This window comes from Cucurbita pepo, chromosome 1, assembly GCF_057944985.1.
Source record: "Cucurbita pepo subsp. pepo isolate OVF chromosome 1, ASM5794498v1, whole genome shotgun sequence".
Taxonomy (NCBI): Eukaryota; Viridiplantae; Streptophyta; class Magnoliopsida; order Cucurbitales; family Cucurbitaceae; genus Cucurbita; species Cucurbita pepo.
In genome coordinates, this window is record NC_141798.1 from 12,951,297 (window position 1) to 13,067,705 (window position 116,409).

Here is a 116,409-nt window from a genome sequence, read left to right on the forward strand (position 1 = left end):
AGGGCCAAAAAGCCAACAATGTCCCCTTTTTCGATGATGACAAACCATTTCAAGAAAAATTCATAAAAACGAAGGTAATACACCATCCATGTAATAATACCAATACATGCTAATATATTATCATAAATTTTACTCAAGCATATTCTCCCCCTATATTAATGCCTCAACCTCAAGAAATTATGAAACATCAAACAAGTAAATGATTCATAAATAATAAAACAACAAACTTAGAGCATATTTTTCTTAATTTTCTCCCCCTTTGTAATCATAAAAAAGAACAATTGAAAAAGAATACATTTAAGAATGACATAATGGCTCCCCCTAAGAACATGCATTCAAAAATTATAAAATTCAAGATATATCACAATGAATAATACCAAGCTCAAGCCTATTTTTGCAAAAAATTTCTTCATTCAATGGCTTGGTAAAAATATCGGCTAGTTGATTATTAGAGTTTACAAAATCAAGAATAATATGTCCATTTTGCACATGCTCTCTAATAAAATGATGTCTAATGTCAATATGTTTAGTTCTAGAACGATGAATAGGATTTTTAGTTAAATTAATAGCACTTGTATTATCACAAAATATAGGCACGCTATGAAACTTTAATCCAAAATCACAAAGAGTTTGTTTCATCCAAAGAATTTGAGCACAACAACTAGCAACCGCAATATATTCCGCTTCGGTAGTAGATAAGGCAACCAAATTTTGCTTTTTACTAAACCAAGAAACTAAGGAACTACGAAGAAATTGACAAGTTCCACTAGTACTTTTACGATCAAGTAAGCTTCCGGCAAAATCCGCATCAGAATATCCTACCAATTTAAATTCAACATTTCTAGGATACCACAATCCTAAATCAATAGTTCCAAGCAAATATTTAAATATTCTCTTAACCGCATGTAAATGAGATTCCTTAGGAGAAGATTGAAATCTAGCACAAAGACACACACTAAACATAATATCGGGTCTACTAGCGGTCAAGTAAAGTAAAGATCCAATCATACCTCGATAAGTTTTAATATCCACACTTTTACCTTTTTCATCCTTGTCAAGCTTAGTGGATGTGCTCATGGGAGTTCTTGCAATCTTACCTCCATTGAACTTGAATCTTTTGAGCAAATCTTTAGTGTATTTCTCTTGATTGATGAAGATGCCGTCCTTGAGTTGTTTGATTTGAAGTCCAAGAAAGAAACTAAGTTCTCCCATCATACTCATCTCAAACTCACTATGCATACATTTAGCAAATTCTTCACATAAAGAAGGATTAGTAGAACCAAATATGATATCATCTACATATATTTGCACTAATAGCATATCGTTTTCTTTAATCTTAATAAAGAGTGTAGTGTCGAGTTTGCCCATTTTAAAATCATTCCCGATAAGAAAATTACTAAGTCTATCATACCAAGCTCTTGGAGCTTGTTTTAAGCCATAAAGAGCCTTTTTCAACTTATAGACATGATGAGGAAATTCTACATTTTCAAATCCGGGAGGTTGTTCTACATAAACTTCCTCCATAATATAACCATTCAAAAATGCACTTTTCACATCCATTTGATATAATACAAAATTTTTGTAAGAAGCAAAAGCAAGTAACATTCTAATAGCTTCTAATCTAGCAACGGGTGCAAAAGTTTCTTCATAATCTATGCCTTCCTCTTGACAATAACCTTGAGCTACAAGCCTAGCTTTATTTCTAATGATATTCCCATTTTCATCCCTTTTATTTCTAAAAATCCATTTGGTTCCAATAATAGAAGTATTAGATGGCCTAGGGACTAATTCCCAAACTTTGTTCCTTTCAAATTGATTTAGCTCTTCTTGCCTGGCTAAAATCCAAAACTCATCATTTTCGGCATCCTTAAGACTTTTTGGTTCAATTTGAGAAACAAAAGCAAGATTATTAAATAAATTAATAGAAGAGCGAGTTTTCACACCTTGTTCGAGATCACCAAGAATCAAGTCCTTAGGATGAGACAAGGCATACCTTCATTCTTTTGGCATTGATGTAGAACCTTCTTCCTTTAAGCTCACCTCTTCTTTACTCGTAACCATTTCTTTGCCGTTGTCACTAACGAGTAAATCTCCAAAATTTCTTTCTAAATCATCACTACAAATAGACTCATTAGAAATATTATTGCAAGATTCATCAAATACCACATGCATAGATTCTTCAATAACTAGAGTTCTCTTATTGAAAATTCTATAAGCTTTACTAGTAGATGAATAGCCAAGAAAAATACCAATATCCGTTTTTGAATCAAACTTTCCAAGCTTTTCTTTGTTGTTCAAAATAAAACATTTACAACAAAAAACTTTGAAATACCCAACATTCGGAATTTTGTTATGCCAAAGTTCATAAGGAGTTTTATTTAATGAAGGTCTAATTAAAACTCTATTTAAAATATAACAAGCGGTATTAACGGCTTCCGCCCAAAAATATTTAGGTAAATCATACTCATTTAACATTGATCTAGGAAATTCTTGTAAAGTACGATTTTTCCTTTCAACCACACCGTTTTGTTGAGGAGTCCTCAGAGAGGAGAAATCATGAGAAAGACCATTATCTTCACAAAATTTTTCAAAGGCAACCCTATCAAATTCTCCTCCATGGTCACTCCTAATTTTAGTAATTAAAAACCCTTTTTCATTTTGAACTCTTTTTACAAAACTAGCCGATCTTTTCAAAACATCATTCTTATGTTTTATCATCAAAACGCAAGTAAATCTTGAAAAATCATCCACTATCACAAAAGCATAATAATTTCCTCCATAACTAGCTATTTTAGAAGGGCCAAATAAGTCCATGTGGAGTAGTTGAAGAGGTCTAATAGTAGAAATCATATTTTTAAATTTGCAAGAAGACTTAGTACCCATTTGACAAGCGTCACAAATTTTATCTTCTTCAAATTTAAGTTGAGGAAGACCTCTAACTAATGAATTTTTTGAAATATTTGAAATCACGTACATACTAGCATGTCCTAGTCTTCTATGCCATAGCCAAGAGTTATCAAGCAAAACCGAAAGACAATTATCATTTGTAGGACAATCATTCAAATCAATAGTATACACGTTATCATCTCTATTTCCTACAAACAAAACTTTTCTATCACTAGCATTTTCAATTATGCAATTATTCTTATCAAATACAACTCTAAAATCTTTATCACATAATTTGTAATATAGGATTGAAATACCATACCTCTTGGAGTTCTCCTTCTCCCAAGCTAGTTGCCCTTCGATTTTGACAGCAAGGTGTAACAATTCTTGCATATCAAAGTACGCTTGCCTATCCACTTGATGAGCAAGTTGTCGGTTTAACCCACAAAGAAATCTAGCCATTGTATCTTCCTCATCTTCATCAATACATGCTCTATTCATAAGGGTCTCCATTTCTTTGTAATATTCTTCAATACTTTTGGATTCCTGTTGTAAAGTATAGAGTTTTTGCTTGAGTACTCAGAATAATGCTTAGGAATGTATCTTTTTCTCATTAATGTCTTCAATTCCTCCCACGTTTCAATTGGTTCTTCATAATTTCTCCTCCACTCTGATTTCAAAGATGTCCACCATATAATGGCGTAATCACAAAATTCAGCCACAGCAAGCTTCAACTTTCTTTCTTCACTGAAATTGTTGCAATCGAAGACATGTTCAATTTTGCTCTCATATTGCAAATACTCCTCTGGATCAGATTTCCCATAGAAAGTTGGAATTTTTAGCTTTACTCCCCCGACTCCTTTTTCTTTTTTCTCTCTCATACTGGTACTCCCTCTCAATTCTTTTTGGTGCTAAAATTTCTCTACCCCTTCTTCTGACTCTTCCTCTCCCTCGACCGACATCTCTCCCTCCCCTAGGACTATGTGTTAGGTTATGGAGTCTGCTCCTTATTTATAGCTTGGTCAACGGTTATATCTGGTAAAGCTATATTTGGTAAAGCTATATATAGTAAAGCTATATATGGTAAAGCTATATATGGTAAATAGCTATATATAGTAGATGGCTAAATCTGGTAAAGCTATATATAGTAAACTAAACCATATATATATATCTGGTCCGGTAGAGCTTTGAAAATGTACTTTCTATTCTCTGTACTCTCTCTTGTTGTACATACCTGAAGTCATCAATAAAACAAATTCTTTTAGCCAGAGTTCTCATTGCAATTTTCTCTATCCCATTCTTTGTGTTCATCTAGATCGAGCGTGTGAGTTGTTGTGCGATCCTAACACTATGTCCCGCTAAAAGGGTGACATTGTCATCTTCTTCATTTTCAACTCCTTCATTCAAGAGTACTTCCCTCCCTTGAAGATTACCTAAGGCTATTTCAATTCGCTCCATCCGGTTTGTCAATGTACTAATAACTTGATTCAAACGAGTAATTGTTCCGACCTGTGGTTCTCTCCACCTAGCTTCATTGATCTCCCCTCCATTTCCTCCATCTTGGTTCATGATTGTACAAACAGTAGTGGAATATGTTTAGGACCTCACACACTCAACTCACTGATTTACACTCAGGGACACTCTTGTTTATACACACAAAGGTAGGTTGTTTGGGAAAGTGACTAAATTATGATCAAGGTAGGCTAATATATCGGTAAAGCAATTCTGATAGTAGCAAGCTATTCAAGGCAATCAAGATAAGCTAATTATGAAATAACAACAAAATAAAACAAGACGTGAACAAAAAAATAAGGGACACGAAGATATTTTTGGATATAATTGCACACTGAAAAAAAATTCCAAAAAGAAAGGATGTGAAGATTTTAAGAACAATCTAACTCTCCTTTTTACAGAATTCGGGAAATTTAGAAGTTATCTTCAAGCGTAGATTATGAGGAAAAAAAAAATATATCAAACACAACGGTTCTAGATTTAGATGGATGAAGAAAAAGATGTGAATCGAAGTTTATTTGATCTTCAAATAAACATGCAAATGATCTTAAAAAAAATGATAAATATCGTTTATAATCACAATCGTAAGAACAAATATGATAAGATTTTTTTTTTTCAAGATCTCAACGTGATCTTTAGGAAGAAAATGAGAACAAAGTGAAAAGTTGATGAATAATGGCGGAAATGACAGCAAGAAAATAAATGGACAAATTTAAAGGAAGGATAAACAAGAGCAGAAATGAAAGATAAAATCAATTCTAGAGTCGGCCACAAAGATGTAAACCTACGCTCTGATACCAAATTGATAAGGCAGCCCTAATCCTCAGCCCAACGATCCAAGCTTTTGTTGAAGCAAGAACCCTTGAATCAAAGTAATTAACACCTCCTTATACGAAATTTGGATCAACCAAGAGATAAGGCTAGAATTAGATTACCTCTTACGTTCGAAGATCTAGAAGCAAGATTTGGAAACCTTGTTCTAAACTGAGTCACTCCACAATCTAACTTGATCAAGGCTTGATTGAATGGCTCGGGTGCAATTCTACCACAAGAATTGCTTAAAACTTAGAAATGACAAATATGATGCTCGGATTTCTAAGGGAAACGTCTCAATTTGAGATCTGAATTACATTCATCCACGAATCTGAATTTTACATAACATATTGTCGGTATTTATAGTCTCCCGACAAAAGACGTTTGTGGACATTTGAGATCTGAATTACATTCATCCACGAATCTGAATTTTACATAACATATTGTCTGTATTTATAGTCTCCCGACAAAAGACGTTTGTGGACGGGATTCAAACCCGATCCCCTTTAATCTCCACAAATGACGAAGTCAATTTTGACCAATTGACCATTGCAAGATGAAAAAAAAAAAAAAAAAAAAAAACAATAAAATCTTTCAACAAATGTTGATATGTCTGAGTGGCTAAAGAAATAAACTTGAAATCTATTAGACTTTACTTATGTAGATTCAAACCCTGTTGTTGACATTTTAATGTTTTCCAACTTCAACTGTGCAAATATTCAATTATCCTTCGTCAATCGTATCAGCTTCTAATTCTACAAATGATGGTTGAACCGAGCCGATCCAACTTTGTAGAGATCAAGAATGAATGTTTGTTGAATCTTCTTCGCCTTGGATCGTGTAATAGGTCCAGTTGGAACGTTTGGAACACTATGATTCTTATCAACTTTGCATGGTGGTGTGTTGGATGATGCATCGTCCTCCTCGATCGCATCATGACACTCTTCTATATTGGCCTGCATATGGCTAGATGGGCGTCTCTTGAGGGATGCCACTTTGCTTGTCATGGCGTGAGGGTCACAGCCTACTCTCTTCATAGTATGGTTGTGACACTTAGCATACTCACATCTGATGCATGCTTTCATACGTTTATAATGTTCGACTCATAGAACATTTTAGTAATCATTTATTACATGCTTACATCACAGGCAAGCAGTCACAATATACAATTAGACAATCAATATCATCACAACACGTATTAACATACTAAGCTCTTAATCAGGTAAACAACATACTCACATGTTGTAAAACAAGTTAAGAACTAGTTCAAAGATCGATATGCTACTTATTTGGTTTCGAACTCCTTTTCCCTTGGATATACGTTTAATAGGGTATTTCAACACAATTCCTTCCAATTAGACCTATATTTCACAATTTTTAAGATAAGTATAGACCAATCTTGATATGACAGGTCAAAAGGAGTCAAACGGGACAAACCGGAAGCCGAGGTGATTTCCTTGTCGAGGTGCAAGCTTGAGATTAGAGGAGCGCTTGTGGAAACTATCAGCGTTAGAAGCTCAAGGGATAATCCATATTAGGCGTTTATTCGAAGATAAGAAAACCCATATCGCCGAACCATAAGTATTTCCGAAAGATTCACCAATTTTAACTCTCCTCCCCTGTTCTCCTATTTTTATTTCATTTCTGTTCTTCATTTTTAATCTCATACCACAGCTCTCTAATTTTCCACCACTACAACAATCTCTACCACCCTATAGCACTTCACGCACCTCCATCTTCCTCTCTTTTTCCCAATCCACCGGTCCCTTCCTCTTTTCTCCATGGCAGCAGCATGAAGCTGTCTGTCTGTCTGTTTTTTTTTTTTTTTTTTTTTTTTTTTTTAACTAATTCATTTATTTACTTATTTCATAATTATCATAATAATAATAATTATCATTATTATTAATAATATCAACACAAAAACATACCTACCTAAACACATTATTTTATTTTTGGGTCATTACATATATTTTTCGCCTCGGCTTTGCGGCTTCGTCAAACCTTAGGCGAGGTTTGTCTTCACCACTCGAACATCTCTTGTGCGGAATCCAAGCTTGTTCGACCACACACACCGCCTGCGCGTGCATGTTCAATCGTTTGCGATACAATCGACTTGTCTCTACATTAGGCCAAGTCATTTAGCTCGACCTTGCCTCTGCTCAGGGTTAAGGTCTCTCAATGCACTATCGTGTCTCATCTTGTCATCTCGATCTCCATCGACATGGCCCATATGTCTTGACGCCATCTCGAGTCTTGGGGTGTCATCGGCCATACAACTCACTCGGTCATGCCATTGAGAACGGGCTTGCGTGTCGCTCATCTCATCGGGACTTCTAGAACATCCATCCATTCGAGTTCTATCGAGGCATTGGCCCTCTTGTGCCCATGCCATGTCATTTACAGATACTGTGTCGGATAGCGAGTGTATGTAGCAACGTCCAATACGCAGGCCGAGGCGCAATACCGACACACCTGTGTCGTTCGATACTGTCCTTGAAAAACTCATTTTAAAGGAAGTTTTGACGTAAAAAGAGTATGGCAAAAAGTAAATTTTGAACACAAAATATTAATTAGTGAAAAGAAATGTTAACATTTCAAAATTTTCTTTCAACTATTTTCAACTATTTCCTTTTATTGTTATCAAACTAGCATACAACTCCAATGACATAAAGTTAATTAACTAAAATTTTTAATTAATTAATTTTCATTCATTAGTTATGGGTCACTCCATCATAAATTTATAGTCGCATTCCTATACATTTTTAGATAAGTTGTGTCTATGAGTATAAAAATTATAGGCAAGCGACTTGCCTAATGAGTTGTTCGTAATTACAGCTGGGTCACAAGTTCGTTTTATCTCTATAATTACATTTTTCATCTTGAGTACCACTGATTCTCTCATAAAAAATTTATTGAATTAGCTACAAAAGTCATTTGCACTCATGAAAATAAAAAAACAAGTCTCCACATACGAGAGTTGTTGAGTCTCATCATCTTTGAATGCTATTGTGTTTTTGAGAGGGAGGACTTTTGGGCTAAGTTCTTTGTTAACTTCGGGATGAACCCAAAGTGAAAGAAGAAGAAAATGACACAATATCTATCACTCAAAGGTGTGAAAAGATCTGAAAATAAACAATAGAAAGTTAAGAATGAAAAAATAGAATTGAAATTGAAGGCTCTATTTTTAATTGTTTAAATAGAATACAAGATACGAGTAATACGTATAAACTACCTAAATATAAAAAATAAAATAAAATATATAGCTCTGGAAATATTAATAGGAATATATGTATATATGAAGGATTTATCGATGAGTTTTGGGGGTTTCCTCGACGGCGGCGGTGGAGGAAGCGGTGGCGCTCGAATCGTCGCCGATTTACCTTAGGTGAACAACAACTACATTGCTGCAAATAATAACCCCACCGACGACACCGCTGGCGGGGAAACTATGTCGTTTGACGCAGTCACTCCATCCTGTCTTATGAAGATGGACTGCAGGCAGGGGGTTTTGGGTCTGAATACCCGAGGGTTTGGAGCACAATGTTGGGAGGAGCAGAGACGAAGAGTACGAGAGTAAATTTGGAAGTGACAACATGGACGACGGAGAAGGAAGATTCTCGAGGGGAAAAAAGAAAAAAAAAAAAAAAAAAAAGGAAAAGAAAAGGAAAAAACGCGCAAGGGTCACATGAATATGGTCAGCTGACTCAGCGTTGGTTTTTAACCCTCTCCGAGTCCGTTTTCCGAGCAATTTTCCCTAATTTTATTCTCTTGACTTAATTTAGTTGAGGAGTTTGATGGAATTTGGGACTTTTTTGGAAGACGTGAACCCGAGCCAAAAGTGTCACGCATCCCCAATTAAGTGGCACCTTCGAACTTTGAATTTAGCTATGCTCATAATATGTATGAAAGTAGGATATGAGAAACATGTCATCGAAACTTGAGCATGAAATGAGTTGGTTTGATGTATGTAACGTTAAATGTTAAGATGCACGTTTATCGATGAATAAACTGTTGAGCTATGATGTGATCGAAATTGAGAGCATTTTTTTATTACATGTTATAGGAAAGTGATTATACAAGTTTGAGTATAGAACGAGCTGAGATGGCACAAGTCTAATGTCATTATATATGTTTACTAAAACGCGTACGTCAAGAGTTAAAAGAAATGAATTTATGCTTAGGTATCCATATTTAGATTGCTATGCCATGTCACTATTTCATATGTGATTTATGCGGTTATACCGGGACAATAGGGGTTCGCCAACTAGCCCCTAATTGTGAACTTGACTCAATTGTCAGGGGTCTGGATAACCATAGAACTGACTTATGATATTTTCTGATTTATGATTGTACCCTGTGGGGGGCTACTGTAACGACCCTAAATTTCCACATATCTAGAGTCGCCACTAACGTCTCATGCTCATCTCTAATGCAGAATAAAAATCTAAGCATGCTCATCTTTATTAGCGGAAAAATTTAAAAACTTCAGAATACATTAAAACATTGGAAAACACTACCGGACTTACGTGTTTCAAACATCGTGCTGGAGTTCAAAAGACAAAATAAAACGATTACAAATTAATTAATATAAATGAATGAAATGCAGACGCCCTATCCTAACCAAGACTAGGAATAAAATATGCAACTATCCTATGCACGCGCCACAGTCTCTGATCACGATGCCACCGTCAACCGTACATGGGAGCCTTGCCTTTACCTGAAAAACAATATGGCACACGGCCTGAGTATTTCGAAGAAATACTCAGTAAGTGACCCCACTATAGGGGCCATGCTAATGCAAACACATGCAATCATGAATAGGGACCTATCTCTAATCATCTTAGGGGTGGCCTCCAGTCTCGGACAAATTGGATGTGTAGTACTTCCCTACACACGACTCACACGTGCGAGTGTGAGTCCCCAGGGCGCTCGCACACCCCCTGGACCCTCTGGTCAAGCTAATCTGTAGCGACGTCCGGAGGTCAGCGGAACCCCATAGTGTCATGCGCCTCATGAACACCCTCATCTGTGTGCTTTCGCACCTGTGCGCATTCGCGCTCATCATAAGGTGCGCGTCCGCACTCATCATCTCTAGGGGAAGTAGCCCTATGCTTATGAACATACAAAATGCATGAGGTCCCTCTAAATCCATCGTAATGTCTCTTCTGACACAACCCTCTAGTCTCATCTCTATGTTACTCTAGGTAACGCGTATCGTGGATATTTATATTAATATCATTTTCATGCTCTTAGGGTTGTGTCCTACGTCGATCTAACGACATGATGCAATATGGCACTCATCATCATCTAGCATGCTCAATATGGAAAACATCATCATATTAAGGTAAAAATCATGCAATCATCATGCTCATCATAATGCCACAACGTGCGTCAAACATATTAAGCGTCACTCAACAAAATATGTATAAACTCGCACATATCATCAAGCATCATACAATTTATTTAGCCTATCATATAGTAAGGCCACTTACTTGGTTGGCCTCGGCCGAAGTACTCCCTAAATAGCTAAACGTAAGCTCCCGTTCCGTGAGAGCTGCTTCCTACTTCGTTGGGTTTGTTTCCTATCACGCCGTTCACCACTTTCCGTTAGTATTTCACAATTAATTTACCTATAATTTAATAAATGTGAAATACGGCTCTAAAACGGCCTCGGATACCTTAATCGGGGCCGAAAACAGATCCGGGAGGGTCGAAACAGTGGAAACTGGGCTGAAAACAGGTGAGCCGAGCCGAACAGCCGCTGGAGGAGCCGCCGGAGCGTCACCGGAGGGAGCCCGAGCCGTTTGCGCCGAGCCGAGCCGAGGACTGCCGCGCCGCTGTGTGACACGTGGCAGCAGCAGAGAAAGCCACGTCGGGCGGTAGTGTCGGGTCGAAGCGCGGGTCGCAGTCCGGTTCGGGTCGTGGTTCGGGTCGCGGGCTGTGGAAGGCTACTGGGCCAAGGCTAAACGTTGGGCTTCGGCTTACTGGGCTGGGCCGCAAGTGTTTGGTTTGCAGGCCGGCTCAATTGGACCGTGGGTCTAGTCTGGGTTGGTTCAACTGAACCGTAGCTTCTGGGCCGGTTTGAGGTTTGGGCCGCTGTAGTTGGGCTGGGCCGAAGGCAGAGGCCAAGGGGGGAAACGGGCTGGCTCTCCCGGGTTCTGGGTTCAGGTTAACCCGGATCCGTGGATCTCGTCTTCCTTACCCGACTTTGGCCGATTTTCCGGCGAGTTTTCTCTCTCCTTCCCGCGGCGTTTTCGTTGCCGATTTCGGTCCTCTTCCTTCTCTTTTCCTCTTTGTTCGTCGTCCTTCTTCCCTTTTTGGGAGTTTTGCGGCCTAAAAGCTCCTAAAAGCCATAGATCTAAGAATCGATTAAGAAACCTAACTTTCCGACCTCGGTTACCGACGACGACGCTTACGAAATAACACCAAATGCCCCTGAGTTATTGTGCTTTCGTTAGGGATCTCTCTTACGGTAGTAACAGGTTGTTTGGTGTCGGTTTAAGGGTGGTTTGAGGGCTCGTCGGAGAAACTGGACACTCGCCGACGTTTGTCCGAACTCTCTCTCTCTCTCTCTCGAAATTTTCTCTCTTTTCTCCCTTTGCAGGCGTTCTGAAGATGCTGGGCTGAGGGTGGGCGTGCTGTGGCCGTTGTTTCGCGTGGGTTCCGCGAAACTCGGCGGTCGCCGGAAAACTCGCGGGTTTTCCGGCGACTGAGTTTTTTTTTTTTTTTTTTTTTTTTTTTTTTTTTTTTTTTTTTTTTCGTTTTCATTTATTTATTTATTTATTATTAATATATATATATATATATACATATATATATATATATATATATATATATATATATATATATATATATTTTTTCTTTCTTTCTTTCCCGGGTCGTTACATTATCTACCCCTAAAAAGAACTTTCGTCCTCGAAAGTCTCAAACTCTTGTACTAACTCGGGGTATTTCTCTCTTATCTCGTCCTCACGCTCCCACGTGGCTTCCTCACTGTGGTGATTCCGCCACAGTACCTTAACAAACGCAATACTCCTGTTGCGTAAGGTTTTTACCTCTCTAGCTAAGATTCTTACTGGTTTTTCCTCGTAGCTCAGATCTTCATTGAGTTGGAGTGGTTCGTAGTCTATTACGTGGATAGGATCCGTAATGTACTTCCTCAGCATCGACACATGAAATACATCATGTACTCCTGAGAGGGCTGGAGGTAAGGCTAACTTATACGCTACCGGACCAACTCGCTCTAGGATCTCGAATGGTCCAATGAATTTAGGACTTAACTTGCCCTTATGTCCGAATCTTAACACACCTTTCATAGGTGCCACCTTGAGGAATACTGGGTCCCCCACCTCAAACTCCAGGCTTTTACGCCTTACATCGGCGTAGCTTTTCTGTCTACTTTGAGCGGTACGCATCCTCGCTCGAATTTTCTGGACAGCCTCATTGGTGAGTCGAACCAACTCGGGTCCTACTAATTCTTTCTCTCCTACCTCGTCCCAACACAGTGGGGACCTACACCGTTTCCCGTACAGGGCCTCAAACGGTGCCATTCCGATAGTTGCTTGGAAACTGTTGTTATACGAGAATTCCATTAGGTGTAGTTTGGAATCCCAACTTTCCTTAAAATCTAGTACGCAAGCGCGTAGCATGTCCTCTAGAATTTGGTTTAAACGCTCCGTTTGCCCATCTGTTTGGGGGTGAAAAGCGGTACTAAAGTCGAGGCGGGTACCCAGAGCTTTTTGAAGTCCGCGCCAAAACGCTGACGTAAAGCGTGGATCCCGATCCGACACTATAGACACTGGGACTCCATGTAGTCTTACTATTTCTTTCACGTACAGTTGTGCCCAATTGTCAACTGTATATGTAACCTTCCCAGGTAGAAAGTGTGCCGACTTGGTCAACCTATCGACAACTACCCAGATCACTGTATAGCCCTTGGGCGTTTTGGGTAAACCTACTATGAAGTCCATCGCTATGTTTTCCCACTTCCACTCCGGTATGCTTAGGGGCTGCAACAACCCCGCCGTCTTTTGTCTTGGAGCTTTCACTTGTTGACAAACTAAGCACTTGCTCACAAACCCGGCCACATCCCTCTTCATGCTCTTCCACCAAAAGTGTTGTTTTAAATCTTGGTACATCTTAGTACCTCCTGGATGCATCGCAAATGGTGAGTTGTGAGCTTCCATCAGTATTTCCTTCCTTAAATCTTCTATTGCTGGAACACATAAGCGTCCCTGATACAATAGTCCTTCATCTGATGACTTCGAGAATCCATCTACTGGACTTTCGTCTAGCTGTCCTAGGACTTTCTGTAGGTTAGGATCCTCTCGTTGGGAGGCAATAATTCTCTGCCTAAGCGTAGGTTGTACCGTGAGTCGGGCCAGCTGTGCTATGACTCCCTCGGTCGCTACAGCTATGTTGGCTCGCTCGAACTCTCTTTGTACCCTTACTTCCCTCGTAATGAGGGCCGACGAGTGGACCGTCTTCCTACTCAAGGCATCTGCAACCACATTTGCTTTCCCAGGGTGGTACTGGATATCTACGTCATAATCCTTCACCAATTCTAACCACCTTCTCTGCCTCATGTTTAACTCTTTCTGGGTGAAGAAGTATTTCAAACTTTTGTGGTCGGTAAAAATTTGAGTTTTCTCGCCATACAGGTAATGTCGCCAGATTTTCAGCGCGAACACTACAGCGGCCAACTCTAGGTCATGGGTAGGGTAGTTCTTTTCATATTCTTTAAGTTGACGAGATGCGTATGCGACAACCTTGCCGTGTTGCATTAACACACATCCCAGTCCTTTCATGGAGGCATCACTATAGATCACATATCCTTCTGAGCTCTCGGGTACTATGAGTACCGGGGCGGTTACCAATCTTTCTTTTAGGTTCTGGAAGCTTGCCTCACAAGCATCATCCCATCTAAATGGCACCCCTTTTTTTGTTAACTTTGTTAAAGGCGAGGATATTTTAGCGAAGTCCTGTACGAACCTTCGATAATATCCCGCCAATCCTAGGAAACTCCTTATTTCCGTTACCGTAGTTGGGCGTTCCCATTTTGTGATCGCTTCGACCTTGGTGGGATCTACAGATATTCCGTCCTTTGACACCACGTGTCCTAGGAAAGAGACTTGTCGTAACCAAAATTCGCATTTGGAGAACTTGGCGTACAACTTGTGCTCTCTTAGGGTGGTTAGGACTTTTCGGAGGTGTTCCTCGTGCTCTAGGTCGGTTCTCGAGTATATGAGGATGTCGTCAATGAACACAATCACAAACATGTCTAGGCATTCTTTGAATACCCGGTTCATTAACTCCATAAATACAGCTGGGGCATTGGTGAGGCCAAATGACATCACTACAAACTCGTAGTGACCGTACCTTGTCCTAAACGCTGTTTTTGGTACGTCTTTTTCATTAATCCTAATTTGGTGGTAACCGGACCGAAGATCTATCTTAGAGAATACTGTTGCTTCTCTGAGTTGATCAAACAAGTCTTCTATTCTAGGCAGAGGATATTTGTTTTTTATGGTCCTCTTGTTTAGCTCTCTGTAATCGATGCACAGACGCATCGATCCATCTTTCTTCTTAACAAACAACACTGGCGCACCCCAGGGGGACACGCTAGGTCGAATGAATCCTTTATCTAGTAAGTCTTGCAGTTGCGCCTTGAGTTCCTTCAACTCTGCTGGTGCCATGCGATAGGGTGCTTTGGAAATAGGCCCAGTTCCTGGCTCGAGTTCGATGACGAAGTCGACCGCTCGGGAAGGGGGTATACCAGGTAAGTCATCCGGAAATACATCTGGGAACTCGTTTACTATTGGCACGTTTACTAGGGTCTCCTCCTTTCCTCTCACGTCTACAGCACATGCTAATATAGCCCATCCACCTTGTTGGACTAACCTCTTTGCTTTCATCATCGAGACTACCTTAGGGGTAATCTCGGTATTTGTGCCTTTAAATTTAAAGGTAGGTCCTGTCGGTGGTGAAAATTTTACTTCCTTTTTGCGACAGTCTATACTAGCTCGATTTTCAGCTAACCAATCCATGCCTAGTATGACGTCGAAATCTGTCATGTTTACCACTATCAGGTCAACGCTTAAAGTTTGGTTCCCTATGATTACTTGGCCATCCTTTACTCTATCCCTAGATACTAAGTCTACCCCTGCAGGGGTGCTTACAGACATTTCATGCAATAAGGGTTCTAATTCGAACCCTGCTTGTACAACAAAAGGCATGGAAATAAAGGAATGCGTGGAACCAGAATCAAATAAGGTAAAAGCGAAATGACCTAAAATGGATAGTGTACCTGTCACCACGGCATCGGACCTCCCAGTGTCCTTGCTGGTTGACGCGTATGCCCTAGCTTGAGCTCGCTGTGGTGCTGGTTGATCCGTTCGCTCTACTACTCTGGGCGGGTTTGCTTGTGCTGCAGCATTTCCGGCCGTGCAGTTCACGGCAATGTGCCCCTCTTGACCACATCTATAACACGCTCGGCTGCCAGCCAGGCACCTCCCACCGTGTAGTCTTCCACAGATAGTGCACCCTTCCTCTCTCCTCCCTCTGGCCCCATCTTGATTCCTGGGATTCCTATCAGTATGTCGGGGAGGGCGTCGCTCATCCCATCTAGGAGCGGGTCTGTTATTGGAACGGTGCCTACGTGCTGGTGGTGGACGGTCAGAGCCTCCTGATTCATGAGGACGCTTCTGCCCAATTATAACTGGCTCTTCACGTCGTTTCTCATCCTTTGGTTTCTCTAAAGCCTTGGCAGTTCTCAAGGCTTCCTCATAGGTCTTTGGGTTGAACGCCTCCAACATGCGGCGGATTCTTGGTTCCAAACCCAATATAAATTTCTCTGTCATCTTTTCCTCAGTGTCCACCATGGACGGTGCAAACCTCTTGAGTTTATTAAACTCTCGGTTGTACTTCTCTACTGTGAGTCCTCCCTGTACCAGGTGGGCGAACTCCTGCTGCCTTTTAAGTCGCTCTGACTTAGGATAATATTCTTTAAGGAAGGCCTCCTTAAATCGTTCCCAGTTCATTGGTCCCCCTTCTGGGTTAAGGAGGGTTTTGTTATCTCTCCACCATATCTCTGCGTCCTTTTGTAGGACGAAGGTTGCACAGGCGACCTTTTGGTTCTCTGGGCACTCCATAGTCTCAAAGGTGGTTTCCACCGCTGCAATCCACATTTGGGCTTCTATGGGGTCTACCAGGGAACCAGTGAATGGTCGAGGGTCGTATCTCTTGAAATCCCTTATCCAGTTTGAACATCTAACAGGTGGTGGAGGGTTTACTGGGGCATTGGCCTGAGCAGTGGCCTGTGCCTGTGCCTGTGCCTGTGCCTGTACCTGTGCCTGTACCTGTGCCAGTGCCAACGCCTGTGCCTGGGCCTGTGCTTGGGCTTGTTCCTGGGCCTGTTGTAGACTGGCTTGCTGATTGGTTACCAAGGTTTGAATTAGGGCTTGGATGGAGTCACACATTAACCTAGTATTAGCATCTACTCCACCCACTGGGGGTGCAGCTTCAGGTGCGACTTGGAGTGGTAAGGTAGGCTGGGGTGGAGGTTCTACTTGTGGTGGAGGCTGTGCTGGTGGTAAGACTGGGGGCGGCGTAACTGTTACCGGCCCAGTCTCTGATCTTTCTTGAGGTGGGCCTTCTACTGCCACACCTCGTCCTACTTCTCTACGACGGGGTCGCCCCCTTCCTCGTCTTCCTCTTCCTCTTCCTCTTCCTCTTCCTCGTCCTCCGGGCATGGTTCTATAAACCAATATAAGGTTGCTTAAGTCTAAGGCCTTAATACTATGCATATATATATATCAATACGCACACTATACAATACATCGTAATGCCAAAGAAGTAAACATTCATCATGCTAAGCATCATATCATGCTATTAACAAAATTACTCAGCATGCAACACATGCTGTCATACTCTTAAATAAATACGTGAAATATCACAACCATTTCAGTAATGTCAACATAAAAAAAAATGCATGCAAGTTTTAAAACGTTTCTCTTTTCTTATCTTATGCAAGGCGTACCTGACGGTGACGGGGCATCGACGTTGGGACCGTGGAGCGTGTCAAGCCTACATCGTAGGCTAGTCTACAGAATCTAAAACCTAGAGCTCTGATACCAACTGTAACGACCCTAAATTTCCACATATCTAGAGTCGCCACTAACGTCTCATGCTCATCTCTAATGCAGAATAAAAATCTAAGCATGCTCATCTTTATTAGCGGAAAAATTTAAAAACTTCAGAATACATTAAAACATTGGAAAACACTGCCGGACTTACGTGTTTCAAACATCGTGCTGGAGTTCAAAAGACAAAATAAAACGATTACAAATTAATTAATATAAATGAATGAAATGCAGACGCCCTATCCTAACCAAGACTAGGAATAAAATATGCAACTATCCTATGCACGCGCCACAGTCTCTGATCACGATGCCACCGTCAACCGTACATGGGAGCCTTGCCTTTACCTGAAAAACAATATGCTACCATGAAATTTGCCAGTTAGAGCTTGTCACGAGCGGCAAGGGTCCACGTTGTACCTTATGAGTTAGTTATGAATATCGTTCATGCATGTAATTTATGTGGTTATATGGGGACGATAGAGGTTCGCCAATTAGCCCCTCATCGTAAACCCGACTCAATTGTCAGGGGTTCGGATAACCATATAACTAGCATATGATGTTTTATGATATATGATTTGTGCCCTATGGTGACTTTTAGAAAGTTTGCCAATTAACTTTCTTTCAGTGAACCTACCACGAGCGTAGGGGTCCACAGTTGCACCTTAGAGTTGGTCAAGCCTTAACATGCATGAACCCTATGAGTTATATCGAGGTCACGCCTCGAGGACTTTGAGATACGATGATAATGATGAGAGACTAGCAGAAACGACTAACTGGAGACCTAGACAACTTTAGAATATTATGAGGGCTGGAGGTCCAAATGTGACCAAGTGTTGGATCGGTATGGCAACCCTAGAGGGGGGGGGGGGGGTGAATAGGGTTTTAACGATAAAAGTGTTTAAACGTGATTAATTTTTCTAATGATGCAACTTTTTACAAATAAGTAGAAGATGATAATTACTATAACAAAGTAATTCAAGTCAAAACAATAATCAAGTAGAACATGCAATCAATCACAATAACAATTTTGAAATAAAATAGAGAAGAGTTAGAGAAAATGACACCGTAGTTTTATAGTGGTTCGGTCAAACTCGACCTACTCCACTCCCCAAGCGCCTCTTGGGAATTTGAATAAAGAACTTTCTCGACTCTTTCCACGGATCTGAGCCAAACCGCTACACCGCTCTTTTTACGAGTTCAAGAGCAAACTCAATCCTTTCCACAGCGCAGGATCAAACCGATACAAGTATTTGAGTTTGATAATAACATACCACAACTCTCTCAAAGAGTAAATTTACAATTTGGGATACTCACAACTATTTCCTCACAATAAAATAATAATCCCTCTCAAGAATAAGATGAAAAGAAATAAACTTGTAAGTTTGGAGAGAGCAACAAACAATGGAGACTTTGAACAATTGGAGAATGTATGTAAATTGTGTATTTTAAAATGTGGGGAAGATGAGTTTATATAGAGGAGAAAAGTGGCAAAATGTAGGATTGAATATTGACCATTGGATTGTGTTAGGAATAATGGAAGGTGGAGATTAAAAGTAAATAAATAAGAAAATTTTCTAAATTCATTTATTTTAAAATTTTAATATAATAGTAATATAATATAATAATAATAAAAAGTTAAGTATTTTATGGTCTAGTTTTATACAAATTCATTGTATAGGATTCTCACACTCACATGTCTTCACATGAAAAATTCAAATCAAATCATCAGTGTATAGAATTTGGAAAAACTCTCGAATATCATACAAGACATGATGAAGCATCATCATAATGTATGTGTCCATACTCATCATCATAAATGGAGGAGCAACCTGATGTAAATAAACACACAATATGTATGAGGTCAGTTTTCATCTTAAATTATTCTTATGACACAATCCTATACATCATTCACATCTAGGAAACATTAACCTTCATATAAATTCATCTAAGAGATTTTTCTTCTTTTTCGATTCGAATATCTCACAATTGAAGTAAGAGCCCTAAAACATTAAAAATGAGGAAAGACATTCAAATAATGTAAATATATTATATATTATGTCGTAACCTAGGTGTTGCATTTTGAATGGAGAATGAATCTTGTCTTCATATCTGGTGGTGGTAGTGGTGGAATTCCACCCTTTCTACAATGGCGGGTGAACACGAAAAGGCCATCAGCTTTTCGCTTTCCTTTTCACTTTTCCACTGAATTTCGAGGAGATCATCCTTCTCATCTTGATGGTTACAATATTTAATTAGGGAAGATCCTGACAACAAAATGTTAACCATCTCATCCTTCTCATCTTGATCCCTTCTTCTCTTTCTTCACACCCCGATCCACATTAGCCTTCTTCTCTTCTCAAAATCCATGGCCGATTCCCGCAAGAAGACTATCATCGACACTGACCCTGGCATCGGTAATTTTTTTCATTTCTTTTTTCTCATCGATTATGTTTAACACAGACCTAAATTGCTCCATCTCTATTCATTTCGATCCTAATTGAATCGATTTTTCAAGTCCATCTGGTTGGGGCAGAGTATTTTACTGATGAAGTTAGTTATATATCTGTAGATGATGCTATGGCCATTTTTCTGGCTTTACAATCCCCAGAGTTGGATGTGCTTGGACTAACCACTATTTTTGGGAATGTTTATACTACTCTTTCCACAAGAAATGCCTTGCATCTGGTGAGTCACTTATGAATACATAAGAATCATACCTTTGCTTAATATTGTTCATCTCTTGTTTTTCTTTCTCTTACTTTTTTGGTTCCCCTTTGCTTATCTCATCTTAATTTTTGTTGGTTCATCAGTTGGAGATTGCGGGTAGGACTGACATCCCAGTGGCTGAAGGATCGCACGTCACAATAACTGTAAACTCCATTATCTTACATCCACTGCTTCTCGTATCATGTGCTCTACTTGTTTAGTAGAGTTTTGAATTTGATTGTTTGAATAGGACTTTCTTCTGTCAAGGTGCTTTGTCTAACATCTACTGATTCTCCACTCTTTTGGTTCAACACTAAAAGCTTCCAAGAAAACTCTGTGGCGTCCAAATAGCTAAGGTTGTGAATGTTGTTTTCAAAATTTGTCTACTTTGATGTGAATGTGGAAATACCAAATTTATGGACATATTCATGGGGGTGAGGAATACTGGAAGATTTTGAACTTCAGAACTTTGATAGTTTCATTGACATTTTGAGATAAATGTTGGCTCTTCGTACCCTTTGTAGGTGGAAATTTTATGTATTTAATCTGTAAAAGCCTTTGGAATCCATATTTATGGTTAGAATATTATTGTATTGTTTTCAACATGATATTTGCCTCATTAATTAGCTAATGCAACACCTATTATAATTCTCTTTCTCATATATGCGAGATGTCTATACAAAAATGTAACTCATTGACGTCTGAATGTTTTCTCTTTTGTCCTTTTTGTTTGTAATGTTTGTTAACTTGATATGTTATTCGTATGAAGAAAGGTACAAAACTTCGTGTTGCTGATTTTGTCCACGGGGCCGATGGACTTGGCAACCAAAATTTTCCACCTCCAAATGGGAAGCCGATAGACCAGTCGGCAGCTGCTTTTCTTGTTGAACAGGCAAATCTTTACCCTGGAGAAGTAACAGTTGTGGCTCTAGGACCACTAACAAATATTGCACTGGTCTGATTCTAAATTCCTAGTAAAAATGTATTTTTCACATTACTTCGCTATAATTTACCCACATAAGGTTGATATAGGCTTTGCAATTGGATCCCGGATTTCCAAAGAAAATTGGGAAGATTATTATTCTTGGTGGTGCATTTTTCGTAAATGGAAATGTAAATCCTGCAGCAGAAGCCAATGTAAGTTACTTCACTCTTTTAATGCGACAACAACTCTTGTGAGTTCATTGCCTGCTTCCCCTGTCACCATTTTTAAGCTTGAAATTGCACTTCTCTACCTTGTGTATCCTACATTTCACCATTTTTAAGCTTGAAACTGCACTTCTCTATCTTGTGTATCCTACTATTATGTATCAAAGAGGTTTTGTGGATTTGAATCTACCGCTTTAAAACAGAGGGCTTTATAATGCCAGGAAACAAAATTCATTTTTGCTTTCGTACACTTAAATCTAACAAAATATCTAAAATCCTTGGTAGAAAGCTAAATGTTTATCCATCCTCCATAAATGTTTACTTTTACACCTAAACTTTATTAGTGTTTTATATTTGATTACAGAAACAATGAACTGTAGGGAAGGGAAAGAGGTCATGAAAGTTAAAATGGAATATTTGGAGAAGAATAGATTTTGGGAACAGGTAGAGATGAAAATAGCAAAGAGAATAGACTAAAGTTTTTGAGATTTCACCAAATAGAGTTGTCTGTTTCTGAATCTCAAGAGAATTATTCCAAATTGTGGAGAATACTTGTTAAAGGAAAATCTTAGAGGTGAAGAGGGTGGGGGGCTTTGTGAATTATTGAAGCAGCTTAAAGGAACTTCAATAACTGAAAGTGAGTTGAAATTGGATATGGCCGAAATTTTAGTTAAGCTTGTTGCAGGGAAGTAGCAGGTACATGCAAAAGAGCTTTTTGTCTGCCTTTTGGAAATTTATGTCTCAAAAAGGTCAATATTATGGTCTGATTGGCCTATATAGAGGGATTCGATTTGGCTGAAAGGCTTCCAAAAAGAAGACCTTAGTCTCTATTTTTAAGGACAAGAAAATGTGAACCATTTACTTTTTCATTGATTCTCAAGCAGGAAAATGTGGGAGTCTCTATTTCAAGGCCTCCAGGTTTCTTGGACTCTCAACTTCCTGAAAAAAAGAAAAAACCAACATTATTATGTGCTTTGCGGTGGGGGATCGAATAAGAAAGCTGAAATCCTTTGGATCGAATAAGATACCCCACTACTTTATAGGGTTTGTGGAAAAAGGAAACCAGAGAATCTTTGATGTAAATAGAGATTTGTGGTAAGAACTATTTGAAATGATTAAATATGACCCAGCTTCTTGGTGTGCCCTTTTTTGGTGTTAATCTATGTGTATATATTTTTTTTCAATGCTGGTCTATGAAATACTTACTGATTTGTTCCTAGTCCATTAGTATCATGATATGCTTCATATGAACAATGGATTTTGAGTTAATATATACTTGAGTTTGGAGAAATAGATATTTGGGGATCCTGAAGCTGCAGATATGGTATTCACAAGTGGAGCAGACGTGTTAGTTGTGGGGCTAAATGTCACGCATCAAGTTATCATGACAGGTAATCTTATTTCATGGTATATTCTGATGAGTTAAGTAATAAACTTTTTAAATGCTCTTCTGCATATTTTGCGTTGATTTGAACATAGAAACATTTCAGCCTATATTTTGGTGATAAGTTTGGTTTGTTCTGTAAGTAATGTCAATCAGCTTGTAGAAGACATGAGTAAGGTTAGATGTATTTATAAGTCAATATAATCATGTTTATTTCCCCTTGAATATGGGTATGCCGTGTTTCACAAAACAATTTAAGAGGCGGATCGTGACAAATTGGGAAGATCAGATGGGAAATTTGCCAAGTATCTCTGCAAAATTTTAGATATTTATTTCTCCTACCACAGGTATGCATATGAAACAAAAGGTGAGGCTACTGAATAAAATAGGGTCCGTCCACAATAAGCCATCAGATTCAGCTGCACATTGTTTGACTTGTTTGCTACTGCTGCTGCTAATATGCGTGCAGGGGTTTACCTCCATGATCCAGCAACTGTGCTAGCGGCTGTCGATCCCTCACTTTTCACGTACACGGAGGGCGTAGTTCGAGTCCAGACAACGGGCATCTCAAGAGGACTCACAATTTTGTACAACAATAAGAAAAGGTAAATGTATTTGGGTTACCTATTTCCCCAGCTTACCAGTATTTTGTACAACAATCAGGTAATTGTGGTTAATATTGGAACTAACCAGGTTTGGTGAAGTGAGTGAATGGTGTGATAAACCCACCGTCAAGGTGGCGGTCACAGTGGATGCCCCGGCCGTTGTGAAATTGGTGATGGACCGACTTATCGACTCGTAGAGTATATATAAAAGTTGCAATAAGGAATTCCTTGCATATGGAGGAATGGAATGTTTTATATCGGAGGCCTATATTCAAAGTCATTTTGAAAAGAATCTCACTCAATAATAATCATCAATCATCATTGTGTTGTGTTTCTTCTGTTATGAATGATTTCGCTCGAGATACAGTAATTAATTTGGATGTAAAAGTTGTCTTATGGAAATGAGAATGGGTTTAGGATCATTTTGTTTGCCGAGAGTAATATCTCTTGGAAGGCAGTCAGAATTGAATTCTTGGCTTAATAGGTAATACACTGTAACTAAGTAGCAACACAACCTTTTCCTTGGAAGAAGAACACGTACACATCAAAGTATGCACATGCAAAGTATGCACATGTGCATAAGCTAAGTATGAGTGTTTCAAAACAAAATGGTGTATGCATTTCTGAGAAATGAGTTTAAGATGGAAAAAACTTTGGCCCTCCCTATTCTTCTTGTTGGGATGAGCAAAGTTGAACAAAAACTAGAAGTCTCTTTTTGGTTCTCTCAGTGGTGGAACCATAAAGAACCTCATGGATGTGTTGGTCTACATCTCCCCTTGTGGACTTTGTTTCGGGGACAACAACTTCAATGTCATCATCTTCGGGTGACCAATCAGTGTTCAGGTTGTGTATTGAATTTATTGAATGACCTCTTCTGCTAAGTTCAGTTTTGAAGGTGATATCGAGGGAGTTCGATTGCGTTGTTGCAGCTATTCCTGTTAGTGAATGATTGTTGCGGGACTTGAGACCATGCGTCAAATATGGTTCACCAAACTGTAGTAGCAAAGAAATATGCGAAATCTAACTTCTTTTTTTTTTTTTTATTCCAACAAATTTTGCACTACATTTAATCATCACACGTCGATGGTACCTTACCTTAGGTTTGGTTTTAAGAGGTAAATGAACAGGCCGAAGCTCCTCCTTTCCATGTGCAAACTGCAAATAGCACATACAAATTACAAAACCCAACTCCATTTTAATACAGATCAATGTTTTTCCCAAAAATTTAACGCGTCTGATTGAGAAAATTGTTCGAAGAAAAGTATGCATACTCCGCATATAAATTGAAGTTATTCAGATCGTATCATTACAGTGGGGACAAGATAACTAACCTGGCATTTGTGCCCGAAGCGGCAGCTTCCAGAATCCTCCCAGGAGCGGCAAATGTCCGTTCTGTATTGATTTTTGCTCAACGATGAACCACCGCCGCTTCCGGAATCTAAGGCAGACTTCAATGTCTTCGCTCCTCCATGGACCGAACTGATCAAAATTTCATCCATTACTATCACTTCCTCATGGACCTTCAATGGAGTCCCATAAATTTGTGGAGACCTTACAGGTGTCGTTTCCAAATTCTCTATAGCCGAAAGTGGCGACAAAGACGATCCTCCTCTCCGAGAACCGAAGCTACTGCTTCCGGAAGTGCTGCTAGCGAAGTGGTTGATAATAGAGGACCGGTAGTTGGCATTGATGACGTCCGCAACCGGAGTAGAAAATGTGTCGCCGACGGATGGTAATTTTCCTACCACAGGAGATCGAGAGCGGAAGTAACTTACGATCGGTGTTGAACGGTCATGCTTCTCGGCGTAACGATCAAGAATTGTTGGAATTTTGGAGTTTGTTTCTTGGTGATAGTGTCCGGTCCCGCCGATTACGAGGTGATTGTCCATCTGAATTTTGATCGGCCGAACCGTAGCGTTTAGGCCTTTGATGATTGCCGCTTTGGAGCTCCTCTTGCCCTGGCGATCTTCCATGAGTCAGGAAAAGAACCTGAAATTTCTGATAAAAATTGATAAACTAATCAACGGCAATTTTATGCACAGAGAAAAGAAGATCTATCAGCATTTTGAAGTGTTCATTGGCGACGTAGAATTAATGTACAGGCTCATGTCCCTAATATTTCGAAACAGAGATTTGTTCAATCCTGATGCAGTACTCTCCAAGGAATCGGTGAATTGAACTTACAGAAATTAGCGGATGATAAGATTCAGATGCTAAAACAGAGAACAGAGAAGATCTAACCAGTCATTTCCAGAGCAAATAATTCATTCAAAATGATAGGATCAAACATGTTAGGGCTCCATTCAAAACGCAAATTAAGATGCACACGTTGTGAACAAGTCGTCAATTGAAAGGAAAGTGCAGATCGGTGCAGAGTCCAAAATGGAAAACGTGAAGGCTGAACTTCAATTCGAACTCACACCGGCAGAATACAAAATAATATCGTGAAGATTGATTTGAAATTGTTGGAGATGGAACAGAACGCAGCCGGAAGAGTGTGGTTTGAGTGTAAGGAAATGAGTAGAAGACGTACCTGGAAATCAAAATTCGGAGTCGGAATGATTCAGAGATTAGAATCCGCAGTTGAGAGGATTGGATTGTGAGAGAGAAATTAGCGTTAACATTTGTTGTTTGGCGTCGCGTAGGGCAAGAGGAGGGAAAATGAGGATGGATGCGGAGCTTAAGAGTGGAGGAGGAGCAACATTAGCAAGAAGCAGAATTCAAAACAACATTGCACTACAAATAAATTTTTAAAATGTGTATATATACCCAACGCTACAAGGACTATGGACTTGCCACGTGGATGCATGTTTTTCTCTTCCCATTTTCACTTTAATATATTTATATATGAAATGGTTAATTATTTTAGAAATTACAACAATAAGCGACTCTCATAATACATTAATATTATTTTGTATTAATAAAAACTTTAATCCAATTTTTTTAAAGTTATAGAAAACCCCCATGATAATATAATAGAATAACTAACAACAAAACCATAACCATAGTCTACAAATATCTTGCTTATTTAGTATTTTTATATTGATCCTATTTTTTTTTTCCATGTGATTGTCGATGTGCAGGAGTCTTTGAGAGCTGCATGATCGTAGAGGAGGTCCTCCCAAGACTTCATTCCTATCTACGTACCTCGAGCATTTTTTTTCATTTATATGAACTTGTATCTCCCTCCCATTCCTCATTTACAATTAAATTTGAATACGGTCCATTTGTAATCAAATTTTGATTATTTTTAATTTAATGTTGGTTATTTAAAAGTTTGCAAAATTGTATCGTGTTTTATTTTACTTTTTTACTTTATCTACTTTCCCTTTTGTCTTTTTAATTATGGTCCAAAATTTAAAGCCTACAAAAATGAGATCGTGAGAGTATATAAAAGAATTTGTGCAGACAATTTTCTTCACTTTTAAAACTATTTATCATAAAATATGAGAAAACTAGGTGTGAGAATAGTTAACCTTATCAAATCAAGGTTGTAGTCTATTACATGAGATCGTGGTATAATCGACACTGTTCATGCCCTATAGTCGAGAGAGATGATAAATTGAGATCAAAATTTACTATTAGTATTTAATACTTCAAATATGAGAGAAAAAAAAAATGAAAAATGCAAGTTTTGAGCCCTAATAGTATTGCAAAACTCAAATTTTGAACTGCAGAGAAAAAAAGAAAGACGAGTGTAATTCTTTTTGGGGATTAATTATGATTAAGTTTTCGATAGTTATTTTTCACAGTGAACGATAGAATGATAAAGATTGCTATTAAAATGATAACTCTTTTATCCCTCAAAATAGGGGAGGATAGAATTTCTTTTCTTGAACCTCCTAGCGTTTTAGTAAGGTTTAATATTCTAAATAACAAATAAAATCAAATAAAATATTGCATTTATGTTGTTACTCCATCATAGAATTCATAAGTATAGTCTATATTTAATATAAGTCTATAAATGATAGCAATATGTGTGATAGACTTTAATCCCAACACATAATCAATAATAATTGCAACTTTATTTGAAATGTATTTGTGTAGACTTGTAGTACTCATAAAATTTTATTCAGTTTTGAGGATGAAAAATACTCGCCACGTACACATAGAGAGTCAATAAAAGACCTTAACTCAACTTGATATTCACACTATTATAGACTTATAGTCGAACTCTTATGCATTGTATGACAAGTTGTGTCTATGAGTACAAACATTATAAACAAGTGACTTGCCTTATAAGGGTTCGTAATTACAGCTGAGTTACAAGTTCATTTTATTCCTATAATTACATCTTACCCCTTGAGTATCATTCATTCTCTAATGAACAATTTATTTATGATCTAATCCTAAAAAGGTCTTTGTACCATTTTGCCCTCTCTTCTTCTTCTGAGGTCTGTATTTGTCTGTATTTGTCTGCTTGTGCATTTTTGAGAGGGAGGACTTTTGGGCTAAGTTCTTTGTTAACTTCGGGATAAACCTACATAACGATAGCAAGGGTCACATGAATGGTCAGCTGACTCAGCGTTGACCAGTCAAAGGTCAATTTTTTTTTTCTTTTCCTCTTTTTATGGTTTTTAACCTATCGGAGTCGATTTTTGGAGCCATTTTCACTAATTTTATTCTCTGGACTTAATTTAGGACATATTTGAGAAGTTTGATGGAATTTGAGATTTTTTAGAAGATCCGAACCCGAGCGAAAAGTGTCACACATTCTCAAGTAAGTGGCACCTCAGAACTTTGGATTTAACTATTCTCATAGTATGTATGAAAGTAGGATATGAGAAGTATGTCATAGAAACTTGAGTATGAAATGAGTTGGATGTAAGTAGGAGCACGTTAAATGTTAGGATGCACGTTTATCGATGAATGAACTATTGTGCTATGATGTGATCGACATTGAGAACATTTCTTTATTTTGATATAAATGTTAAGAATGAGATAGAAAATAGAATTGAGAAGGTGTGTATTATCATTGATATTGATATCATTTTAATAGGATACAAGCTAGTACAAATGAGTAAAATATAAAATAATTAAATACCGATAATAAAATAAAATATACTCTAAATCAAATTATAAATGGAAGAATATTATATCTAAGATATATTCCATAAATAATATATCTCAACAATAAAGCATGTTATAGGAAAGTGATTATACAAGTTTGAGTATAGAACGAGCTGAGATGACACAGGTCGAATGTCATTATGTATGTTTACTAAAACGCATACGCAAGAGTTAAAGAAATGAATTTACGACTAGGTATCCATGTTTAGATCGCTATGCTATGTCACTATTTCATATGTGATTTATGCGGTTTGTATGATAAAGAATTGGATTTTCAAGTAATAATATTATTGAATATTTAACCTCACTTTTATTGCGTAACAAATAACCTTACAAATACAAACTAACCACAAATCTTACAGAGTAGCTAAACTAAATAGCTAAAAGTACTCTGTCCAAAAAAAAAAAAAAAAAAAAAAAAAAATCTCTATTTAACTATTTTCACATCATCAAATTCTTCTAACCATCCTCCCCTTCACTTATTCTTTTCTTTATCAAGAATTAGAGTCATAAAAACTTGCCCACCAAATTCTCACAATTTATGAAATGCTTATAATTTGAGAGGTTTTGTCAACAAATCAACAAGTTGATTTCGGGTACCACAAAATAATAAATTAACGGTTCCTTCTTTTGTAAGATCTCTGAGAAAGTGAAAGTGAAATCTTACTCTCATGTGTTTGGAACGTCCATGTAGAACTGGATTTTGGATAGCTTAATAGTTGAAGTATTATCACACATTAGCTTTGTTTCTTCTATTTGAGGTGACCAATCTCTTTGAGTATCCTCCTCATCCAAATAGCTTAACATGGCACATAGTCTGAAGTACTCTTGCTATCTTCTATATCTCCAGCATAGTCACTATCAGTAAATCCAATTAAATCACTAACTCCTCCCCTTCTATAAAATACACCATAATCTAAGCTACCTTTCCAGTACCTTAAAACCATTTTAGCTGCGGTAAAATGTTGTTGTGTTGGACATGCCATAAAACGACTATTCAAACTTATAACAAACATGAGATCAGGATGAGTAGCTGTAAGATACATCAAACTTCCCACTATTTGTTTATACAAAGTTACATCTACTTTTGAACCATTTTCATTTTTGCCAATTTTCTGTCCTGGAACAATGGGATTACAAACAAAATTGTAATTCTCTATGCCAAATCGATTTAAAACTTCAGCAGCATACTTTCTTTGACGTATAAAAATATCATCTAATCTTTGTATTACCTCTATTCCAAGGAAAAATCACATCTGACCTAAGTTAATCATATCAAACTTTTTCTTCATGGAACGTTTAAACTCCTCCAATAATTTTTCATCGTCTCTAGTAAATAAAAAATAATCAACATAAATGCTTACAATAAGAATTTTACCTCACTTCCTCTTGATGAAGAGTGTTTTCTCATTGGAATTGCTTTTGAATCATTCCTTGATGAAGTAGGATTCTATTCGACTAACCAGGTTTTAGGTGCTTGTTTTAATCTGTAGAGAGCCTTTTGGAGTTTGTTGAAGCAACCTAGGCTCTAATACCAAATTAATAAAGGGAACCCTAATCCTCAGTCTAACGATCCAAGCTTTTGTTGAAGCAACAACCCTTGAATCAGAGAAATTAATACCTCCTTATACAAAATTCGGATCAACCAATAGATAAGGCTGGAATTAGATTACCTCTCAACATCAGAGATCTAAAGTAAGATTTGAAACCTTAGAGAAATTAATACCTCCTTATAAAAAATTCGAATCAACCAATAGATAAGGCTAGAATTAGATTACCTCTCAACATCGAAGATCTAAAAGCAAGATTTGAAACTTTGTTCTAAATTGAGTCACCCCACAATCGATGACCAAGGCTTAATTGAATGACTCAGATACAATCTATCACAAGAATTGCTTGAAACTTAGAAACGACAAAGATGATGCTCGAATTTCAGGGAGAAAGTCTCAACTCGAGAGATCAATTTCATTCATCATAAATCTGCCTTTTACATAATAATTTGTGGGTATTTATAGCCTAACTTTCAATTCTTCAAATGCCCACTAAAAAAGTTAGTGGCCATAATTTAATCCCGATCCCTTAAATCTCAACAAAAGAAGTCAATTTGACCAATAACTTCCACCCTTTTGCTCATTACAAGAATTATGAAATTAAAAATAATAAATAAAGTTTTCTAACAACTTATCAATTAAGTGCAATTTATAGCAACTTCATCTCCTACTTCAATGGTGCAAATATTCATTTATGAAGATCCAAATGATCGTTTCTCAATCAAATCAGCTTGTAACACATGAAATAATGATTGAACCGAGTCTATCCAATTTTCTAGATGAAGAATGAATGCTTGTTGAATCTTCTTGGCCTTGGACCGTGTAATAGGTCTAGTTGGAACATTTAGAACACCGTGATTCTTATCAAATACCAACACAAGCCTTACATCTATTGGGATAAGAAGAATGCTAGGTATCACTCAAGGATAATGGACCAAGATCCTCAGACTCAAAACCTAGACCTCACACGGTAAAACATGATCATGACTCAGACTACATCACTTAGAATGTAAGAAGCCTTGGAGGTAGGTTTTAAGACTTCGCTACTTGAAACATAAGAAGCCTTGAGTGTAGGTATTTAGACTATGTTGTTTGTAACAAATCCTTGGACATAGATTTTTAGACTGTATCGTAGGAAACGCATGGAACCCTGGATGCGGGTTCATACTATGTCGCTCGGAATGCATGAGGCCTTGGACGTAAGTTTTTAGACTACGATACTTGGAACGTAAGAAACCATGAGCTAGGTATTTAGACTATGCCGCTTGGAACGTATGAAGCCTTGGGCATAGGTTTTCAGACTGTACCGTAAGGAGCGCATGAAGCCCTGGATGCGGGTCCAGACTACGTCGCTTGGAACACATGAAGCCTTGGACGTAGGTTTTCAGACTACGCGCTTGGAACGTAAGAAGCCTTGAGTCTAGGTATTTAGACTATGCCATTTTGGACGTATGAAGCCTTAAGCATAGGTTTTCAGACCGTATCTCAGGGAATGCATGAAGCCCTAAATGCGGGTTCAAACTACATTGCTTGGAACGCATGAAGCCTTGGATGTAGGTTAAGATTGTGGCGCTTGGAACATATGAAGCCTCGGACATAGGTTGTAAGGTTCATGACTTGTACCGTAAATCCTAGGGTGAGTATCTTTGAGTATCTTGGAGAACAAAACGAGAATAGAACAAGAACATAGAAAATAACCAAAAACAAGACAACGGTAAAAAAACTAGAACATGAATCAAGATTCAAGTTCTGAAGATAAGAACCCAGAACTATAGTACTAAGACCCTTAGATCAGAATGAAGGCTCAGACCTCAAAAATCCAAGAACTAAGGTCCTATGGCTATATTATGACAAGAACTCGTAACTCAAGAACAAAACCTAAGTTTCTAACTAATTGCAACAAGAACCAAAACAAGTTAAAGAGTGTGGTACCCTAGTATAGCAAGGACACGATTAATAGCAGACAAATAGGCTACTTATTGAGCCTTTGTACTCCCTCCATGTTTTACAAGTAAAAAAGGAGCTGGCCGAGGTTAGGACGTGGATTTGGAGTAGGCGTCATACAGAAGTACACCACTTTTTAAGTGTCTTCATGTTTTTAAGTCTTTAACAAGTGGCGGGTTGTGACAATCCGGTTGTGGCATCATGGGTTTCACCATGTTTACCCAGATTCTGGTGATTGGAATTTCCACTTGGATCGTGCATTTTAGCCCTAGATCTAACCTAATTTTTACTTGAAAGTTGTAGATCTTTTTTTCTTCTGTGAAATCATTGAGACAAGAATCGTGCTTTAATTTCTAGAAATAATGGAGAATTTTGGGGTTTAAATTTCTGATTTTTTTTTGTCGATGAACGCACAACTAAAATTGGAATCCTTTGATTTACTGACTTTCAACTCTCAGGTTCTTTATGAAAATGGTTCAAAATTACTCCACAAAGAAGTTGGAACCAGAATGAAGCCTTTCTAATTTCTTTCTTTTTAGGTGTTATAAAGTTGTGTTCACATAAATTCTATAATAGAGTCTAGCTAGTAGAGATGGTTCACGATTGATTAATACAGTACGGATCCGGGAGATCCTCTAGTATGACTGAATGGACTTAAGGACTAGATGCCACGTTAAAATAATGAACTTAAACAATAGATGACTAATGTTGTGTCAGACATCATACCTTCAATTAAATGAGATTACCATGTGAAGATGATTAGGGGGCTCCTCAACTCTTAATCGTGAAATTGTCACGAGGAACAAGAGTTTGCATGGTGGTACCATTTTATGAGGCCACCCCCAAAAGAGTTCTATGTTAATATGAGGATTAGTAGTCTAATCAGTCACTCTTATTGTCACAATGATAGGGGGCTGCAGTCGTGCTTAGCACTTTTTAGGAGTCAGATTAGCGAGAGTCGTGCTATAATAAGTTTATGTCTCATAGATAGATTGAGGACAATTAAACGATCTCCAATTACTCATTGGCCATGAACTTGCCCGTAGGAATAAGGGTTTGCATGGACGAAGTAGATTGGTATGCACTAGGGTTCTCCTCTTATTGTGACAACATGACCTGATGTGCCCTATTAGGGAGTCGCCAACTAATCCATTTTAGTAAACCAATATCGAAGAGTATTTTTCATAATGTCTTAGCAGCTCATTAGTTGGAAAAAAAAAAAAATTAGAGGTCGCTCCTTATAGATGCATGACACGAGAAATAACAATTCAATTGAAAACTACTTTATCCTGGAGACACCTTAGAAAATTAAGCTAGGTATAAATTTGCCTTGAGGGAGCCGAGTATGAGACACATGAGATTATGAGTGCCTAGATAGTGCTAGCTCATAAACTCGCCTCGATAGGGTTAGTAGTTCAGTAATGAACTAAATGATATCAAAGCTCAAGAAATAGAGAAATAAAGGGTGAAATACTCCACCAAAATTGGCCCAAATTAGTCCTAGAGAGCTGAGTGTCACGGTCATGCTCGTCCAAGGCGTATTGCCCATGGCCACATGCCCATGACAAGCCAAACCCTTTATGTCTTTCCATGTTCTAGTGTTTTACTTTTGTATTTCTAGGAAGTATGACGTCTCGGAAAAATCATGTCTAGACATGAAATGCCTCAAAATGTCCTAGATATGACTAGTCCTACCAATAGTTATATACTGTGAGCCGTTGTTGTTACTCTCTTGCTTGCATATACAACGTGTCTTTCAAAATCTCTCTTTCGAAAATCTCTCTCTGCTCTCGTTTTCTAAAACCTTCTTCTTAAACCTTAAACCGAGGCCAGAGGCTCGAGCATACATCGCTTGGCCGTAGGCGACGTAAGAACGAATTGGCTTAGCTCACTTGTGGTTGAAAAGTGAGTGCCGCACAATCACAAGTCCGCTGGCATCAAGAGTGCGATTGTGACATTGAGGACCTAGACATGTGGTATTTAACCATAGCCGAAATTGATTAAAGCCTAATGTTAGGGTACTGAGGACCTAGAGATGTGGAATTTAATCATAGCAGAAATTGATCAAAGCCTAATGTTAGGCTACTTACTAAATATAGCTAAATATTGTAGACTCATAAGAGTCGTTAATGAGTAAGCATTCTTCAAGAATTATGTAACAATTGGTTTTGTATTTTGCATTTGACCCAACCTCCAATTTATTTTGTTTTTTTATGCAAAATTCAAATGTATTTCTCATTTAAATATTGAACTCTATTGTGTCACCCCTCATTCAAAAGGAAAATTTTATATAAACTCTTTCGAACTTTGCATCTGAATGTAGCAATCCACAATTCAAATTTGGTTACATAAAGCCTATAAGTTGTGTAACTCGCATGTTAGTGTGGCCATGTACCGTGAAATTATCTGGAAGGAAAATTTTGGAAGTTACAGCTGCCACTCAAATTTTAGCTGATACCAGTCCTTTGTAAAGAAGCATTTTTCTTTTCTCTTACAGAGATCACGTAGTTTATAAAACTGATATCATGGGGCAGTGGCTAATAACAAACCCTCTGCACCCAACTAAACCAACACACCAATCCGATCTGCCCCGCAAAAATCAAATTGCAATATAAATCTGAGCCTCACGAGAACCCAAAAATTTCTATCCAGAAGAGGGGGGACCAATTTTAATGTCCTCATTTGCTGTCAGTAAAATCGGCGTCAATAACATCTCCTTCAGGTCCTCCTTTGCCCGATGTTTCGGATGGCCCTGATTCGGTTTCAGCGCTCGGTCCAGCAGTAGCACCAGGCTGATTGTACAAGGATTGCCCGAGCTGCATCACCTCTTGGTTTAGAGCAGCCATAGCATCCTTAATGGCAGGGGTTGAGCCACCTGAAATAGCTTCCTTTAATTCCCCAAGTTTTGACTCCACCTTCTCTTTCACTGGCCCAGGCACCTTGTCTCCAAGCTCCTTCAGTTGCTTCTCTGTCTGGTACACAACTGAATCAGCCTGGTTCTTCGTGTCAATAGCATCTCTCTTCTCCTTGTCCTCCATTGCAAACTTCTCCGCTTCGCTAACCATTCGCTCCACCTGTGTGCGTACATTTTTTCTTCCCGTTCATTAACAAGGCAATCAAAATATGGGCTCACAAAAGCAGCAAAGCCTTAAATCGTACCTCATCACTTGGCAATGTGCTAGCACCAGTAATGGTGATATCTTGCTTCTTGCCTGTGCCTTTGTCAATTGCAGTAACCGAGAGAATTCCATTGGCATCAATGTCAAATTTGACTTCAATTTGGGGAACCCCACGTGGCGCAGGTGGTATACCGTCTAGTCGGAAGCTACCAAGTGATTTGTTATCTCTCACGAACTCTCGTTCTCCTTGAAGAACATTAATCTCAACGCTGGTCTGTCCATCAGCGGCTGTAGAGAAGACCTCTGATTTGGAGGTAGGAAGTGTAGTATTTCTCGGGATAATTTTAGTCATTACACCACCAAGAGTCTCAAGACCCAAAGATAGCGGACTCACATCCAGCAGCACAATGTCACTAACATCTCCGGCCAACACACCAGCCTACAAACACCAACAATAATCCACTCTTCTATCACATATAAATGTATGGGTTTATTTGATAAAATCACCCTCCACGTCCATTATAGGTTAAAGAAAGTTCATATGTAACATTCCTTAATTGAGTTCCCGAATTATACGGTTTAAGACATCAATATCTTTGAAGACATTTACCACCAGAAAGTGAGGTTAATAGAGAGACACACAATGACAAGCAAATAAGCGCAGTTCTGAACCTACCTGAACAGCAGCTCCTAGAGCAACAACTTCATCAGGATTGACAGTGACATTTGGTTCCTTCCCAGTCAGCTTCTTGACAAGTTCCTGAACAGCCGGAATACGTGTTGATCCACCCACAAGAATTATCTCGTCAATATCTTTAAACGCGAGCTTTGCATCCCTCAACGAATTTTCCACTGGAGTTTTAAGCCTAAGTAAGAAACCAATTAAAACAAATATAATATGTTAGAAGCTTGTGCGACTTTTCTTTTCCCTTGTTCTTAAAACATTTTGTTTCATAAATTGATCTCGCCAGTCAGCGATTTAAGATTCATTCTTTAAAAAAAAAAAAATGAAAAAAATGAAGGTACCTATCAAGAAGATCTGAGCATAATTCCTCAAACTTGGCCCTTGTAAGAGTGGTCTCAATGTGCTTGGGCCCATCTGCCGTGGCAGTGATGAAAGGCAGACTGAAAGAAAATTCCCATTTATCAAAGTGTAATATTAAAGATTAAGATAAAGAAACACAGAACAATTCAGGTCAACAACAGACAACTAGAATAGATATTATGTTATGTACCTAATGTTGGCCTGAGTCAAAGAAGACAGCTCCATTTTCGCTTTCTCAGCTGTCTCAGTGAGCCGCTGAAGAGCCTGTTTATCTTTCAGCAAATCTATGCCTTCATTCCTCTTGAAATCTGCAGCGAGCCAGTCCACAATTCTCTGCATATAATCATAGGAGGTTTAGATTTGTCAAACTTTACGCATATGTAAAAAAAAGTATGCTTGGTAAAATTGTTAGTCCAATAGAAATCCAACCTTGTCGAAGTCATCGCCACCCAAATGTGTATCTCCCGAAGTAGATAGCACTTCAAACACTCCATCACCCACCTCAAGCACTACATATAAAATAAAAGAGGTTCCAGAATTAGTACATGCGATATCATATAGCAACGTAAAGGGAAAAGTATAACCAGGGAGCCATGAACGCCAAAAAATGTACCTGAAACATCAAAAGTGCCCCCACCAAGATCAAACACCAAGATAGTTTCATTGCTCTTCCTTTCAAATCCATATGCCAATGAAGCAGCCGTGGGTTCATTGATAATACGCAAAACTTCTAGACCGGCAATCCGACCAGCATCCTTTGTGGCCGTCCTTTGGGAATCGTTAAAGTAGGCAGGCACTGTGACCACAGCCTTGGTTACTTTATCATTCAAAAATTTCGAAGCATCGTCCACCAGCTTCCTTAAGACCTAAACAAACGCCAAACGCGTGAAAAAGAAAGAAACAATATCTTTCAGCGTGCTTGAATAATAGATTATGTTTCACCTAACCCAACGCATTATAGAGTTAAATTCAATAACCAAAGCTCGTAATCCTAAAGAGATCTAAAGAAATTTCCATCTTCAGTTCACCATTATAACCAACCATATAATTTGAAGCCAAAAAATGAACATACGATGATAAGAAAAAAAAAAACAATTAAGTAACCTGAGCTGAAATTTCTTCAGCGGCAAATTGTTTCCCAATCGCGGGGCATTCCAGCTTCACATTTCCATTCTCGTCGCGCACTACTCTGTAGGAGACCTGCTTCGACTCCTCGTCCACCTCCGACATCTTTCTACCAATAAACCTCTTCACCGAAAAGAAAGTATTCTCAGGGTTTACTACCGCCTGTCGCTTCGCAATTTGACCCACAAGCCTGTCTCCGTTCTTAGTGTAGGCCACCACCGATGGAGTCGTCCTCTGGCCTTCGGCGTTGGTTACAATAGTCGGCTTCCCACCTTCCATAGCCGCCACTGCTGAGTTGGTGGTGCCAAGGTCGATTCCCACAACTTTCTCACTGACGACCTTCAATGGCCTGACAGTGGAACTCCTACGGCTAAAATTGGTCGTGAACTTAAAAAAAGTGGCGGTAGGAAAAGCAGAAGAATTGCCGAGTCTTTGGCCGAAGAACACAGTCCGTGGAGGAAGATGGTTAGAGGTTCGAATGGAGGGCGGAGCGAAGGAAGAAGGTCCCAGGGCATGGATCTGGGCAGTGGAGGCAGCCATTAAAAGAAGGAAATTACAGAGGAGAAGGGAAGAAAATAAGGAGGTAAAATGAGAATGAAAAGGAGAGGAGGAAAGGGGGATGAGAGGAGAAATGGAAAAGAATTGGGAGGAAGAAGAATGAAAATGGAGGTTGCTAGGAAATTGGGGGGAGACTGAGTTTGGTGTGATAGAAGGAGAAGGAGGAGAGAAAGGAGGAGGAAAGGGTTTTGGAAGAAAAGGTGAGGGTTAGGTAATGACACGTGGGTTGGGGCCTGGGGTCTACAATAATCATCTCCCCCCATCTAATCTTCCGCTCTGGATTGGATGCATTCACACCCTCGGATTTAAATATTTTTCCCCTTTTTTACAAATTGGGCCGTTTTGGGCCTTTTTCTATTCTCTTTTTTTTTTTCTCCAAATACAACTACACTTTATGCTTTAATTGAATTTCTTTTCTTACTAAATTACCCCTTCCTTTTTACCTTATAAAATAAAAAGACACCAAACTTGGGGAAAGGGCTTGGAGGGACGTCTTTGAGCATGTGTCCCCAATTTTGGAGAATCGTTCTCGGTCTACAAGTTACTCGAAACACCCGAAAATCGATCTATTGGATAGCTTGTTCTACGACATTTCACCTCTCGTTGCTTTCATCAAAGTTACTCAACTTCTTCCTCTGAAGCTAAAGGAATCCTCAATTTGAAGGAAAAGCGACCGTAGATAGGAATTCAATACTTACTCCCAAATTTTACCCGAAACATATTTCCTTCAATTGAGCAGTTCCTGAGGTTATGTCTCTTCATGGTCTTCTATGGAAACATTCCTTAGAGGTGCAGAAACTAATTGGATTGTTCTTGCTCGACGAATTATCGTGTATCCTCGGATTGGATTTTTAAGTTTTTCTTGAAGCTCTTCAATGGAGGATTGGATTGGGGGAATGGTTTCTAGGCACCTTTAGCACTCTATTCTTTCATAGAACTTGTGGGTAATCTTGTTTAGAAACTGTACGAACAAGTTTGAAGGGAAATGGTGGAGAATTGCTCTCGAATTTGCTCGAACTTGCTCAATTCTTGTTCCAAACTATTGCCCCAACTTCAGACTTTATAGGGGAAGCTTCCACCGACGTTGAAATCTCGAGAACTTTCTGGATAATCCATCGGAAATATCTGCTCTGATCAGAGCCTTACCAACCTTGGTTTTGAATACTAGCTGTTGGATGTGATGATTTGTGCGTGTTTTAGATCATATCCAATTTTGGAGGAGATCCAACACTAAGATTTTGTGCAAATGGTTACAGTAGATACTTTGATTGTGACCAGAGCAGCATTTATGTAATTATCCACTCTTCCAGAGGTACTTTGGTAATTTGCCACTTTTAGAATATATTATTATTATTTTTTTGAAAACTCCATAATTCTTTTTAAAAATTCTTCATCCCTTGTGGGTCATTTTTCAATTCTTGAGCCTCTAGAAATTCCTTCTAGATAAGGAATTAAACATCCAGGAAGTTTCTAAAAATTGGAAAATGGACATTTTCGCCATTTTCGCTTACTTTTTCCTTTATGATCCTTTTCCATAGGCCTTAACTCCTTAAAATTACTTGTTAGGGTATAGGAATGACTTTCTTAAGATCCTTGTCCTTGCTCAATCCTTTAGTTTATTTCTTTGGATCCTTTGAGTCATACATGGGCGGCTAATTCTCTTCATTTTTGTGTGGTACATTTGACTGCCAATGTATTGCCTCTACCCATTTGGACACATAATCTACTACCACCAAGATTTATTAGTATCCATTAGATGGTGGAAATGATTCAATGAAGTCAAATTTCCAAACACCAAAAACTTTTACTTCCAAGAAAGAGTTTATTGTAGCTCATTTCACGGTTAATTCTTCTTATTCTCTGACATCTATAACATCTGAGTCCTGACCAGAAACTTAAAACTTAAATTTTTCCATTAAATTCGATCTTCTGAAATTTTATTGAGAGTGTTAGAAGCTAAATTTCGAGAATGAGATAGAAGAGAAAAATGCTTAGAAATATAACAACAACCAAGAAAAATATAAAAGAAGAATAGTGGAAAATTAGAAAAATAGTCAAAGTAATTTGGTAATTTTGTCTTCCTTCCCCATTAAGCACCTGAAAATGGAGGTTAGTAAAAGATAGATAAAAGAAAAGAAATAGAAATGTAAAGAAAAAAAAAAAAAAAAGAGGAAAAGAAAAGTAAAAGAAGTACAGAGAGAGAAAGTTCTAGAAAGAGAGGGAAGTAACGTCGATCAGACCACGAGGAGTCCAATTCCGACCGAGCTTTCTTCACAAAGCCTTCACAGAACCTATAGGAGAAGCATTTCTGAACCTTGAAATCGTCCAAAATCATCAAGTCACGAATAAAATCTATAGGTAAGTTCTTGAGCTTTTGCTCTCGAATTTCTTTTAGATATGTGGAAAATATTAGGAGTTAGGTTCTTAAACTTGTGTACGATAATCTAGGAAAGATTGCGCTCATAATTCGTGAAGGACATTATAGTCGATTCAGATTGGAGATAGAAGTTCTGACGTTCGTTCATATTCATGAGTTGTAAACTTTTGGCTAACTTTGGACTTTGTAATATTAGCTATGTTTAGAAATAAATTACAATAAAAATACATATGCATAGATGAATATAAACTCTACAAATTTTGTGAAGGAATCGTATTAATCAGAGTTAAGCAGAAAGAAATACGAAAATGCAAATAAAATAGAAAATAATCGATTTTCTGAAAAATCGCAGCGCTGAGGAGGAAGAAGACGAACGGCGAAAGGACACGTGTCAGGCGGGAAAAGGGACGCGCGTTGCTGGAAAGGATGGATGCGTGCCACACGTCCATTGGCGGAGGAAAATCACGAAAACAATCCTATGTTGGGAAGTATTCGAATACCGACACTCACTACCAAACCCGAGAAACCGCGTGAGACATAAAACACCGATCCGATACGACACCTAATCAATGATCACCGCGTGTCGCACCGAGAAAAAATGAAAGGAATCTGCGTGCGCCAAGATTTGAACCCATGCACTCGATCATGGATGATCCAACCCGCTTGCGCCACGTGGCAGAACGAGAGCGTGCGTTTCCCCTCCATGTGCGCCGGTACGCGCTCGTGTTTGTGTGCGTGGAAGATCCCCCTTTGTGCGTGAGCCTCTTTTTAGCGCAATTTAACTCCTGTTCGACTGTTTTCTGTCTTGGTTTTGATACTAACCTAAATTTAACTTGATTCAGAACCTACCAATGAGCTTTCAAGAAATTTGAGGCACGTAACTAGTGAAAAAGAAATCTTCAAAGGGCACACTTCATTTAGGCTCGTTACAGATTAGCTACTTATGACCCTGCCTTCGGTGACCATAACTATAGATGCCATGCATGCCTTCATTGAGACCACGTAGTAAGCCTAGAGAATAGAGTATTCCTCAGTGCAGACCATGTAGTAGGCCCATACAATATAGATCATTCAACCAAAGACAACCACTGGAGTAGTTGAGCACTCCTCTAGCCGACCATTACCTCAAGGGAGTTTTTATGGCGTTATGAAGTTGCATGACATGTTCTTGAATTGAATAGTTTTAGTTATTGATAGTGACCTTCTCCAGTTGCAATTCGAAGGATTTTTCTGTCTTTCATTATTCCATAGAATTTTTTGATTTGGGATTTATATTTATGACCTTTTTCTTGAAGAAGAAAGATTCATCCTACTCGGTCGGTAGGTAAACGGGTGCAACAAAAACGAGGTTGGAGGTTATGGTGACGACCTTGCAATGTTTAAGTTGCCTTGTATGGTATCGAGTACATGGTGTCACGCTCATGCTAAGAGACATGATACACTTTAGCAAAAGGGCAGCCTAAAAATACTCGACATCATGGATGGACTAGTGATATAGTCCCAGTTCAAAGGTGTTTATCTAGTGAAGTACTATCTAGTGAGAGTCAGACCCAAGAATCAGGTAAATTGAAATAAGGTGTGAGGACGGTCAAGGAGTACGATTTAGTGTCCACTGTACTGACAAGGTTAGCACTAGAGTTGGTTAGTACAAAGATGATTAGGATGGACCACTTCATTACAGACTTCACAGATGTGATCTAGGACTTGAGATTGCTCAGGCTTTCTCAGGTTAATCAAAATCACTTTGTGATGATAGGAACATGGACATGTGCACTTGGATTAAAGCCTAAGTAACTATGTGATGTTAATCACACCCTAACAGATAGCTATACTTAAGTAGTGACATTTAAATCGGGTGAAACGTCACAACGAGAGGCGGGGATAGCTTTAGAAGAACCGTAGGAGTTTGAAACATGTACATGCATAAGGAACCCAAAGAAGTGTTCCCAAAAGGACTATCAGGTTTGATACGTCTTCAATGCAGTGATAAGATTTCCGTAGTCATGGGCCGTTAGAGTTACCGCCGAGACAATGTAGCAATATGGGTAAGGAAAGTGAACAAGAGAATGACCTACTCCAGTAATTAGGCATAAACAACTTTCAAGGATGAAATATTTTGAGGGGAGAATTTGTAACAATCGAGCCTCGACAAGAAACTTAAAACCTAATTTTTTTCCTTTAAATTTAAAATTTTGGAATTTTATTAAGAGTCTTCAAGGCTAAAGGATGAGATAGAAGAGAAATTTTTTTAGAAATACAACAAGAACTCAAGAAATATAGAAGAAAAATAGTGGAAAATTAGAAAAACAATCAAAGCCAACCCGGGGTTAATTTGGTAATTCTGCCCTCCTTGCAAATCAATCACCTCACGTGGAGGCTAGTAAAAGATAAATAAGAGAAGAAATAGAAATGGAAACAAAAGAAAGGAAGAGAGAGGAAAAGAAAAGAAAAAGCATAGAGAGAGAGAAAGTTCTAGAGAGAGGGAAGCAACCTTCGATTCGATCACGAGGAGTCCGATTCAGGCCGAGTTTTCTTCACAAATCCTTCACATAAACTATAGGTGGAACATTCTGGATATTTGAATTATCCAAAACTGTCAAGTAACGAAGAAAAATTGTAGGTAGGTTCTTGAACTTTTTGTTCTCGAATTTCTTTCAGATTTGTGCAAAATGTTAGGAGTTAGTTTTTCAAATTTGAGTATGATAATCTAGGGAGGATTGTGCTCATAATCCGTGAAAGAAATTGTGGTTGATCCAGATCGAAGATAGGAGTTTCGGCGTTCGTTCAGATCCGTGAGTTGTAAACTTTTAGTTAACTTTGGACTCTATTATATGAGCCTATGTTTAGAAAGAAATTACAAGAAAAATACCTAGGCATACATGGATACAAACTCTACAAATTTTGTGAAGAGTTCGTTTTAATCTAAGTTAAGTAGAAAGAAATACGAAAATACAAAAAAAAAAAAAAAGATCAATAATCGATTTTGTGGAAAATCGCAACGTTGAGGAGGAAGAAGAAAAATAGTGAAGGGACATGCGAGGGCTGCGCGCACCGAAAAGGATGGACTTGCGTCAAGCGTACATTGGCGAAGGAAAATCACGAAAAAAATCCTACATCGGGCGGGTTTCGAAGATCGTTGCCCGCTATCAAACCCGAGAACTCGCGCGAGACCTAAAAAATCGTCCTGGATTAGGGTTTGCAAACAAGGGTTTCGATTTTAAGCACCTTTTTCTATTTTATACTCTCCTTTCCTTCCACATTCTATTCTAAATCATCAAGCTTGAGAATTCCCCACCAAAATTTCGAAAAACATCGATCTTTGCTCAGTATTTTTAGCATGTGCTTCAGATGTCCCGGATTATAGTTTGCAAATTAGGGATTCGATTTTAAGCACCTTTTTACTGTTTTATACACTCCTTTCCTTCAATATTCTATTGTAAATCATCAAGCTTGAGCATTCTCCAAATTTTTTTTTGATAAACCTTGACCGTTGCTCAGTGTTTTTAGCACGTGTTTCAAACATCATGGATTAGGGTTTGCAAATTAGGGTTACGATTTTAACCACCTTTTTACTGTTTTATACACTCCTTTCTTTCGACATTCTATTGTAAATCATGAGGCTTAATCATTCCCACAAAAATTTCGAAAAACCTCGACCGTTGCTCAATGTTTTTAGCACGTGCTTCAAACGTCCCGGATTAGGGTTTGCAAATTAGGGTTTCGATTTTAAGCACCTTTTTACTGTTTTATACACTCCTTTCCTTCGGCATTCTATTCTAAATCATGAGGCTTGATCATTCCCCACAAAAATTTTGAAAACCTGGACCGTTACTTAGTGTTTTTAGCATGTGCTTCAAACGTCCCAGATTAGGGTTTGCAAATCAGGATTTCGATTTTACGCACCTTTTTAATGTTTTATACACTTCTTTCCTTCAACATTCTATTATAAATCTTGAGGATTGATCATTCCTAAAAAATCTTTCGAAAAAGATCGACTGTTACTCAGTTTATTTAGAACCTTCCACAAACGTCCCCGATTAGGGTTGGCAAATTAGGTTTTCGATTTAAAGAACCTTTTTACTATTTTATACACTCCTTTCTATCAACATTCTATTGTAAATCATGAGGCATGATCATTCCCCCAAAAAATTTCAAAAAACCTCGATCGTTGCTCAATATTTTTAGCACGTGCTTCAAACATCCTGGATTAGGGTTTGCAAATTAAGGTTTCGATTTTACGCACCTTTTTACTGTTTTATACACTCCTTTCCTTCAACATTCTATTATAAATCTTGAGGCTTAATCATTCCTAAAAAATGTTTCGAAAAACATCGACTGTTAGTTTTTTTAGCACCTTCTTCTAACTTCCTTTTTTGGGTTGGCATATTAGGGTTTTGATTTTAAGCACCTTTTTACGATTTTATAAATTCATTTCTGTCGAAATTCTATTGTAAATTATGAGGCTTGATCATTCCCCCCAAAAATTTTGAAAAACCTTGACCGTTGCTCAATGTTTTTAGCACGTGCTTCAAACGTCTCGGATTAGGGTTTGCAAATTAAAATTTCGATTTTAAGCATCTTTTTACTGTTTTATACACTCCTTGCCCTCGACATTCTATTGTAAATCATGAGCCTTGATCATTCCCCACAAAAATTTCGAAGAACCTCGACCGTTGCTCAATGTTTTTAACAAGTGCTTCAAACGTCCCAGATTAGGGTTTGCAAATTAGGTTTCAATTTTAAGCACCTTTTTACTGTTTTATACACTCCTTTCCATTGACATTCTATTGTAAATCATGAGGTTTGATCATTACCCACAAAAATTTCGAAAAACCTAGACCGTTGCTCAATGTTTTTAGCACGTGCTTCAAACGTCCCAAATTAGAGTTTAAATTTTAAGCACCTTTTTACTGTTTTATACACTCCTTGAAGTCGGCATTCTATTGTGAATCATGGGGCTTGATCGTTCCCCAAAAAAAATTTGAAAAACCACGACCATTGCGCAATGTTTTTAGCACGTGCTTCAAACGAACTGAATTAGGGTTTCGATTTTAAGCACCTTTTTAAAGTTTTATACACTCTTTTCCGTCGACATTCTATTGTAAGTCATGAGGCTTGATCATTCCCCACAAAAATTTCGAAAAACCTCGACCGTTGCTCAATGTTTTAGCATGTGCTTCAAACGTCCCGAATTAGGGTTTGCAAATAGGGTTTCGATTTTAAGTACCGTTTTACTGTTTTATACACTCGTTTCCGTCGACATTCTATTGTAAATCATGAGTCTTGATCATTCCGCACAAAAATTTCGAAAAACCTCAATCGTTGCTCAATGTTTTTAGCACATGCTTCGAATGTCTTGTTTTAGGGTTTGCAAATTAGGGTTTCAATTTTAGCACCTTTTTACTTTTTTATACACTCCTTTCCGTCGACATTCTATTGTAAATCATGAGGCTTGATCATTCTGCTCAAAAATTTCGTCGACATTCTATAGGGAATCATGAGGCTTGATTACTCCTCACAAAAATATCGAAAAACCTCGATCGTTACTCAGTTTTTTAGCACGTGCTTCAAATGTCCCATTTTAGGGTTTGCAAATTAGGGTTTTGATTTTAAGCACCTCTTTACAGTTTTGTACACTCCTTTCCTTCAAATTAGGGTTTCGACTATTGTAAATCATGAGGAATGATCATTCTGCACAACAATTTCGAAAAACCTCGACCGTCGCTCAATGTTTTTAGCACATGCTTCAAATGTCCCGTTTTAGGGTTTTCAAATTAAGATTTGATTTTAAGCAAATTTTTATTGTTTTATACACTCCTTTCCTTCAAAGTTCTATTGTAAATCATGTGCCTTGATCATTCCAGACAAAAATTTCGAAAAATCTAGACCGTTGCTCAATGTTTTTAGCACATGCTTCAAATGTCCCGTTTTTAGGGTTGCAAATTAGGGTTTAAATTTTAAGCACCTTTTTACTTTTTTATACACTCGTTTCCATCGACATTCTATTGTAAATCATGAGTCTTGATCATTCCGCACAAAAATTTCGAAAAACCTCGGCCGTAGCTCAATGTTTTTAGCACATGCTTCAAATATCACGTTTTAGGGTTTGCAAATTAGGGTTTCGATTTTAAGCACCTTTTTACTGTTTTATACACTCCTTTCCATCGACATTCTATTGTAAATCATGAGGCTTGATCATTCTGCTAAAAAATTTCGAAAAACCTCGACCATTGCTCAAGGTTTTTAACACATGCTTCAAATGTCCCGTTTTAGGGTTTGGAAATTAAGATTTCAATTTTAAGCACCTTTTTACTGTTTTATACACCCATTTCCTTCAAAGTTCTATTGTAAAACATGAGGCTTGATCTTTCCCGACAAAAATTACGAAAAATCTAGACCGTTGCTCAATGTTTTTAGCACAAGCTTCAAATGTCCGGTTTTAGGGTTTGCAAATTATGGTTTCGATTTTAAGAACCTTTTTACTATTTTATACACTCCTTTCCATCGACATTCTATTGTAAATCATGAGGCTTGATCATTCCGCTAAATTTTTTTGAAAAACCTTGACCGTTGCTTAATGTTTCTAACACATGCTTCAAATGTCCTGTTTTAGGGTTTGCAAATTAAGGTTTCGATTTTGAGCACCTTTTTACTGTTTTATACACTCCTTTCCATCAAAGTTCTATTGTAAACCATGAGGCTTGATCATTCCCGACAAAAATTTTGAAAAATCTCGAACGTTTCTAAATGTTTTTAGCACAAGCTTCAAATGCCAGGTTTTAGGGTTTGCAAATTAGGGTTTCGATTTGAAGCACGTTTTTACTGTTTTATACACTCCTTTCTGTCAAAGTTCTATTGTAAATCATGAGGCTTGATCATTCCGCACAAAAATTTCGAAAAACCTCGACCGTTGCTCAATGTTTTTAGCACATGCTTCAAATGACCCGTTTTAGAGTTTGCAAATTAGGGATTCGATTTTAAGCACCTTTTTACGGTTTTATACACTCCTTTCCATCGACATTCTATTGTAAATCATGAGGCTTATCATTCCGCACAAAAATTTCGAAAAACCTCGACCGTTGCCTAATGTTTTTAGCACATGCTTCAAATGTCCCATTGTAGGGTTTGTAAATTAGTGTTTCGATTTTAAGCACCGTTTTACTGTTTTATACACTCTTTCCGTCGACATTGTATTGTAAATCATGAGGCTTGATCATTCCGCACAAAAACCTTCGACCGTTGCTCAATGTCTTTAACACATGCTTCAAATGTCCCGTTTTAGAGTTTGCAAATTAGGGATTCGATTTTAAGCACCTTTTTACGGTTTTATACACTCCTTTCCATCGACATTCTATTGTAAATCATGAGGCTTATCATTCCGCACAAAAATTTCGAAAAACCTCGACCGTTGCCTAATGTTTTTAGCACATGCTTCAAATGTCCCGTTGTAGGGTTTGTAAATTAGGGTTTCGATTTTAAGCACCGTTTTACTGTTTTATACACTCTTTCCGTCGACATTGTATTGTAAATCATGAGGCTTGATCATTCCGCACAAAAATTTCGAAAACCTTCGACCGTTGCTCAATGTCTTTAACACATGCTTCAAATGTCCCGTTTTAGGGTTTGCAAATTAGGGTTTCGATTTTAAGCACCTTTTTACTATTTTATACACTCCTTTCCGTCAACATTCTATTGTAAATCATGAGGCTTGATCATTCCGCACAAAAATTTCGAAAAACCTCGACCGTTGCCTAATGTCTTTAGCACATGCTTCAAATGTCCCGTTGTAGGGTTTGTAAATTAGGGTTTCGATTTTAAGCACCTTTTTACTGTTTTATACACTCTTTCCGTCGACATTGTATTGTAAATCATGAGGCTTGATCATTTCGCACAAAAATTTTGAAAAACCTTGAACGCTGCTCAATGTTTATAGCACATGCTTCAAATGTCCCGTTTTAGGGTTTGCAAATTAGGATTTCAATTTTAGCACCTTTTTACTGTTTTATACACTCCTTCCGTCGACATTCTATTGTAAATCATGAGGCTTGATCATTCCACACAAAAATTTTGATAAACCTCGATCGTTGCTCAATGTTTTTAGTACATGCTTCAAATGTCCCGTTTTAGGGTTTGTAAATTAGGGTTCGATTTTAAGCACCTTTTAATAGTTTTATACACTCCATTTCGTCGACATTTATTGTAAATCATGAGGCTTGATCATTCCACACAAAAATTTTGAAAAACCTCGACCGTTGCTCAATGTTTTTATCACATTCTTCAAATGTCCTGTTTTAGGGTTTGTAAATTAGGGTTTTGATTTTAAGCACCTTTTTAATGTTTTATACACTCTTTCCGTCGACATTGTATTTTAAATCATGAGGGTTGATCATTCCGCACAAAAATTTCGAAAAACCTCGACCGTTGCCTAATGTCTGTAGCACATGCTTCAAATGTCCCGTTGTAGGATTTGTAAATTAGGGTTTCGATTTTAAGCACCTTTTTACTGTTTTATACACTCCTTTCCGTCGACATTCTATTGTAAATCATGAGGCATGATCATTGCCTACAAAAATGTCAAAAAATCTAGATCGTTGCTCAGTGTGTTTAGCACATGCTTCAAATGTCCTGTTTTAGGGTTTGCAAATTAGGGTTCCGATTTTAAGTACCTTTTTACTATTTTATACACTCCTTTCCGTCGACATTTTATTGTAAAGCATGAGGCTTGATCATTTCGCACAAAAATTTTGAAAAACCTTGAATGCTGCTCCATGTTTATAGCACATGCTTCAAATGTCCCGTTTTAGGGTTTGCAAATTAGGGTTTCAATTTTAGCACCTTTTTACTGTTTTATACACTCCTTCCGTCGACATTCTATTGTAAATCATGAGGCTTGATCATTCCACACAAAATTTTTGATAAACCTCGATCGTTGCTCAATGTTTTTAGTACATGCTTCAAATGTCCCGTTTTAGGGTTTGTAAATTAGGGTTTCGATTTTAAGCACCTTTTTACTGTTTTATACACTCTTTCCATCGACATTGTATTGTAAATCATGAGGCTTGATCATTCCGCACAAAAATTTCAAAAAACTTCGACTGTTGCTCAATGTTTTTAGCACATGCTTCAAATGTCCCGTTTTAGGGTTTGCAAATTAGGGTTTCGATTTTAAGCACCTTTTTACGGTTTTATACACTCCTTTCCGTCGACATTCTATTGTAAATCATGAGGCTTGATCATTGCCTACAAAAATGTCGAAAAATCTAGATTGTTGCTCAATGTGTTTAGCACATGCTTCAAAGGTCCAATTTTAGGGTTTGCAAATTAGGGTTTCGATTTTAAGTACCTTTTTACTCTTTTATACACTCTTTTTCGTCGACATTTTATTGTAAAGCATGAGGCTTGATCATTTCGCACAAAAATTTTGAAAAACCTTGAACACTGCTCAATGTTTATAGCACATGCTTCAAATGTCCCGTTTTAGGGTTTGCAAATTAGGGTTTCAATTTTAGCACCTTTTTACTGTTTTATACACTTCTTCCGTCGACATTCTATTGTAAATCATGAGGCTTGATCATTCCACACAAAAATTTTGATAAACCTCGATCGTTGCTCAATGTTTTTAGCACATGCTTCAAATGTCCCGTTTTAGGGTTTGTAAATTAACGTTTCGATTTTAAGCACCTTTTAATAGTTTTATACACTCCTTTTCGTCGACATTTATTGTAAATCATGAGGCTTGATCATTCCACACAAAAATTTTGAGAAACCTCGACCGTTGCTCAATGTTTTTAGCACATTCTTCAAATGTCCTGTTTTAGGGTTTGTAAATTAGGGTTTCGATTTTAAGCACCTTTTTACTGTTTTATACACTCCTTTTCTTCAAAATTCTATTGCAAATAATGAGGCTTGATCATTCTCGACAAAAATTTGGAAAACCTCGATCGTTACTCGGTTTATTTAGCACAAGCTTCAAATGTCCGATTTTAGGGTTTGCAAATAAGGGTTTCAATTTTAAGCCCCTTTTTCCTGTTTTATACACTCCTTTCTGTCGACATTCTTTTGTAAATCATCAGGCTTGATCATTCCTTACAAATATTTCGAAAAATCAAGACCGTTGTTCAATGTTTTTAGCAGTTGCTTCAAATGTCCCGTTTTAGGGTTTGCAAATTAGGCATTCGATTTTAAGCACCTTTTTACGGTTTTATACACTCCTTTCCGTCAACATTCTATTGTAAATCATGAGGCTTGATCATTCCGCACAAAAATTTCGAAAACCTCGACCGTTGCCTAATGTTTTTAGCACATGCTTCAAATGTCCCGTTGTAGGGTTTGGAAATTAGGGTTTCGATTTTAAGCACCTTTTTACTGTTTTATACACTCTTTCCATCGACATTGTATTGTAAATCATGAGGCTTGATCATTCTGCACAAAAATTTCGAAAAACTTCGACCGTTGCTCAATGTTTTTAGCACATGCTTCAAATGTCCCGTTTTAGAGTTTGCAAATTAGGGTTTCGATCACCTTTTTACTGTTTTGTAGACTCTATTCCATCGACATTCTATTGTAAATCATGAGGTTTGATCATTCCGCACAAAAATTTCTAAAAACCTTGACTGTTGCTCAATGTTTTTAGCACATGCTTCAAATGTTCCGTTTTAGAGTTTTCAAATTAGGGTTTCGATTTGAAGTACGTTTTTACTGTTTTATTCCTTCCTTTCCGTCAAAGTTCTATTGTAAATCATGAGGCTTGATCATTCCGCACAAAAATTTCGAAAAACCTCGACCATTGCTCAATGTTTTTAGCACATGCTTCAAATGTTCCGTTTTAGGGTTTGCAAATTAGGGTTTCAATTTGAAGCACGTTTTTACTGTTTTATTCCTTCCTTTCCGTCAAATTTCTATTGTCAATCATGTGGCTTGATCATTACCGACAAAAATTTCAAAAAATCTAGACCATTGCTCAATGTTTTTATCACATGCTTCAAAGGTCTTATTTTATAGTTTGCAAATTAGGGTTTCGATTTTATGCACCTTTTTACTCTTTTATTATATCGATACACCTTTCCGGGAAAAAAAAAAAAAAAAAGAAAAACGCTGAAAATCTCGCGATTTTCGGTGGGATCTGCGCAGGCCCTCTTAAACCCTAGGAGCGGCTGCCTCCTTTAGGTAGGAGCGGACGCTAGGGGACTTCGGAGCAAGGAGAGGCAGACGCGCCACTGGAGATGGACGAACGACGACGCATCCACCGGCGACGGTAGCCAAGCTCCGTGATTAGGGTTTTCAGACGAGGAAGACGAAGCGGCAAGCGTGGGTCGACCCTCGGCATTCTGCGAGTTATCTCGGCCAATGTGCAGCCCGCACCTCGCAGGCCGCACTCGGACTCCACCTCTGGGCATCGTTCCCTTTCGGCCCAAACCGAAGGCACGCCCAGAAACCCTGCACCAACAGTGTTCTTCACAGTCATCGGCTTCAGCTCCATCGCGGCTCTGCGCACTCCCGGCTCGGCTAGGTTCGGCTTGGCAGTACGGCTCGGCGGCGCGGCTTGGCGGCGTGACGTTCAAATAGGTTACCGATTCCTAGGTTTTCGACCCTTCTAGAGCCATTCCCACCCTTGTTTCAACCATCTGAGATCAGTATAACTCCATTTTGACATTCCCACCCTTGTTTCAACCATCTGAGGTCAGTATAACTCCATTTTGATGAAATAGTTTGCAATAGGGACGTACCTTGGTAGCTAGGCATAAGGGATAGTGGTGAAAGGGCTCTAAGTGTATCATGTTATCTTATAGGAGGTAGTAAGGCGCCGGAGTTAGCGTTGTGGGTGACTTCGGCCAAGGCCAAGGAGGTAAGTAACCTTACTGTTGGCATGAGTTATGTATGTATGTTGGTGCGTGCCCTATGGCCCTTGCATGCACCATGTATGTTGTTGATGTATGCTAGGCTAGATGTTCCTTGCAGTGAAATGCTATGTATGCCACGTTTATGTATGTGATTCTTGCAAAATGTTGTGTATGCCATGTTTATGTATGTGATTCTTGCAGCGAAATGCTATGTATGTCATGTTTATGTATGTGATTCTTGCAGCGAAATGCTATGTATGTCATGTTTATGTATGTGCTTCTTGCAGTGAAATGCTATGTATGCCATGTAAGTATATGACGTTTGTGGCATGGTTGCTACCCTGTATGTATGAGCTTGATTGACATGTCGTGATTGTAATGAGAACCCCGCATGCCATGAATGAGACGACTAGTATGCTATGATATGCTTGCTCGATGCTGACCCAGTTATGCTATGTAATGCAGTGAGGGGATGGAACATTGTATGTATAATGCCATGGAGGTAAACCTTAAGAACCTCATGCACGCTATGGTTATGTACCAGGGCACTCCCCCGTTATACTACTGATGGTATGGACGCGTATGTTCAATATTGTGTTTGCCACGATATCATGCAGGCCCTCCTTTGTCCGTGGCATCCGGTATTGTATGTCATACATACCCGACCAAGCCAGGCCCAGGGAGTTCGCTTGCGAGCTCGCCTGGTGGGCCCACAGTCACACGCGTGGACCATGTGTGGGAAAGTACCACGCATCCACCCCCGCCCAGACAAAGCAAGGGCCTAAGGCCATGGGAAGGAATGGAAGACAGACCCCTCTCACGGTTTCTTTCTTTTTAACACTAGTGCTCATGTAGGTGTATTGTGTGCGATATGTATGTGTATTGTGTGTGACTGCTTGTATCCGTATGTATGATTATGTGCTTACCCCAACAGTGGGGCGACTTACTGGGTATTTTATATAATACTCAAGCCACTGCTACCCATATTTTCAGGTAAGGGCAACGCCCCCATGTACGGCTGACAGTGGATGCTGCGAAGGCAATGGAAATATTGAGGAGAGTTTGTAGTGTCGTAGGCGCCTTGTAGGATTCTTTTGGGTTCATAGTTATTGCAACTGTTTCCTCTTGTTTTCTGTTGATTATTTCTAGGTTAGGTTGTCGTTATGGTTTTCCCCAGATATGAATAGCTTATAATAATGAATGCATTGTCGTATTTGAGACTGTCTTACGTGAATTCTTGTTCTGTTGATTATGCAAGTATGAAGTAACGTCGCTATTTAAGTTAGAGAAAATTAGGGGTGTTACATTTATACACTCCTTTCCGTCTACATTCTATTGTAAATCATGAGGCTAGATCATTCCGCACAAAAATTTCGAAAAACCTCGACCGTTGCATAATGTTTTTAGCACATGCTTCAAATGTCCCGTTTTAGGGTTTGCAAATTAGAGTTTTGATTTTAAGCACCTTTTTACCTTTTTATACCCTCCTTTCCGCCAAAGTTCTATTGTAAATCATGAGGATTGATCATTCCGCACAAAAATTTCGAAAAACCTCGATCGTTGCTCAATGTTTTTAGCACATGCTTCAAATGCCCTGTTTTAGGGTTTGCAAATTAAGGTTTCGATTTTAAGCACCTCTTTACTATTTTATACCCTCTATTTTATACACTCTTTTTTCCGTAGACATTTGGTTGAACTTTTGACAAGGGTTATGGCCGAATGACTATCACTATCCATGGGGTGCTATTTAATTTGATTATATATTTGTTACAATTTTCTCAAGACATTTTTTCAGATTTAAACGGTTCTAAAAGGCGTAAGAATGGAAATGGGCCCAACCAGTGGTTTAGAGGAAACGCTTGACCTTCCAATATTTCCAAGAAAGTAAAGGAAGACGTGGACTCCTCACCAATGTTCAGATCTAACGTTAAAATCAGTGCTGCGGACCATCCAACCCTTTGGGGTTCTTTTTTTTTTTTTTTTTTTTTTTTTTTCTTTTTGACATGAAAAAATAAATAAATAAAAAGAATTTGATTCTTTTGAGTAATTATAAACTTCTACTAAGTTAACTTTACAAACCATTTTACCTAATAAATATATATATATACATAAAAAGGTTTAATTATGTTGAAAGAAATGAGTTAATGATTGTGGGTGGCATGGAAAGTTGGCAATCAATATCACTATGAAGGCTACCTTTCTCCCTCCACATTACACCAACTTCAATTCTCATTCCTTCAGCATTCAATAAATAACTCCTACCATTCCCTTGCCTCTTAACTCCCATCTCAAACTCTATGGCTTCCAAATCATGCCCTCTTTTGGTCATCTGCCTTGCCTTTTTATTCCCTCTAGCCATCAGCCAAGCCCCGGCGCAGCCACCGAGCTTGCCGACCGCAACGCCACCGCCATCCACCCCACCACCTACCATAACAATTACACCACCCCCTAATGTTGCTGCACCATCAATAACCCCAACTATCCCACCACCCCAACCGCCTCAAACCCCACCTGTCTCCACCCCGTCTCTGCCTCCGGCATTGCCACCTCCACCTGTTACTCCTCCACCATTGCCACCTCCTCCTGCTACTCCTCCGCCATTGCCACCTCCTTTACCGGCGCCACAGATCTCTCCAACTCCTTTGCAGGTAGCGCCGTTACCGACTCCGCCAACACCGGTGCCTTCACCGCCAATGCTAGCTCCGGTTGCAGTGCCAGAGTTAGCCCCTGCACCAGCTCCGGGAAAGCATAAGCATAGAAGGCGTCACAAACATAAAAAGCATCAAGCCCCAGCCCCAGCCCCAGCCGTCCCAAGCCCACCAGCACCACCTACAGTGGTGGATTCACAGGATGATAGTACAGCACCAGCGCCATCACCAAATCTGGTAAGCAAATCACTTTCATTATGTTTTGTTTTTATTTAGATATCTATATAGAATTAATGAAAATGAAGAAAAGGTAAAATTGAATACCATATCTGTTTATCCACAGAACGGAGGAGACCCAATGAAACAAAAGGTGGGAACATGGGCCAGAATTGTATTGGGATTCATAATTGTGGTTGCTACCACACCCTTCAATTTCTAGTTTTGAAGAGAATTATAATCCACAATGAATCCATTAGGGTTCATAATGTTATAGAGTTTGCTCAGAGGCCGACACAGATTTTTCATATCTATCATTTTTTTTTTTAATGGTTTGTGGATTGAGATAATAATGAATTCTTCCTTTTATTTTATTTTATTTTCTTTTATTTTGGTATAATAATGAATAAGTATTTCAATGAAATATAAATAAATCTCAACAAAAATTTAATCAAAGGTGTAAGATATATTATTAATTTAAATAATTTTGTAAGTACCAACTTTATAGTTTTTTTATTAAAATTCCGACTTAACATTCCATTCCACTTTTCAATATTTAAAATCTTGATGTATGTGATTCTTTCTTTTATATTTTATATTTTTATCTCATTTTACTATTTTTTTTAATCTCTTGGGTAAAAGGAATGAAATTACTGTAGCCTATAAAATTTACGTCACACTGTGAACTAATTTTTTATAATCTCAAACTTGCAAACAAGAATAGGTGCTTGTATTAGAGTATTTTCATATTACTTCTTATGACATCTTAATATTAAATATGGTTTTAAATATGATTTTCTTTTATAATTTTATTTTTTTGAAGGTTTTCATTGGAAGGGGGAAACCTATTCGTAAGAGAGATAACAAGTTTAACTTTTTTTTTTTTTTTTTTTTTTTTTTTTTAGAGCTTAAATCTCCATAAAGAGAGCAAGATATGTCTTAACCTAAGTATTTATGTGTTTATTTTTTTATATATATTCTTTTTTCTCTATTGTTTGTAATTCTTCCGACAATTTTAAGGAGATTGAAACATGTAGTATACTATTGAGAAGCATGATGAGAATATAGATCATTGATTTAAGGAATACACTTTTGAGAGATGGAGGGGAGAGTTTGGTTATGTTCTCACGTAAAAGAACCCAACGAAAGCATGAGTATTGAAGAGTCCATGGAACACGAAAAAAAAATTTGATAAACTTGAGAAAGATGAGTATAATTGTCCATTCTCTCTTTTAAATTGTCTCATTGATCACTTTTATGATTATTATTAGTATATTACTTATCAAGTCTGTTATTGAAGAAGCTCGAATTAAGAAAACTATTATCCACCGATTACGACTAGAATATAGAAGCTGTACAAGGATGACCCAAACAATCATTACTTATAGAGTTTGAAAATTTGTTAGCCAACAAAGAAATCATTGCTAACCAAATATAAAACATCACATTAAAGGTGGAAGAAGAAGCATTCTACACAAGTGAAAGTTGGAGCAACAATAAGTTGTCTACCAAATGTGGATATAAAAATGGTGACAAAGAAAGAAGTCATCAAGGAACTACACAACTTAGGAGAGCTTAGAAGAACGACAACAAGAGTTCTAAAGGGAATATATTTGAAGGTATTTGCTACAATTACAGGAAGAAGAGGCATATCTAAGGAATGTTAGGTACTATGTGCCATATAAGAAGACGAACTTGTAACCCCCAAAGTAAAGTTAAAGGTAACCCAAAAAACCAAAGGAAAGAAACTAAGGCATCCAAGCAAGGAAAAAGGTCTCAAAAGTCATTTCAAAGCCATAACTAATAATTAAAGGAGTCAAGGCCTTTGAAGAAGGATGGGAAAGGAAAAAATAAGGGAAAAGGACAAAAATGTCATTTTTCATAAGGACAAAAATGTCATTTTTCCAATTTTTAATCATTTAAATTCCGGAGAAGGAATTTAAAGAGGGTCAAGAAGTGAAAAATGACCGGCAAAAAATGAAAAAATTTTAGAAAAAGTTTGGAGTTTTTCATAAAAATAATAATAAAATTATAAAATGTGGCAAATTACAAAAATGCCCTAAAGTTCAACTTAATTATGAAACTACCATCGAAGAAAATTTGTCCGCATATTGGATTTCAAAGCCATTCATTATTATGAAATCATTAGTATCTTCACTTATAACTATTGAACTGAAATTGAATATATGTTTTTTAAATCTTACGGTTGAAATCTAAAACCAATTTTAGAAGCATCTCAACTTAGTAGATATTTCTTACGTAAAATCTAAAAACGTTTAAAATAAGAAGGAAAAGTTAACCACAATTCTGGAATAATCAATGGCCGTGCAAGCTTCATCTATAAATAAGAATTTTTGGACAATGTTTTAAGATAAGAATCGAGTAATGAGAGTTTCTAAAACTCGAGTTTGAAGCTTTTAGATTATGGGTTTTTCTTCCTCGAGTTTTTTCTAAATTTGAGAGCTATGGTTAATCATTTTTCCCCCTTTCAACTCCTACCAACAAGTTTTATGAAGAAATTGGGTCGTGAAAAGCTCTAGAATCGGCAGCCATACAACAAGTTTTTTGGTTGAAATTTTGACGAAGATAAATTTTTTGACGAATTTTGGAAGGTTATAACTCGAGTTACACACTACAAAACTGTATCAAATTGGTCTCTATGTCTTCTTTAAAACTTTATCTAAAATTTTGGTGAAGAAATTGAGATCATTTGAGGTCTATATAGAGTTGTAAAAGGGAAAAACCAGAGATACATGATAAAAAAAAATATAAATAAAATATAAATAAAAAAAATCAGTCATGTTTCCTACCACAAAGGAAGAAGATGAACCCCAAAGTCAAAATAAAAGTCAAAGGTAACCATACCAATTTTGATCAATTTGGATCTCCATGTACATTCTCATAAATTTTTTTATGGTTCCTCAAACTAAACTAAAAAATGAATCTAATAAAAGAAATTCGGAATAATTTAAATACCGAAAGCTCAAGAACGGAAGTCCCAAACATCAACATCGAGGTAAGTAGCCATTTTAGACTTTTCTTAAGAAATACATGTAGGAATTGATTGTATTTCTATAATAACATTAAACCAAGTATGAGTTAAAGAAATATAAGAGGTACAACAAGAAGTGAGAGTTAAGACCCTGAACCGATCAAATTAATCGAGATTTAAGCAATGTTAAAATAACCCACTAAATGAACTTTGGTGCCTATGAATTTTTATTGCTGAACTTATTATGGTATATTAAGATTATATATGAAGTTTGGTCTTCATTGAATAAGGTTAATTGGTGTTCATTGAATAAGGTTAAGTAGTTATACCAAGTGATAGAGGTAAAATGACAATAATGTCACTTTCTATTAAACCTTATTTTATGATTTTTGATGATTTAGTGAAATTTGAAAGTCATTAGAATATGTTAAGTAGTTAAACTAAGAATTAATGATAAAATGACCAAAATGCCCCTATCACTCCTTATGATATTTCAAGGTCTAAACATGCTCAAATGAATGACTTACTACTTCTTATAAGGCCTATTCCTAAGGACATATGTTCAAGATTTCAAGGTGATTAGAGCAGGTTTGAAACCTAAACGGTTAGGGCTTAAGAAACGTTTAAGGGAATACCTCAAGTAATTTTTCTCAAAACTCAAGAGTCTTCTAAAATTATCTAAAGAACACTTTATAACTCCATGACATTTTGAATGACTCATATATGTTACTAAGCTACGTAGAGCTCAAGAATGCATGATACGACTTATGCTTCCATAAATTATGAACCTTAGAAATTATATAATGTTCAAGTTTGAGAACCAACGAAAATATTATACAAGCTCTACAACTACCAAGGAAAAGAAGAATGTTAGGTACCACTCAAAGATAAGGGACCAAGGTCCTCAGACAAAGAAACTCAAGAAACTCATAAGACCTCCCACAGTACAACATGTTCATGACTCAGATTACGTAGCTTGGAACGTATGAAGCCTTGAGTTTAGGTATTCAGACTATGCCACTTGGAATGTATGAAGCCTCGGCATAGGTATTCAGGTTGTATCACAAGGCAAGTAGGGGAGTCAATTCATTAGTTTACCTATTTCCGGGCGCACGCGTAAAGGCATGATTAGTTCCACAAATCTCACTGCACAGGGAATACTGGTTCCGGTTCATGAGCAAATCCGTCTTTCATTCTCTTCTTCTTTCAATTCATTCTGTAAAGGCGAATGAGTGTGATTGAACTCGGTAAAGCAAGGGACATGCATGGTGGGGTAGGAGCATTCTGTCGAAAATCTTTTTAGTTTGCCCAATCAGTCTTATGTCCTCCGAGTCGCACGGCGTTTTAACCGAAAGAACTTCTTGCTCAATTCATGCCTTTCTGTTTTTATGACCAACATTTCTTTCTTTCTTTCCATTTCAAATTTTTCTCTGGACTTTTTATCAATATGAGGGGATCGTAACACAGTATAGTTGAATTTTTCCTATTTCTTATTCTTCTTTCTTCTTCTGTCGGTGGATTCTTTCAAACAGTATAAAGGATGAGAATGAGAGGCAGAGAACCAACCACTAAAGATTCTGCTCTGACTGATAAAGGGAGGTTGCCTCGTAACCTTGGGCTTAGAATTCCATTGCCTGAACCTGAAAGCAAGCCGAAGGAATATTTGATTCTTCTTCTTTCTCGCCGACCTTTTTTGAAACATTTCCGTAAGAAAGTCAAGACGAAAGATTAATGCAAGATTCATTCTTGTTTATGAACTGAACTCATTCACTACTGAACTCACCTTCTTTTCTCTTCTCCTTTCTTGAACAGTAAACTAAGACTGAACGCAAGAGAGTTGTAGAACTGAACCTTCTTTCACTCCTCAGTCTTAATCATTCGGAGGGATTAGTCCAAGACCACAATGGATAATTCGGTAAGTGGCCCCACTATAGGAGGGCATGCAAATGCAAACACATAAAATCATGCTCTTGGGACCTATCTCTAGCTCATCTAGGGGTGGCCTCCAGACTCGGACAAATTGGATGTGTGGTACTTCCCTGGACCCTCTAGTCAAGCTAATCTGTAGCGACGTCCGGAGGTCAACGAAACTCCATAGTGTCATGCTCCTCATAAACACCCAGCTCGTCATACTATGAGCGTCCGCACTCATCGTCTATAGAGGAAGTATCCCTATGCTTATGAACATACAATATGCATGAGGTTCCTCTAATGTTCATCTTATCGTCTCTTCTTACGCATCCCTCTAATCTAATCTCTTTGTTACATTAAGTAAAACATGCTCGTGGATATTTATATTAATATCATTTTCATGCTCTTAGGGTTGTGTTCTATGTTGATCTAATGACATGATGCAATATGACACTCATCATCATGTAGCATGCTCAATATGGAAGACATCATCATATTATGGTAAACGCATGCAAGCATCATACTCATCATATTGCCGTAAAGTGCCTCAAGCATATCAAGTACGTCATTCATCAAAATATATATATTTCGCACATCATCAAACATCATAACTCATCCATCACCATAACTCATACATCATCATATACTCATACATCATCATATAATGTATACAACATCATGTGATTCAGCTCATACATCATCATATACTCATACATCATCATATAATGTATACAACATCATGTGATTCAGCTCATACATCATCATAACTCATACAATTTCTAGCTCATCCTATAGTAAGGACCCTTACTTGGTTGGCCTTGGCCGAAGTACTTCCTAATTAGCTAAACGTAAGCTCCCGTTCCTTGAGAGCTTCTCTAAACGTTCCTGGGGTTTGTTTCCTATTACACCTTTCGCCACCTTCCGTTAGTATTTCGCGATTAAATTGACATTTAATTAAATAAACGTGAAATATGACCCTAAAATGACCTCAATTACCTTAATCGATACCAAAAATAGTCCAGGAGAGTCAAAACGGTGGAAACTCGGCCAAAACGGGAGAAGTCGAGGAGCCGCATGTAGCACCCGAGTTTTTTTTTTTAAATAAAAATAAAATAAAAAATAAAAATCTTCAATGTTACAATAGGGGCAAACTATTCCTTTTGCCCTATTATTACTTAGGGGTCTGATTTGATTGGAGTCATAATCTGAAAAGAGAAAGAAGAGAGGGGAAAGAAAGAGGAGAAAGAAGAGAGAAAGAAGATTAGGGTTTTGAGGTAGGAGGAGGAGATCGGATTATAACCGACGTCGGAGATCCAAGTCCCCAATCTAAACCATCAACAGTCCGAGGCAAGTGCTCTCACGAATCGCACCTTCCTATCTCGTCAAAAAACGTCCAAGAACTTCAGGTTAGTCTGCGAGTGTCTAGATTGAGAAGTCATCAAGATTTTCGTGTGTTAGCGACATTTTTGTGTTGATCCTTGGACTCTTACCCTCAACAGCGTGATCTAGTTAAGTTTCAGAGTGAAAGCGGCCAAGATTGGTGTTCAAATCGGAGTTTCAAGAAAACGTGATTTTCATTAAGAATTCGTGTTTTCTCTGAATTCGAACTCGAATATTAAGATCTGTGATTATCATAAAAATATAAGAAAATTGTTTCGAAGGAGTAGAATATGAGATCTACAAGGTTCGTGAAGAAGATTTGTTGAATCGGATTATGGATTGGAAGATATAAAAACCGGAAGAAAATAGATCGAAATGCGAAAGAGGCTAACATTTGGAAAATTGAAACACGTAGGAGAGAGGGAAGAGACAGTGCCACGCGTCGGCCAACGTACGGAGGAGCGCGGCGGAACTGGTGATCAACACGTGGCAGTCACCGACTGGTGAGGCACGTCCTCACCCAATAGTGGACACGCGTCAGGCACGCAGATCCAGTCCGACCGAACCCGACCCTGAACCGCACGCGACCCGAAACTAGCGAACCGCCCCAACCTGGTGCCTCAGACCCACGACTGCTCAAGAAGCTGCACGTAGAAACCCTCCAGGGCGCATGAGACGCACGTGAGTCACTGTTTTTTCTTTCCGTTCGGTCTCTGTTTGCTTGTTTTTCGTCCCGATTTTGATACTGACCCTATTATTATGTGAATTAGGACATGTCAAGAAAATTCCAGAATTTTTGGAATCCTTTCCGTGAAGAAAACTCGAGCTTGGGAAGGCACGCGTCAACCAAGTAAGTAGCCATTTGGATTCCCACGAGCAGTACTTGTAGGAATCGCTAGGAACAAGCATGCATGCTACTACCCATAAACTTAGCTAGCCGGACCTAGCATATTAGTATGGAAACCACGAAAATGAAATGATTAAGGAAAGCTAGATATGAAATGTTCATTAAATTTGTTATGATTGAGATTTTGGTAAAGTATGTATGTATGAGGAGGATGGGAAACTTGTGAAATTTTCACTCCGGGTGAAGATGGACATTATCTTTCCATTGAGCATGTTTGTTAATATTGCATGAACTGTTGCGTGAGAACTCCTACGCATGATGATTGCTTGTGTTATCTTTCTTGATGAATAGGAAGAAATTATGAGCTTAGATTAGGGTGCTTGTGACTAAGTAGGCTAGACGAGATCCTAGATTGGGAGACCCTTAGAATACCGTGCATATAGTCTCGCGAAACGGTTACCAGCGGATCCAGAGCCCAGAATCCCAAATCCGATAGGTTTGTGAGACCTTGCACGAGATTCCTAGAGATGTATGAATCCAAGTCTAAGCCACCAAGTTCCACCCTAGAAAGAATAGTAGGTCACCACGGTAACTGTAGGTAGCCCGCTGAGTAGTGTGGATAGTGTCATCAGAACCTCCACTTCCCTGTCTACTCCGATACCGTACCGTCGAGACAGAGCTCCGGTACGGAGATCGTGGAGCTTGGCAGATCCGGATAGGGAAGTGTGACAGGTGCCCAGACCTAGTGGTGATAGCTAAGGGGTCATCTGAATAGGACTCCTGGGCCATAGAAACCCGTCCCTGAGCAGGGGACGTGGAGCCACGTAGGATGACTTAGTAGCTGACTGGCACACAGGGGGTCGCACCCCAAATTTAGTGGATGTATGGTCCCGTGAGAGGGTTGTCAGCTAACCTCCACGGATGATGTTCAAAGAGAGTCACGTATTCAGATCCAGCCATACGATCCCCCTCAGATTTACTTATGAGGTCGCGCCTCGCCTCAGGACACTGATCATTCCACTGCATAAGATGGGCAAGCCTCCTAAGATACAGAAAAGAGAGTTGTAGCGTGATTTACACTCACTAGAACCCAGAGATAAGACCGTGTATACCTACTAAGATAAGGATGCGAAAAGAGCCTACAAGTAGACTGCTTACTGAGTATTTTATACTCATTCCTTTCTACTCTTTTTTTTTTAGGTGAGTGATGCCATGGTTCGAGGCGGGAATGCGTGCTGAATCTTAATGCCACAGAGGAGTGTCCCGGGGCGTCTAGGAGTCTGTGCATATTCTTGTTTAGATCTATCATGCATTGTTTTGCAAACCATTTACATACTTTTTATAGAACTCATGTGCTACTTGAACACCTCGTTTTGGATTTTAAACTCTAAATAATTGCAAAAGTTTTTTTTTTTTTTTTTTTTTTTTTTTTTTTTTTTTTGTAATTTTGTCTTGACCATTGGGTTTTTACATGATTTCATTGCATAGTTTGTTGGTCCAACTCTTGATTTTGAAATGGGCTGTGACACCGCTAGAGGAGCCGTCGGAGTGTCGCCGGAACGTCGTCACGCCGCCAAGCCGAGCCAAGCTGAAGGGCTGCTCACGCCGCTAGGTGCCATGTGGCAGCAATAGAGCACGCCACGTCGTGCAGGCGCTCTGGGTAGAGGCACAGGTTGAAGGTTGATTAGGGTTGCAGTCGGGCTGGCTCGTGGGTCGTCAGTTGCAGGTGGGCTGCTGGGCTTCAATTCGCGGGCTGGGCCGTAGGTGAGTTTGGGCCTCGGGCTACTGGGCTTGATTGATTTTGGGCTAAGAGAACTCGGGCCTCAGGTCTGTGGAACGGGTTTGGTCTTGGGTTGCAAAATGGGCGCGGATCGCATTTACGAGCTGGACCAACGTGGGCCGTAGCAGGTAGTTGGGCTAGCAAGGACGTTGGACAATCTTTAGTGGATATGCTAAAGATTGGGGGTCCCGCATCAATTGGAGAAGGGAACGAGTGCTAGCAAGGACATTGGACTCCGAAGGGGGAGGGGGGGATCGTGAGGTCCCACATCGGTTGAGGAGGAAAGCGAAACATTTTTATAAGGGTGTGAAGACCTCTCTCTACCAGACACGTTGTAAAAACCTTGGGGGTAAATTCTAAAAGAAAAAGCCCAAAAGAACAATATATTCTAGCGGTGAGCTTGAGCGATTAAAAAAATACTCTCTACTCAATAAATAAATAAATAAATAAATAAATAAATAAATAAATAAATAAATAAAGATAGAGAAATAAAAGCAATATAACTATATTCAACTGTTTAAAATTATATAAAAAGAAAAACAAAGACATTGGCATTCAGCCAAATTAATTAAACACTAAATGATTTTAAAATAAAGGTGATCCGAAATAAGAAAAAAGTAAGTGAATGTGTTGCACGAGGTAATAAGAAAATACTAACATTTCTTATATGTTTTGAAATAAAATTGAAAAAAAAAAAAAAAAAAAATTGGAGAACCGTCGTTTTCAAAATCTCATTGTCACAAAAGTCAGAATATCATTTGCGTCTTGGAAAATATGCGTGCGTGAGAACGGCAGAATCAACAAAAATATGAATGAGATGTGTACGACAGGTGCAGATGTTTTAGAAGGGAACTCACAAATTAAGAACTCAGAACTTCTCCTTCTTCTTCGACCATCTCCGCCTCTGCAGACACAATGTTACTCAAAGAAGATTGTAATAAGGAAGGAAAGAAACATTCCTTTCTTTTCCGGCGGACAAGTCAAGCCACCGCCGCCACCAACCTCAACCGGCAGCGCCATTCATTGTGCCACAATGTTGGGGATGCTGTGGCCGTGACCTTTCAGGCGGTGCGCTTTTGTTTCAAAATTCTGCGATACCTTTGGTACGTTTCTCATATTCGCAATTTGCTGTTTCTTTTGTTCAATCTTTTTGAACTTGTTTGCTTTTTAGTTCAAAAGGGTATGATGGGACCTCTTTTTGTGTATGAAAGATCATAGCAATCTTGAGTGTAGTTTAGATAGAATTCATGCTGGGGCCTCCTTTTGTAATTGCTCATAAAAATTGTCCTTCAACAAAACCTCCAAAATAGATTAAAACCATTTGAGAATTGATTTTCCAATCAACCCACTTGAAGTTTGTGACCTTTCATGCATAAATCAAGCATGACATGAGTTCATTAAATATAACTTTATTCGCATTCATTATTAACACCAATTGAGAAAAAATTACAAGAACTACTACAATTTACTTTAATTCACTAAGGATTTGAATTCAGGGTAGGGTACCAATGGATAGCAAGATTTATATCCCTTGGATGTTATGTTGTGCTTATTTTCCCTGGTGTTCTTCAAGGTAAGTCCCTAACTTGCGTGTGCCTCTTTTGAACATTATCGCTTATTATTATCTTTACTTTTACATTGCAGTTGCATATTATTATGTTTACTCCAACCAGGTTCGACGAAGCATAAAGTACGGTGATCAGCCAAGAAATAGGTAGGACTTGCATCTCTTACTCCCTTCATACCCTTCTTGTCTTTCATTTTCTGTTCATTCTTCATTGTGCAGCTTGGATCTATATGTACCACAATCTAGGGATGGCCAAAACCCAAACCCAAAGCCAGTGGTTGCATTGGTAACAGGTGGAGCCTGGATTATTGGGTAACAACATACCCTTTTCTCTCTTCTCTCTTCTCTCTTCTCTCCATGGGACAAAAGTAAATATATTTTAAATTACATGTTTACTTCTTATATATAGTTCTATGCTTTGAGAAATGCAATTTTTGCGCAGTTATAAAGCATGGGGCTCCCTTCTTGGATCGCACTTATGTGATCGAGACATTATAGTAGCCTGCCTGGATTACAGGTGAATTGATGTTATTTAATGATAATAGATTGATTTGCATCATGTGTCAAATAATATTCTAGAATTTAAAATTATGATAGCATGTTGAGGATTGTTAGGAGGGATCATCGCGAGTTTATAAGTAAGAAATACATCTCCATTAGTAAGACGCCTTTTAAAAAACCGAAAACAAAATCAGAGAGCTTATTGCTCCAAGCGGATAAAAAGATACTATAAACTTTTTACTTAAATGCTCTTCTTGTAGAAATTTTCCTCAAGGTAGCATGAGTGATATGATAAAGGATGCTTCTCAAGGCATCTCATTCGTATTCAATAATATTGCCGAGTATGGAGGAGATCCTAACAGGTAGTATTATTATGTTTGCATCTCCCTCCCATGGCTATCTATTTTATGTTTGAGTATTTCTGGGCCTCCCACTAAAAAAAGATGGTGTTTAAAAGTAAGTACCATAATAGATTGTGGTGATATTGTAGGATTTATGTGATGGGACAGTCAGCTGGTGCACATATTGGTGCTTGCACACTTGTAGAGCAGGCAATGAAAGAAGGTGGTGGTGAGAGGGTGTCTTGGAGTGCGTCCAACATAAAAGCTTTCTTTGGTTTATCAGGAGTGTAAGTGCCATTGAACTTGTGTTTTTTGGTTGCCGTGAGTTTAGAGGTAATACACGAGATTGACTATTTGTTCTTGGTGTATGCAACCACCAACATATGGACATAGGTACAATTTGTACAATTTAAAGGACTACTTTCACAGTCGAGGTCTTCACAGATCTATCTTTTCAAGGTATATACATTCTTGTTTTCCTTTTTCTCCATAAATTTGTGATGAATTAGATGTGTAATGTAGCATCATGGAAGGAGAAGAGTCGTTGGAAAGATTTTCCCCCGAAGTTATGGTGCAGGACCCAAAGATTAAAGATGCAGCTTCCCTGCTCCCACCCTTCACTCTATTCCATGGAACTGCAGATTATTCCATACCATCACATGCCAGGTCATTACTTTCTTTCATAACTTCACTACTTCCTACTTTTATGTCCTTAAAACAATATGCCTTATAATAAAAACATACTAGATTTGGAGCATGTTTAGACCTTGAATTATCAAAAGGAGTCCTAAAGATTTTTCGTCATTTTATCTCCTAATTCTTAGTTTAGCTACGGAACGTTTTCGAATAATTTTCAATATTTACCAAGTCATTATTCATCATAAAATAAGGCTTATTAGAAAGTTCCATAGCATTTGGAAGTCATTTAGATCATGAAGTGAAGATAAGTTATTCCAAATTTCATATACAACTTTAACATGCCATAATATGCTCAATATTAAAATTTCATAGGTAGTAGAGCTCATTTAGTGGGTCTTTTTAACATTACTTAAATCCCGAGCAATTCAATCGGTTCAGTTCTTGTGTTGTTCTTTCATATTACCTTAATTCATACTTGGTTTAAGGTTCATACTAAAATAAACCAAGTGATTCCTACAAATATTTCTTAAGAAAAGTCTAAGATGGCTACTTACCTCATCGTTGATGTTCGAACCTTTGTTCTCAGCTTCTGGCACCCGTATTACTTCAATTTTTCTTTGACAAAATCCTTAGGGTGTCTAGTTTCTGGAACCATAAAACTTTTCATCAGGATCAGTCTAGAAGAGGGTTAAAATTGAAAAAATTGAGGGAGGGTTAAGTTTGAGTTTGACATGTTTGGTTCAGTTGAACCGGCCATGTCATCGTCTTCTTCCTCTAGACAGGAGAAGAAGATGCGTGCGACATTTGCACCGCCGTCTAGAACTTCGCCTCCTCTGCTTTGTATACGACATGAATCCCTTCTATTTCTTCATGAAACTTAAAGATGGTGTTACAAGGAAGAGTTAGGAATTATGAACCTTCTCGTGGATTGTAGCCTAAGTCATTCTCCTCCAAAGTTCGTTGGAAATCGTTTTCCTCGTCAAAGCTCAACCTAGAAAAAGCTTATTGGGCAGCTATTTCTAGGGATTTTCAAGGCCCAATTTTTATCGAATCTCTTCCTTATTCTTCCCTCTAGCTAAAGGAATTGGTTTAGATGGTCTTTAAGTGTGTGGCCTTAATTTAGAGAAATTGTCCTCAGTCTGCAACTCACCCGAAAACGCAGAATTCAACTTTTTTGTGCAGCTTAATCTACGAAATTTTGGCTCTTGATTTCTTCATCAAAGTTACTCATCTCAATCCTCTTAAGCTAAAGGAATTCTAGATTTGAAGAAAAATGGACCTATATGGAAATTCGACACTTACCCCCAATTTAAACCCGAAATTGACTTTCTTCAATTGAGCACATTCTTGATGTATTCTTTTCATCGTTTTCTACGAAAACGATCCTTGAATGTGTAGAAATCGAATGGGATTGACCTTACTCGACAAATTTGCATGTAGGCTCGGATGGGATTGAATTTTCAAGCTTTTACTTCCTTCTTTAATGGCAACAATGGTTGGGAAAATGTGTTCTAGGCTTTTCAACCTTCCATTCTTTCATAAAACTTGTGGGTAATCTTGTTTAGATGTCATAGGAACAAGTTTGAAAGAAAATAGTGAAAAATTGATCTAGAATTTGGAAGAGATTCGGGAGCAGGAAACCTAAAAACTAAACAGCTATAACTCATTGATCTAAATGAAAGATCATACTTCAGACTTTATAGAAGGAGCTTAAACTCATGTTGAAACCTCCAGAATCCTAGTGATTTGGAGATTTTATTTTATAAATTTTTCGTTGGAAATATCCTCTTTGATCAACAAGTTATCAATCTCTAATTTAAATTATAGTCATTGGATGTGATGAGGTGTGTCTTCTCTAGAACATACTCAAATTTTGTGAAGATGATTTTTTGATCCGTGGCATTTTCGTAATTATCTTGAAGTTTAGGGGTATTTTGGTATTTTGGTAATTTGTTAATTTATGAATATTTTATTATTTTTTTTCTAAAAAAAAAAAAAAAAAAAAAAAAAAAAAAATTCTCAAAATTATTCATCTTCGGGGTGATTTTCTCCTTCTTAAAACATCTTGAAATTCCTTTTCGATAAGAAATTAAATATCTGGGAAGTTCCTTAAAAATTCGGACGGCCTTAAATCTCTAAGATTATTTATTAGGGTATTGAAATGGCTTGGTTAAGACTTTTGTCCTTGTTTAAATGCATTAATTGGTTTCCTTGGATCCTTTACCTTACTTTTAACATTACTTTGGGTGTTACACATCGACCTCAAGATTTTAGAGGTAGCTTCAAAGTGAACCAGGTTCCTTTTTGTTTGCATAAATTGGCTTACCGTGAAAGCATATCTAAACGTATGTGAGATAAATAAATGGATTTTTGTCTAGCGTTTTTCTATCGTTCCTTATGCCTTACCTTTTATTTTTTTATTTGGTAGCTTATAGTTTCAAATTTTGTTCATTAGGAGTCCCAACTATCTTATCCCCAAGTTAACCTGTTTCTTCTAGTAATTAATGATATGTTGCTGAATCAATTCCTAGGAAAAACTCTAGTTTTCTTAGGTCTTTGCATGCAGCACAAAGTCTTAGAGCATTCATTTGCATCCCATTGTTTTCTTATCTCTAAGTTATGAGGATATCAAGATCATAAACTATAGGTCGACATCTTGAGTAGAAGAGATAAGATCAGAAGCTTAGGTACCTAATGCATAATCATTCATCCAAGTTTTAGTTTGAATTAAATATGATTTTGCTTCTGTTATTGAAATTCAAATTTTTATAAGATATTGTGTAATTCTTTTTCTTCTTCTTCTTTTGACGTCATTAGATAAACCCAAGGCACGTGAGATCACCAACGAAAGTCACGAATCATTTTTTAATTAACGAATGTGAAAATAAGTTCCTTTTCCATATATTTTTCTTCAGTAAGAGCTTCGCAGAAGTGCTTGAAAGAGTTGGAGTAAAAGTTGAAGCAGTTGAATACACAGGAAAGACGCATACGGATTTGTTTGTTCAGGTGAGCAATATTTTTAGGCTTCCAAATTCTTATCGTAAGCACTCTAAGCTTATGGCTTGGTTTCGGGTTTTAAAACTCTTCTCAAATTCCAACACAGGATCCAATGAGAGGTGGTAAACATCAGTTGGTTGAAGATTTGATTTTCATCATTCATCAAAATGATACGGAAGCTCTCGCCAGAAATGCAATGGCTCCCCGAACAAGACGCCTAGTACCTGAGTTCATGTTGAACTTAGCTCAGCGTGTTAGCCCATTCTGATCTTCTAACTTTAGTTCTTCTTCTTACTAATGCAATATTATTAAAGCAGATTACCTTTTTTCATTTAGTGCTTTGCAGCAGAGTTGTCCCCATTCCCCTGCACAACCAAGGATAAGTATAAGAATATGATTACATTACACACAAACTCAAATATATGCTTAAAATCATTGAATCAAATTACACTAATTGTTCTTATTCTTCTACGCAACCATGCATTATGAAGTCTATGTTTCGAGGATACTTGGCCTTCGTTACGGTTTTCCATATTTGATTCTTCATTATAAGCTAATTTCTTGTATTGTTGAGGATACTTAGCCTTCGATCGATTTACACGTATTATATTGTTGACTCTAGGTCTTGAACAAGGGGCCCCACCCTCTCATTGACCCAAGAGGGATTCGGTTTAGTGGTTGGACCACAAACCAATTGTTCTTTATAGGATCAGTGAAACTTAAGGAACAAGAAGTACTTCAGGAGTAAAATGGTAAATTGACCTAGCTCTAGTTCCGAACAACCTGTGAATGATCGACTTACTAATCATGGTTATATCAAATGGGCATAAATATATTTATAGTGAGGGTAGTGCAACTACTAGGCTTATATTGGAGTGTCCTGGTAGTTAACGAATGTTGGTTAACAAGGTTAATGAGTTGTTAATGAGTTTAGCGAGTTAATCTTGGATCGTTGGAGGCCATGATCTATAGGTCCATTAGGTCTCCTTGTTATCTCATATCAGACTAAACCTTAGAACAATGTGACAAGTAAGTTCAAAGTGTTGGAATGCAAATTAGGGAATATGTGCTAAATATATACTTTTTATTTAACTGTATTTTATTTTAATTATGAATTAAACAAAGAGAGAGAATTGAAGATATTTAAATAAGATTTAAATATTTTAATTATGAATAGGGATTTATAATCCATATACATGTATATGTAGGTATGAGAATTGATTGGGATTGACATTTGATTTAATGTTAAATATTAATTAAATTGTTTAATTAACCCTTTAATATTATTTTAATTTAAAATTAATTGTTGAATTGAAATAAAGAAAGTTAAATGTTGACTTCAGTTAATGAAAAAAAATGTATGTTTGAGTTAGTGGAATATTGAGTATTATATGGTTTAACCAAACTTACATGTTTGCCACGTCATTCCACGAATTTGAGTGGAATTTTGAGTGTCGTTAACTCAAACTTGCTGCATAGTCCCACAAATTTGAGTGGAATATTGAGTGTTAAAATTTGGTAATGTCAAATTTGCATGAGTATGCAAATATGACTCTATAAATAGAGTAATCAAGTTACATGGAAATTCTCTTAGAAAAACTTTGTGAAAATCCCTCACAAACTCTCTCTTCACATATATTAAATTCGTTCCAAGTCTAGTTACTCACCAGATTCCACAATCCCGTTCTAAGACCGGAGAATAGTAGAGAAGACACTAGTGGTGGTTTGAAACCGATTCGTGGGGGAAAATGACGAAAAATATTCACATATACTCTCTTGAGTTATGAGTTCTTGTCACAAACTCTCTTGAGTTATGAGAAATATTCACAAAACCGGTTTTTTCGCACGTATGAGTTATGAGTTCGAGTTATGGTTTGAAACCGATTTTTTTCGCTTGAGTTATGAGTTCTTGTCACAACTCTCTTTTCACATATACTAAATTCCCTCCAAGTCTAGTCACTCACCGGATTCCACAATTCCGTTCAAAGGCTGGAGAATAGTAGGGAAGAAACTAGTGGTGGTTCGAAACCGATTCGTAAGGGAAACCAGGAGCGGTTTCCAACCATCAAATTGGGGCATTCCCCACAACAATGCCGACAAATATCTTTTTGCATGCGTGTGAAAAAACCGCACCCATGGAGCAGCTTTTTGGAACCATCCTAGAACGCAAGCGAAAACGTGCCAGTGTTGCAAATTCGTTTCCAAACCATGGAATTGGGGCATTCCCCACCACAATGTCAAGAAATATTTTTTTCGCATGTGTACGAAAAAATCGCTCCCAAGGAGCAACATTTCGGAACCGCACAAGAATGCAAAAGAAAACGCGCCAGTGTCACAAATTCGATTCCCAGCCATCGAATTGGGGCATTCCCACAACAATGACGAGAAATATTTTTTTGCATGAGTGCGAAAAAACGGTACACATGGAGCAGCATTTTGGAACCGCCCTTGAACGCTAGCAAAAATGCGCCGGTGTCGCAAATTCGGTTCCCAACTATTGAATTGGCGCATTCCCCACAACAATGCCAATAAATATTTTTTTGCATGCGTGCGAAAAAACCGCACGCATGGAGCAACTTTTTGCAACTGCCCTAGAACACAAGCGAAAACGCACTGGTGTTGCAAATTCGGTACCCATCCATCGAATTGGGGCATTCCCCACCATAATGCCAAGAAATATTTTTTTTGCATGCGTGCGAAAAAACCGCTTTCGAGAAGCAGCATTTTGGAACCGCCCTAGAATGCAAGAGAAAACGTGACCGGTGTCGCAAATTCTGTTCCCAACCATCGAGTCGGGGCATTCCCCACCACAATGCCAAGAAATATTTTTTCGCATGCGTGCGAAAAAATTTCTCCCGAGGAGTAGCATTTCGGAACCACCCTAGAACGCAAGCGAAAACACGCCAGTGTCAAAAATTCGGTTCCCAACCATCGAGTTGGGGCATTCCCCACCCAATGCCAAGAAATATTTTTTTCGCATGCATACGAAAAAACCGCTATCGAGGACCGGCATTTCGGAACTGCCCTAGAACGCAAGCGAAAACACGTCGATTTTGAAAATTTGGTTCCCAACCATCTAGTTGGGGCATTCTCCACCACAATGCCAAGAAATATTTTCTTCGCATGCGTGCGAAAAGACCACTCCCGAGGGAGCAGCATTTCGAAACCACCCTAGAATGCAAGCGAAAACGAGCCGGTTTTGCAAATTCGGTTCCCAACAATCGAGTTGAGGCATTTCCGACAACAATGCATAGAAATAATTTTTTTTTTGCATGGGTGTGAAAAAACTGCTCACGGGTAGAGGCATTTCGGAACTGCCCTAGAATGCAAGCAAAAACGCGCCGGTTTCGCAAATTCGGTTCCCAACCATCGAGTTGGAGCATTCCCCACCAATGCCAAGAAATATTTTTTTCACATGCGTGCTAAAAGACCACTCTCAGGGAGCAGCATTTTGGGCCGTTTTAAAAAATTCGGTTCCCAACCATCGAGTTGGGGCATTCCCAACCACAATGCCAAAAAATATTTTTTTCGCATGCGTGCGAAAAAGACCTCAACTGGGGAGCGGCATTTCAGAACCGCCCTAGAACGCAAGCGAAAATGCGCAGGTTTCGCAAATTTGGTTCCCAACCATCGAGTCAGGCATTCCCCACCACAATTGCCAAGAAATGTTTTTTTCGCACACGTGCGAAAAGACCTCTCCCGGGGAGCGACATTTTGGAATTGTCTTAGAACGCAAGCGAAAAAGCACTAGTTTTGCAAATTCGGTTCCCAACCATCTAGTTGGGGCATTCCCCACCCAATGCGAAGAAATATTCTTTTCGCATGCACGCGAAAAGACCGCTCCCGAGGAGCGGCATTTCGGAGCCGCCCTAGAACGCAAGTGAAAATGCGCCGGTGTCGCAAATTCGATTTTCAACCATCGAGTTGGGGCATTCCTCACCACAATGCCAAGAAATATTTTTTTTCTTATGCGTGCAAAAAAACCGCTATCGAGGAGCAACATTTCGGAACAGCCCTAGAACGCAAGCGAAAATGCAACAGTGTCGCAAATTTGGTTCCAAACTATTGAATTGGGGTATCCCCACCACAATGCCAAGAAATATATTTTTCACATGCATACGAAAAAAACCGCTCTCGAGGAGCAGCATTTTGGAACCGCCCTAGAACGCAAGGAAAAACGCGTCGGTGTCGCAATTTCAGTTCCCAACCATCGAATTGGGGCATTCCCCACAACAATGACGAGAAATATGTTTTTGCATGCGTGCGAAAAAATCACACACGTGGAGCAGCTTTTCGGAACCGCCTTAGAAAGCAAGCGAAAACGCGCCGGTGTTGCAAATTCGGTACCAACGCATCGAAATGGGGCATTCCCCACCACAATGCCCAGAAATATTTTTTTGGCATGCGGCAAAAAAACCTCTACTGAGGAGCAGAATTTCAAAGCTGCCTTAGAACACAAGTGAAAGCGTGCCGGTGTCACAAATTCTGTTCCCAACAATCGAGTTGGGGCGTTCTCCACCACAATGCCAAGAAATATTTTTTTCGTATGCTTGCGAAAAAACCGCTCCCGAGGAGGAGCATTTCGTAACCGCCTAGAACGCAAGCGAAAACGCGTTGGTGTCGAAAATTCAGTTCCCAACCATCGAGTTGGGACATTCCCCACCACAATGCGAAGAAATATTTTTTTCGCATGCGTGCGAAAAAAACGAGCATTTTGGAACCACCTAGAACGCAAGCGAAAACGCGTCGGTGTCGCAAATTCTGTAGCCAACCATCGAGTTGGGGCATTCTCTGATGGTGTTACTTTAACACGTGCTGAAGCAATTTGGATCTTAGGCATTCTAAGTACATTAATTATAGTAAATTGCCTAGCATGTTCAAAAGCATTAAAACTCAATGAGTTTGAATACTAACCTTTTGTAGTTCAAATTCTTTTTTCCTCATGAACCGATTTCGAACCACCACTAGTGTCTTCCCTACTATTCTCCGACCTTAGAACGAAATTGTGGAATCCGGTTAGTGACTAAACTTAATAGGAATTTAGTATATGTAAAGAGAGAGTTTTGAGAGATTTTCTCAAAGTTTTTCGAGCAAACTTTCCATGAACCTTGATCACTCTCTTTATAGAGTTATATTTGCATGTTCATGCAAAGTTGAGATTACCAAATTTTGACACTCAAAATTCCACTCAAATTTAATATGCATTTTTCCTAGGTAAAGTCAACATTTTGATTTTCTTTATTTTAGTTCAACAATGAATTTAAATAATTAATTTCAAATCAAAATAATATTAAAAGATTAATTAAACAATTTAATTAATATTTGACATTAAATAAAATGCCAATCCCAATCAATTCGGGCACATATTGAATTTGAATCCCTATTCATTGTCATCCCGATTGTACATGGGTGTAGCAGCCTTATTCCTTGCGTTAAACAACTCATAAGGTGGGAGGTGATTATATGTCTAAAGAGTCAACTCATACCGCAGTTGCCCCACTCGCCCTGCACGAGGAATAATGCAGTCACCGATGGAAATACCACTAAGCCTTCGGCTTTGGCGCACAGTGGCCCCGCGCATGTGTTACCCTTTAGGTATTACTAACAAGCTATTAATACTAACCAACAGATAATATTATATAACTCACACAAAAATAATCCCATACTCCTTACTTCTTAACACCTTCCCATATTTCCGACTCCGGTAAAATATTTTAATCTTATTTAAATATCTCAAATTCTCTCTTTTTGTTTAATTCATAATTAAAACAAAATGCGGTTAAATATATCGTATATATTTAGCGTATATTCCCTAATTTGAATTCGAACCCTTCAAACTCACTCGTCACACTATTCTGAGGTTTAGTCCGATATGAGCTAGCAGGGGGACCTAATGGACCTACAAATCATGGGCTCCAACGATCCAAGATTAACCGCCTAAACTCATTAACCTTGTTAACCAACATTCATTAACTACTAGGACACTCCACTATAGCCTAGTAGTTGCACTTCCCTCACTATAGATATATTTCTGTCCATTTGATATAACCATGATTAGTAAGTCGATCCTTCACAGGTTGTTCGTAGCTAGATATGGGTCAATTTACCGTTTTACCCCTAAAGTTACTTCTTGTTCCTTGAGTCCCATTGATCCTCTAATGAACAATTGGTTTGTGGTTCAACCACCAAACTGAATCCCTCTCGAGCCAATGAGAGGGTGGGGCCCCTTGTTCAAGACTTGGAGTCAATACTTAAGGGAACAACCTCTCTACTATCCCTGAAAGCGGGTAGGAGTGAATTCCATCTTACACTCTATGTCCCCAGCTATTCACCTAGTCTTACCCCTGAAATGGGAGGCTTATTGAGCCAGGGAACGCTGACCACTCTCACCCATGCAAATCTAAGGATAATTTCGAATATACAGGAGTTCATAGTTAGCTCATGATTAAGATCGAGTTACCTAGGTCATCGAATGAAAAAATCAGTCTCAACAGTAAATGACATTATAAAGTGAGAGTGGTTTTCTTCATGGTCCGATCTTATGCAATACTCATTGCATAGGACACCCCCACTCACATGTCTCCACATGTACAATTTATTGATCACATTGTTTATATCATATACAAAAGTGGGCCGCATCCATAGTGTCCCCAAAATAAGGTACTCAACCTTATCCCTATACTATAGATCATTTTGACTATATACTTGAACTTGATCCACTCTTATGTCTCTACATATAGTTCAAGTAATCATACTATAGCCAGAGTGTTCTCAGTTTATTAGATTTAGATGAATGATCGTAACATTCACTTTATTCAATAACAATCTTTACTGAATAAATATCAATAATAACTTTATTGAAAATAGAATATGTTTTTGTTTACAAACTATGAGTTTTAGGACATAAAACCCAACAAACTCCCACTTTGACTAAAACTCTAGTGGGGTTTTTAATGTTGAGTAGAGAGAAGGACATAAATACAATGAACTAGGGCATCACATACCCATGCATTTTCTCCCACTTGCCCTAGATTACATAACTCGTAGTTCTAGACTCACTAGGTGCCCTTCAAACACTTTAGCCTCGAAGGGCTTTGTAAATGGATCAACAATGTTGTGCTCCGAAGCTATCTGTGTGACGATCACATCTCCTTGTTGCACAATATCCCTTATGAGATGATATTTGCACTCAATATGTTTTCCTCGCTTATGGCTTCTTGGTTCTTTAGAATTAGCAACTGCTCCACTGTTATCGCAATAAAGAGTGATAGGCAGATGCATATTTGGAACGGCGTCCAAATCAATTAAGAACTTCCTAAGCCATACTGATTCTTTCGCTGCTTCACAAGCAGCAACATACTCAGCCTCCATGGTGGAATCAACAATGCAACCTTGCTTTATGCTTCTCCATATTATTGCTACTCTGTTCAGAGTGAAGACAGATCCTGATGTCGATTTCCTCGAATCTATATCGGTCTGAAAATCTGAGTCAGTGTACCCTGAAGAATCAGATCCTTAGCACCGTACATTAGCATATAGTCTCTCATTCTCCTAAGATACTTGACGATATTCTTAACGGCAATCCAATGAGCACGTCCTAGATTGGACTGATATGTGCTGACAATTTCCACAACATAGCATATGTCGGGTCGGGTACATAGCATGGCATACATCAGACTACCGAATGCTGATGCATAGGGAATATGTCTTATATCCTCAACTTCTTGAGGTGTCTTAGGACTTTGTTCCTTCGACAAATGAACTCCGTGCCTGAAAGGTAATAATCCTTTCTTGGAGTCTTGCATCTTATATCGAATCAACATTTTGTCGAGGTACGATGCCTGAGACAATGCTAGTGTTTTGTTCTTGGTATTCCGAACAATTTGAATTCCAAGAACAAACTTAGCCTCTCCCAAATCTTTCATTTGGAATTGTGTCACTAGCCAATGCTTAATGTTAGTCAGAAATCCCACATCATTCCCAATGAGTAGGATATCGTCAACGTACAACACCAAGAAAACTACTGTAGAGTTGACTATCTTCTTGTAAACACAAGGTTCGTCAACATTCTGTTTAAAGCCATAAGATTTGATCGCAATATCAAACCTTATATTCCAAGATCGAGATGTTTGCTTCAACACATAAATGGATCGTTTAAGCTTAAACTTTTTGCTTGTGATCCTGCTCAATGAACCCCTTTGGTTGAGCCATATAGATACTCTCCTCAAGATTGCCGTTTAGAAAGGCAGTCTTGACATCCATTTGCCAAATTTCATAATCATAAAATGTGGTAATTGACAAGAGTATTCTAATCGATTTAAGCATAGCAAATGGAGAGAAAGTTTCTTCATAGTCCACCCCCTCTCTTTGGGTATAACCCTTTGCTACAAGTCGAGCTTTAAAGGTCTGTACCTTACCGGCTTGGTCTCGTTTCCTCTTGTAGATCTATTTGCAACCAATAGGTTTTACCCCATCTGGTTGATCTACAAGTTCCTAGACTGAATTGAAGTACATTGACTTCATTTCAAGATTCATGGCTTTGATCCACTGATCTCTATCTTCATTATTCATTGCCTGTTTATAGGTCAATGGATCCTCAACGCCTTCATGAGGTATGATGACTTGTGTTTCTGCCAAACCCAAGTAACGATCGGGTTGAGTTATAACCGTCCCACTACGTCGATGCATTCTAACTCTTGAGAAGGATGTGATTGACTAGAAGTGCGAGCTCCATCAATAACTCAGGACCAGCCTGATCAATAACTCTGGTTGTTTTATCAGTAGCTTCTTTAGAAATCTCACTCAATACTAATTTGCTGCGAGGTTGATGATTTCTTACGTGGTCTGCCTCTAAGAATGTGGCGTTTGTTGATACAAACACTCTATTTTCTTGAGGGTCATAAAACAGACTACCTTTCGTCTCTTTGGGGTATCCTACCAATAGGCATAATTTTGAACGACGTTCTAATTTCTTGGGGTTTTGCACCAACACATGTGCTGGGCATCCCCAAATCCTTAAGTGACGTAAACTTCCTTTACGCCCTCTCCATAACTCATAAGGTGTTTCTGAAACATTCTTAGAAGGAACCATGTTCAAAATATATGCAGCAGTCTCCACTGCATATCCCTAAAACGAATCAGGTAATAGAGCGAAACTCATCATAGACTGAACCATGTCTAACAGAATTCTATTTGTCCTTTTTGATACACCGTTCGTTTGGGGTACACCAGGAGCTGAGAGTTGAGATGATGTTCTATCATATAGTCCTGGAATCTTAAGTCCATATACTCTCCATCTCGATCTGATCGAAGTGTTTTGATAGTTTTTTCTAATAGATTCTCAACCTTAGTCTTATACTCTCTGAACTTTTCAAGAGCTTCGGACTTGTGATGCATTAGGTAAAGATAGTCATACCTTAGATAATCATCAATAAAACTGATGAAATATTCATACCCTCCTCGTGCTTTGACATTCATTGGACCAGAGAGATATGTATGCACGAGTTCTAAGGTTTCTTTGGTTCTATACCCTTTTTCAGAAAAAGGTCGTTTAGTCATTTTACCCTCAAGACAGGACTCAAATGGAGGTAAAGAGTTGTCTTCTAACTCATTTAGAAGTCCTCTTTTAACCAATCTCCCAATCCTATTGAGATTAATGTGACCTTGTCTTAAGTGCCAAAGATTGGTATTAGGAGAAATCTTTTGTCGTTTATTTTGAGAATTAGCTGTTTTAAACATCTCGGTATTTAATATAGCTTTTGTTTCGCTCGGTTTTAACATATATAAGTTGTTTTCTAGTTTTTCAGAACAAATATGAATACCTCTTTTGAAAATGAACACTTCATTGATTTTATACAATTGTTCTAATAAACAAGAGATATTAGATTTCTTTTCATTCTAGGAACAAAAAGTACATTATCTAATATAATGAATCTATCTCCGAAAAACAACTTTAAATTTCCTACTGATCTTGCTGAGACAACTTCTCATGTTCCAACCCTGAGTGTTATCTCGCCTTCCGCAAGCATTCTCTAGGAACTAGTTTCTTGAAAAAAAAAAGAACAAATATGAATAGTGGCCCATGAATCCAGTATCCAGGTTGAGTGATCATACTCTACTAAACATATTTCTACAACTAGTAAATCATTTTACCTTTGTGTCTTTTCGGCTTTCTTCTCTGCAAGGTATTTTGGGCAGTGACTTTTCCCGTGTCCGTTTTTATTGCAATGGAAACATTTTCCATTATTGGCATTCTAAACCATGCGTTTGCGGTCAGTAAGGAATCTTATCTTTCCCCTTACCATTTTTTTCATATGCATCCCAAACTATTCAGTTTGCATTTGAACCGGGGTTTAGGGGACATTTCTCAGTTAAAACAAACGTCAAATCATCATATGCAAGTATTGTGTTTAGGTTTGATTTCCTTGTTGCATAATTGTCGCCGTTTAATTTCTCAGTAGCGAGTAATGGTACTATTGAGCTTGACATGCTAAGATTTAAAATAAATTCTATTAATGAATTGACTTAATCTTTTTTAATCCAATCAGGTTTAGCAAATGTAATAATGTACCCAAAAATTATTAATTTGCAACGATACTTTAGTGAGTTAGAGCAATTGCTACCGAGGAGCAGTCAATCACTCTTTCACTAAACCAAGACATTCTTGACTTAAACACTAATCCTAGAATAACTCTTATTCTTATGGTGTTTTAGTTATCGCCACTTTGATCAAGAATATACTAACTCTTAGTAATTCTTCGCAAGTGTGACCCACCATTTTCAGACCTCAGAGATCGGCCCCAACAATGCTATCGAATGAAAAAGTAAAAGTTGGGAATGGACCTAAGAAATCCTATCCGTTTCTGGAGTTTGCGTTGTTCCGACTCCCATGTTACGATCCTCCGAATGGGTAGTTGCTCTAGGGAATGTAGGCGAAACATGGGAATCTCACGGTGCAACCTAGTGGTGGAGACCATAGGATGTGTTGATATACTTCCTTCTCCCACTTACTATAAATACTTTCTCTATTCACCTTGTTATTGACTCATGCAAATACCTTCCGAATGGAGGCCGCTCCCAGGGTGACACGAGGCCGAGCATGAATCTCACGGTGTGAATTTTCCAGAGAGCGTAAAAAGAAAACGATGTATCTCATATACCTTTTTCCTCCCATTTAGTATTTTAGACGGTTGAGTATACTTATTACTTAGGTATATTCCGGATAATTAAATATAACCTAAGGCTAGATGAGTTTTCCAAGTATAACATTTATACTCGATTTTTACCTATGATGTCTAGGTGATTTTTCATTTTTTTAAAAAATCCTTACATCACTCACGCATGCTCATAAAATTGGGCTAACTAAGCTCAAGTACAAGCCCGATCTCTAGGTAGTAGGTGTTTCGTAAACCGTCAACTTAAGTACCTCCAGCCTTAGACAAGATCGTGCAAGGTGAGCTTTCTTGTAACCGCAGTTTTACAAGATATCGACCTATTTTAACTATTAAAATTGATCGTGCTTGGTTGTTAACCTTAAGTGAGCATGCATGTAACGACCCGAAATTTTCTACTTAATTTAAGGTCGCTACTATATACGTACCATAAACATTAAATGCGGAAGACTTCATTTAAATTCCATAAAACATAACCGTTATCTTAAAACACAACCATGGACTTACGTGTTTGGAAAACATCTTTAAAAACGACACAACAAAAGACTAAATAAAATGAATAAGAGTTTAAGTTAAAAACATCCTAGTCTAGCCTAAGTCTAAGAAAACAAATACCACTACCCTATGCATGTGCCATGATCTCGAGTTGCGATGCCGTCGTCAGCCGTACAGGAATGCCTTGCCTTAATCTAAAAAATGTAGTAGCACATGGCTTGAGTATTTAAAGAAATACTCAGTAAATGACCCCCTATCGGGGTTATGCAACAATCACATGCAATGAAATGATGGGACCTATTTTTCGTTTCGTTTCGTTTCATTTTCCCTACGGTGTAATCCTAACAGGTAATCATGGACGTGTACCATATACTCTACACGCAGCCCATACGTGCGAGTATGGGCTCACTAGCAAGTTCGCACACTGTTGGGCCACTGTCCCTAGCCGGTGGGCATGCTCTGGGAGCCCTTATACCGGGATCCGTTAAAACTAGAACCGTCACGGCAGCGCTATGCAGGGCATAACGATCGTTGTCCTGCCATTGGATGTACGCGTCCGTACCCTCGTGATGGGATAGGGGTATCCCCCCAAATGCATGAACACACAATATGCATGAGGTCCCACTAGTCCTACAGTTATCATTAATGAACATAACCCCGTGTCACGTTTTCATGCTTACATGTCATTCTCATTCTCATTTCGTTACATATCATACATATTCCTAGCGGGGTTATGTTTCATGCAATTTACCGTATTTCATGTCATACAATTCATACAGTTACATTCAAATACTCATACAAACAAGCCATAATCGTACAAGGGCCACACATCATCACATGCATAACATATCACATCAACTAAGCAGCATACATAACATACATTCACGTTCACATGATTTCGTAATTAAGCACATTAAGCTAGCATACAATTTAATGACACGTGCATATCCACGGGCACGTGCCAACATACAGCAAATAATGCGTAACCTATGACTGGTGAGCCACTTACCTGGTTGGCCTTAGCCGAAATATTCCCTAATTTTTTTAACGTAAGCTCCCGTTCCTCGAGAACTACACCAAATGTTGCCAAGGTTTGCTTCCTATCGCATTGTTCGTCACCTTTTGTTAGTATTTCACATTTTCATTAATAATCCAACTAACAGTGTGAAATACCGCTCTAAACGGCCTCAATAAAAATCGAGTTCTATGTTTTCATTGTTTCTAAATTATATAGGATAATAAAACTTAAAACTTAAATTAAAGATATGTCAATATTATTAATATTTCAAGCGGCCTGGATAACTCAACATTTAATATTATCCTATACATACAAATATAATAATTTCTCGTATCTTCCATTTTCCTTCCTATCTTCCATTTTCCTTCCCTCACCTTATTTCTCTTCTCTGTTATATTTTAATTCTGTTTACAGTGCTTTCCATTTTCAAACGGTTCTAATTTTCTTTTCTTTCCTAAAATCTTCTCTTTTGTTTTTTTTTTTTTTCTTTTAACTCTAATTGTTTTAAGAGTTCAATTCTACTTCCCTGTCAAATTATTTTAAGCAATTTAAATCTAATTCTTTTAATGAGTTTGTTCCTAAAGTTTAATTCTATAATTCTTTTAGGCGGTTTCTTCCTCTTCCAACCAGTTTAATTCTACTCCCATCTCTAAATTATTTAATTCTTTAAATCGTTTAATTCTGTCGGTTTAATTTTATTCCATATTTTTTTGGCTTTACTATTTCCAAATCTAATCTTCCTCTTGTTCCATGTATTATTATTTTTTTTATCTGTTTTCCTAATCTTCCTCCCTTTCTCAGCTTTTCTTTCATTTTTTTTCCTCTTTTCATCCTGTTTTCCAAATCTTCTTATTTTTTTATTTGAAATTGTTTTCCCCGATCTTCCTTTTCCCTATCTTCCCCGATCTTCCTTTTCCTTATCTTCCTCTCTTTTTTATCTAACTATTTTTTTCTGACAAATTTTAATGGACTCGATAGATAATTTCTAATTCAGATCATTGCAACCGATAATTTCTAAATTTCTAACTTAAATCTAAATAATCGCTAATATTCTCCCTAGAAAGGAAAAGGTAACCTTTTCAAATTACATCTCTCTTCCTTTATTTGTCTACGATCTCATTATCTGCCTTCTCCATCATTATTGTCCAACAACCTCTCCATTGTATATGCATTTTTTTTCCTCCAGAAAATTTTTGTTTCAGTTTCTGTTTTGTTTATTGAACGAGGGAGGTATTTTAGGGGAGGGGCTGAGAGATTCGAGGAGAGGTGGTCAGTTTTTTTTTTTTTTTTTTTTTTTTTTTTTTGTTATTTATATTTTAATATATATATTAAACCATTTCTTTATTTTGTTATTTTTATTTTAATATATATATATATATATATATATATATATATATATATATATATATATATATATATATATATATATATATCTTAAACCTAACGGGGCGTCACAATGCATATATCTTTGTTATAGATTTTAGCATCTATCTCGTTTTATGACATTGAAAATAACCTATAATATGCATCTAACATGCTTTATATAACAATTATATAATCATTCATTCCATGCAATAATATAACAATTTATATCTATAACTCATGGAACCCTAAACATGCATACTATACATTATAACAGTTATAACAGTTGGTTTGTGGTCCAACCACCAAACCGAATCCCTCTCGGGCCAATGAGAGGGTGGGGCCCATTGTTCAAGACTTGGAGTCAGTACTTAAGGGAACAACCTTTCTACTATCCCTGAAAGCGAGTAGGAGTGAATTCCATCTTACACTCTATGTCCCCAGCTATTCACCTAGTCTTACCCCTGAAATAGGAGGCTTATTGAGTCGGCGAACTCTGGCCACTCTCACCCATGCAAATTTAAGGATAATTTCGAATATACAGGAGTTCATAGTTAGCTCAGGATTAAGATCGAGTTACCTAGGTCATCGAATGAAAAAATCCTTCTCAATAGTAAACGACATTATAAAGTGAGAGTGGTTTTCTTCATGGTCCGATCTTATGCAATACTCATTGCATAGGACGCCCCCACTCACATGTCTCCACATGCACAATTTAGTGATCACATTGTGTATATCATATACAAAAGTGGGCCGTATCCATAATGTCCCCAGAATAAGGTACTCAACCTTATCCATGTACTATAGATCATTTTGACTATATACTTGAACTTGATTCACTCTTATGTCTCTACATATAGTTCAAGTAATCATACTATAGCCAGAGTATTCTTAGTTTATTGGATTTAGATTAATGATCGTAACATTCACTTTATTCAATAACAATCTTTACTGAATAAACATCAATAATAACTTTATTGAAAACAGAATATGTTTTTGTTTAGAAACTATGAGTTTTAGGTCATAAAATCCAACAGTTTTGTGGTAGTGCAATCCTATAACCCACGACCCCAATGCTCTCTAAAATTTTGAAAGGGCCTATAAACCTTGGGCTTAACTTTCCCTTATTTCCAAACCTCATCACTCTCTCATAGGGGCTACCTTCAGAAACACATGGTCACCCACCACGAACTCGAGGTCCCTTCTATGCAAATTTGCATAGCTCTTCTGTCGGCTTTGTGCGGTGAGAATTCTTTGCTTAATTTTCTACACCTCTGCGTTGGTGACCTGAATCAACTCTAGTCTCAATAGTTGCTACATGCCTACTTCTTTCTAAAATACCAGTGTTCGACACCTACGCCCATACAGTGCCTCAAAAGGGGCCATCTGGATGGTCGCTTGATAACTATTATTGTAAGCAAATTCTATCAGAGGTTGATGTTCGTCCCAGCACCCAGCGAAATCCATGACACAAGCTTGCAATATATCTTCTAAGATTTGGTTCAGTCTTTCGGTCTATCCGTCCGTCTGAGGATGAAATGTTGTACTAAACCTCAACTGAGTTTCCAATGCTTTTTGGAGACTTTTCCAAAACTGAGAGGTGAACCTAGTGTCCCGATCAGATACTATAGACACCGGTACACCATGTAGGTATATTATCTCTCTGATATACAGCTGAGCCCACCGATCCACACGATAAGTGGATTTGCGTGGGATGAAGTGAGCCATTTTGGTAAGTTTGTCAACAACTACCCAGATTACGTTGAAGCTCTGCTTGGTCTTGGACAAGCCCGAGATAAAGTGCATACAAACTGCTTCCCATTTCCACTGATGGACCTTTAAGGGTTGTAGCAGTCTTGCTGGGCGCTGTCTCGAGGCCTTCACCTACTGACAGGTCAAGCATCGACACGAAATCTGCTATATCCTTCTTCATCCCTGGCCATCAATAACATCCCTTAAGATCCTGATACATCTTTGTACTTTCAAGGTGAAACCTGTAAGAAGTATCATGAGCTTTTTTCATAATATCCTTCAAGATTTTTTGTCACGTGGAACACACAAGCGGTTTTCCCACAGGAGGCCCCCGTCTGAAGAGATAGAGTACCCTACTGGTCTTTCTGCTTCTGTCTGACTCCACACTTTCCCAAAGTGTTCATCAGACTTCTGAGCGTCAATAATTCATTTTTGCAGGGTGTGTTGCATGGTCATCTGTGTTATCTGAGCAGTACCACCTCTAATTACAACATTGATTCCAGCTCTTTTCATCTCATCCTGTATTCTTTCCTGCTTGGTGATCATCGCGGAATTATGAACAACATTTCTACTCAATGCGTCCGCCACAACATTGGCCTTGCCTGGATGGTATAAGATCTCAATGTCATAATCCTTTACTAGTTCCAACCATTTTCTCTGTCTCATATTAAGCTTCTTCTGTGTAAATAGGTACTTGAGGCTCTTGTGATCAGTGAATACTTGGATTTTCTCTCCATACAGATAATGCAGCCATGTTTTCAGTGCAAACACCACTGTTGCTGACTCGAGGTCATGAGAGGGATAATTTCGTTCATATTCCTTCAGTTGTCTAGAAGCGTAAGCTATCACCTTACCCTCCTGCATGAGCATGCACCCTAGACCTTTTCCTGATGCGTCGCTGTACACCACTAGATTCCCAGATCCATCTGGAACTGTAAGGACTGGTGCTGTCACCACCCTCTCCTAGAGTTCCTGGAAACTCTGTTCGCAAGCTGATGTCCACACAAAGGGCTTGCCCTTCTTAGTTAATTGAGTTAGCGCAGAAGATATTTTGGAGAAATCTTGGACAAACCTTCTATAATATCCAGCTAGTTCTAGAAAACTCTGTACTTCAGTGACTGTGGTTGGTCTTGACCACTTTATCACTGCCTCTATCTTAGTTGGGTCCACTGTGATTTCTCTTCTTGACACCACATGACCCAAAAACGCTACCTCAGATAGCCAAAACTCACACTTGGAAAACTTGGCGTACAATCGCTGCGTTCTCAATATGGTCAGAACTTTCCTCAAATGTTCTTCATGCTCTGCCTCTGACTTAGAGTACACCAGAATGTCATCAATAAACACTATAACAAAAGTGTCTAAGAATTCCTTAAACACCCTGTTCAATAGTTCCATGAAGATGGCTGATGCATTGGTAAGGCCGAAGAACATGACAAGAAACTCATAATGTCCATAGCGATTTCTGAAGCCGTTTTGGGTATATCTTCTTCTCTTATTCTCAATTGATGATACCCTGACCTCAAGTCAATTTTGGAGAATACCGTTGCTCTCTGTAATTGATCAAACAAGTCGTCGATTCTCAGGAGGGGGTACTTATTCTTTATGGTGACCTTGTTTAGTTCTCTATAGTCTATACACAGACGCAGGGATCCATCCTTCTTCTTGACAAACAGAATAGGGGCTCCCCAGGGCGATACGCTGGGTCGTATGAAACCCTTATCCGATAGCTTCTGTAACTATTCCTTCAATTCCCTGAGTTCTGTAGGTGCCATTCTGTAGGGTGCCTTAGAGATCGGCGCAGTTCCTGGTTGTAGGTCGACCTCGAAGTCAACTTCCCTAACTGGGGGAAAACTTGGCAAATTCTCTAAAACATCAATGAATGCCCTGACAATGTGTACTGACGAGACTGTCTGTTCATTTCTGCTGTCTAGGGTCACACTAGGTTAAAATGCGATTGCACCACTGCGGATCATCTTCCTAGCCTTTCGTGCTGTTATGACGCTTGGGGTTCTTTTGGAAGTGGCTCCCTTATATGTAAAACTATCCCCTAATGGAAGTCTAAGAGTAACTATTCGAATTTCACAATTTATTAGAGCGCGATTCTCGCCTAGCAATCCATACCCAAAATGACATCAAAGTCTTGCATACTTAATACTATTAAAGTAGCTTCTATGACACGTCCTCACACTGTCACACTATCTTTCTTAACTCTATGAGTAGCCATTAATAGCTCGTGAGCAAGGGTGGACACTGATAGGATGATCTCTAAGGGTTCTTTTTCTAGGAGCGCTAAATCAACGAATTCCTCAGACACAAACGAGTGTGTAGAACCCGAATCAAATAGTACAAAAGCCAAATGACCAAAGATGGGTAGTGTACCTGTAACAACTACGTCAGGCGCGTCGACTTGCTTGCTTGTGGTTGCATGGGCTACAGCTCGCCCCTGCTGCTGTTGGGCACCCCGGCCTCTTTGATGTATTACAGGTCGATTAGTGTTTTGATCTCTCATCTGAGGACAGTTCGTTGCAAAGTTCCTATTTGGCCACAACTGAAACATGCCTTAGTTCCAGCACGACACTCCCCCTTGTTCTGTGTTGGGGCCCTTCCGCGATTGGTAGTGCCACCACGGGGTGGTCTGCCAATCCTTGGATAGTTCAAGTCTATCTTTTTCCCCTGAACAGCTATGTGGGATTTTTGGGCTGACCCTTAATTTTTCAATACGAGGCGCATCAATGAGGGTCATCATTTTGAGGGCTGCTGTATAATCTGTGGATGCCTGAGATGCCACATATTGGTCACCCTTCTTGAGTTCAAGGAACGCTGCCTGCAACTTCTTCCTAGTAGTGATTGTATAGTATTTGCGGAGGTAGGCCTCTTTGAACTGACACCAAGAAATAGACTCTCCAAGCGGTGCAATAATTTTTTAAGCACCCTTCCACCAGAAATGAGCCTCTCCCTTCAACATATAAGTTCCGCAATGAATCTGATATTCCAGTGGACAGTTCATGTAAAAGAATACTGTTTCCATAGCCTCGAGCCAGTTTTCTACTGGGACGAGATCTATTTTGCCACCATCAAAGGAAGGCAGGTTATGCCTCTGGAAGTCTTTCAGATAACGAGACCCACAATCATAGTCCCTAAGTCTCCGGTCCCCTGTAATGCTGTCTGTTACATTAATGTCTATTGCATTGTTACCTGTTGTATTGCCTGTTGAATTGTAGCCTGGTTAGTGACCAGTGTCTACATCATCTGTGTAACGAACCCGGGTAAGAAAGAAAAAAAAATATAATAAAAAAACAAAAATAAAAACTCAGTCGCCGAAAAACCCGCGAGTTTTCTAGCGACCGCCGAGTTTCGCGGAACCCACACGAAACGACGGCCACAGCACGCCCAGCCCTCAGCCCACGACACCCAGCACCATCAGGATACCTGCAAAGAGAGAAAAGACAGAAACTACGAGAGAGAGAGATTTCGGAAAAAAAAATCGGCGAGTGTCCAGTTTCTCCGACGAACCCTCAAACGACCCTCAAATCGACACCAAACGACCTGTTACCACCACGAGAAGGGTCCCTAACGAAAGCACGATAACTCAAGGTGCGTTCTATGCTTCTTCGTAAACGCCGTCGTCGGTAACTGAGGTCAGAAAATTGGGTTTTTCCTAATCATTCATAGATCTTTGGTTTTAGGAACCTTTTGGCCGCAAGACTTCCAGAAAAGAAAGAAGGACGACAAATAAAGAGGAAGAGGAAGAGAGAGGACCGAAATCGGCAACGGAACCACCGCGGTAAGGAGAGAGAGAAAGCTCACCGGAAAATCGACCAAAGTCGGGTAAGGAAGACGAGACCTACGGATCCGGGTCATCCTAAACCCAGAACCCGAGAGGGTCAGCCCATTCTTTCCTCGCCCTCTGCCTTCAGCCCAGCCCAACTACAGCGGCCCAAACCTCAGACCAGCCCAGAAGTTACAGTTCAATTGAACCAACCCGAGACCAGACGCACAGTCCAATCGAGCCGGCCTGCAACCCAAAAAAAAACTTTCGGCCCAGCCCAATAAGCCGAGGCCCAACTGTAGTCTTGGCCCAGTAGCCTCTGCAGCCTACGACCCGGACCACGAGCCGAACTGGACTGCGACCTACGCTTCGACCCGACGCTACCACACGACATGGCTTGCTCTACTATTGCCACGTGTCACATAGCGGCGCAGGCGGTCCCTCGGCTCGGCTCCGTGCAAACAGCTCGAGCTCCCTCCGACGACGCTCCGACGGCTCCTCCAGCGGCTTCTAGTGGCTGTTCGGCTCGGCTCACCTGTTTTCAGCCCGGTTTCCACTGTTTCGACCCTCCCAAATCTATTTTCGGCCTTGATTAAGGTATCTGAGGCCGTTTTAGAGCTGTATTTCACATTTATTGAATTATAGGTAAATTAATTGTGAAATACTAACGGGAAAGTGGTGAACGGTGTGATAGGAAACAAACCCTGGCGACGTAGGAAGCAGATCTCATGGAACGGGAGCTTACGTTTAGCTATTTAGGGAGTACTCTGGCCAAGGCCAACCATGTAAGTGGCCTTACTATAGGATAGACTAAATAAATTGTATGAGTTATGATGATGTGTGGATTATGATGCTTGATGATATGTGCAGTATATACATATTTTGTTGAATGACGCTTGATATGTTTGACGCACGTTGTGGCATTATGATGAGCATGATGATTGCATGATTTTTACCTTAATATGATGATGTTTTTCCATATTGAGCATGCTAGATGATGATGAGTGCCATATTGCATCATGTCGTTAGATCGACATAAGACACAACCCTAAGAGCATGAAAATGATATTAATATAAATATCCACGAGTATGCGTTACCTAGAGTAACAAAGAGATAAGGCTAGAGGGTTGTGTCAGAAGAGACATTATGATGGATTTAGAGGGACCTCATGCATTTTGTATGTTCATAAGCATAGGGCTACTTCCCCTAGAGATGATGAGTGCTGACGCGCACCTTATGATGAGCGCGAATGCGCACAGGTGCGAAAGCACACAAATGAGGGTGTTCATGAGACGCATGACACTATGGGGTTTCGCTGACCTCCGGACGTCGCTACAGATTAGCTTGACCAGAGGGTCCAGGGGGTGTGCGAGCGCCCTAGGGACTCACACTTGCACGTGTGAGTCGTGTGTAGGGAAGTACTACACATCCAATTTGTCCGAGACTGGAGGCCACCCCTAAGATGATTAGAGATAGGTCCCTAATTCATGATTGCATGTGTTTGCATTTGCATAGCCCCCTATAGTGGGGCCACTTATTGAGTATTCTTTGAAATACTCAGGCCGTGTGTCACATCATTTTTCAGGTAAAGGCAAGGCGCACTTGTACTGAGGACAGCAGCATCGCGAGTAGAGACTGTGGCACGTGCATAGGGTAGACTCATATTTAAATTTCTAGTCTTAAGTTAGAATAGGTTGTTTTGCATTTCATTGTTTTAAATTATTTTGTATTTGTTTTTGTTTTCTCTAAATTTCAGTATTTCATATTTAAATACGTAAGACCATGACTGTGTTTTCTAGAGAAGAAGTTGTTTTAAACGTTTTTTTGAAGTTTACGTTATCAATTATGTTCATGTAAGAGTTATATTTCCGCATTATAGATGAGCATGAGACGTTAGTAGCGACTCTGAGTATGTGGAAATTTAGGGTCGTTACAATCTGAGTCTGATTTTCCATAGAAGTAACATACATGTCTGTAGTACATCTGTAGTGAGGTTAGTTGTTAGCTGGCTAGGTGGAACCTCTACATTATTGGTGGGCACCAGTGGGACCGCCTCAGGAGAAGCAGCAGTAGAGTCTGCGTTGGGTAAGTCTTGAGTCATTGCTCTCTTTTGACTCATTCCTGATCTTGGTGCCCGGGGTATAGGAGTCGAACAATTGGGGATTTCATCAACATCCTCTTGAGGTTCAAGTACAGGTTGTTCTGCCTCGGTGACGGGACATTAGTGTCCTGAGCGACTCTTCTTCTTCCCCTTCTAGGTCCAGGCCCGAGATAGGGTCCACATCTCTTTGGTGCCATTTAGCTACCCCAATAGTTACAATTCATTCAAATCTCAACGTCTAGAAAATGTGCAATTATAACACAAGAAACAAACACAATAAATTCTCTACTTAACAACTTAGCTCTTGATTTCGCAATTTAAATCCGTGAGACTATCTGGTCGCGAGCGGCACGTGATTGATGGGCGTGTCACAGAGGAAACGACTCTCTAACCTAAGTGTCTATAGGACCTATGTCCTGGTGCTCTAATACCAAATTTGTCACGACCCAAAAAAAAAAAATTATCCTCAAGTCGTGACTAACAATGACTATGATGTGTAATGTGTATGCAAGAAATTCAAAGGAAAACATTATCTTAAAAAATAATCATTTATTTTGTAAGAAAGCGTTTCAATACAAAGAGGACATAGGTGACTAGTTTTAGACAACGAAAGAAAACATGAAGGACACAGTGTACTAATCAGTAAGACCGGACTAACGCCACGGGACACGCTTCCTCTGTGACAATCCACATCTTTCAACGCACCCTCTCTTGACCCAACGCCTCATGTACCTGAAAAAGAAAGGTATAGCAAGAATGAGTATAAAATTATACTCAGTAAGTCACCTACTTGTAGATTCTTATTGCATCCTAATCTTAACAAACTCCCACGGACTATACTTTAGCTCTAGGACATCTAGTTTTCGTTTTAGCTCCTTCGGAATTGCCCCTTGGGGCTTCTTGGTTCTTTGTCCTTTTATTTAAAAATCCTTAAGAGTTCCTTTATGTCGACCTGTGTAATGACTGGTGCCCTATGAGTAGCTACCTCAACATGGCTCTGAGACTATCTGGTATCTTACCTAGGAAGTGAGCTGCAACCCCCTAGGCCCATGACAGTCCCCCTGGTCGAGGAGAGCTACCCCCCTTAATCCATCCAGCTAAATGGTCTATATGACGTAGGCACACATTTTCCATGCTAAAACGGCTAAGAGCAGTTGGATTCTAATCAGGAACCCCCTGGTCCCCCACGAAGCTATGACACCAATCACACATATGTAGCCTAAGGGCACTCTAGAGAGGGTTCGTATGCCGTGGTGGTCTGTTACACTACTAGGGGACAGGTTGGGTCTATACCTTAGTGACTTGTCACTCTAACCACAAATCCCTAAACTTTACCATACCTGTGGGTCATGGAAATTAAATGAGTGTGCACACAACTATCATTCAGCATCATCATTCAAAATTCATGCAAAATAAACATAGATGCTCAACGGGGCGATAACATCCATCAAGCTCCCGAAGCGTAGAGTTCACAAATTCCCATCCTCCTTTCAGCATGAATTAATCATATACATATAAAGCGGAAGCTTAAAACATAATAACAATAATCAGATAATTCTCATAATATTTCACATAATACATCCTTACTCTTAACAATCAAATACCTACCTTCAATCACGGAAGGCTACCATCTAAGAGAATTAAACTAGCATGCATGCATAACCAAGCGACTCCTACAAGTATTTCTTCCTAATGTTCCGTGTGGGGACTTACCTGGATGATGCGTGCCCTTACGTAGCATTTTCACACAATTAGCGTATAAAAAATTACTGATGTTTCCTCAATTAGATCCTATTTCATATAAAATAGGATTAGGATCGAATTCGGGAGGAAAATAGGAAAAACAGAAGTCGAACGGGACGAAAATGGACTTACACGTGCTTCCATGCGCCGGAACAAGCTCACTCGCAGGTTCCACGCGCGAGTGTCACGCACACACATTTTTCTCCAACCGTAGGTCGTCAGTCCGGTTCGGGTGGACCGCGGGTCACCGCGGTTCGTTTCATCGCATGAGTACTGGATCAGCTGAGGAATGCGGGTCGGGTTGCCTGGCCGCGGACGCGTGTTGCTGGAAGGTTGGAGCCGCGTCTCCCCAGGCGGCATTCGACGTGTGTCTGGTGGTTATTAGCGCATGCAGACCTCTTGCCAGTTGAGACGTGGTGCACCGTCGCCTTCTCTCTCCACCTAGCAGAAAAACGAGGTTTCCAATTAGTTTTCTGACATTCTTCTCATTTTTCTATCTCTCGATTCTTAATTCAAACCGTAATGACTTCTTCAACAAAGTTTTAGATCATACTACAACCTATGTGCCAATATTTTTTTCTTGATTTTTACTTAATCATACGACGAGTTATTAGCGTCAGAAAGAGGTCCGATAACATTTTTACCATTCTTGGAAAGATTCTCAAACTCAACGTTTCGTCTGATATCCTCACAAAAAAGTGTTGGATCTTCCCTAGATGAAGATAGTAAACTTTAACACACTATTCTTAAATGAAGATCTCAGATATGAAGAGTAATTTTTGAGATCTTACCTCGCGGATTTCTCTCGGATCTTGACGGAAACAACACGAGTCTTTCTTCTCTCCAAGAAGAAGCTCCAGAGTGTAAGTCCCGGTAGAGGATGAATTTCGTTGGTGATTCTCCGACGAGGACTCCGGGATTTACTTTTCCCTCTCAAGCTTTCTCTCAACTTTCTTTCCCACACTTTTCTCTTTTGTAGGTACTCTGTGGAGGATCCTCAAGACCCCTATAATGGGCAGAGGAGCAAAATGCCCCTTTTGCCCCTCTAACTTTGACCGTTTTTTTTTTTTTTTTTTTTTTTTTTAGCGTTACAATTCCCCACATGTTCCCTTAGTCGCTAACAAGATTCTACATACACAAGATCATGTTGGACTATGCCTAAGAAGAACTAGTTCCAAGCTTGACCCAAGACATTATGCATAAAACCTAGGATCGCCAAGAATCCAAGAAAACACCTAGGTTAATGCAAAGAATAGGCTTAACAAGTTGCTAAGATCCATGCCCAAAGTAACCATTATCTCCCACCACGAAGTTCCATGAGGCCCCTATTCCTCTTTAGGTGCGATGCTTTGCTATATGTACCATGAGCAGGATGCCAGGATGGATCTATTATTCCTCTCACCTAAATGAGATGCCTTGCATCACGATTTGCTAGTAGGATGCCATGATTATGACAACATCACCTTGCCCTCGTGGGGAGAGAAGTAAGGGTTACTCTTGAAAAGTTTTCAGGGCTAAAATATGATGCATGATATGATGACCCTTAAAGTATAGTTCCTGAAAACGAGACAAGAAGTCGTATCCTAGCTCAAGGTCATTTTTTATATCATTTCGTCATTTATCATACATATCGTATCATTTCTCATTTTTTTGTTCTCATATCATACACAACTCTAACGAGGTTATATTTCATGTCATTTATAGTGATTTCATGTCATACATATCATGTTTTATATATACAATTTAAGAGACATAACATAACGTTTTATGTTTTTAACATAACATCTTCTCATATACATCTCATACCATAATATATTGCATCACAATATATCATATTATATACATGTTAATTTATCACATATCTCGTACTGTAATATACTTCATATCATATCATATCATATCATATATATATCCGTCATTTACATGTCATATCATAATCATATCATATCGTAAACACTTCATGGTCATATCGTTTCCTATTACTATAGCCTTAACGTTCTTACTCATATCACAGTCATATCGTTACATGAATGTACCTTAGTCATATCGTTCCAAGGACGTATCTTAACGCTATTGTTCTATCAATCTATCATAATCTTATCCCTTTCTACCCATAACCTAATCGTATTCTTTTATCAACTGATCCTAACCATATCGCTTTTATCAATCTCTCATATCCATAGAACTTCGGTACGAACCCTAACCTTAACGTTCCATGAACATATTTTACTTCTATCGTTGTCTTACGTTTAGTTGCATCCTTCTCGTATCCAATCTCAAACATATCATTGAACACATCGTACTGTAAGTATTATCATGCAATGCACATATCATAACATATACATAACATATTATAAGCATATCGATTCACAAACAATTCACACCTATCAATATATATGACATGTGTAGCACCACGGGGCACGTGTCAACATCAAATATAATTATGCCAATAGTAAGATCACTTATCTTATTAGCTTAAGCTGGTGTCACCAATTTATCCTTAAGAAAGTTCGATTTTGTCCTTCGTATTGAAGTCAACTTATATGAACAATGACATCCATTTCAATTTCAGTTCCTAAATTTTACCATGGTCCATGTGTTAGACTACATGTGAGCATTAGAGATTTTGCCCTTTGTATTCAAGTCAACCTATATGAACCATGACATCAATTTCAATTTAACTTCTCTAAATTTTAGTCCATGTATTAGACTACATGTGAGCATTAGAGACTCAGGTGAGTATAGTCTTAGAGGGTTATATGTATCTAATTCTATTTTCATTAAATATCTTATTTGTTATTATTACTGTTTTAGAGAAATATTATTAGTGGAAAGAATTTGATGGAGTTTCTTCGGTTTTATCTTTTAATGTTCACCAAATCTTCTATTTCCCTCTATTAAATTTTCTCTTTTTGATCTGCTTCCTTCTTATTAATTTTAGTTAGGTTAACCATTTATTCGGTTAAATTGGGTAAATTTTCCATTTTTTCTTTTTATCAATTCTTACTTCCACATTCCTTTTATTTTATTTCTTCCTATATTTTCCCTTTTTTTTTCTTTCCTATTCTATTAAACGGTTTAATTGTGTTCATAGATATTCACAATGTTCTTGGTTTTTAATTTAATCCATCTATTTAGCTACTAATTTACTAGAATTGGTATAAAATGATTGAAATAAGTTAAATAATTGCAACAATTTGGTTGTGATTTCCTAAATATGAAATTAGAATAAAAGAAAAAGAATGATTTAATATATACTTAAGGACAATATCTCTCCCACGTAAATCTACCTCTAGCTATGAAAGTCATTTTGTGTTTTTTTTTATTAGATTTAACCTGGAAGTGATCTTCTGGTATGGTATGGTCGGTTGAGGAGAGATAAATGGGGAGGGAGGAAGGGTTAGTGGAGAGAGGTGGGTAAAGATTTTTTTTTTTTTTTTTAGTAATCTTCCTTTTTTAAATTTATTTTTATTTATTTAATTGTTTATTATTATTATTATTATTATTTTAGCTATTAGAGGAATTTTATTAAATGATAATGAAAATAAAAAAATATTAGGACCTCATGCATTATTGTGTGCTCATGCATCGAGTGATACCCCTTATTCTTCACGATAGTACGGATGCGTATGCTACGAGGCATGGGAATTATCATTATGTTTTGTCATAATGCTGTCGTGGCGGTCGCGGGTGTCCAGCATCGATGGCTATAAGAGAATGATCGCCCAACCAAAAAGGAGCTCAGGAGGTGTGCGAACCGACTGGTGGGTCCATACTCGCACATGTGGATTGTGTCTAGGGAAATTAAGTACACATTCAAGTTGCTTGTTAGGATAGCTGTGGTAGGAAAATAGACTGTTATGATAAGTCCCACTCATGAATTGTATGTGTTTGCATTTAACCTCGATAGGGGGTCACTTACGGAGTATTTCTTAAAATAGTTAAGTCACGTGCTACTTCTATTTCAGGTAAAGACATCCTCATGCTACTTCTATTTCAGGTAAAGGCAAGACATCCATGTACGACTGATGACAGTATCACAACTCGAGCCCATGATACATGCATAGGGTAATCGTATCTATTTTCTTAGACTTAGGCTAGACTAGGATGTTTTTAATAGCTGTGTTTTAAGATGAAGTTTATGTTTGATGTAGAAATTTAAACACTTATTTCCTCGTAGAAATGATTATGCTATGATGACGATGACCACTTAAGTAAGTAAAAATTTAGGGTAATTACATATTTTTTAATTGTAGTTTTACATGGATTTATAATTCTTATTTTAAAATATTTGAAATGTTTGCTTAGACATTTCCAATTTAAAAAAAAAAAAGAAAAAAAAAAGAAAAAAAAGAAAAAAAAAAAAAAAAACTTCAATTGAATTAGTTTGAAATGTCATAACTGGCAGGTAGTTAACTGTGATTGAAAAAATTGGATGGCCACATTAGGGACATAATGAGAATGAAATATTGTTGACCCACCTCCCTTGAAAGTCTTTAGTATTTTATTCTTTTGTAATCTTAATTTGAGAACGGGGGCTTTCCTTAGGACCTTCCTGGATTCATCCGCTGTTTCTCTGATCATGAACAAACCAAACAATACGTCTGCAACACCCAGGTCTGTGTAATCAAGGACCCAGCAGCCTCCACGCCCAACCGGAAAAAGAAGAATTCTAGTGAACACAGGAAGAGGGTTTGTTTGTAAAACAGGGGAAAATGGTGTCTTGTAACCATATAAGAAGAGTTCTAGTGATTCTTTTTTACTGAAAAAAGTGGGGAATTTATGGTATATATTCGTAGATATGGGTGGAAACATTTGTGTATAATTCATATCTATAATGCTGGTATCATCATCTTTTTTTCTATTATTTTTAAAACTCTATTGTTTTTTTCTTGGCATTCATGAACTTTGTATTCATTATGATAATACTGTTAGATTGAATGGCACGATGACCTATATGGGTCACGACCTCATGTATTTATAGATGCGTATAATGAAGATTACATTCCAAATCTATGATTTGGTAACAAACCATAAAATCATAGATTTGGTAACAAACCCTTCAAATTATAACAACTAGTAAATCTTAGACTATTTTAGTATATACAGTTATGATCTATTTTAGATTTAACACCCCCCCTCAATCTGGACGATGTACTACTAAGTTCAGATTGCGCCTAAAATAGCTAAAAGAAGGAGCTGGCAGTGGCTTTGTCATGATATCGGCGAGCTGATCCTTGGAAGATATGAGTCGAACATCAAGCTGACGAGTCGATACTCGTTCACGAACGAAGTGATAATCAACCTCAACATGCTTCGTCCGTCGATGAAAGATTGGATTGGCGGATAGGTAGGTGGCACCAATGTTGTCACACCATAGGCTAGGCGCTCGCGCTTGCGAGATCCCGAGCTCACGCAAGAGGACTTGGATCCAAATTAATTCGGCAGTGGCATCAGCAACCGCCTTATATTCGGCTTCCGTACTAGAGCGAGAAACTGTCGATTGTTTCCTCGAACTCCAAGAGATAAGATTGCCACCAAAGAAGATCACATAGCCTCCAGTGCTTCGACGATCATCAGGATTCCCAGCCCAATCAGCATCTGAAAAGGCACTCAACAAATCAGTGCTGGACTTTGTAAGACACAAACCCATATCAATCGTGTCATGTAGATAACGGAGAATTCATTTGACTGCCGCCCAATGTATAGAAGTCGGAGAGGACATGAACTGACACACTCTGTTGACACAGAAGGATATATCAGGACGTGTCAGAGACAAATATTGGAGAGCACCAACGACACTTCGATAGCGAGTAGTATCCTCAGGTGAGAGCTTTTCACCACCATTCAATAACAACTTCTCACTGGGAAGCATAGGTGTGGGCACACCTTTGGAGGTGAGCATATTGGTTCTGGCTAATAAATCTCGAATGTATTTATGTTGTGTCAGAATAAGTCCACTAGAAGTATGGCGGACCTCAATCCCAAGAAAATAACTCAAAATACCAAGATCCTTGACGGCAAAATCATCCTGAAGCTGTGTAAGAAGTTTCTCAGTAGCCGTAGAAGATGAGCTGATGATAATAATATCATCAACGTAGATGAGGATATACATCTGAATGCCCGTTTTGTTAAAAATAAAAAGAGAGACATCAGCCTTTGAAGGTGTAAAATCCAGCTGTAATAGTTTGGAGCTAAGGCGAGAAAACCAGGCACGCGGAGCTTGTTTAAGGCCATAAAGCGACTTATCCAGCTTGCAGAGATAACCAGGGTGTTGAGAATCCACAAATCCAGGGGGCTGCTTCATATAAACATCTTCATTAAGAAGGCCATGAAGAAAAGCATTTTGAATATCAATCTGCCGAATAGCCCAACCACGAGAAATAGCAAGAGATAATAAGAGCCGAATGGTAGTGGGCTTAACAACTGGACTAAAGGTATCATCATAATCAACGCCATACTGCTGTTTAAAACCTTTAGCAACCAGGCGTGCTTTGTAGCGATCAATAGAGCCATCTGGCTTTTGTTTGAGTTTGAAAACCCATTTGCAATCAATAACGTTAAGACCAGCACGAGGAGGAACTAAGTGCCATGTCTTATTTTTTTGAAGTGCCTGAAATTCATCATTCATTGCCTGACGCCAGAGGGGATGCTCAATAGCAGTAATATGTGAAGTAGGTTCAGAGGCAGAAGACCGAGCTACAAGATATGTTACTGTTCCATCTGTACGCACATTGGGTTTCTTGATATTGTGCTTCAATCGAGTACCATACGGATGAGTAGTAGGTGCAGGATCCACATTTGAGGGGACGACCCTATCAGCCGTTGCGAGGGGAGCAACCGATGCTACAGCAGTTGGTTGACCAACGGCCGAGGATTCGACCGGGCATTGCGCAATATCATCTGCTGGCGGAGGAGCCGAGGCCTCAATCATTGGCGGAACAACCAACGCCGATTCGCATGGCAGCGACGCGGAGGATTGTTGCGGCAATTCCGAAGCTGATGTAGACACCAAATTTTCTGCATCCAAAGAGTTAGTAGGCCCAGACATATGCATGTGATCATTCTCCAAATTAGTACTGCTATTACCCAAATGCAAGGTGCACAAATCAGGGGCATTATGCGTCGACTGCATGATTGGGGAAGAATTAGGTGAGGCTCTCTTGAATGGAAAAACATTTTCATCAAATATGACATCTCTAGATATATAGACACGACCAGAATCGGTGTCAAGACACTTATACCCTTTATGTGAAGAACTGTAGCCTAGAAAGACACATTCCTTTGATCGAAAAGAGAACTTTTGTTTGTTATAAGGACGAAGATGAGGCCAACAAGCACACCCAAAAATTTTTAATAAGGAGTAATTTGGTGGGGTATGAAAAAGAAGCTCTAAGGGGCATTTTTTATCGATGACACGAGTAGGAAGACGATTGATGAGATATGTGGCTGTAAGAAACGCGTCGTCCCAAAATTTAATAGGTACATGAGCATGAGCTAGAAGGGCTAGGCCAGTTTCAACAATATGACGATGCTTGCGTTCAGCAGACCCATTTTGTTGATGTGTGTGAGGGCACGAAACACGATGACCAATTCCAAGGGAACGAAAAAATGTGTTATGAATTTTCTGATATTCCCCACCCCAATCAGATTGGACCCACTTGATTTTAGTATCTAGGAGGCGCTCAACATGAGCTTGGAATTGCAAAAATATACGAGGAGCTTCTGTACGATCATGCATCAAATAGATCCACGAAAATTTACTGAAATCATCAATGAAACTAATATAATATTTAAAACCCCCAACAGATGGAGGTGCAGGGCCCCAAACATCCGAAAAAATAAGTTCCAAAGGTGACGAAGACCTATGGGAAGAACTAGTATATGGTAATCGATGACTCTTTGCTAACTGACACGCATTACAAACTGACAAAGATGACTCACTAGCAGGACGAGAGGGTGCATAACCTTGAGAACGACCACGACCGCGATCCCTACGCCCACGATTCTTCTGCTGACCACCACGACTAGCATAATTGGCAGAAGATCCAAGATTTAACTGAAGTTCAGCCTGGTGTTGTAGTTGGCGAGCTTCATACGTCATTAGATGTGCAAACACATCATCAAGGGTGAGGGCTTCACTCTTGGTAGTCATTGAGGTGACGAAGGGATCATAGTCAGGGCCAAGACCAGTGAGAAGATACGCGATCACATCATCATCCTGCAAGGCAGAGCCGGCGGCGGCCAGCTCGGTGGCTAGCCCTTTGATCTTGCAAAAATAATTTGCAGTAGATTGATCTCGTTTCTTGGACGTGGCGAGCTCAACACGAATCTGAGTAGTGCGAGCACGAGTTGACGATGAAAACATCCGCTGCAGGGTATCCCACGCCTCCTTGGACGTAGTAGCGGCAACCACATCATGAAGAATCTCCTCAGACATGGAGGAGAGAAGGCCGCTAAGGACTTGTTGATCCTGATCATACCACTGATTATAGGCCGGATTAGAGACCAGCTCAGCACCAGCAGCAGTTGAGGAAGGGATCAGCTTGGCAGGTGCAACATTGGTCCCATCGAGGTAGCCCATAAGCTTCGTACTCCGTAGGTAGGGGAGGAGCTGGGCACGCCATATGATGAAGTTGTTTTTGGTTAGACGAATTGTGACAACATGGTGTAGAGGGATTGGATATTGTTTAAGGCCAAAAGTCGCCATGGTAGTTGAGACGGTGTTGGAGATGGTGGATGGAGAGGAGGAAGAAGACATGTCGAGGAGTTTAAAAAATAAACCTTGGCTCTGATACCATGTTAGATTGAATGGCACGATGACCTATATGGGTCACGACCTCATGTATTTATAGATGCGTATAATGGAGATTACATTCCAAATCTATGATTTGGTAACAAACCATAAAATCATAGATTTGGTAACAAATACCTCAAAATTTCAAAATATATAAAAAATAATAAATATGTTTAGTTTTAGGGGGAAACTTTCCTTCTTCTTCCTTCCCACACGCAACGCCCACGGATCACCACGAACCCCTCCTCAAACGCCACCCACACTCCAGCGACCTGAGAAAGAGAGAGACAGAGAAACACTGGCGAGATCCAGAAGTTCAGAGGCTGAGGAAACGGCACAGATCTGCATCGTTGAGCCTCCAACTAAACCGGTGACATCGCCAGGGTGGGAAACACGTCAAAACCGAGCCTTAGCGGTAAAGAAACCACCGGAAACCATTGTCGGCTTGCAGAGAGAGAAACAGAGGAACCGTCGGGAAAAACGGGCGAGGGAGACGAAACCCGCGAACTCGGATCCGGGTCGGAACAACCCGCGACCCAATCCTCTGCAACCCGATCTACTACCTTCAGCCCGAGTTCCCTGTAGCCCAATGACACTGAACCCCCGCGGCACATATCCAACCCAGCCCAGAACCTGCGAACCGTCTGCAACCCGCGATCGACCCGCCTGCGACACGTGCCTTGATCCAAACTCAGTCTGCACACGCGCCAGCCCCTTATTGCGCCACGTGTCACCATCCAATACAAAAATCCCCTCGGCTCCGGCGTGGCTTCTCGGCACAGGAATCCTCTGTTCCGACCCTCTCTGACCTGTTTTCGATCTCAATTATAGTAAATAAGTTTGCTATAATGCCATATTTCACAATTTCAAGTTGAATTTATGATTATTATTGTGAAATACTAACAAAAACGATGAATGATCTAATAAAGACCGACAATTGGCGATAACGTGGAACGCTTTCGAGAAGCGGGAGCTTACGTTAAATTAATTAGGGAGTATGCCATCTAAGGCCAACCAAATAAGTAGCCCTAGGTTATAAAATGTATGTTGTATGTTTGCATGTGCCGGTGGTTTCATACGTGTCATAAATTATATGTTTAGGCCATTATGGATTAATACGTGAATGTTATGCAATGTGAACGATATGCTGTCTTTAGAGGAATTGATATGATTTGTGATGTTATGTGTTATAACATGCTCGGATTGCATTATGTGACTATTATGATATTTACTGTATGATATGCACGATATGAACTGTTATGTTTAAAAACATGAAAACTAATAAGGAAATCACTGCGAGGGAAGTAAGATTCAGATTACCTTGTCAATCGAATATCTCAAGGCAAGAACACTTGTTTGAGATTCGAATCACTCCACAAGCAAAATCGATTATGTCTAGCTTGAATGATTCTTGTTGATCAAATATCTCAACGCAAGAACACTTGTTTGGAATTCAAATCACTCCACAAGCAAAATTGATCATGTCGAGCTTGAATAATTCTACATGCAACCTAAACTAAATAGAATTGCAAAGAAATTTAGTCATTGGCCGAAGAAAGCATAAATACTTCTTTTACTACATTTTCTAAGTCTTCTTACAAATACAACCTATCTGCCTTTATATCTCAAAATGAAACTATTAAAGGCATTCCAAGAGTTTAACATTCATACTTTATGGTCATAATTAACCTGAGGTAAATGTAACCTAAAGTAAATAAAGTCATAAAATACATTAATGAAATATAATAACTTTAAATCACTCTAAATTGTAATCCATACAAAATTTATAACAATGAAACTTCATTCTTGTACAATGTGGCATAAATTGAAATATCTTTTGATAATGTCAACAACATCTTTTTCGTATCTTCATTGAAATATATTATATGATTGATGTCTCTTGATTCATATCATTCTCCACTTCTTCAATAGGATTCATCCTTGAATCTATTTGTGAAACTTTGCTATAAAAATAAGTGATGAAAAGAGGTAGGAAATTATCATTAACATAGAAAATGGAAGAAATTGGATGCATGAATCTAAATTAGAGACTTCAGGTTCCTTCATATTAAAGGCCATCCATGACACAAGGTATATAGTTAGACACTGACTCGTTCGCCTATAAGGACTGCCACTAAGCCACCCAATGGCTAAGATCGCTTGAGGTGGCAAGATTAAATTTGACAAATATTGTGGTTCCGGACAACATTTGTGAATTTGACAACCTTTAGTTCGAAAAGAGACCCATCCAAACTCAAGAACTGAGCTGTCGGATTCAAAATCAACATCCTAAAATTATTTTGGTAATTTTGGCCAAAATGGACTAAAGAGGGTTAGTAAAGAAGAAAGAGAAAGAAGGAAGAAAAAGGAAAGAAAAGGCAAGGGAGGAGGGAGAGAAATAGTTCAGAAAAATAATTGTCGGAGTCTCCTGATCCACCCCATTAGAGTCCTTTTCCTATCACAACCCCTTCATAGAAATTACTAAAAAAGATGAGAAGAAAAAATTTGGACTTTGGACTTTTAGATCGTCCAAATCTTTAAATTGGATTATGGAATTAGAGTTGTTAAGAGAATTGAGCAATTGTTCTACAAGAAAAATTTCAGCAAGGCTTGGAATAAAATTCGAAGGACGAACTTAAGTAATTATTTTAAGGAGAACGCCGGCTAAGGTCAACTAAGTAAGTGGTTTTACTATTGGTTCAGTTAGAACTTGTATGCTGTATGATGACACGTGCCACGTGACTTTGCAGATGTCATACGCTTGTTTTATGTGAAAGGTTATTAAATGATATGTTTACAATATGATATGTGAATGTTATGATATATGTTATAATGTAATATACTTCACGATATGATGCATGTTCTGACATAATATATGAAATGTTATGTGCATAGTATAATACGATATGTTTATGATATGACACATGTTTGACACGATGAGATATATGATATGATTGACATGATTACCGTATTACCTAGAATTCTTGAGTTTCTGTGATGGAGGACCTTGGTCCCTTGTCCTTGAGTAGTACCTAGCATTCTTCTTACTTTTGTAGTTATAGAGCTTGTGTAGTATTGTTTTTGATTCTCAATCTTGTAAGTTTCTATGGTTCATAATTCCTTGAGGCATAAGTTGTAACATGCATTCGTAATCATATGAACCCATCATAATAACTAGGATGAGTTGTTCTAGAAAGTCATAGATTCATAATGAATTCTTTAGAGGGTTCTAGAAGGGTCTTGAATCTTTAGGTGTTTCCTTTAGGCATTTTATAGGTTCTATCTTGGTTTAGGTTCCAAACTTGCCCAATAAACTTGAAATCTCAAACATATCTTTATGTCGGTAAGAATAGACCTTATGGAATTAACAAATCATTTGGAGCAGGTATAGACCTTGAATTATCATAAGTAGTCATAGGGGCATTTTGGTCATTTTCCCCCCTAATTCTTGGTTTTGCTAATTAACGAGTATCAATGGCTTTCAAACTTCACCACATCATCAAAAATCATAAAATAAGATCTACTTCAGAGTTTCATAGAGTTTGGAGGTCATCTAGGTCATGAACCGGAGGTAAATATCCTTAGGGGCATTATGGTCATTTTGCACCATATCTTTGTTTACCTACTTATCATTATCCAATGACCACCGAATTTAATTTACAACCTCAACATACTATAATATGCTCAGCATTAAAATTTCATAGGTAGCGGAGTTCATCTTGTTGATAATTTTAACGTTACTTAAATCTCAAGCAATTTGATCGGTTTAAGGCCTTAACTCACGGTTCTTTGAGATTTTCTTTCATATATCCTTAATTCATAACTGGTTTAGGGTTCATATGAAAAGACAAGTCATTCCTACAAGTATTTCTTAAGAAAAGTCCAAAGTGGGTACTTACCTCGTCATCGACGTTCGGAACCTCCGCTCTTGAGCTTCCGATATCCGAATTATTCCAAATTTCCTTTATTAGATTCACATTTGAGTCTAGTTTCAGAAACCATATAAAATTCATGAGAACCGGCTTGTAAGGAGTCCAAATTGATTAAAAAGTGTAGAAAGGTCGTCATATGGCTAACTTTGACTTTTATTACTCAAAGTTTGACCTTTGACTTTGGACTTCATCTTCTTCCTTGGTTGCTGGAAAAATCACGATTTTCCCTTATCTATATAGACCTCTAATGGATTCGATATCTTCACGAAACCTTTAGATGAAGTTTCAAGGAAGAAGTAGAGACTAAGTTCATACCTTTTTGTGGTCTTTAGCTCAAGTTTTAACCTTTAAAGTTCGCCGAAAAACATGTTCCTTGCCGAAATAAATCTAGAAACTTTTTGTTGGGCAGTCGATTCTAGAGGTTTTCAAGGCTCAATTCTTTCACGAAACATGTTGGAAATCCCATATGGAATGTGTAGGAGTTGGTAGGATGGAAAATGATTAATCACAACCCTCGAATTTAGAAGAAATCCGACGAAGAAAAACCCATAATCTAAAAACTTCAAACTCGAGTTTTAAGAATTCTCGTCATTGGATTCTTGTCTTAAAACATTGCCCAAAACTTCCTATTTATAGATCAAACTTTCACCATCATTGATTGTTCCAGAATCTCCTTTTTTATTTTAAGCGTTTCTTAAATTTGCGTCGGAAATATCTACTCTGATGAGGGTGCTCCTCGACATTGAGCTTGAATATCAATCGTTGAATCTAAAGAATGTCGGGTCTTTTTAAACATATCCAAATTTTGGTTCGATCCAACAGTTGGATGTGATGATACAATTGATTTTCTTTTGCTCGATATTTTTGGAACCAATTCTGGTAGTAGACTTTTTTTTTTTGGAACCAATTCTGGTAGTAGACTTTTTTTTAATGGCAGTTTTCTAATGAGTAGGAAGTGTAGGGGTATTTTGGTAATTTATCACATTTCAAATATATATATATATATATATATATATATTTTTTTTTTTTCAAAAACTCCATCATTCTTCTAAAAATCCTTCATTCATTTTTTTTTGGGTGGTTGAGCATCTTGAAATTAAGGAATTAAAAATTTGGAAAAAATCCTTGATACTTAGAAAAATGATTTTTTTTTTTCACTTGTTTTTTCCTTTCCAATCATTGTCCAAAAGCCTTTTTAACTCTTAAAATTACCTCTTAGGGTATAGAAATGACTTACAAAACTTGTCTTTATTTAATTCTCTTCATTTCTTTTCTTGGATCCTTTGGATCTTACATGGGTGACTTATTCTCATGTAAGATAATTTCTTTCATTTTAGGGGTTACATAACCATAAAAAAATTAAAAAATCAATTTTTGTTGGATGCTTTATATGCATGCATAGAAAAACCAACCCTAAGTGGCTAGTTTTGGTACCACCTGTGCCTAGGAAGATTAAATAGTTGTGAGAATAATGACATTAGTTGATGGAATATTTGGATTGTTCTTTGTATGTTGTGTTGTACTATTTTAATACTGCTGGTACGTAATTATGTTGATACGGTGGATGAAAATTTGTATATCTTCACTTCAAGTATTTGATGGATGTTATCACCCTTTAAACATGTGTGGATGTATGCATGACTATTTGTACAATAGTTCCTCGTGATTGAATGTGTCATTCTTCCTATAGAGAAGGAAATAGTATGAACAATTTAAGACTAAAGTGAGTGCGTCAGTTTAGCTAGACTATGACCTAAGATGGAACGACTCCAATAGTTCGAGCGTGATAGAATCGTGAGAGACGATTAGAGGGTGAAGACAAGTGCTCTTTACCAGTTGAGACTCAGATAGTCAGAATTAAGAAACCTAGATATGTGGATCTTTGTCAAGACCGTTAAACCACCCTAGAGACTTGGAAGACCATCTCGACGATCCTAGAGAAAAAAGAGGTGCCCTATAGGCCGATAGTAGTAGATTCAGTGTCTACAGAGCTTCCACTTCCCTTTCCACTCTAGTACAGTACCATTGAACTAGGCATGATGTCGGTTAGGGATGTGTGACTTGAGAGAGAGACTTTCACTAGATTACCCTACGCAGTGGATCCGTCCTGTGAGAGGATGTTGATCATGCGAGTAGTCAGCAAAGCTGGCATGTATAGAAGGTCAAGCAACTAACCTTGGGCGACTCCTAGGCTATGGAATGGGTTCATCAGTTACCTCCCAAGGATGACGAGCAGACTAGTTGATAAGGAACCACCAAAAGGGAAGTAAGATTCAGATTACCTTATTGATTGAATATCTTAAGGCAAGAACACTTGTTTGAGATTCGAATCACTCCACAAGCAAGATCGACCATGTCAAGCTTGAATGATTTTGAACATGTAATCTAAATTACGTAGAATTGCAAGAAACTTAGGCCTTGGCTATAGAGAAGCAAAAATGTTCTTTTTACTACATTTTCAAAGGGCTAAGTTTCTTTACAATTCTATGTAGTTTAGATTGAATGTTTATAATCATTCAAGCTTGACATGATTGATCTGGCTTGTGGAGTGATTCAAATCTCAAACAAATGTTCTTTGTCGGGCTTTATGTTCTAAAACTCATAGTTTGTAAACAAAAACATATTCTATTTTCAATAAAGTTATTATTGATGTTTATTCAGTAAAGATTGTTATTGAATAAAGTGAATTTTACAATTATTAAATCCAATAAACTAAGAACACTCTGGCTTTAGTATGATTACTTGAACTATATGTAGAGACATAAGAGTGGATCAAGTTCAAGTATATAGTCAAAATGATCTATAGTACATGGATAAGGTTGAGTACCTTATTTTGGGGACACTATGGATGCGGCCCACTTTTGTATATGATATAAACAATACTATCACTAAATTGTAGATGCAGAGACATGTGAGTGGGGGCGTCCTATGCAATGAGTATTGCATAAGATCAAACCATGAAGAAAATCACTCTCACTTTATAATGTCATTTACTGTTGAGATTGATTTTTTCATTCGATGACCTAGGTAACTCGATCTTAATCCTGAGCTAACCATAAACTCCTATTTATTCAGAATTATTCTTAGATTTGCATGGGTGAGAGCAGCTCGAGTTTACCAACTCAATAAACTTCCCATTTCAGGGGTAAGACTTGGTGAGTAATTGGGGACATAGAGTGCAAGATGAAATTCACTCCTACCCACTTTTAGGGATAGTAGAGAGGTTGTTTCCTTAAGTACTGACTCCAGGTCATGAACAAGGGGCCCCACCCTCTCATTGGCCTAAGAGAGATTCGGTTTACTGGTTGGACCACAAACCAATTGTTCATTAGAGGATCAGTGGGACACAAGGAACAAGAAGTAACTTCAGGGGTAAAACAGTAAATTTACCCAGCTCTAGTTACGAACAACCTGTGAAGGATCGACTTACTAATCATGGTTATATCAAATTGACAGAAATATATCTATAGTGAGGGGAGTACAACTACTAGGCTATAGTGGAGTGTCCTAGTAGTTAACGAATGTTGGTTAACAAGGTTAATGAGTTTAGCCGGTTAATCTCGAATCGTTAGAGCCCTGATCTATAGGTCCATTAGGTCCCCCTGCTAGCTCATATCGGACTAAACCATAGAACAGTGTGACGAGTGAGTTCGAAGTGTTCGAATTCGAATTAGAGAATATGCGCTAAATATATACGATACATTTAACCGTATTTTTGTTTTATTTACGAATTAAACAAAAAGGGAGAATTGAAGTTTAAATAAGATTTAAATATTTTAATCAATATATGTCGGAATTGATTGGAATTGGCATTTGAATTAATTAAATTGTTTACATTTAATATTACTTTCATTTGAAATTAATTGTTGAATTAAAATGAAGAAAGTCAAAATGAGACTTCACTTCATGGAAAAATCCACGTTTAAGTGAATTTTGAGTGTCAATTAGGTTTAACCAAATTTGCATGTTTTCCAAATAAATCCCACAACTTTGAGTGGAATTTTGAATGTCAAAATTTGGTAATATCACATTTGCATGAACTAACATGCAAAAATGATTCTATAAATAGAGTGATCAAGGTACATGTAGAGTCTTCTTGTAAAAACTTTGAGAAAATCCCTTACAAACTCTCTCTTCACATATACTAAATCCTTTTCAAGTTTAGTCTCTCACCGGATTCCACAATCCCATTCTAAGGCCGGAGAATAGGAGGGAAGACACTAGTGGTGGTTCGAAATCGGTTCGTGAGGAAAAAGGAATTTGAACTACAAAAGGTTAGTACTCAAACTCCTTGAATTTTAATGCTTAAGAACATGCTAGCTAATTTACTATAATTGATGTACTTAGAGTGCTTAAGATCCAAATTGCTTCCGCATGTGTTATAACCACACCATCATTCTTACCTTGAGATATTTTGGAATTGACCTATAACGTTGATAAAACAAAGAGTGAGCAGGAACAAAATCATTGTTGGGTGTTGGTTGTCGATCGTACGTGTCAAAATCATTGAATTGGAACATTCCTTACAACAATGTTGAAAAATATCGATCGTAACTCAGTTTTTCGCGCTTGTGTTTCAGACGACCCAATTAGTGGTGCAGACTCTTTTTCTTTGAAATTCAAGTCGAAGATATTGAAAAGACAAAACAACCTTTCGAAACTACCCTAGAATGCGAGCAAAAAATCGTCGATGATACCCCGACATCAGTCGAACAAAAATTGGTCGAGAGCAAACTATTTTTGAAGTAGGTTACCCATCATAAATGTTGAAATTATCGATTTGGGACATTCCTTACAACAATGTTGAAAAATATTGACTGTGACTTAGTTTTTTGCATACGAGCTTCAAATGGCCCTATTAAGGTTTTCATTTTAAGCACGTACCTACAATGCTCTAGGCTCTTTTTCCTTAAAATTCAAGCCCTACTACTTCTTTCTAAGGGAATATTGAGATCTTAGAAAGAGAAAGCACCCTTTCAAAAACTCTCTAGAACATGAGCGAAGAGTCGTCGATGGTACCCCACATCGATTGAACAAAAATTGTCCAAGTGCGAAACCATTTTGGTGTTCTGTTGCCGATCATTCGTGTCGAAATCAATAAATTAGAACATTCATCACAAAAATGTCAAAAAGTATCGAACGTGACTCAATTTTTTCGCGCATGTGCTTCAAACTATCCAATTAGGATTTCTAAATTAGGATTTCGATTTTAAGTTTGTACATACAGTGTTGTACCTAATTTTTCTTTGAAACTCAAGTCATAGAAGAATTTTCTAAGGAATATTTAGATATTGAAAAAAGAAAGCAAGCTTTTGGAATTGCCCTAGAACCTGAGCGAGAAGTCACCAATGGTACCCCAACTTCAGTCAAACAAAAATTTCCTAGAAGTGAAACCATTTTTTAAGTTGGTTGCCAACCTTAAGTGTGGAAATCATCAAATTTGAAAATTTCTTACAACATCGAAAAATATCGGCTACAACTCAGTTTTTTCGCATGCATGCTTCTAACAACCTGGTTAAGGTTTCTAAATTAAGTTTTTGGTTCTAATCCTGTAGGTACAGTATTTAAGTTTTTGGTTCTAATCCTGTATGTACAGTATTGTAAGCTATTTTTATTTTTCAAAATGTAAGTTCGAGTACTGTTTTCTATGGGAACATTGAGATATTGGAGAGAGAATTTGCCTTTGAAACTATTTTAGAATGCGAGCGAAAAGTCGCTAGTCAAACAAAAATAGGCTCGAGGAGAGTAACCATTTTTGGGTGGTAGTTGTTGACCATATGTGTTGAAAATCATCGATATGGAACATTCATCACAATAATATCAAACAGATATCGACCGTGACTCAATTTTTTTTAGTGCGTGCTTACAAATGACCTAATTGAAGTTTTGGTTTAAAGCTTGTTTGTGCAGTAGGGTTGGCTCTTTTTCTTTGAAATTCAAGTCTCATTATTGTTTCCTAAGGAAATACTTGAGATATTGGAAATAGAAAAATATCTTTAGGAACTACACTAGAACACGATTGAAATGGTACCCCAACGCAGTCAAACAAAAATTGGTCAAGGGCGAAACTATTTTTGGGTGTTGGTTGTCGACCATATGTGTATCACAACAATGTCAAAAAATAACGATCATGACTATATTTTTTCGCTAGCATGCTTCAAGTAGCCCTATTAGGATTACAATTTTAAGCCCGTACGTACGATGCTATAGGCTCTTTTTCCTCAAGATTCAAGTCTCATTATTATTTCCTAAGGGAATATTGAGATATTGGAAAGAAAAAGCAACTTTTCAGAATTGTCCCAAAATGTGAGAGAAAATCCATCCGTGGTAACCTAACATTGGCCGAACATAAATTAGTCGAGAGATGAGACTATTTTTGGATGTTGGTTACCGACCATACATGTCAAAACTATGGAATATGAACATTCTTCACAATAATGACTAAAAATATCGACCATGACTCTGTTTTTTTTTTTTTTTTTTTTTTTTTGTTCGTGCTTCAAACAGCTCAATTAGGGTTTCCAAACTAGGGTTTCGTTTTTAAGCCCATACGTACATGTTGTAGGTCTTTTTCTTTGAAATTCAAAGTTATAGTGTTTATTGTAAGCTGTTTTTCTTTGAAATTCAAGTCCCACTACTTCCTAACGAAATCTTGAGATTTTCGAAGAGAACAAAGTCTTTTAAAATTGCCTTAGAACGAGAGCAAAAAGTCACCGATAGTACCCCGACATCGATCAAATAAAAATTGGTCGGGAGTAAAACTAATTTTGGATTATCTGTTGCCTGTTAGGAACATAGAGAGAAAACTGGAAAGATCTGATAAATTGGAACAAATCTCACATCAATGAAATGGGCTATTATATAGTATTACAGAATATATCGAAAACAAATCAAATCCACTAAATTTGTATGACTAAATCAAATCTAATTCAAATAACTAAATCAAATCTAAATCAATCCTAACCATTCCTCCTTTAAACGGAACACAAATAGTAATCAGTTTATATCTACGTCAGAACAGACTCCCAATAGTCTCCATGCGCGCAACAGGTGTAAATACTTCAGTATAGTCTACCCCATGCTGTTGAGTATAAATACTTCAGTATAGTCTACCCCATGCTGTTGAGTATACCCCTTTGCTACAAGCCTAGCCTTGTATTTGTCGACTTCCCCATTTTCATTGAATTTCGTCTTATAAATCCATTTTACTCCAACCTTCTTTCCGCCCTCAGGTAACAACATCAATTTCCATGTGTCATTTCTGTTTATTGCTTCCACTTCCAAATCTATGACTTGCCTCCATTTCTCACTCTTCAATGCGTCTTCAAAGTTTACAGGATCAGTAGTGGTAGACATGGCCATGTGAGTTTCATTATCTTCTTCAAAAAGATCTCTCCTTTTGCATAGTCTCTCATCCAGACTGGTGGTCTCCTATTCCTCCCCTTATTCGAGCTAGGAGCGTTTGCTTCAACCGGAGAAGGAGAGCTTGCTTCAGCAGAAGAGCCAGAGGAAATATTTTCCTCTATAGTATTTTCCTCTACAGCTTCTATATTAGATTCGCTCCCTTCTTCGTTTTCATCAAACACATATCACCTCATTCCAAATCGCACATAATGGATTCTTCATAGGTCTTATCCCAGTCCCAACTCTTATCTTCCTCGAATACAACATCCCTACTTATTATGATCCTTTGTGAAGTTGGATCATAGAGTCTGTAAGTGTTTGACTCTTCACTAACTCCCAGCAAAACACAACTCAAACTCTTATCATCCAGCTTAGTTCTTTTACGGTCAAACACATGAACATGAGATATACATCCAAAAACTCTAAAATACTTAACTAAAGGTTCTTCAATCCAAGCTTGGAGTTTTATTTTTTACAGCCAATGTTGGACTTCGATTCAGTACATGCACAATCGAGTTAATTGCTTCAGGCCAAAAACTTTTCAGAATTTTCTTTTCTGAAATCATATACGAACCATATTCATAATAGTTCTATTTTTCCATTCCGCAACTCCGTTCTATTGTGGCGTGTATGCAGCTATCAGTTGTCTTTGTATACATTTACATCACAAAAATTGGTGAATTCTTGTGATGTAAACTCTTCTCCTCGATCAGTTCGTAAGGCTTTAATAAATGAGTTTGTTTCCTTCCGAACATGAATCTTAAAGTTTTTAAATACAGCAAAGGCTTCTGATTTTTCTATTAAGAAATAAACCCATGTTTTTCCGTTGAAGTCATATGTGAAAGTAATCAAGTGCCTTTTCTTGCTGTTTGAGATGGATTTGATTGGTCCACAAATATCAGCATGCACCAATTGGAGAATTTTTGAAGCTCGCCATGTGCTCATTTTTTTGACAACGAGTGCCTTTGTTGCTTACCCACCAAACAATTTTTACGCAGTTTCAATGGAGACTTGAGCTGTGGTAAACCATCCACCATCTTCTTTCGCTAGAGATTCTTTAATCCCTTAAAGCCCAAATGTTCATATCTACAGTGCCAAAGTTTTTCAATATCTTATGTGATTGTATTGATACAAGCGGATGCTATAGGCTGAGATATAGCATGTAGTACGAACATTCGATTCGAGGACATCTTTGTCTTCATGATTAAGCCTCTCTCAGGATGAAACACACCTTGCACGTTCCATTTTTAGACAAAAAGGTAAGCCCCTTTGCTTGCAATTTATCCATACTCAACAAATTGTTCCTCAACTCTAGCACATAGAACACTTCTGTGATTATCATTATGATTCCATTCACTTGCAGTCGTACATTACCCTTTCCGGTTACAACCATGCTTGAGTTGTTGCCCAGCTTCACTGAATCTCTGAAACTTCCATCAAAATCTGAAAAATATTCCTTCTTCTCACACATATGATTGCTACATCCCGAGTCAAGGAACCACATATCTTCTCTATTGGCCTTATTCATTTTCACGTAAGCCATCAGCGACATCTCTTCTTGAGTCTCTGCATAGTTTGTCTCCTCCTCCTTGCTTTGACATTCCCATTGAAAATGTCCTAGCTTGTGACAATTATAGCACTCCACTATGGCCTTGTTGAAGGTTTGTCTGCCTCGTCCCCTTCCTCTGCCTCTAAAGCTTCCACGAACTTGACTCCTTCCTCCAGATTGTTCACCATGACTGAACTTCAAAGTGTGTTCTTCTTCAACATGAGAACTCATGCGTTGTTCATGCACAAGCAGACTGCTTTGCAACTCATCAATGGTTAAGATGGTTATATCCTTGGACTCCTCAATCGAACAAACAATATAATCAAACTTGGGAGTCATAGATCTCAGAATCTTTTCAACTACTTCAACATCTCCTTTGTTCTCACCATTTATTTTCATCTTATTGGCTATGCTAAGGGTCCGAGCAAAATACTCATTTACCGATTCTCTTGCCTTCATGTGAAGCATTTCAAACTCCTTCCGAAGAGCTTGCAAATGTGCACGCTTTACTCGTGTCGAATCTTGATATTTCTGCTTCATAGAATCCCATATGTTCTTTGCAGTATCCTTGTTGAGGATTGTCTCCAAGATCGAACGATCTAATGCTTGAAATAGATAATTCTTTACTTTCAAACCTTTCAACTTCTGATCTTCAATGTGCTTCTTCTAAACATCTGTGAAAACGATGTCTTCTGTTGCTGCAGAAATCCCATTCTCCACCAAATCCCAGTACTCCTCTGAACGCAAAAAGTTTTCCATGAGCATCGCCCAATGATCATAGTACACATTAAATTTCGGAATTGTAGGCTGCACAAATAGACTCTCCACCGACGTACTTTTATTATGACACACGTAGAAGAGTGCTGCTTCTAATTTTAATTAGTTTAGGGCATGACTCTTATACAACAATGTTAGTAATAGAGAGAGAAAACTGGAAAGATGTGATAAATTGGAAGAAATCTCACATCCTATCGAAGAATGAAATGGGCTATTATATAGTATTAAGAATACATCGAAAACAAATCAAATCCACTGAATCTGGTATGACTAAATCAAATCTAATTCAAATAACTAAAACAAATCTAATCCAAATAACTAAATCAAATCTAAATCAATCCTAAGACCATAAGTGCCGTAATTAATTTTCTTTTTAGTCATATATTACTCTATCACGATTGAGCTTTATTACAATTTGATAATGTTTTCCAAAGAATAGGCGCAATACATGGTTTATGAGATCACTTTTCTCTTCAGGAATAACCGAAAAATTGTCTACTATTTATGTGTAGAAATATATGTTTAAGATGTGTCTATTGCTGAAGAACTTTCCCTGGTACACATGGACGTGACTTGTCTAGAATTAATTGGTCAAGTCACTCGATTGCCTTGTTCAAGAAAAGGAAAATTTTGATAGGACCTCTTGTTTCAATAAGAAATGGAGATAAAGGTTGATGGAAAGTTTATTACTAATTGTATTGATTGATGTTTTGATTATTTATAATAAATTTTAAATTTGTGATTGGATCATTACTCAGATTTATTTTTATTATTTTTATATTATATTATTATATTTAAAAAATAATAATAATAATGAATTTAGAATTTTTTATTATTATTATTATTATTTTTTTTTTTTTAATTTCCACCCTCCATTCCACGGTAACACAAAT

General features: G+C 38.3%; 5 protein-coding genes, 1 long non-coding RNA gene and 1 other non-coding gene across 12 annotated transcripts; 3 read left to right on the plus strand and 4 right to left on the minus strand.

Moving 5' to 3' along the window:
* Positions 1–9,734: 9,734 nt before the first annotated feature.
* LOC147794796 (uncharacterized) lies at positions 9,735–11,992 on the minus strand. Its single transcript, XR_015411786.1, has 3 exons — positions 10,890–11,992; positions 10,704–10,793; positions 9,735–9,928 (listed from the first exon to the last, which is right to left on the minus strand). It is a non-coding gene; the product is annotated as an uncharacterized LOC147794796 (long non-coding RNA).
* Positions 11,993–19,452: 7,460 nt separating this feature from the next.
* Positions 19,453–23,617, plus strand: LOC147794797 (putative uridine nucleosidase 2). The gene is made up of 9 exons (XM_087127776.1): positions 19,453–19,765; positions 19,921–20,036; positions 20,162–20,221; positions 20,827–21,012; positions 21,090–21,194; positions 22,501–22,597; positions 22,850–22,957; positions 23,060–23,195; positions 23,284–23,617. Exons 1-9 carry the CDS (start codon positions 19,717–19,719, stop codon positions 23,390–23,392), a joined length of 966 nt encoding a protein of 321 aa, XP_086983902.1. The 5' UTR covers positions 19,453–19,716; the 3' UTR covers positions 23,393–23,617.
* Positions 23,570–25,206, minus strand: LOC147794798 (uncharacterized). The gene is made up of 3 exons (XM_087127771.1): positions 24,527–25,206; positions 24,291–24,350; positions 23,570–24,188 (listed from the first exon to the last, which is right to left on the minus strand). Exons 1-3 carry the CDS (start codon positions 25,166–25,168, stop codon positions 23,859–23,861), a joined length of 1,032 nt encoding a protein of 343 aa, XP_086983897.1. The 5' UTR covers positions 25,169–25,206; the 3' UTR covers positions 23,570–23,858.
* Positions 25,207–34,121: 8,915 nt separating this feature from the next.
* On the minus strand, positions 34,122–37,775 carry LOC111778555 (stromal 70 kDa heat shock-related protein, chloroplastic). Its single transcript, XM_023658457.2, has 8 exons — positions 37,028–37,775; positions 36,537–36,789; positions 36,353–36,432; positions 36,114–36,256; positions 35,905–36,003; positions 35,555–35,744; positions 34,919–35,317; positions 34,122–34,833 (listed from the first exon to the last, which is right to left on the minus strand). Exons 1-8 carry the CDS (start codon positions 37,586–37,588, stop codon positions 34,438–34,440), a joined length of 2,121 nt encoding a protein of 706 aa, XP_023514225.2. The 5' UTR covers positions 37,589–37,775; the 3' UTR covers positions 34,122–34,437.
* A 16,316-nt stretch (positions 37,776–54,091) lies between these two features.
* LOC111778906 (uncharacterized) lies at positions 54,092–55,061 on the plus strand. The gene is made up of 2 exons (XM_023658909.2): positions 54,092–54,708; positions 54,815–55,061. Exons 1-2 carry the CDS (start codon positions 54,121–54,123, stop codon positions 54,908–54,910), a joined length of 684 nt encoding a protein of 227 aa, XP_023514677.1. The 5' UTR covers positions 54,092–54,120; the 3' UTR covers positions 54,911–55,061.
* Positions 55,062–61,611: 6,550 nt separating this feature from the next.
* Positions 61,612–70,070, plus strand: LOC111779157 (isoprenylcysteine alpha-carbonyl methylesterase ICME). Of its 6 annotated transcripts, none has more exons than XR_015419918.1 (12): positions 61,616–61,820; positions 64,428–64,700; positions 65,094–65,170; positions 65,242–65,311; positions 65,384–65,476; positions 65,607–65,681; positions 65,926–66,027; positions 66,156–66,293; positions 66,400–66,440; positions 66,529–66,672; positions 69,561–69,651; positions 69,749–69,883. XR_015419918.1 is itself a non-coding variant. In XM_087121494.1 (12 exons), exons 2-12 carry the CDS (start codon positions 64,513–64,515, stop codon positions 69,908–69,910), a joined length of 1,206 nt encoding a protein of 401 aa, XP_086977620.1. In that variant the 5' UTR covers positions 61,620–61,820; positions 64,428–64,512; the 3' UTR covers positions 69,911–70,070. The 6 variants fall into 6 exon arrangements, 5 of the variants coding, with proteins under 5 accessions (XP_086977621.1, XP_086977634.1, XP_086977632.1 ...); XM_087121494.1 differs by having other exon boundaries at positions 61,620–61,820; positions 66,400–66,465; positions 69,749–70,070; XM_087121495.1 differs by lacking the exons at positions 69,561–69,651; positions 69,749–69,883 and adding an exon at positions 67,828–69,551 and having other exon boundaries at positions 61,612–61,820; positions 66,400–66,465.
* Positions 70,071–101,147: 31,077 nt separating this feature from the next.
* Positions 101,148–101,287, minus strand: LOC147794799 (small nucleolar RNA Z247). The gene has a single exon (XR_015413632.1). It is a non-coding gene; the product is annotated as a small nucleolar RNA Z247 (small nucleolar RNA).
* Positions 101,288–116,409: the final 15,122 nt, after the last annotated feature.

What these genes read in the sequence shown, in the direction of transcription:
- LOC147794797 (XM_087127776.1), top strand. Translation starts at nt 19,717, where the DNA reads ATGGCCGATTCCCGCAAGAAGACTATCATCGACACTGACCCTGGCATC. An exon ending in GATCGCACGTCACAATAACT is followed by an intron (nt 20,222 to 20,826) that starts GTAAACTCCATT and finishes ATTCGTATGAAG; the next exon opens with AAAGGTACAAAACTTCGTGT. An exon ending in ATCCTGCAGCAGAAGCCAAT is followed by an intron (nt 21,195 to 22,500) that starts GTAAGTTACTTC and finishes TTGGAGAAATAG; the next exon opens with ATATTTGGGGATCCTGAAGC.
- LOC147794798 (XM_087127771.1), bottom strand. Translation starts at nt 25,168, where the DNA reads ATGGAAGATCGCCAGGGCAAGAGGAGCTCCAAAGCGGCAATCATCAAA. An exon ending in GCTTCGGGCACAAATGCCAG is followed by an intron (nt 24,351 to 24,526) that starts GTTAGTTATCTT and finishes TGCTATTTGCAG; the next exon opens with TTTGCACATGGAAAGGAGGA. An exon ending in CTCTTAAAACCAAACCTAAG is followed by an intron (nt 24,189 to 24,290) that starts GTAAGGTACCAT and finishes TTGCTACTACAG; the next exon opens with TTTGGTGAACCATATTTGAC.
- LOC111778555 (XM_023658457.2), bottom strand. Translation starts at nt 37,588, where the DNA reads ATGGCTGCCTCCACTGCCCAGATCCATGCCCTGGGACCTTCTTCCTTC. An exon ending in CTGAAGAAATTTCAGCTCAG is followed by an intron (nt 36,790 to 37,027) that starts GTTACTTAATTG and finishes GCGTTTGTTTAG; the next exon opens with GTCTTAAGGAAGCTGGTGGA. An exon ending in CTCTAGGAGCTGCTGTTCAG is followed by an intron (nt 35,318 to 35,554) that starts GTAGGTTCAGAA and finishes TGGTGTTTGTAG; the next exon opens with GCTGGTGTGTTGGCCGGAGA.
- LOC111778906 (XM_023658909.2), top strand. Translation starts at nt 54,121, where the DNA reads ATGGCTTCCAAATCATGCCCTCTTTTGGTCATCTGCCTTGCCTTTTTA. An exon ending in CAGCGCCATCACCAAATCTG is followed by an intron (nt 54,709 to 54,814) that starts GTAAGCAAATCA and finishes GTTTATCCACAG; the next exon opens with AACGGAGGAGACCCAATGAA.
- LOC111779157 (XM_087121494.1), top strand. Translation starts at nt 64,513, where the DNA reads ATGTTACTCAAAGAAGATTGTAATAAGGAAGGAAAGAAACATTCCTTT. An exon ending in TTTCCCTGGTGTTCTTCAAG is followed by an intron (nt 65,171 to 65,241) that starts GTAAGTCCCTAA and finishes TTTACATTGCAG; the next exon opens with TTGCATATTATTATGTTTAC. An exon ending in GGTGATCAGCCAAGAAATAG is followed by an intron (nt 65,312 to 65,383) that starts GTAGGACTTGCA and finishes TTCATTGTGCAG; the next exon opens with CTTGGATCTATATGTACCAC.